Source organism: Vanacampus margaritifer, chromosome 15, assembly GCF_051991255.1.
Source record: "Vanacampus margaritifer isolate UIUO_Vmar chromosome 15, RoL_Vmar_1.0, whole genome shotgun sequence".
Classification (NCBI taxonomy): domain Eukaryota; kingdom Metazoa; phylum Chordata; class Actinopteri; order Syngnathiformes; family Syngnathidae; genus Vanacampus; species Vanacampus margaritifer.
Window position 1 is genome coordinate 11650785 of NC_135446.1, and position 140483 is coordinate 11791267.

A 140483-nucleotide genomic window follows, 5' to 3' on the forward strand; every position below is an offset into this window, starting at 1 on the left:
ATAATAATTTGAAAAAAAAATGGAAAAATATTAGTGAATAGATGAATCCGTGTTTACCAAACTGTAAGTATATGCAGGATCCACTTCAATGGAGGAAATGTGTGTATAATTCTCCCCACACACTTTTTCTTATTATTATTTTTTAAATTAATTAGGGGTCACTCAAGTGTGGGCGGGGCCACATGCAGCCCACGGGCCACCAGTTGTTTATCCCTATTAAAAGCCTACTGCCCATGAATTATTAAAAATTTAAATCAAATACAGGGAAGAAAAACAGCATCTTGGAATTTTTATTATGTTTCATTTTTAGTATTTTTTAAACAGCTTCTTTTGATTGTTTTACTCCAAAAGCCAACCCCGAATCCCCATTAATTCCATTCCGTACAGATGTAATCACAATAAGTAATGAGTAATTGGGTTACTCAGAGGCTGCCGTTTCACTGGGAATAATTATGCGTGTAATTAAAGGCGAGCCTCCTGCTTTGTCTCTCAGTTGATTGAGTTGCGCTCAAACTTACTTAGTCACTCTCTCCTCCTGCTGCACTATAAATGGAGTGAAGGCAGTGACATGATAAAGTGCAGATTTTCATTTTTTATGTCTCTTGTCTTCAAACAGTCATTGTCTGCTCATGATGTTCATGGAAATGTTTAAAATGATGGTTACATTTGGAATTTGGTCATGAAAAATGGGGTTATTATGACCCATAAAAAAAGCTGTCATAAAGGGTCTACACTTCAATTGTATTGAAATTGACATTATAGCGAGAGCGCAGCTTTATTTCTTTCACGGTCTGTAGCTGCAATGCAAAATTCAACAAGAGAGCAACAGAGACCGTGCGCATGGATGACTCATCATTTTTTAATGATAAAATAAAGAACCAGCTTCCAATTATGAGATCACTCCAGTCGACTAGAACAGCTGAACTTGATTTGGGGTTAATTAGAGGCACTTTTAATGATGGCAGGTGTGCGCTGAATCCCTTTTGACATTAGTGTGAATGGGATTAGTTCATTTTCAAGTCACCAGTGGCGTGTTCGGGCGCACAGGTGCTCCTAAAATTAAATACCACGTGAAATTATTTTTTATTGACGATTAGCCCAAATCGTTGGATTTTGTTCCCCCAATGCAACATTCAACAGGAGCAGCGCGATGGTGGATGACTCATCTTTCCGAACGACGGGACTCTAAAATACCAGCATTATTTAGTTGTGTGTTATAAATTTTGGAAGGAGGGACTCGCGCGCGCGTGACGCTGACGCGCGTCTCTACGTCTTGGAGGAGGGCAGGGGCGTATGAGGAGGAGGAGGAGGAGGAGGAGGAGACGCGCGTAAACGCCACCGTCGTCTCAGTCAGTGGCACAACAATGGGCACCTTGCGTTTCCCCTCCGTCGAAACCCACATGGGCGTCAAACGGGCGAGACCGGCGAAAAGGCCAACCCCGATGGAGCTTTTCGACTGACCAGCATCAGGACCGTGGACCGTGGGTGCGCGCGCACCGGCTCGCTCCAACTTCCACCCGCTTCTCCATCGAGTCATGTCTGATTCAGAGCGATGGGCAAGTTTGACGACAACGAGAGGATAATCCTCAACGTCGGGGGCACCAGGCACGAGACGTACAAAAGCACCCTAAAAACCCTGCCGGGGACGCGCCTGGCCCTGCTCGCCTCCGACTCGGACATCGGCTCGGTGCTGGATCAGCTGCAACAAGTCCCCGGCTTCATCGAGTACAACGCGCGGACCAACGAGTACTTCTTCGACCGCCACCCGGGCGTCTTCGCCTACGTGCTCAACTACTACCGCACCGGGAAGCTCCACTGCCCGGCGGATGTGTGCGGACCGCTGTTCGAGGAGGAGCTCTCCTTTTGGGGCATCGACGAGACGGACGTAGAGCCGTGCTGCTGGATGACGTACCGGCAGCACCGGGACGCCGAGGAGGCGCTGGATGTGTTCGAGCTCAACGTGGACACCGGCGAGCAGGAGGACGACGACGTGGCCAAGCGGCTCGGCATCGAGGACGTGGCGGCGGACGGGAGTGCCGGCAGCCTGTGGAGGAAGTGGCAGCCGGTCGTCTGGAATCTTTTCGAGGATCCTTACTCGTCCAGGGCGGCCAGGGTAAGGACGCGCCCATTCTTAGCATCTCCTGAACAAGTGCTTCGCAAACTTTTTGCGCCGAGTACCACCTCGAAAAATATTTGTCTCTTGCACTTACCACCATCACAACTTTGATTCCTAAAAAGTATTAGTAATAAGTAATAATGTTTCATTTGTATTCTACCAACGCAACCGTGTTTTGACGAGTGCTAGCATATGCAACATATTATTGCAAAAAAAAAAATCTTAAAATATACAGTAACTGAAATGTAATTAGGCAGTGATTCTTTCGTGCACCACTAGAGGGAGCCACACTCTGACAATCACTGCTTTAGCGCAGAAAATGGGGTCAATCAAGAGCTGTGTCGATTCTCTCACACTTCCAATAAAACTCGAGTCATGTGTTTGGATGGGAATCCTCTAGAGTTAAAAGTTTCTTAAACGTACAACAATATATCTGTGATGAGATTCAATAAAATTCATATGTAGAGAACCCCCAAATTAGTCATGATTTTGTATTCCAATGTGAACCATGACTAAACAGTCTGCTTCTAATCAGATTAAAATATGTCTGATTTTAGAATGGCAATAAAGAGAAATGTCATGTATGATAATGTACAGGAAACAATTTCGCTTTTTGAAATGGGATTTTGTTAGAGATAGACCAATTATTGACCTGGCTGATTATCAGCCATTTTGCTGAATCATACGCCCAAAAAATAGATCAATGTAAAACTGTTAACTTGTGGGAACAGATTATTTACATTTTCAGTTAACTTTTTAAGTGAGGCTGCTGACCCTGGAAAATCAATGTACCTTCTTTCTGTTTTTGTTTGAAATTAAAACTGAATAAAAGTTGAACATTTCAGATATCTTGAAAATTGGAAAACTTTATTTGCTGTAGAAAAAAATAGGTAGCTATTAACTTGTTGAAGTTTTTATTTAGCCTTTTGAAGGGATGCTAATGACCCTGGGAGAACCCTGAACATTTTGCTAGAATTTTACAGCGTTTTTTTTTTTCTCTCGATTTTGTAGCAACGTAGCCCCGTGCGGCCCCACTTATTGCACATGCCAGAAACTGCCACTGGTGATAATGTAAACAGAAAATTGACACTTTTTTTATGTTATTGTAGAAGTGGTCATAATCCCAACAACTTGACCTCTAATATTTTTGACATACGGCACTTATTTCAAATATATTTTTTAAGCATGCACACACAAGAAGCTAACGCTTTCTGCCATGGCTAGCTATCTATGCCAAACGCAGGCTTGTTGTGGTTCACTTCATTTTCTTTCTTTTTTTCCCCCCCACTGACTAGATGCAATAGATGAGTTGTTATCGGTCTCACGAAAAAACAATTCATGTTGCATGTCACTTTCAAGGTGAGCCATTGTTTGTTCTTTTCTACCTCTGGGTACCGTTGAGATTTTGACAACATGCCTGATTGTGGTTAAAACTAGCGGTAGTAATATTATTAAACTAATATTTACACAGAAATTACAACCAGGACAAAAGGTGACAAGCTTCCACTGCCTACATACAGTATGAGGTGTTGCTAAGATACGTCTCCAGTTTGATGAAATTGGAGCAGCTTACAGTTGAGCTCAACTTCCTCTTTTGGCAAACTAATTAACTAACCTTTATAATTCTGCATTTATTCACACAGAAGATTATTCTGTTCATAAGACAAACAGTTGTAATGAATATTATTTTTGTGTGTGTAGAAAAACAGTATGCATATATTTACATTCAGTTTTCCACTTTTGTTCCAGTGACCGAAAGTGCGAAATGAGTTTGTGTCTCCATGCCGAGGCCAAAGCCCAAAAGTACAAGACTGTCCCTTTAACGAACTTGCTTGCAAGCGCTCGTGCCAGCAGTCGTGTTTCTGTGGGCTCCCCACGCTCATTCTATTGTTGTAGCCATCCTGCTCTCTCTCTTCTTCCCTCTCACGCGCAAGCCTCTCCAATCTGCAGGCAGCCTGTTCAAACTCGTGTGGCCCGAACATGCGAGAAAATCTGTTCGAATGTTTGTCGGTGTCTTAAAAATTGCAGGAGGGTAAATGACGTTGAATTTTTACGAAATTAGATTTATGGTAGAAAATTAAAGTTAATATATATTGATATTATTATATGAATATTCTAATCAGGCACTCACAAAAAAACAATCTGAATTGTATTATAATAATGTAGTAAATGTTTATTTTATTTGTGTGGAAATTCTGATATTGTCAATATAACTTTATGCTAAGGTGTAATTCTAGCAGGATAAAGTACTATTGAAGGAATAAAGTGGGAATATCCTGCACATAAAATTGTGATACTGTATTGCAAAAAAAAAGTCACTACAGATTACATAAATATTGTAGAACAAATCATACTATTACAACAAGTCTGTTGCGTTTACATTTGTGTGAATTTTCAAGTTCACTCATGAAAGTGACCACTTTATGTGCAAGATGTTATGAGAAGAAAGTTGTAATTTTAGTACAGGAAATTAAAAATATCACAATAATTTGCATAATATTTTGAGCGAAATATTGTAATCTTGCAAGTAGGGATGTTCGGTGCCACTATTTTTCAGACTGCTACCAGTAATGATTAATCAACTCCCCGTACCCAAAACTTTGAAATAAGATACTTGATATCGGTACTCGCCCATCCTTAATTGCAAAAGTACAACATGTTGCTATTAATAGAATAAAATCATGATTCAACATGCATTTATAAAATATGACTATCAACTTTACCCTTGTAAGTTTACGTCTTTGTCTTATTCTCATAACATTCTGACTTTTTGCCTCAAGAACTTTATTCTCATAAATTTCCCACGTTCATTTTTCAAAATTTTTGTCGTCCTTACCATTACGATTTCATTCTTTATTATGACTTTCCCCCCTCATAATGTTATATACTTCTGGGAAGTCTTCTACTTATTGCTGCACTTCTTATTTAACTTTAATTTTATCTCTTTTTATTCTGTTGTTTTTTTCTTTACTGTAACTGCAGCTGGACGGAGTCCAGGAAAAAGTTCCCCACGGGGAAAATAAAAGTGTATCGTATCGTTATGATTTTAAGAGTCCTTGGTTAAAAAAAAAAAAAAAAAGTTTGTGTTTTTATATGGTCTTCTGTATGTTAATGTGTTTATTTGTCCTTTTCACATTTCTGTAGTTGGCCCTGGCTGGATTGTGATGGTAACAAACTAAAAAAAGGCAAATAACCACCGCCACCGATTTCATTTTCCATGTCTGCGCTGTGAGGCGGAGGTTTTACTGCCTGTACTGTAGTCCTCCCCCTTCTGTGTAGCCTCACATGCCTCGCCCTCACCCCCCCTTCCCCTCCCCCCCATGTCCGCTTCCCATCCCCGTCTATGATCTCATCTGAGACCGACGCTTGCTTTCTGCCACTTAAGAGGTTAAAAATCCAACCCGTCTGGGTGCCGCCGCCCGCCGCACGCCTGAAGAAACCAAAGCCGGGCTGCACGCTCAGCCTCCGCGTTGTCATGGCAACGTCATCGCTCATCACCACGGCCTGTTTTTTCATTGAGATCCGTCCGCTCTGTGAAACGGATTGATTTCAGAAACCTGCTGGACCATGAAGCCCCCTTATTGCTCGGTTACCCCTTGCGTGCCAGCTTGTTAGTTTGCAGGCGCTGATGCATTGAAAATGAAGCACGTTGGAGCGTGACGCATTCAACCACATGTGCATGTTTATCTGACACCGATAGAGGTGAGGACTAGTATGGCGTCTTTGCATCGTGTTAACCATTTGTCAGCTACAATGTAAAAAAAAAAAAAAGTCTACACACCCCTGTTCACATGCCTTGTTTTTGTGATATAAAAATGTGGACCAAGATAAATCCTTTCAAAACTTTTTCCACCACAACTTCAATTTAACTCCAAATGTATACTTACCCATCTTTGCTAAGCTACCAACGAGACTTTTGTTTCACAAACATAAGTGACAAGTGTGTGTCTGATCTGCGTAACGGGCATTTCCACAGCAACTTCTTCCGGGAAGAGAAGGTAAAACAGCCGAAAAGTACTCCTTCAAGAGCCAAAGTCTCTGTTTATTAAACTGACAAAAGTATTCCAGCGCATCAACGGAAGCATCAGTTGAAGTGGCGCACATCCTGACCAAGCACAAAAAGCCCTTCGCCGATGGCGGGATCGATAAAGAGCCGGGAATCATTATTCTGGGACCATAAAAATAAGACTGGTTGACATATCGGTGTGAGTCAGCCTTTTATGACATAAATATCATCTAATCTGAGTTCACAACCAGACTGACAGATGAGGATTTTACCGATTTTTCATCTGAGTGATGCACTCTTGCACAGAGTTGGGAGGGTTACTTTTAAAATGTAATCCATTACAGTTACAAGTTACCTGCTAAAAAATGTAGTTAGTAACGCAATCCAAGTACCATAATAAAGTAATGTAACTGGATTACTTTTGGATTACTCTAATATTGAGCATGCTCATTAAGACAAAATAAAAATAAATCTCACCACAATATATATTCTATACAATGTGCCCCTGCTATTTGCGGGTGATCGGCACCCGGGCAGCCTACAAATAGCAAAAATCTTAGTGTAATTAAAAAGCATGTAGGCGATTGATTGAAGGTCATATGCTGTTTTCGAACAGTCACTGAAAGCAACCACACCTCATAGATAGATGTTGTGTATGATGTTTAAATAGGGAATTGGTGAGAGGAAGATTTGTTTGGAAGGTGTAACTCACATTATGGTTGTAGGCTAGCGGGCTAGCTAGCAAAAAGCTACAGCACGTAGCATGCCGCTGGACTCTCTGCTCAAACTTTCGCTCCAAGTAAATTCCACTGAATACCGGTCGCCATTTCCTCCGTGAAGCTTTTTCAAACTGCCCGCGTGTGGAGGACACGACTAGTCAGTTTGTTCGTTCCCACCTCCCCGACATGTAGCAACGGTCCCAGTCGCGCGGGCACGCTCTCACTCTCTCTGTCTCTCTCTCCCCACCTTTTGTATTCATCGTAGAAATTGTAATCCCCATTCTTAATAAATGCACCTGTAATCTGATTACATGTTTTTTCCTGTAACTGTAATGGAATACAGTTAAAAAAAAAAATTGGATTATGTAACGGCGGTACATGTATTTTCGCTCACTGACAAAGTTTGATGTTTGAAGATGCAAATAACTGTATACAATTGTATATATTTTTTTCTTCTTTTTTATACAGTATTGGCGAATCTTGAAGTTATTTTACACAATTTGAGTCCTGTACTGGGTACCCCGGCTATTTGGAGAGGACCGAAATTAGCAAAAATCCAAGCGAAGCACTTAAAACAAACAGGATCATAAAACACCAACACCATGCACACAGTAATGAACCCATGGTACATAGACAATTGTATTCGGTTTTTGAAGTATTTAGAACCAAATAAACCACCTTCACATGAGGCCCGTCAATAGCATCAGCTAATATACTAGCCTAATTATGCACAAAGGTGTATACAATGTATTTTCTTGATACAGTATTTGTGAATCAGTTACTTTACATAATACGACTTGTTAAATTAACAAAGAACGTTGTCCCTGAAAGGAAGCTCTAATAGCGTATATTTGCCAACAGACGGCAGCAACATGATCATAAAGCAGCAAAACCATGCATGTAGCAGTCACACAATTAGGAACCCATGTTACATAGAAGACTGTATTCAGTTGTTAAATTATTCAACACAAATAACCATCTTAAGGCTCATCAGTAATATTAAATAGCATACTAGCCTAAATGAACCACATTTCTGAATGTTTATTATATGAAAAACAAGCATACTCACTTATGCTATGGAAGTTAGCGAAGTTAGTAAATTTGTCCGAGCAGGGCCACAGAGGTTCGAGGGCCCCATCGAATCCTGTTGTACAGCTTCTGAGTCGGAAACAGACGCCGAGGCCTCGCCGAGCTAACAAAGGCCGACGTGTAAACGGCAGCGGACCTGACGGCCGGCTAGGAAGGAGGCAAGCCGAGCATCTGTCCAAGCGTGGGCGTTGATGGCACGCTGCTGGGCATGTTTGGAGCCGCTGTCAGTCACGTTAATCCGCCCCGCCAATCATGGTGGCATGCCGACGCTGTGAAATGTAACAGCTTGCTGTAATTGAGCAGTGGGCATGGTTGTATATGGAGTCAACACATGGACGCTAACATCGCGCTGTTAGTCATTGTTGATGATTTTCTTCCTCGCCCTTTGATATGCGTGACAGCAGAGTTTTGATATGGAAAAACAAGCGCCATTACGCTGTAATGTTGATACAGCAACGGTGCCCGTCTCACGCATGTATTCAAAAATGAATTTGGCAAGCAAACATCTATTCTATATTTATTTATTGGTCCGTTTAGCTAATCGTCCAATAAAATATCACATCAGTGACCAGGGCTGGGAGGGTTACTTTTAAAATGTAATCCACTACAGTTACAAGTTACCTGCTAAAAAATGTAGTTAGTAACGCAATCCAAGTACCATAATATTATAGTAATGTAACTGGATTACAATTGGATTACTCCAATATTTAGTATGCTTATGAAGACAAAATAAAAATAAATATCACCATAATATATATTCTATACAATGTGCCCCTGCTATTTGCGGGTGATAGGGACCCGGGCAGCCTACAAATAGCAAAAATCCTTGTGTAATTAAAAAGAATGTAGGCGATAGATTGATTGATTGATTGATGATATGCTGTTTTCGAACTGTCACTGAAAGCAACCACACTTCATAGAAAGATGTTGTGTATGATGTTTAAATAGTGAATTGGTGGGAGGAAGATTTGTTTGGCAGGTGTAACTCGCATTATGGTTGTAGGCTAGCTAGCAAGAAGCTACAGCGCGTAGCATACCGCTGGACTCTGCTCAAACTTTCGCTCCGAGTAAGTTCCAGTGAATACCGGTCGCCATTTCCTCCACCCATCCGTGAAGCTTTTTTAATTTTTAATAATAATAATAAATGTACCTGTAACCTGATTACATGTTTTTTTCCTGAACTGCAATGGAATACAGTTACATATTTTTTTTGCAATCTGATTACGTAACGGCGGTACATGTATTCCGTTACTCCCCAAGCCTGTCAGTGACCAGCAAAAATGGGATTTTGGTAAATGTGTTTGAATACAGAAAGAGAGAGAGAGAGGCTTGTTGGATAGCCAGATACTCGTTCAGTATGCATGAATGGAGTCTTTCCCTCACAGTTGCCGGCTATATACGGCGTCCCACCGGGCTTTGCACTCCCTGTCTCGTCTGTCGTCCTCCCCGTTTTCTCTCCTCCACCCTCACACACTGTCAAACGCAAGAACCAAGAACTTGCGCACTCCCTTGCAAAGGGACTTTTAAATTATTTGTCATGCGCCAGATTTGGCATCCAAGAGATGTTACGCTGACGACGGTTTTAAATGTCTTTAAGTGGAAACCGAAAGCGAAATGAAGCAAATGAGTGATGTGCAGAAGTTCAAGGCTTGGTTTCAATTTTGAAATAGAAGTGGCAGTCCTAACTTTATTAATTGATTTTACGTTCTCACCATGCCATACTTTTGAAAACCTCTCACTTAACTGATTTAAAATGCTCAGTCTGCAAAATGAGAAGGTGTTAAATGTTGTGCTTTTAGCAGGTAAACACCTCGACGGCTACTGGATTATACAGAAGATGTGCTTTTAGTTGGGTTAGTGTTAAATGTATTATGCATTTATGGATGGGGAAAAGTGCGCTGCTTGTCTCGGACCACCAGCAGAGGCGGGAGGCGACGCCCCCGTGCTGAAATTCATACGAGCTATAAGCCATATGCTTAGGCCCGACGCTGAATAATTCATGTGTATCATATTTGTTTCCGAAAGACCGAAACATTTCTCAAGGACAGCCGATTGACTGGAAGTTCTTGTTTTCCGCACCGTTTTGCACAACCCCGAGGTTCACTCCTTTCAAGGGATAATGGAAATTCTCGCTGTCAGGCTCATATGAGTTTCCTCAGACTCGCTCCCAGTGGGCTCGTGTACCACTAACAGAATGGAGAATTGCCTTAAACTGGTTTGTTTTATACAGTAATGAGAGAAGGCACAAGTCAGGAAATGATTTACACTTGAATGTTTATTGGATAGTCAGCAACATTGTTGATTTATTTCTGAACAAGTAATAAGTAGTTTCACATGCATTATAAATAACTTTTTTAATATTTTGCCTTCTAATAGGTGGTTTCTAATTGGGTTAAGGTCTTTAATTTATACAAAGTTTTAAAATAATGATTATTGATTAAAATAACTCATTCACCGCCATTGACGGCTATAGACGTAAAATTTTTTTTTTATTTCTATTAGTTTAACATTTTTTCCCACTTTAAACAAGAGTATGAAAACCTAGAATTTTTTATTGTATTGGAACAGATATAAAATGTGTGATTAATCGTGAGTTAATTAGTGAAGTCATGCGATTAATTACGATAAAAAATTGTGATTGCCTGGTGCCCCTAATTTTTTTTATCATTTCTTAAAATAAAATAAGATTATTAAAAATTCAACAAAAAATGTGTTTGTTTTTTTAAAGAAAAGATTATTAATAATTAGGGGCATCTGGCGATTAAAATTTATCGTAATTAATCGCATGACTTCACTAGTTAACTCACGATTAATCACAAATTTTATATCTGTTCTAAATATACAAAAAAAAATTATAGGTTTTCATACTCTTGTTAACAAAAAAAAAGTTAAACTAATAGAAATAGTTAAAATTATTTTTTAAAAGTCTATAGCTGTCAATGGCAGTGAATGTGTTAATGATTTAAATTTTAATAACTTCTAAAATACTATGTACACTTTTGAATATCAATACACATTTCATAATTAGGGATGTAACGATAAGGGCAATATCGCGATATCGAAACTACCACAATATCGTCGTCGTCATGTCACGATATTAAAAGCAGCACATCTGTTAAAATCAGGTTGATTTCCATTTGTGCAGTTCTAGCACCCTCTGATAGCTAGTCTTTTTTTAATGTAGTCTAATTTTCACAAGGCATGTTTGGCCTATTTGTTTAACATTTACGCTAATGGTCAAATGAAGGGAAACGTAATATGCTTGTGAGCAGCGTCAATATGTGGAGGAAGTCGATGTGTGCGTGCATTAGCAAGTAAGTGCCTCAATATTAAGAGCTATTAGAGATTGTAGGTTGTTTATATGCATTGCTGTTATGTTCAATATTGTGTTTTTGTTGTTGTATGAGCTCATTATTTTTACAATATTGTGACCTTTTTTTTGTATCGCCAACCTCCCCACAGTATCGTGATAATTATCGTATCGTGATGTTTGATATCGTTGCATCTCGATAACCTTGCTCTGCAAGCTGAATTCTCCCGATATTTGTGAGTTCACAAACTCCCGAGAATACATTTCCCAACGCCGGGACAAACAAGCAAATCTAACATGGGCGAATGGACACCGCAATTAATTCTGTTTTTGCATTTTTAGCTGGTAAAGATGTTAGTGCTTTTTCCCACCGAGAACGAAGACGACATTTTCATCCGTGGCCGTGATTGGTCAAAACAAAACGTGCACAATGGCGCATCGTCCAATCAGCTCGAGGTATTATACAGAATGTCCCGCCTTTCCTGAGCAAATCACCGTGGAGCAGTCCCAGATTGATATTGTGGACAACTCCCTACAGTGAATCACAATATCAATTTGGCTATTGGCAGGTTAACATCCCTATTCATTATTATGAAATATAATATTGTATATTTTTTTCCCACAAATAACTGATGATGCTTCATTCTCTGACGATACCAAATGTGATGTGCATTTACACTTTCAAAATAATAAATGACACTTTACAGCTCTAATTCATTTTTGTCTGCATAAAAATGCATTTTAGTTTGTTTTTTGCAGAACATTTTAGTTCATATTAGATACCGAACTTCATAAGGGCTTGTATACAAACAGTTGGGCCTCTGGATTGCTTCCCAAACATCAATGTTGTTAAAATAATACTAATAATAATTAAGGGTGGGAATCTTTGAATGTCTCACGATTCGATTCCGATTTTTGGGTCTTCGATTCGATTCAGAATCGCTAATCGATTTTTTTTTTATTCAAAATTATTTGATTGACAATGATTTTTACTTCAATCTATAGATGTGCGAGGAATTGTAATGATCTACTCCAGTCTGACTCGCTAATGCTAATTAGCGCGCTACTCGCGGCAGTTTTATCACGCAAAAGAACAGCTCCATGCTGAAAAAAAACCTACTTTTATTGGAATGACTTGATCGTGACTTTTTCCTTCTACTCTCTCATGTGGCTACAACTTAACAGCGTATTAGACCGCGTGGAACCATACTGCCCCTCAGTGGCCAAACCGGGTACAACATGAACAGCGCTCCAAATAAAGGCACACACAGACAAAGGCAAGACGGTATAAAATAATTTAAATCAAATCCATTTTGGGACATTTAGAATCAATACTGAATTGTACCAAATGAGACTCTCGATTCTTATGAGAATCGTTTTTTTTTGGGGGGGGGGGGGCACAACCCTAATAATAATAATAATAATCTCAAACCATGACTTGCCAAGATAGGCTTGGAAGGGAAATTTGGGAAAAATGTTGAACTCACAGGTGGTAGCACTGATAGTAACAAAGAATATTAGACATTACCAGAATTTACAGGATAAAGGATTCACACAAGGAAAAAGGATAAATGCATATTTTGCTTTGTTTCAATTCAGGCTGCCGATCCAAAATAAGGTGTACAGATAAAAGATGATACTTTTGTGTCATTGTTCATATCGTTACAGTGGGAATAGAAAAAAATGATTCATGTCTTGTTCTGTTGGCTTCACATGAAAGCCGAGTGACCCCCCCGACCCTGCAGTGCGTCGCAGCAGACTTTTGTCTCTCTGAAGTTTCTTTTATGGTTCAGTGATAGCGACCCAGCAGAAGCAATCCTATTAGTAATTCTCTACTGGATTCAGGATTGTAGCGACCTAGAGCAGCCTCGAGACCTGCTCATCAGACTCCCAGGCAGAGGATGATGTTCATGCTTGACTTGGCTCACTCTCTAACAAGTAGTGTCAAAGTAGTCCATACCTGTAATGTCTCAAGCACTCTTCCAAAATGCCGGCCAGGAACTCATAATAAAATGTATAATTCCAGTCGCACAACAAGTCCATTTTCATCAAAGCAGGCACGGAAAGATCTTAATGTCCTTGAGCTCTAGTCCCAGTGACACCCTAGACGCCCTGTGGCTGAAACGCCGGGATCGGAGATGGATTTTTAGCTACAGCAAGCACAAAGTGTGATCCCTCCAAAGTCAAATTGTTTACCTCCAAATCCGTCCCAATTTAGGATCTGCGTGAAAGCGATATCTCAGGACACGCAGTGACTCTGCACTTTTTCACCTTCTTTTGCTTCCTGATATATGTCATCTTCAACCTCTGTCCTGATTTATTTATTGTCAGAGATCCAAGTAAGCTTGTGAATATCTTTGGGTCATGCTGAAAAGATGAAAGGAGACATATTATACATGTCTTCATAACAGTTTGTAGTTGTCCAATTGACAGTCGCATGCTAATTTTCTACAAATAAAGTTGTTGTTTTTTTTTATGAGCATATGTGACTGTCAGATATAGATATATATATATATATATATATATATATATATATATATATATATATATATATATATATATATATATATATATACACATTTGACGACATTGGAGGGGGAAAAGCAGTTTTGAAAAGATTGTAAAACACATCAAACTGTTAATGGATAGATTTAATGCCGGCAAATCATTTTTATTATACAGTTTGCCTTCATCGTTAAATTTCGGTTAGATTTACACTACATGCTTCAGAATGCGCAATTCTGAAAATTACAGCGGCACAGTTCGCATATATTTAGCCAAAGAACATAATTGCCAAAGTCATTTTTCACTTGCTGTTGATTTTAATGAAAAAATACCTCTGTTTTTTTTCTTAATATTTTCAGACAAACGTTTGTATACAACAAATAGGAAAGTATGCTAATAGTATGCTAATCATATGAGTCATGGCAAAGGGAGAAAAAAAATGGAGGTACATCGGACTGAGGTCGAGTTCTGGAGAAAAGTAAAGTCAGCGACGGCCTAAAATTCACAAGCTACTGCCCATCAAAAGTTTTTTTTTTCAGTTGTTAGCGATAGCAGCTTTAGCTAATTTTGTATGCTAACAATGTTGAGACCATTATAAAAAAAAAACCCAATAGGGACACAAATGTAACCGATTTATTGGCTTGACTTATTTTGTCTGCAAATGAATTGTCCATTTATTGATATGGGGTAGGCTACTTCTTGTACTTAAGTGCGGCACGTGTTCCTATACTGTATGTTAGTGAAAACAATGAGACGCTACATGTACATATCCTGCCGCTTGCGGCGTCGCATTTAAAAGCCATGGCCTCTCTGAACCCACTCACAACCCAGCAACCTCTCCTCTGGAGCACCCTCATTTACCCACACTCATTATAAGCGGACGATTATGTTTTTAGTCCGCTCAAACCGCAACTCTTGTTCCATTAGAAGTGTCTTACAAAGGCGGAAACGGGAATTGGGATCAAGTGGTCAGTGGCAAGGAAGAGGTGCTCCATTTTCAATTTCATGTTCTTTGTTTCACTCATGTCACTCACTCATCACTGCTTCTTGTGCGAGGTTGAAAAGCTTGACGCTCTTTTTGCTCAAGTGAAGGTGACACTTGACCCTTATACACATCTCCAAACACATTTTTTTCAAAACTGACCGCAATCATAGATGACCGTTGCATGAAATAGAAAGGAAAGTTAGCTAAGCGTGGGGATTGTCACGGGGATTGTCTCAGCTCGCGCTTTTTGATCTTCGGCTGCCAGACGGCAAGAGGTTGGTAACGCCCGGCGCTGCCCTGCCTCCACGCCATCTGGGCAGCTTTAGCTCTCCACTCCCGCCGCGGCACCGCGATGCTAATGCACTTCCTGTGGCAGACACACACGGTGCACATTGATTGCGGGTAGACGTTGACGAAATGTACTGTATATGCAAAACTGCCGCAAAAAAAGTGTCTCTGTCCTGCTCAGCGCCCGTGGAAATGTTATTCGGATCCGTTGTATATTAGCCGCGGGGTAATTCGCCACCACTTAACGTCCCTTCGTCTTCACTCTGTGATTTATGAAGTTGTTTATAGGTTGTGATGAATTAGGTTACTCAAGTGCATGTAAGAGACTAGCGCTGAAGCCTACTGTACGCAACTAGACCTTTTGCGGAAGAGGATCGTGGTCCCACTTGTGCTGTTTTTACGATACTTGGTATTGATTCACAAAATGAATTATTTTCGTAACCAAGCTCACAACTTTTGTATATAACGGCTACACAGTTAAAATGAGCAGATTAACGTTTTCTTTGAGTAACTCATGTACAATGTTAGAATCCAGCTTTGTTGGTGTGTCATTTTAACTCGTTCACTGCCATTGACGGCTATAGACGTCAAAAATTCATTTGAACTATTTCTATTAGTTTAACATTGTTTTCCACTTTTCTTAACAAGAGTATGAAAACGTAGAAAAAATATTTTTTATTGTACATTTATAACTTAACTAAAATTTGTGATTAATGAGTTAACTATTGAAGTCATGTGATCAATTACAATAAAAAAAATTAAATCTCCTGGCACGATAAAAAAAAAGAAGAAGAAAAGATTATTAAAAATTAGGGACATCTGGCAATTACATTTTTTAATCGTAATTAATCGCATAACTTCACTAGTTAACTCACTATTAATCACAAATTTTACAATAAAAATAATTCTAGGTTTTCACGCTCTTGTTAACAAAAGTAGAAAAAAATTAAACTAATAGAAATAGTTCAAATGAATTTTCGACGTCTATAGCCGTCAATGGTAGTGAATGAGTTAATCTAATCTTGACTCAAACTAATTTATAGGAAACAAAATGGCGCTGTGTTTGTTAGTTATCCCTCTATTAACTGTCACTCATTGCAACAAAGGCATTGGCTTGACCTGCAATGGAATATAATGTTTTCTACTTAAACTACTAAAAAAAATAGTCATGGTCACATTAAGAATACAACGCAATGACTTTAGAATTTAACATTCAAAAAGGAAAATTATTTTAAAACAATTTGGGGAAGAACTATAATTTTGTGTTGTTCATGTTGTATTTGTAAAACACTCCTCTGTGCATATTGTTAATCTGCCATAGAGTACTGTTGTAAAACCCAGATTTGGAAGCAAAGATGCAACAAATGTGACTCCATCCTGGTTCACAAATGATAGGCGAATTGAAACAGTGGAAATAAATGACTGAATCAGCACCTTTTAATTGGATCTTCTCCTAAATTGTATGTGTTCTTCTTTGAGCAATGTACCCATTTCGACAAAGTTGGAGCTGTCCTACTATTTATGGCTTTTACTCTGTCAAAATGATTGGTTTGTCTGTGTGTGTGCGTGCCCCCAGTTCACCCAAACAATAACTGGATATTTTGGGGGATGTTGATCAAATGACTGGATGTTTTCGATAGGTCTATTTTTCACCATTAGTGTAAAGTAGTGCAGCAGGGTGAGGGTGAGATGAATCACATTCCTCAGTAAGGAGCGGGGGACCCACTTACCCAGTTTGGTCAGAATAGATTGGGCAACAGCTTTCCAACTCGATCTCATTCCAAAAATGTTTGCTCTATTTGTGATTCTTTTGCATTCATTTTTTTTTCTCAGTACATTTTTTTTATTTTTTTGTCAAATAGTGAAGCAAATAACTAGCTTGTTCAAATCCAGACTGCACTGATCGTGGCTGTTCCGTATACAAGCTAACCCTAACAAATGAGCCAGCTGTGGTCACTTTTGCATTAGACCTCATTAAAGGAGAAGTCAACCCAATTTTTTTTTGTGGGGGGGGGGGCAATAATATATATGCAGCCCCACTAGTCTAAATATGGTATTCTGGTTAATGTTGTGAGATAAGCAGCAAAATGCAGTCGTTTTTTATCTATCTCAGCGGGCGGCCATTTTGCCACTTGCTGTCGACTGAAAATGACATCAATGTTGCTCAGGTAACAACCAATCCCAGTGCAGCCTCATAAAACAGCTGAGCTCTAATTGGTTGTTGCCTGAGCAACATTGACGTCATCTTCAGTCGACAGCAACTAGCAAAATGGCCGCCCCCTGAGATGGATAAAAACGGCTGGACAACCCACAAAAGCAATCCAGAAAGTCCAAGTTTCCATTCAAAAGAATCTGATGGACAAACACGAACATACTTTAAAAAGATGCTGATGCTGAATAAAAGAAAAAGTCGGATCCTCGCATTGGTTAGCGCTTCCCTGATAGCGACTTTATGGTGATGCTTGTAGTCTGTAGCCATACATGTTTAATGACGGAGGATAAAGGCGGCAGCGACAAGGACTTGTAAAACGGTTATGTTGAAAATGGCACCTAAACAAGGGGAGAGCGATTAGGCCCTGGGAAAAGGTTGAGTTTTATGGGCCTGCCTTTAAACCCCTTCAGAATTGAGATCATTTTCTGAGGGGCAAGCTTAGTTGGAGCTAATATACACTCTCATAGATATTATGTCTCCTATTTGCTAGTACCATGAAATTCCAAGAATTCCTAAACCAGATAGTCGATGAAACTGAAACTACAAGTCATAAATGTGTTTTACGAGACAGTGTTCCAGAGGAAGCTTGTAACAGTCTCCAGAACTGTTTGCGGTCCCACCACAACGGTCCATTTTCTTGCCTCTCCTGGATAAAATCCTTACCAATGAAAAGGAAATAGAGCAGTTCATCGTTCTCCTCCAGTGTTGTTTCTTACCACGTGCGGCGGTGTTCAATGTGGGATGTTTTTGTTTGTTTTTTTTTTACAGTTTTTGTGATACTATTTTTCAAGGCGAGTAGAGCTTAAGCCAAGCAGAATTGTGCAGTAGAAAATAAAGGCCTTCCTCAAATCAATACCTCGACGCCTGGAAGCTAAAGGGCTTCGTGCCCACATTTGCTGGAGGCTTGTAAGGATGATTTTAGAGTGAACACAACAGTGCTCACAAATGAACCGCTCTATCCCCCCCCCCCCCCGAGTGCTACTATGAAATAACACTTCTTTCGTCACCCTGATGTCATTCCTGGGACTGTCAGCTGTCAGACATTTCTAAATTCACCCGCGTGTCTTTCTATTTTATTCAGGGTCGGTAAATCCCTCATTGGCAAGATTTAGATGCGCGCACACACACACACAAGGGGACCAAGTTGTTGGTAACCCTGGATTGGCTGCAAAAGGAAAATTCATGACAGTAAAAAAAATGTGGTAGAATGTTCCTTTTGAGCTGGTGAGACAAAACTGGAGCTTTTTTGGCAAGTTCAGCTCTTTGTTTACAGACACAAAAATCAGCTTAGTCTGAGTCAGTCGCAGGTCAACGATGAACCAAAACTCTCAAGAATGACTAAGAGCAAAACATTCTCCTATCTAAAAATGGTCTTGCTATCTGATCACCGATCTATTACTGATCAATGTCTCTGGACGGGATGTAAGGAGAGGTTTGGAGCTGTCACAAAGATGGACAAAAGTCACAGAGCAAAGCGGATTCACCATCAATTTCGATGGGGAAGGGACACCCATTGCTTGGTAATGTTCGAATAATGTATGCAGCTGCGCTAAGGCAGATACATTTGTCTGAGCCCAAGCCGTCTGGGATGTCTTCCTTCTCTGTCTTCATAATTACTTTGCCAGGATGCTAATGGGTCACATTCTGGTATAGAGCATGTTTGCACCCAGACTTTTTCGATTCAATTGTATTTGGCAAACGTTCATCATACCTGATAATGCTTGCCTTCTGTGTGTCATAATCTACGTGACTGGTAGAAGGATGGTGGGCCCAAATGCGGGAAAGCGAGGGAGGAATGGAGTGTAACAAGACAAACATTAATAACACATAGTGGGAAAAGTGAGAAGTCAAACATGCCGGGGCTGGGCGCGAGTGGACTGGTCGCCACGCCGGGGCTGTTTGCGAGTGGACTGGTCGCCATGGCGGGGCGGGCGCGAGTGGACTGGTCGCCATGCCGGGGCTGGGCTAGAGTGTACTGGTCGCCACGTCGGGGGGGGCTAGAGTGGAATGGTCGCCACGCCGGGGCTGGGCGCGAGTGGACTGGTCGCCACGTTGGGGCGGGCTAGAGTGGACTGGTCGCCACTCCGGGGGAGGCTAGAGTGGAATGGTCGCCACGTCGGGGCTGGGCGCGAGTGGACTGGTCACCACGTTGGGGCGGGCACGAGTGGACTGGTCGCCACGCTGGGGCGGGGCTAGAGTGGACTGGTCGCCACGCCGGGGGTGGCTGGAGTGGAATGGTCGCCATGCCGGGGCTGGCGCAAGTGGACTGGTCGCCACACTGGGGCGGGGCTAGAGTGGACTGGTCGCCACGCCGGGGGGAGGCTAGAGTGGACTGGTCACCGGGGCGGGGCTAGAGTGGACTGGTCGCCATGTTGGAGCGGGGCTAGAGTGGACTGGTCGCCACGCCGGGGGAGGCTAGAGTGGAATGGTCGCCGCGCCGGGGCTGGGCGCGAGTGGACTGGTCGCCATGCCGGGGCGGGCGCGACTGGACTGGTCGCCACGCTGGGGCGAGGCTAGGGTGGACTGGTCGCCACGCCGGGGGAGGCTAGAGTGGGATGGTCGCCACGTCGGGGGGAGACGGGAAGGGACTGGTCGCCACGCCGGGGCGGGGCCAGGCGAGATTAGATTGGTCGCCACGCTGGGGCGGGGCCGGGCGAGATGAGTGGTCGCCACGCCGGGGCGGGTCTAGAGTGGACTGGTCGCCATGCCGGGGCAAGAGTGGACTGGTCGCCGTGCCGTAAGAAGACTGTCAGAACGAGGTCGACTTGACTGTGACTAGGTCGGCTTGGCTGTGACAAGGTCGGCTTGGTTAGCTGAGGTGATGATGGTGATTTAGCGGCAACGACGAAGGCTGCTTGGCGGTGAGGACGAAGGAGACTTGGCTGATACGAAGACTAGACGCACAAACTTCCACACCGACAGGACAAACAAACAGAACTAATTACACCAACACTAACAAGACACACCTGAGAGAACACAAGTGGCTGAGGGCACTGATTGGGCAGACACACACAGGTGGACGTGGTTAGACGTAATGAGATATGGGAAGAAACCAGGAAAACGAGACAAAAACACCCATAATGAACAAAAACCCAACCCCTACAAAACCGAAACATAACACTGTGAAGTTAACCATCTGTGTTAAAATGGGAACTGAAATTTGTCCGTGACCTCTGAGATGTGGAATTATCTGACCCAATGCTGCGTACTCTTTTAATCCACCAAAAAAGGACAAAACCACAAGCTCTCTAATATCCAGCTTGTCAATTTTTGTTCATTTTGCAGAACATCATTCATGGCACGATTATAAATACGGGTTCCATGAGAGCAACGGAGCAGACACCTGTTGAGCCAGATGAGGCGATCAATCAGAGATAAAAAAGAAAAAAACTCACTGAGGATGAGCTGAAATCTTTGCTGTACACTGGACTGCGCTGACTTGGCCTACATTAATTTTTTTCCCATCAGAAAGATATTCTTAGGCGGTTCGTTCAGGGTTATCCTTCAGCAGGGGGGGGGGGGGGTAGATCAGAATGCTTAAGTTGAGTCATATGTTGGTTTCTCATCTGTTCTTTCTCAACAAGCTGCTGTTAAGCTTTCTGGCAGGAGAAAACCACAATTTTTACAAAAAAATCGGGCGTTTCAGGCAACAGTCACAACAAAATCCCAGAGGGCAAGTTTTCATGAAAGTTTTGTAATGACAGTTTCACACTGATTGCATTGTTTTATGAGGGAAAACTGTTAATTTTCACAAACAGACGAGCGTTCTAGACGGAATATTTCCCCTGACCTCTAAGACAGCCTGTGTTAGCCACACTTTTCCTAGTCTGCTAGCATTGATTTTCTGGCAGAGCTTGTTCTTTCGTTTCCTTTGAAGAAAACACTGCTTTTGAACATGCCACACGCAGACATAAAACGGCAAATCTCTGCGAGACTGTTGGGCTACTACTCACAGCAGGAGTTTTGCATGTAAATACAGAGATGTCCATTACCCCCCCCCCCCCCCCCTCGTGTTAATTGTGCTGCGTACTCACATGGCTCTTTTCCCACCTTCCTCCTGAGAGGTGTAGCGTTTGATGCAAAAAAACGCTTATTTGTTAGCACTTCAATGAATCGAGTTGAAGTGTAAAATGGCTGCAGCGGGAGGTCAGACACTGATCATTTGTCGTCAGGATGGACTACCTGAACCTCAAGGCACAAACTGCTTGCTTTGAGGTACCACGTCATCCAATGGAGCCCGATTGGGGTTTCATGTTTTCTTGTCACACAAAAGGCATTGTTTACAAAAATAAAAATCTGAAATCTATCTTTTCTCTAATGGTGTCTAGTGTGAGTATTGCACAGTGCATACAGTGTTTCCTGTCTGCCTGGAGTATGGGGAGCCCCAGCAATGCGTGTCCTCCTTTTTTTTCATTTTTTTTTTCATCTTTTTTTACTCATTTGCTCCCAAAAATGAAAAATTTGAATATTGCCATGGTCCCAAAAACGGATTTGGTTTTTTTCATGCTAGAGCATACAGAAGGCTTTGATGCAGCCTCTGAACTGAACAGAGCGTTTCAAGCAATGGTAGTTATTATAAAAACGGCCAGAAGGTGGCAGCAGAGTATAAGAGATCAACCAGGGCCATGTTGCAAAAAGAAGTTTTAAACAGATTTGTGAATAATGATGAAACTTGGCTAATTGCTGCAAAATGGAAACGGGTGCAAATACAATTTTTTTTTTCTGATGAAAGAAGAGCCTCTAATCTTTCTTTTGGTAAGTCCCATGTTTTTATAGCAATAGAAGACAATATTCTGTGGGCCTTGCAAAATCGGTCAAAATCCAGTAAAACAGCCGGGAGTGAAGGGGGTTGCTTCAGTGAATGAGTTAATTGAATCCAGCCTATATCCATTAAGTGTTTTTTTTCTCTCACTTCAGTCCCATGCATTATAATTAGATTAATTGAGCAAGACTTGTACGACGATACGTACATGATTGGGGACTGTCAACTGGGAGAGGCAGTAAAGAGATAAAGATTCTGTATGAAAATCGCAACTTTGCTTCACTCTTTAGAGATATTACAAGCATTTTCAAAACTACAATTCTTTGACGTAAAAAATAAATATATTTTCAATGATTTGATTTAGTAAAAATATACAGTATCTACAATGAAATGCAGCTGTGTATATAAAACACGACGACAACAATGTGGCAAGTGATGAAAATGAATTTGACAGCCTTGTTAAGGTTTCTTACATTCTTGATTTTGCAAGCCACCTCCCACTCGATATTTTTTTTTTCTCCCTCTGTCTGTCTGACCATGGATGGTAGCGACCTTGAGACAGGAGAATTTGGATATCACAAACCCAGTGCAGAGTCAAGGGAGGGATTAGTGTCTGTTTTCCTTGGCATGCTTTCATGGCAGAAGGTGACACCCAGACACAATGGTGAGAGAGCCAAAAACTAAAAAAAGCCATACGTTCAGGATCACATACCTTTTTAAATGTTTCCCAGCTTTATTTTTTTTTTTCCGTCCCATTTTGAACTCATTGGTGCTTGTCCACAAATATTGTATACACACCGACAGCGCTCGGACTTACGTCTTATCATATCTTAGAACGCAATATGGTTTCTCCCCTCTGGCAATTCATTTCACGTGAACATCAAAATCTGCAGGACGGCCTCGTCACTCTAGCCATTGCCGCGTCGCTTTTATCTTTTGTCACCTTCGGGGAAAGCAAAACAATGTTTTTTATCATTGGTGTCTCATTTCTTCAACTCTGCCTGGGGATTCCAACCTGTGGCAGGGAAGATGCTTTGCTTGTGTCCTGTAGACCAGGTGGAGATCGTTATCAGCCTTCTCCAGAGATTGCTGATTAGCTGATGATATGAATCACCTGTGTTGGCTGTGGGAGGCATGGAAAACAGGCTGGATACCGGTCCCTGAAGACCAGAACATTTTTCACCGGATCTGCACAGAATGCAGAACCCACTAGTCATGTCACAAACGTGTGTTGTCATTAATAATCTGCAGTTGACAAAATAACTGCATCCAGCATACCTGGTTAATTGTAGAAATATCTCCATTCATTTCCTGTAAAATGTGGAATTGCGCGAAAAGTAGGAATTAATCCAAAGTAGTTCCCCAAGATGTCCTGAATGAGGGGAACATTTTGAATACTGAAAGTGGAGAAATGCGGAATGAGTAGAATTTGCGGAATAATACAAAGCAAGAATTCCAGTGCAGCGTAACTGTGTTTCAAAAAAACAACTTCTATATTAGCTCAAAGTAAAATAATGCCCTTGTTTACTTCGCCACAGGCTGCGCAGAGTTTTATATTTTGTTTTATTTTTCGTCTCAAAGTGGAGTTCACGTTGGTGTGATGGTGTAGGGAAGTGGTTTCTGTAATAATCATCGCTGTAGGGCTCCATTCTGTATGTGTGCTTGTGTGCTCCTCTTCTAAGCCGGTTCTCTCTTACCATGGCTCTGCTCACTTCCTGCAGGATAATTGGCCTTAACGCCAGATAAGTTCAGCCATAATGCCTGGTGTTGATAAATATCCCCTGGGGGGGGGGGGGGGCGCTTGGTCCAGTGTGCTCGCGTTTGTCAGGATCAAATGGCTGCTTTGGTAATATGCATGTGTACTGTCAACTGACATGTGGATGATGTTGGGGCTTAAGAATGTTTAAAAAATAAATAAATAAATAAATTATGGTGCTAGACTGAAAGACTTTTTCAAGATATGACGTGTTGACAAAACATGTAGACGGATAAAATGATTTCAAAAATTACGAAATGTATCCTCTGCAAGGAAAGATGAAGAAATGAGACAGGCCCCATGCATATTGTGCAGTACTGTATGTCTATTATACTGCCCCCCGGTGGCCGCAAGGCAAGCACACCAAAAGGAGCAGGACAATGTCCATTGATTTGAGTTGAAGAAAAAAAAAAGTGAAGTATCTTATTTCATTATTTTTTTAATGAAGTAAAATATTGTAGGGTGATATTTTTCTTCTCAACTGTAGATTTCATGAGACGATCATTATTTACGTTTTACATTGTATTCCATGGGGGGGGGGCATTGCAATACGTGTCCTCATAGGACTACAGTCTTTTTTGTTTAAATACTTCAACATTAAAAATGTTTTCCCTGGCTGTATAGCGCTGCTCCTCTGCCAGTCTGTTTGATAGTAATGGGAGCCGCTTCATGAATCATTAACGACATTTTTCTTCCAGAACAGAGTGCGATTTGGCTTAATGGACGCGGGCGAGGAGAGCTTTTCCATTTTATCTGTATTATTTAAAGAGGAATAGTCGGACAATGGACGGTCAGAATCGGAGCGAGCCACAATGAGCGGCAACATTCATTATCGTCACTCGCTTGTCTCGCTCTCCTCTTTCAGCATGTCTCTAATCTGCTTTTGTCTTCCATTTTTCATGCCTTCTTTTTTGAGCCTCGCCAGCGCCCTCCTTGCGCTCGCTCGTTTGTCACTGTGCTGCCGTCTCCTTGTTTCCGAGGCTTTTTTTATCTAATCAGCTTTCAGACAGAAATGCAATTATTGCACTAATGGTAGGTTTCATTCCGGAGAGCGTTTTGGCACACTGTCATAGCACATTTGCATAAATGTGACTGTTTGCGGGGTTTTGAGACAAAAGTACAACTATGACTCTGCTAGAACTATTAAAAGTGCCTCCTGTTGTCTGTCAATACTTTTATTGAAAAAGTTAATGGGCAAATTATCAGTCAAATTGGGTACCAAACTACCAGAGGTGGTAAATTCTGGTCCAGAAAGTAAAATCCCTGCCACAATTTCCCCAGCAAATGCCCATAGAAAACTAATTAATGTAGGATTTTTTTGTTTATTTATTTTTATTATTTTATTATTATTTATTTACTTACATTTTGGTACTTGTTGTCACCCCGTGTGGTCCCTCATAATGCACATGCCAAAAATCACAACTGATAATGTAGCATGACTAAAAAAAAAAAAAAAAACTTTTTTTTTCTGTTAACATTGGGACATTTTGGTATTGATTTTTTTTATTATTATTATTTTTTTTTTTTTTGTCCATGGGGAAGTTTGAAGCTGTCCCTAGAACTGTCTTTGTTTCCACCACTTTTCAACAAGTTCTCACAAAAACATGCACCTGTCAGTCTTTGAAAGGTGACGGGGGGACTCTTGAAATAGTAAAAAAAAAAAAAAAGATAATAATAATTTGTCATGTATGAAAAGCGAGTGGCCTCAAAAGTCCCCAGCACTGAATAATTGACATGCTAGACAATTGCTCTGCACATCACCCCTTATAATGCTTAACATTGAGTTACACAGGAAACCAGGTGTGTCGGATTCCAAGGGGCCATCTAATGACCTTGATTTGCATTAACATGATGGCTTCACGGGACCCCTGTCTAGTTGAGTGCGGCCCCTGGATGTGCGAGGTGTCACTCTCACGAGCCTTGTTGAATAAACTCTTATGCGGCAGTTTAAAGAAAAAGAGTTAATTAAGTTATTTAAAGTCACTTGGTAGATTTTGCTATCTCTCTCTATCTCGATTTCTCTCTCTCTCTCTCTCTCTCTCTCTCTCTCTATCCGTCTCACTCTCTAGATTTCTATCTCTATCCGTCTCTCTATGCCCCTCTCTTTTTCTCTTTCTGTCTCTCTCTCTTTATCTCTCTTTCTACCTCTCTCTGTCTCTCTCTCTCTCTCTATTCCCCTCCCTCTTTCTCTTTCTCTCTCTCTCTCTCTCTCTCTCCCCTCCCCCTATTGTTTCACTCCAGTTGACTGTTCAACTTAACGTACTTTTTATAGTATTATATATCATATATTACCAGCATAATTCGAATTTAATACTGTAACAGGTTTTCATGCAAGTCCATTGTTACGTTGAAATTTCATTCCAATCTTTTCTGTTGGCAATATGTTGGACATTTTACATGGAAGTTTAATGTATTTAATATATGATAACTTTCCATCCAATTGCCTTTTGATTTCCATGGTAAGTTTTGACACTAAAAGTCCATGGAAATTTATCGAAATTGACGAATGATGACAAGAAGGGCACATGGATGAATACAAGATGTCTGATTAAAGAGGCCCTTGCTTGGAATTGAGTGTCAGTGATGCATTGGTGTCTTTTGAAAAAAAGTTGCTGAAAATCAACCGCATCAAATAGTGACCACTCGCACCCTGATTTTTTCTTTTATTTGTTTATTTTTTAGCGCACAGAAGCTATTGACACCACGGGCATCAGCGCCACGACTCCATGGTTTTACGTCCACATTGACCTTTTTATATGGCGAGCTGTAACACTCGGTTGGCCCGAGGGTGCTCGTCTCGCTGGCCGTTAATAGCAAAATGGGCGCTGCAATTTCAAATTGCCTGAAGGGGGCAGTAAACAGTGCTACGTCAGTCCTCGGCAGTTGCGACCGTGGGCGTTTTCATGACATTTTCCAATTCAATTCATGAATTACCGAGAGGCAAAAAATGTGATTCCTGCGTTATTTCCCCCCGTCAAGTAATTCATCGAAATTCAAGCGTCTCCAATTATTTCTATTCATCGGTCTATTTTTTCGGCCTCTTGTCTTCATTAATGAGCCCCAGACGAATTTTCAGCATTTTGACATCACGGTGGCAAAGACCCCAGGTCCAAATCGGTGCTGGCATGTTGTTGCATTGTCAAAACACATCGAGATTCAGCTCAGCTCAGGGTCGATCGGTGCGGGCATTGTCAGATCCGCTCCCGTCTTTTGTCACGGCACTCGGCAGCCGCCGCTTCCATGTTCCTCATCGTCATAGCAACAGTAGATGTCCCTACCTAATCTCTCGGTGAAGATGTTGAATAAACGCTGAGCTGCTGCCATGCGCTCTGTCAGTGAATGGAGCAGACAAAAGTAAGAGATCCGCTATTGCTTCTGCCAGTCGTTGTTTATCGATTGGTCCTTGCGATTTTTAGAATGGAAATCAGACGTGCACCAAGAAGTAAAAAGTTTGAGTTAGGTGGGGGTTTTGTTATTATTCATTTGAAAGTTGAAAGTTTTTTTTGGGGGGGGGGGGGGGTATATTTCCATTATTTGCCCAAAAACTCCTATGTAGGAACTATGTTGAAGTGAGGAGTTTCATTTAGACAAGTAGTGCTTTGCCGCCATATCGTGGCTTTTATAGGCAGTGATTCCCAAAGTGTGGTTTGAGACGGTGACCAGTAATATTTAGCGGTTCGCATACAGGCACATGTTCAGTAGGCTGATAGCAAAAATATTTCATTGTTTAATTCCACATTTGATTGGTCGTCAGGCACTCAAAGTGTTCTGTTTGTTTGCACCATTTGTGTGCTCCAAGTGTGTTATTTGGCCAAAACGAGCAGATAAAATTCAACAAGCTTATTGATAGACGAAATGTGTTTTGCTAAGGGCTGCAGCTGTCAGCCGTAGCGAGCGCGTGCGCGTCCTTGAGCGTGCTCACACGTTAAGGGAGATGTATCACGCTTCTGCTCGCCTTGTTTCACTTGCTTTCATTTCCACTCTCTGTGTAATTGCACGTTTGCTTTTGGGTGTTTTTTTTTTTTTTTAATGAAAATAAGATATTCATGTATTCAGGAAACTTGGGAGGGCTGAGCAAATGCCTGCCAAGTAGGCTTTTAATCACGACGGAGAAAGACGTCCACAGACAACTGAAAAATGACGGGTAATATTTGTTTTCCCCACCTTTCTGCTTCATTTCATTGGACATTGCGCTTCTTCCATTCTTTGCAGAAGATAAAGAAGATATACATATTTTTGGTTATATTTTGTGTACATGTTGCTCCACCATCCGTTTAAGTATTCGTCACATCAAGGATTATAACGCCGCGATACAGATGCTATTCATGAGCCCATACAGTATATGGAGTTAGCGTTAAGCTAGCTAAACAGACTTCCCTAAATGGTGTCGTTGATGTGGCCTCTAGTTGGTAGATTAAATCATCTTTTTAGTAAATGACAAACTTACCTAGATGCACTCTTACTTATACATTGTCATATATATATATATATATTTTTTACTAGCAGTTTATTCCTATTGACAAACGTGACGCCTCCAACGCCAAACACTTCACGCCACACTGGCTCAGACACGCTGCCGGCGATTAAAATATCAAGACGGCTCAGTTTAATGAGGCCACCCGTCTGCCATCCCGTCCACGTCTTTGCGATCCCTCCTCTGTTTCAGATTATCCCGTCAGACTTCCAGACGTGTCCTCGCCTTGAAATATGATTAATGTCAAGTTTAGTCTCCCAGGATTTGGGGGCCCGGATTTAAACACACCCAATCAAAGGCTCGTGTCTTTTATTGAACTGTCAGGGTCCTCATTGGGAAAAGCGAGTTGCCATGACAAGTTTTTGTCAAGACGGGCTGTTTGGGGAAATGTTGGATATTACTTTAAAATCCCAAATGTGGCATTTAGAGGCGAGGAAAGATGTCTTTCCTTAATGTTTGATGTCAGGGATCAAGACAGCTAAAAATGGAACAATGTTTCCAGAAATTTTCATTTCTTCCACTAGCTTTTTGTGGCATGTAGACTAGCTAATGACTGCGTGAACAATGAATAAAAAGACAGCGAGGCTTGCTATTCCTTCCACTATTTCTCTCTGTTCCAATTTAAGCATATCCCAGGTGTGCTTCCATTTTTCTCATTTCAAAAGTTCACATTTTTTCCCCAGAATTCAACATTTTTTCAACCATTGAACACATTTCCCCGTTCATTCCTAATGGCACATTAAGCATTTCACATTTACATCATTCCCATTTGAAAGTCAAGACATTCAGCTGATTCAATTTACCTTGGGAAGGATTTTCAACATTCCAAAAAGTCACACATATTAAAAATTTCACATTTGTGACGATAGTTTTAACTTCTTTCTTTTTCCCCCAAAAAATCACCAATTCCTATATTTTACATTATTCACCTTGATTCACGCAGTTCTAATTTCAACACACTCCAAATAAATGCTTTTCAGGGCTACTTTTTTTCCTTATTTAAAAACAAAACCAATTTTCCCACAAAATTGAAATATTTTCCACCAAAATTTCACTATTATTTCCCAATGTCGCATTGAATTTATCGGATTCAAATGGTTCCTATTTGAAATGTTAAGTTATTCAGCACATTTATTTGACCTTGGGAACAGATTTCAATATGTCAAAAATTCCCACTGGCCAAAAATTCTAAATTGTCACCAGTATAAAAAAATAAATAAATGAGAAAAAATTATGATTTTTTTTTTAATCCTCTTTCTACATTGTTTGACTAACTCCGACCATTCCGACTTTAAACTGTTCAGCTTATCCCTACTGCTATTTTCTGTCTACATTTAAAAATAAAAGTCAAAATTATTTTTATTATTTGTTTTGCTTTCAAAATAAAATCCACAAATTAAAATATTTTAGTTTTTCTCCTAATTCCTACATTTATTGACCAATTCGAGCCATTTTGACGTTTAACTGTTCAGCTCACTCCACGTCATTGTATACCATTCTTTGTAATTCAGTATAAATGAATATGATTCCACAAATTTTCATTCAGCCTCTCATCCTTCGCATTTATTTGTTTGACTGAAAATCTTATTTTGAGCTTCTCCTATGACATTTATGCTCGGGGAAAAAAACAAAGAAACTGCAAGCCATCTTGATGTCACCACATCTCACATCAGCAGCCGTCTTCGTGGCATCAGCACAGTTGAAAACGCATGTTGCTGGACTATAGACAGCCGCGCTGGCAAAGTGTAAACATCAGCCCACGCTGTCATGAATCAACGGCACGTGCCCGCTATAGGCAAGCTGCTGAAATATTAACAAGCGACGCGAAGTCATGAAAGAGCTTGAGTGAGACAGAGTTATATTTAGTATTGCTCTCACCGTGGGACTTTCAAGACTTTATTTTTATCTGACTGGGAGGCTGTAACGTAATGTTTATTTAGTGTAATGTTGCGTGGACTGCATTTGTGGCAAGACGCTTATGATATCTGCTCCCCCATGGCCCTTAAAAGGCCATCGGGTGCATTACTGTGATATGAAAGAGAAAAACAAACCGAGAATTATGTATTTTGCATGTCAACGAACTTGCAAATGTTTGCTAGCTTAATGCTAACACACAATAAAATACCCCATAGACGGACTACCAATGTTGTGGTGTTATAACCCTAAACGGCAAAGCAATACATAAGTGGACTAAATACTCACTCACACTCATATGCATATATTCTTTATCCTCTGCAAAACCAGCCCATAATAACTGAGTTTACTGAGCATTTGTGACCGTCGTCTTCGCACATACATTGCAAAAAAAATCTGCGTATTGTCATTTCTATCAATTTCAATTGAGAAAGATGTGTTTTGAGTTGCGGTTGGTTACGGACCGAATTGAACTCACAAGTCACGTGAATACTGTATTCTTACACGACAGCATGATTACCTTCAGCCTTCATTAGTACAAAATCTGCCTTTCTGTTGACCCTTTAAGACAGTGAAAAGTCGACCGAAGCTTTTACTTTAGACATCATCTTAAAAGGAGAATGAATTATTCAAATGAGAATAGAAATGTTTGAGGGTTGTTTTTCTTCTTTTTTTTTTTTTTTTTTTTTTGCCTTAGAAAACCATTGGCTGCCAAAAGCTGTATGGGCTTAGCAGCTTTCCCCCGATGAGCTGGCTGTCATGTCACAGCACGGCTGCATAATGAGGAAGAGGAGGTGTTTGTGTGTGTGTGCGTATGTTTGTGGGAGCGACAGCGGGAGACAATGATGGGAGACAACAGGGGGAACAGCAAATCCTTTAGTCATGTGCAGTGGCTTTGAAATGGTTTTTTTGCTTCAGTTTTTTTTTTTTTTTTTTGGGGGGGTGCCGCTTGCCTGTTGATGTCAGTTTTTTGTCATTCTCCTCAATGGATAAATATTATACTGTATATGTGCTGAATCCAATGGATTCGCAATCACTCGAAATGGACACATACTTTTTTGCGAAACACATTCTTTTACTAACCAAAACAGCAGCACCTATCGATGCATGTAAATAGTCCACTCGGATGAGTTACCACATGTTTTTGTGAGAAAGTCTAGACCGGACAAAACAAGTGACCCACACATAGCCGGGCAGTTAGTCATACTTATGAAACTATTAGAAAAAGCAAGTCTGGACATATTGGCCAAATATGGTCAGTGTTATTAGACTCTGAGGAATCAGCCCATCCAAGATTGGCAAATCAGAGAAAAGGGGTTGTCCGACTCCTAAACAAAACCATGTACAGTAAGTCCCTTATCCACATTTTTCTTCAGCTTCTCAATGTATACCTCTGTTTTTAACTCTTTGACTGCCAGACGTTTTCAGAAACGGGACGTCGCCAGTGCCAGCCGATTTAAGCATTTTGACTGATTTTTCAAGGTCCACAGAAAATGTTGTGTTTGGACTATGGAAACACACATACTACCAAATGAAAGATTGAACTCTCATCTTTCATCAGAAAAAAAGTTTGTTTCTACCTTATTCTGTTCTTCAGTAATCAACAATAGAAAATGGTTACTTTCACCGAAATTCTCTGTTTTGAAACAAAAAGCGGAGAAAAAGAGCTTTTTGTGAAACGATGTTATTTCATGCACTCTAGTGAATTCTACACTTCTTTTTGTCCATGAATGATGCCACAAACACCTAAATAGTGCTTTACTTCTGTAAAACGCTATCACCAACAATGAAAAAGTGTTTTTTGGTTGCAAAATACGTTTATTTCCATTCAACAGTGTAACAATTTGACAAAACTATTTACAAATGTGTGCAACTGTGGTACTATTTACAATTATGTGGATGTTTCAAATACAGTTTTTCTTTTTGTAACACTGCCCTGCGTGCAAGGAGACGGAGCAGGATTTGCACAACAGATACGTTTCACTTCGATTGTCCGTTTCGCGTGCAGACGTTACACTTTCTTGACGGCCTTTTTTTCCGGGGAATAGCAAGTAGCAGACTGTACCCACTCCTCCGATGAATATGCATTGGACTCGGGGCACTCTTCGTCGTCCGATTGAACGTCCGCCTGAGCGTGCTCGGTTGTGCTCCGCGTTTTCCGGTGTTAGCATCGCTAGCCGGTGAACCTTTATGACGTCGTCATAGCCGCTGCGTCAACGCTTGCAACTTCAGCGTCAACCTCGGAGTCACCATCATCATCATCGATGATGATCATCGTCGTCATCAATGTGCTCTTTAGCGTTGGTCGATGCCTTTCGTCTTTGAAAAAAATTCCCAAGTGTGAGCTGCTTGCAACCGGTCGCCATTGTTCGCTTCTTCAGCCATCTAGCTCCGCCTCACGTCTTCTACTGCCGCGTCAATGCTTCCAACCTCGGAGTCACCATCATCATCATCGATGATGATCATCGTCATCATCAATGTGCTCTTTAGCACTGGTCGATGCTTTTCGTCTTTGAAAAAAACTGCTCGAGTGTGAGCTGCTTGCAACCGGTCGCCATGTTCTCTTCCCTTCCCCAGCCATTGTCCCCTCTAGCTCCGCCTCGCGTCTTCTACTGACGCCTACCCAATCTTGTCAAAAGAGAGTCATTGCTGCCATCTAGGGGCCAAAAATAGTCATTAGGCTAACTAGATCTGCTTGAAACTTTCACCACAGCTGGCCAAGGCTTTCCTCTACCCGTTTCAAAAAAATGTTTTTAAAAAATTGGATGACGTCTTTTAACGTCATTGGCGGCCCTCATCCCAGTCATTGGCGGTTTTTACTTGACGTCTTTTAACATCCATGGCAGTCAAAGAGTTAAGAATAATTTCTCCAGAAAAAAAAGAACGAAAAAAATAATAATAATAATAATTTCTCCAGAAAAAAAGAAAAAATAATAATAATAATAATTTCTTAAGACTGTTTGTCCTGTTTGCATTTTTCCAGCACCAAAGAAACACAGTCAATTTTTGTTTCAGAATCTTGATTAAGGCGTTGAGACCCAATCCGATCAGGCCCTGCCAGCTTCGACTAAGCAGTTTTCCCGACTTCAAGATGATCTTATGTTATAGTTTCCGTTTGAAAATGCAAATTAGGGCCTGCCATTAATATGGCCTCCCATTTGCATTCAGCATATCTTCAGAAGGATGCAAGAGAAACTACAAAACCTTTTGTGGCACAACTGATCATCCTCCCCTTACTGCATCGTCCAATTCACCATCTTGAGCTGGAAAAAAAAAAAATAGATGAAGGTGGTGTTACCATGGCGGCAGCTGATCAAGGGAAGACGTGCAGCATCGTGTCTGATGAAAGGAAAATTTCCTGTTCTGGATATTCTGGGACCTTTTCTCCCAGGCTTTCTTTTCAGCATGCTTTTGTTTCAATACAACCTCACATTATCTAGGCTAGTCTCTATAGAATGAGGCTGAGATGGAAGTCAATTACTTGGCAGTTAAATTATGCAACAATGGTCTTTAATGAGCCATTCAGATAAATGCGCAACATAATATTGGTTTAACCGGTGGGTGTTTAATTTTAGAAGGTGATTAAAAAAACAAAAACAGACATCATGCCTGTTTCTCAGCGTGAAGCGGCTGCTATCACAAAGAAGATTTAAAGGGATGTGTAATTTAAAGCATTTTTAAAATGATTATTAAAGGGGAAGTCAACCGAAAAAAAAAAAATTGGACACTCGTCTAAATATGGTATTCTGGTTAATATTCTGTTAGCGGAATATGAGCTAAGCAGCTAAATCCAGCCGTTTTTATCCATCTCAGGGGGCGGCCATTTTGAAGATGACATCAATGCTGCGCAGGTCTCAGGTAACAACCAATCACACTGCAGCTTCAGAAAATAGGAGAGCTCTGATTGGTTGTTGCTTGAACCTTGAGCATCATTGATGTCATCTTCAGTCGACAGCAGGTGGCAAAATGGCCGCCCCAGGACACGGATAAAAAACGGCTGGATTTTGCTTCATAACTCGTATTCCAAAAAATGTGACATATTATTGTCAAGAAATGTTTAAGGTTGACTTCCACATTAAGGAAGTGCGGAAATTATGAAAAATAACATTCAGAGCCAGCCCGATGACGCCCAAGTCACTCACCAGGCCAGGGTCCGCCTTAATAAAGTCATATACAGATACTACAGTAGAACGTAAGGAGGGTGAGTGTAAAAATAAGTTGAATTGTAAAAAAGCGCTTCAAATTCTTTTTTTTTTTAATTAAAGTGTGCTCCCTTAATTACAAAGAAAATATCCATGAGTGTAAAGCTTATGGTGTGGACTGAATCCATTTATCAAAAAGTTTGTCCTGCCTTACTTTTCCTCTCTATCAAGTAAGTCTGACGTCAACAGTGACGCTATCTTTATTTATGTTGTGTTATTTTTGCCTTCCTTCAACTTTAATCTGCAGAGTACATGCTTAGCAGTCTGCCCACCTCAATGTGACTCCCAGCGAGCGCGGCGGTTAAGAGCACTATGAATAAACAAAAGGACACATCCGTCACTTTTCCCGTCGTCGTCGACGTCTAAAAGGGTCAAATAAATGAATGCGATGTTGATTTGACTGTCACTTTTGGGTAGACAATACGTAATATAATTAAGTGCTTTGTTGTGTCTCGTGTCCTTCAACCTTTCACGTTGATTTAGTGACAGGCGAAAACTTAGCAGTGCATTACAATTTGGCATTTGAATACGACATTGACGTTGTTTACAGCGGTAGGCCAACTTCTGACAAAAGATTTACATTATGATGTTTCCACCATCACAAAAAAATTCTTTATATAAAAGGGATTCTATAGCTAGAAAATATATTTATGACTAAAAGTTTAAATTTACGAGTAAAAGTGAATTTGTCTTGTATTTTTTGAATGGGATGTTGAACTGGCACACAAAAGACAGGAAAAACCTGTAAAGAAATTGGATGGATGGATGGTAGGCAATCCATTAGGAATTACGGTTCTAGGGAGGAACCAGTCCGATATCTACTTTTGAAACCTCCTTGTATATTAATTCATTCACTGCCATTGACAGCTATATTAGAACTATTTCTATTAGTTTAACATTTTTTCCACTTTTGTTAGCAAGAGTATGAAAACTTAGAGAAAAAAAATATATTGTACATTCAGAACAGATACAAAATTTGTGATTAATCGTGTGTTAACTATTGAAGTCATGCAGTTAATTAACGTAAAATAAAAAAAATCGCCTGACACGATTTAAAGAAAAGAAAAAGTTTATTAAAAATTAGGGGCATCAGGCGATTAAAATTTTAATCGCATGACTTCACTAGTTAACTCACAATTAATCACAAATTTGTATCTGTTCTAAATGTACAATTAAAAAATATATAGGTTTGCATGCTCTTGTTAACAAAAGTGCAAAAAAATAAACGAATAGAAATAGTTCAAATTAATTTTTGGCGTGTATAGCCGTCAACGGCAGTGAATGAGTTAACAATGCTGACTCAGTCATTTACAAGAGTGTGCTAAAAGTAGCACAACCCATCAGGTTCAGAGGCTGCGGTAACTCAAACAAAAAGTACAATCTGACCTTTACCAGCCGAGGCCCAGTAGTTTCTAGGTAACAGAGCGAGAGATGCGGGGAGTCATTAAGTGAACGATCAGTGCAGTGGCAGCACCCTTGTGTGTTGCTAGCGGTGGTGAGGTCACTTTAAAAGATACAACAGTGTGAGAGAGCAGAACAGACAAAGGCAGGGTAGTCTGCTGCGAGTGAGTGTCTGGCTGTAGCTCGGCCATATTTTTTAATGCGTTTCCAAAAATGATGAGAAAAATCCAAAACCGAATTTGAGGTCTGATGTAATATTTAAGTCCAATTTACTTGTAACAGTACAATGATGTTTCAAGTGGATGCAAAGTCAGGCATAACATGCAAGTGATGTCTGTAGTCTCTGAATTAGTCATAGACTTTTTGTGTGTGGGCGTATGAATTTAATCATTCCCTCTAAAAGCCACAAAAACTTGTGTTTTCGCTCATAGTGGCTAGAAAATGAAATGTTTTTTTTTTTTTCTGCTGAGTAGACTAAACTCTTTGGAAGAATATTTCATAAGCTAAAAGTTAAATTGTGTTTACCGTGAGAGCTTCCTTGTTACTTCTCGAGCGCTTAACTACTTCCAGTGTAATTGCTATTTTGTACGAATGTCCCTTTGATGCTTGGTGTGGAAATAGCGAAAAGTGCTGCTTTGGAACACAGAACCGTCATTAGATAACAACTGATCCTGTCAGCTTTTCTTTCAGAGTTGACCGCGTGCTTAAATGGATGGCAGTTCTTACACTTGTGTTTGGAAAGCGAATATAGAGCAGTTGTTCTTAACCCGGGTGGGATCGAGCGCCAGGCGGTCTCAGCAGTTTGGCAGACTCACACCCAACTCCAATGCTTCATGACGAGTGATGACACAACATTGCTTGGGTTATCTGTGCTGCAGGGAATTTGGTGTGCTCAGTTGTTGGCTGTTGTGATGGTCATGTGATTTCTTTATTATTTGTAATCCCTTCAAATGACCTCTGTTGATCAAAAAAAAGAAAGTGGTCAGATGAATATATGCAATATGAATTTACATGAATATTGGACTTATGGTGTTCTACAAGGTTCAGTTCCGGGGCCTCGAGTGTTTTCGTTGGATCATCTGAAGAAAGCAGTGTGTCGTTTTTAAAGTGCTCTATAAATATAGAGTTGAGTGATGGGAATCAGCGCCCTTGAATTACCAAAAAGACATATTTTTGTTTTTTTAATAAAGAAGCGTTTGGTCATTAGTAAATAACCAGTTATGTGGAATGTCAATTTTGGATAATTTGTCTAACAGTGGGCCAAGTCATAAACCATCCATACAAGCAAGTCCCACCAGAACAAAATCACACACACCCAGTTATTCATTAGAGACATAAAAAATGCAAAAGGTCTACTTTAGCATGTGATTGCAATGGGCACATACTGTATTTCTTGACATCCTGATTTCAAGCGCGCGCTCTCTGCATGCTAAGCAAGTCCTCCACTAGAGCAAATTACTTTTGGAAGGCCGCTCAAAGCGTTATACAAGTCCCATTTCTGAGCAATGTAAATCCAATTTGGCCCGAGTACTTTTGTTTTCATTTCGTGTAATGTGTTACGCACATTTCACATTGCCACAATAAAACGCTATAGGCCAACTATAATTTATTGTCCACCAGTAACGATCCAATTAACATTATTCTGATTAAAATGTAGACACAAAGAAAGTTTTGTCATTGTGTTTTTATATTGAAAATGAAACCGGCAAGATGGGACCGACTGACATGGCATGAAATTAAGTCAACTTTTGTTTGCTAGTTTCATCCCAAACTGTGACAGTATACGTACACCCGTGCCTCATGTCAACATTCATTTCAATGGGGTATTTCGACCCCTGGTCACCCGCCATTCATTTCAATGGGGGATTTCGACCCCTGGGCACCCGCCATTCGATGTCGACCCCTGGGCACCCGCCATTCGATGTCGACCCCTGGTCGCCCGCCATTCATTTCAATGGGGGATTTCGACCCCTGGTAGCCCGCCATTCATTCCTATGGGGGGATTTCGACCCCTGGGCACTCGCCATTCATTTCAATGGGGGATTTCGACCCCTGGTCACCTGCCATTCATTTCAATGGGGGATTTCGACCCCTGGGCACCCGCCATTTGATGTCGACCCCTGGTCGCCCGCCATTCATTCCTATGGGGGGATTTCGACCCCTGGGCACTCGCCATTCATTTCAATGGGGGATTTCGACCCCTGGTCACCCGCCATTCATTTCAATGGGGGATTTCGACCCCTGGGCACCCGCCATTCGATGTCGACCCCTGGGCACCCGCCATTCGATGTCGACCCCTGGTCGCCCGCCATTCATTTCAATGGGGGATTTCGACCCCTGGTAGCCCGCCATTCATTCCTATGGGGGGATTTCGACCCCTGGGCACTCGCCATTCATTTCAATGGGGGATTTCGACCCCTGGTCACCCGCCATTCATTTCAATGGGGGATTTCGACCCCTGGGCACCCGCCATTCGATGTCGACCCCTGGGCACCCGCCATTCATTTCAATGGGGGATTTCGACCCCTGGTAGCCCGCCATTCATTCCTATGGGGGGATTTCGACCCCTGGGCACTCGCCATTCATTTCAATGGGGGATTTCGACCCCTGGTCACCCGCCATTCATTTCAATGGGGGATTTCGACCCCTGGGCACCCGCCATTCGATGTCGACCCCTGGGCACCCGCCTTTTGATGTCGACCCCTGGTCGCCCGCCATTCATTCCTATGGGGGGATTTCGACCCCTGGGCACTCGCCATTCATTTCAATGGGGTATTTCGACCCCTGGTCACCCGCCATTCATTTCAATGGGGGATTTTGACCCCTGGGCACCCGCCATTCGATGTCGACCCCTGGGCACCCGCCATTCGATGTCGACCCCTGGTCGCCCGCCATTCATTTCAATGGGGGATTTCGACCCCTGGTAGCCCGCCATTCATTCCTATGGGGGGATTTCGACCCCTGGTCGCCCGCCATTCATTTAAATGGGGGATTTCGACCCCTGGTCGCCCGCCATTCAATTTCGACCCCTGGTCTCCCGCCATTCATTCCTATGGGGGGATTTCGACCCCTGGGCACTCGCCATTCATTTCAATGGGGTATTTCGACCCCTGGTCACCCGCCATTCATTTCAATGGGGGATTTCGACCCCTGGGCACCCGCCATTCGATGTCGACCCCTGGGCACCCGCCATTCGATGTCGACCCCTGGTCGCCCGCCATTCATTTCAATGGGGGATTTCGACCCCTGGTAGCCCGCCATTCATTCCTATGGGGGGATTTCGACCCCTGGGCACTCGCCATTCATTTCAATGGGGGATTTCGACCCCTGGTCACCTGCCATTCATTTCAATGGGGGATTTCGACCCCTGGGCACCCGCCATTTGATGTCGACCCCTGGTCGCCCGCCATTCATTCCTATGGGGGGATTTCGACCCCTGGGCACTCGCCATTCATTTCAATGGGGGATTTCGACCCCTGGTCACCCGCCATTCATTTCAATGGGGGATTTCGACCCCTGGGCACCCGCCATTCGATGTCGACCCCTGGGCACCCGCCATTCGATGTCGACCCCTGGTCGCCCGCCATTCATTTCAATGGGGGATTTCGACCCCTGGTAGCCCGCCATTCATTCCTATGGGGGGATTTCGACCCCTGGGCACTCGCCATTCATTTCAATGGGGGATTTCGACCCCTGGTCACCCGCCATTCATTTCAATGGGGGATTTCGACCCCTGGGCACCCGCCATTCGATGTCGACCCCTGGGCACCCGCCATTCGATGTCGACCCCTGGGCACCCGCCATTCATTTCAATGGGGGATTTCGACCCCTGGTAGCCCGCCATTCATTCCTATGGGGGGATTTCGACCCCTGGGCACTCGCCATTCATTTCAATGGGGGATTTCGACCCCTGGTCACCCGCCATTCATTTCAATGGGGGATTTCGACCCCTGGGCACCCGCCATTCGATGTCGACCCCTGGGCACCCGCCTTTTGATGTCGACCCCTGGTCGCCCGCCATTCATTCCTATGGGGGGATTTCGACCCCTGGGCACTCGCCATTCATTTCAATGGGGGATTTCGACCCCTGGTCACCCGCCATTCATTTCAATGGGGGATTTTGACCCCTGGGCACCCGCCATTCGATGTCGACCCCTGGGCACCCGCCATTCGATGTCGACCCCTGGTCGCCCGCCATTCATTTCAATGGGGGATTTCGACCCCTGGTAGCCCGCCATTCATTCCTATGGGGGGATTTCGACCCCTGGTCGCCCGCCATTCATTTAAATGGGGGATTTCGACCCCTGGTCGCCCGCCATTCAATTTCGACCCCTGGTCTCCCGCCATCCATTTCAATGGGGGATTTCGACCCCTGGTCGCCCGCCATTCAATTTCGACCCCTGGTAGCCCGCCATTCATTTCAATGGGGGATTTCGACCCCTGGTCGCCCGCCATTCAATTTCGACCCCTGGTCACCCGCCATTCATTTCAATGGGGAGATTGGAGCCCTGGGCACCCGGCCTTCATTTCAATGGGGGATTTCGACCCCTGGTCGCCCGCCATTCAATTTCGACCCCTGGTCGCCCGCCATTCATTTCAATGGGGGATTTCGACCCCTGGTCGCCCGCCATTCAATTTCGACCACTTGTAGCCCGCCATTCATTTCAATGGGGGATTTCGACCCCTGGTAGCCCGCCATTCAATTTCGACCCCTGGTAGCCCGCCATTCAATTTCGACCCCTGGTAGCCCGCCATTCATTTCAATGGGGGATTTCGACCCCTGGTAGCCCGCCATTCATTTCAATGGGGGATTTCGACCCCTGGTAGCCCGCCATTCATTTCAATGGGGGATTTCGACCCCTGGTAGCCCGCCATTCATTTCAATGGGGGATTTCGACCCCTGGTAGCCCGCCATTCATTTCAATGGGGGATTTCGACCCCTGGTAGCCCGCCATTCATTTCAATGGGGGATTTCGACCCCTGGTAGCCCGCCATTCAATTTCGACCCCTGGTAGCCCGCCATTCATTTCAATGGGGGATTTCGACCCCTGGTAGCCCGCCATTCATTTCAATGGGGAATTTCGACCAGTGGTCGCCCGCCATTCATTTCAAGCTCCCCAAGAAGCGGAAAAAACATTTCGACCCCTGGTAGCCCGCCATACACGTGGCACAGGGAAAAGTGCGTGCGTGCTTGTTTGTTTCACTTGCTAATAGATTGCATCTCTCTCTGGAGGCAATTTAAATTGAAGCAAGTTAATTAAACTTGTCTGTGCTTACTCTCTCGCTCAAGAGTTAATGATTCATCTTGATTTTGCAAGGAGGCTAAGCCGCTCCAAATAAACTGAAACCGGGTCATCCTTAGTAAGTTGTGTTTCTCTTCTTCCCCGCAGTTTATTGCCTTTGCATCTTTGTTCTTCATCCTGGTTTCCATCACTACCTTTTGCTTGGAGACCCATGAGGCGTTCCACACCATCATCAACAAGACGGAGGCCACGCGGAACAGCAGCCTGTCGGATCCGGGACCGCAGTACGAGATAGAGACCGACCCCGCTCTCACATATGTGGAAGGCGTTTGCGTCTTCTGGTTCACCATCGAGTTCCTGGTCCGGGTGACCTTCTGCCCGGTCAAGTTGGAATTTGTCAAGAGTCTGCTCAACATCATCGACTTTGTGGCTATCCTTCCTTTCTACTTGGAAGTAGGCCTGAGCGGCCTTTCGTCAAAAGCTGCAAAGGACGTGTTGGGATTCCTCAGGGTGGTGCGTTTTGTTCGTATCCTTCGTATCTTCAAGCTGACCCGCCACTTTGTGGGGCTTCGCGTGTTGGGCCACACGCTCCGGGCCAGCACCAATGAATTCCTGCTGCTAATCATCTTCCTGGCATTGGGAGTGCTAATATTTGCCACAATGATTTATTACGCCGAACGTATCGGCGCTAAGCCCAACGATCCTACGGCGAGCCTCCACACCAAGTTCAAGAACATTCCCATCGGCTTCTGGTGGGCCGTGGTGACCATGACCACTCTGGGATATGGCGACATGTACCCGAAGACGTGGTCCGGCATGGTCGTGGGCGCGCTGTGCGCTTTGGCAGGAGTGCTTACGATAGCCATGCCCGTGCCGGTCATCGTCAATAACTTTGGGATGTACTATTCGCTGGCCATGGCCAAGCAGAAGCTCCCCAAGAAGCGGAAGAAACATATTCCTCAGGCGGTACAGGGAGGGTCCCCGACCTACTGCAAAGCGGATCTCACCACCACCTGCAACAGCACCCAAGGCGACCTGTGCCACATCAAAGGCGGCCGGGTGCTGGAACGCAACCGCTCAGGTAAGGCCGGATGCGGGAATAAATGGTGAGAAACCGGTTCATTCATACCAGGACCACATTCCTAAGTTAACGTTTGAAAGAGGAATAAAAAATATTTGTCCTCTTTGCGTGTTCCAAAACTTGAAGACAGATTTAATGTAAGAAAAAACACCTTTGCAAAAATGATTTTAATCTAACAGAGATCTCTGGACATCGTAACAGACTCCAATTCATCACTTAACAGGTGGAATTCAGAGCGCCGAATGTGCCTCTTCCGCGTGTAAAATGGCTTCTTATAGTTAAAACCGACCGCCTCTCTTTCATTTGTAGACAAAACATACTCTCTGGGTACTTTTCCATGAGCGATGGCGAAAACAGAGTCAGGGGTGCGTGTTCGAAACAGATTCTGTTCTCAAGGACCAAATGTGTTTTCCCACAGAGAAGGAACTTCTAGACCAAATAATATGTCCCAGCTTAAGGTCAAATTATACTGAGTTCAACACTACTTGCTTTACACGTCTATAAAACCTTTCAACAAGGTTAATATAAAGAATTAAGATGTTAATAATGTATAACAATGGTTAATATATGAAAATAAAGAATTTAAATGTTAATAATATCTAACACGTTCCCAATTGAAACAAATGGGAATTGTAGCTCTACCGACTTGTAAATTGTAAAAAATACCCGTGTTCTTACTAAAGGCTCACATATTGCCACTGTCTTTCGTCAAAGTATACTGTTTAGCAAAGGTGGGCATTCTCTCAGTACCGACGACTGTCCGCCATTCCGTCACTGATGGACACACGTTCTTCTGATGAATGACGAGAAACAAAAAAAAAAACAACAGACTACTCAGAAGTGGGTTTTCGTCCGTCAGTGTAAACGTCATTAACCGAGTCAAGTATCGACAGGCCTCTCATTCCATCACTGACGAATGACAGACTGACAGATGCCCACCTTGAAAATAATGGCGACGAAGTGATGATGGAAGCGTGGTTACAATTAAATGACGGTTAGGCTGGAAAAAAAATTATGGACTAACGATAGGCTAAATAGGCTAGCGGTTCATCTGGTAATGGTACAACTGTGGCTATTTCTTCTAACCCGTCTCATTTCTCATCTTAGCCAGTTGGTCCTCCATTTCCACAGTTTTCAGTTAGTTAGTATGAATTGAGTTGGTTACCCTGTTGGGTGTTTATTTTTTTGGACAACATTCAGTGAGATCAAATACAATCCCAAAAGGACTAAATCAGTAAGTGCCTGTTTGCCCCATCCCAACTTTGATTTGGTCTTAATGAATATTCTCACCATACTAAATTCATTAGGTAGCGAAGTGACCTCATGGGTTTCGGACTCTATTGTCACTCGAGCTATTTGGACCGGAAGAACAATTGTAACGTTAGCCTATTTGACGCGCTCATTGCCACTCGCAGTTCTGTCAGCGGACTGCAGCGGTGGCAGCGACCTGACCGTGTCTCCAGAGGAGAGGGTCCCCATGCGAAGGTCGAGCACCCGAGAACACGACCGCCGGAGTGGGGGGACGTGTTTTCTACTTGCTGCTAGCGATTACAACTGTCCCGCAGATGGTGGCATAAGAAAAACAGGTATGTACTGTATACTACGTATCGTTTCTTGCCTGTCCGATTCTGGTACGGTTTTTCTTTCGGCGACTTTATTTTTACAGCTCACCTTTTAATATGGCAACGAGTGATTGGTTACAATGACGTCCAATAATTAGTACTAGACTGTACCCTTTTTCTCAGTCATAGCAAGGATCTGTGCAAAATTGTGCTTGGTCTTAAATTGCTTTAGAAGCCATCTGTCGGAATTATTGATATAAATATTTAAAACCCCCATTAGGGTGATATGCCGAGACGTTGCTGTGAGGGTAGTTATTAAACTTGTTACAAATTCACTGATGAAAATTGATGGCTTGGGTCTACGGGCAAACAGTTAATAGGAGGCTGCTCAATCAGAGAGGGGTTAGTTTCACACTCCAAATAAATCAGTGTCTTCTAGTTGTCTTTCTTACTGTTTTTTTTTGTTAGGTGCGATTAAAAAAGGACATTTTGGTACTAGATGTCATGCTTTAAGTAACCTTTAGCGTAGCTATATGTCAGGTAAGTTTTAATAAATACATCATTTTATCATACTTGCAATGACAGTGGTGAATTTTTTTGGGGGTGGGGGATTAAAGTAGAAATAATAGTTAAAACTTAGCTTGTCTGAGAAATACAGTACTTAGTGGTTGCAAGCTCTGTGACCTGAAAGTTTGGCAACATTAACTCGTTCACTGCCATTGACGGCTATAGACGTCATAAATTCATTTGAACTATTTCTATTATTTTAACATCTTTTTTTCCCACTTTTTTTAACAAAAGTATGAAAACCTAGAAAAAAAATTGTACATATAGAACAGATATAAAATTTGTGATTAATCGTGAGTTAACTGGTAAAGTAATGCAATTAATTACGATTAAAAAATGTAATCACCTGACACCCCTAATTTTTAATAATCTTTTCTTTTTTTTAATAAAAAATAAAATAATTGTATTTTTTTTCAATTTGTAATCTTTTTTGTTTGTTTTTAAATAAAAGATTATTAAAAATTAGGGGCGTCAGGCGATAACCATTTTTAATCGTAATCAATCGCATGACTTCACTAGTTAATCTGTTCTAATACAATAAAAAAATTCTAGGTTTTCATACTCTTGTTAACAAAAGTGAGAAAAATGTTACACTAATAGAAATAGTTAAAATGAATGTTTTACGTCTATAGCCGTCAATGGCAGTGTATGAGTTAGAAAGATTATGTTTGCTAACACTTGCTAGCTGCCACAGTCAGTCAATCAAGACCTATGCATATATTTTTTTTTTAAATCTGTTTGACCCATCAAAAACTATCGATTTAAATCCATTAGTTGGTCAGCTTTACCCCACACAACCGGATCATCGTTTCAAGATATCGAAGAATCTGGCCTTGCCGACTTTGATCACCAGGAAGGGGAAATGCTCACATTTGACCCCACTGTTGTTATGCGATTACCTCTCATCGTGCCTGACCGCGATTGTTGGCGATCTAATCTGTGCATGCACTCACCATACACGATGTGAGAGTTGCTCTATTTCACTCCTGTCTCCTGTCTTGCCATGGTTCACTCGGCCTGGACTCGGATGCCTGCCTGCCTGCCTGCCTGCCTTGCCTGTGTGTGTTCATGTCCCGCACCACCTCCACCTCCACCTTTTTGTCGCGCCCCATCCCAAGGCTACGAGAAATCTCGGAGCTTAAACAACATAGCGGGCATGGCTGGCAACTCCTTGAGGTTGTCTCCCGTCACCTCGCCCTACGGATCGCCCTGCCCACTTCGACGCTCACGTTCGCCTATTCCCTCCATCCTGTGAGACGTCCGGCGCCGCCACACTTTTTTTTTTTTTTTTTTTTGCATTGCCCGCTCCGTATCCGATCACAAACGGAACTGTGCTAGTATTGACCACCTGTAGCAAAGACTGATGTACTGGCTTTCGCCTGAGTGTGCTTTGGCTATCATCCTCCTGTGTCACTTGAAGTTTCCTTTTTTGATTTGATATTGTCATATTGCAATAAAAAAAAAACAGACTGATGGCTTTTGAAGTAGCAGCCATAACATTTAATAAGGGACATGTTTGTAATCAGGGATATTAGATGTTGCTCTATTTCGATACCTGGAGGGAAAAAGATGTGCTTCCATAAAAAAAATATATATTTTATTTTCATTGTTTTTTTTGTTGTTGTTTAGATCGAGCGTTTGTCATTCGCGCAAGCACACACATCTCTCCCTCTTCACCTGCTCATGTTTTTGCATGGACTCCACTCTGTAAACCATCGTCGTCTGTAAGCCATGTTGCCAGGGAAGACTGCACCAGGGCACCCTGTGAAAATATCATATATATGCCGCCACGTGAAAAAGGAAGTACTGAACAACCGCTTTCTGTTTCGGTTTTATGTATCGGGAACTGTAAGGCAAACTAGGGTGCACTACTTGACTTCAACCTGCAGAGGCGGTGTTGAGTCGGCCTCAACAAATGTGCTGTCCAAAGAAAAACAACTTGAAGATCCCCCACTAAGTTTAAATCACTTTTTTGTTGTTGGTGTTGATTCAGATTTTTTTCTCTCTTACTTTTTTTCAACATAATTTTATACCAACAACTGTTGGACTTTTTATCATTATTATTCATAATTGTGCAAATTTCTTGTAACATTTAGATCTTTTCCGCCATATTACAATTTTATGATAGCTCTATGAAATTTTTTTTGTCATCAGACAAATTTTCGAAAACAACATAAAAACCTTTTCCCCTAAATATTGCAATTGTATTCAGGCAATATGCTGACTTTTTACTCAAAGGACAGGAAATTATTACTTTCAAATGTTTTTTTGTTTTTTTTACATTTTGCCTATATTATAATTTTAGTCCGGCAATTATATTCTTTTGATTTTATAACTTTTTGCTCATAATTAATTTAACAATTTATTCTGAAAATTTGGCTACAAACTTTTGCAAAGTAGTGCAAATGTGTTCTTGTAACATTAAAAAAACTTTTTTCCTGCCAGCTTTTTATGTATAATATTTCAAATCATTTAAAAAAATTTAAATCCTATTAATGTTCTCGCTAACAATACAACTTTTTTCCTCATTGCAATTTTACTCCGGCAAGATAACACTTTTTCCCGAATTATCGCCAACTTTGACTTTACCCCCTGTAACTTTCTGCCCCCCCCCCTCCCCTAATTTTGAAAAAAAAAATCCATGTGACCCTAATGCAATTTTTACGTCACTTCATATTAGTCCTAATGCAAGCTCCCCATTAGCGTTATTCCAAAAATGTCATTGCCGACTTCCCACTCCATATTCATTGACTTTTCAGCCCTGATGCATAAAAACAAGAAAGCGGGTGTCCTTTCCTTTTCCACATGCCTGCACATATATGCACATGTAAGCTGTACGTATGTTTCTGGTTGTTCACTCTTAGATAACTGCAAAGAGATGGTGTTTACTGGTTTCACACGAGCAGAGAGTGGCGTTCTATCTTAATGGCTTTGGGAAAGCAGCGCCTTGACAGAAAGGTAACCCTCTGCACGGCTGTGCGGGTTCATTGCAGAAACCCCCTCCGCATTTGGCTCCCAATGTTTTTTTTTTTGGTTTTGGTTGTATGCACTCAAAGATGGAGGTCGTTCAATAATCTATGAGATGACAGACCGGAATATGTTTGCGGGGCCTTAGTTACTTTTATTAAATATGTGAGGAAAGTGCCTTAAATTAACATTGTTGCGAATTGACAATGTATCATGAAAGATGTAGATGAATTAAGAAGATCCTTTAGTTGTATGTACTGTAATATAAACTACCATTTACAAAGGAGTAATAGGAGCACACCAAATAGATTCAGAACTACAGTGGGCTAACTTCATTTTTGTTATTTTTCACACTTGGGTGCAGTTCCAATTTTGATATGAAGGGGGCACTCATTATCACATTGGACACTTTTTACTGACTTACCAGTGCAACACTGGCTCGACTCCCAGAAAGTTTTTTTTTTTCGAACTTGTTACAAGACGTAGGAAGTAAGCAGTGCTTGGGTGCTCGTGCATCGGCAAGTTACTATAAATTAATTTTATTATATTAACCTTAATGAATATATATATATAATATATGGATATATGTATGTAATGGAGAACTAAATCATCGAGATGTAAAGTCAACAGATTTTCTCACTCACTCTAGGGCAATTGATTCAACTTGAATTTGTTTTTCTTGCAATTGTATCAAAATTACAATATTTTCATCCTAATAATACGACTTTATCCAGGCAACCTTTTTGAAATAGCCGACATATATTGTCATAATATCATGACTTATATTTTGTAACTTGGATATTTATTCTCGTAATATTGCATTTTTTTTCCTATTAATTTTACAACTTTATTCTGGCAACAAATCAAAATGCCCCCACCACCCCCCTTTGTGGCCTTTTTGGTCCTTATATCTCTAATAAATGAAAAACAATTGGTTCTGAATCTTGTACTAAAGTTTGATTAGCTAAATCCAACGAGATTAAAAAGTGGTGGGAAAAAGTTATAAGGGCTCATATTGACACTTGCGTAAATTAGCCTATGATAAAAAAAAAAAATTCTAAATCAAATTATGCTTGTTTAAAAAAAATCGGATTTTCTTATAACATTGTGACTTCTTCTATGTGTGTCCTGAACACTCTTTTGTCGCAATAAACCCTAATTTCTCCAAAACAATAGATTCCAGTAAGCGTCATTTAAAAAAAAAAAAGAAAAATCCATATTTCATCCATTATTGATGTTATAGCGCGATATGCATAAATTTCCTGTGCGCTCCAACAGGTGTGGGACTGCAAACTTGGACCTCACCCTTTCCTCCATTACTATACAAGTAGCAAAGGGTTGCCTAGCAACTGGCTTGCAGAAGATGCTTTTTGCACATAGATTGGCCAAAAGAAAATCAAATAAAAAAACAGTGCTTTTAAAAACATTCCTTCTTGTCTGTTGACTAAATTATTGACCACTTCCGTCTAAAACACAACAATAGTAATACACCGTGTTTCATTTTTCTGCATGCATTTCCAAAAATACAACACTCATGACGCAATGTTTTAATGGCGACAGGCTGAGAATTCATTTCTGGTTTGATTAACCCCGCCCGCCCGGGCGGAGACTGTATAACAATATGAGGACCTATTGCAGTGGGAAGACCCCATTTGGAGGCATTCCAGCCACTCCTCCTACAGGACAATAAAGGAGGGAATCGACGCAAAAACCACTAGGAGACGGCTGCCCGCTCGGCCCCGCGGCCCGGCACACGGAGGATGAACTTCCCCCAAGAATCCACGAGGACTGTGACAAGCATTTAATCCCGAAACACGAGGCCAAAGCCAACAGAACACGTGCTCCAAAGGACTTGTGTAAATAAGTCACCCACGGCGGCGCATTTGTCACTGTTGGTTGCTAAATTGCACCGTCGGACACTCAAATCTCGCTATGGTATCTCCCTCCCCCACCCTTGCAATAAGTGTATTAGTCGAGGCACTTTGTGTTCTATGATGGAGTGTTTTCATATTTCACATCCGGTATATACAGTATAGAGAGACAACTGTGCTAAGTTGAATCAATGTGACATCTCTGCATTTTGGTCAATTTCAGTAGGTTAAAAAAAAAAAAAGCTCTGCTGTGTGTTGATGTACGTATACATTTTTCAACGGTCAAGTCGGTGGGCGTTTGATGTGGTCACTTTTCAGATTAGCACAGAAACGGATGGAGGGAGAGTAGGCAGGCACCCACAGCCTCCCGCCGGTGATGCAAGCGCCGTTGTAGAAGTCTCCCACTGTGCGTTGAACATGCAACGACCCGGCGTTAGTGCTGCAAATGGACCAAATGATTACGAGCAGATGATGACTCATGACTGTGGTGGCTAAAATCAATTGATTCTTCTAATTGTATCAAACTGTTTTTTTTTTTTTTTATCTGGGTCTGGAGGAAATGTGTAGCAAAAGTTTACCAAGTAAAAAAAAAAAAAAGGGGGGGGGGACTTCTAGAATGGCTACTTTTGCACAGTAGCAATTCCATGTACCCAAACAATCAAATCCATTTTGTAATAAAAGGTGAATTAGGGCCACACTGAAAAAAAATATGACAATAAAATAATAACATTGCAAAAAAAAAAAAAGTCGCACTATTTTAAAAGTTTATAAAATTGTGTGTGTGTGTGGGGGGGGCGTTATCGAAGTGAGTCAGTCAACTTCAATCATGGCTAATCAAAACGGTTCCTTTAATTTCTTTTGAATACAGCAAACTTGGCAAAAGTGCAACTGTGGAGTGAAGTGAGTACTTGTAGAGCTCCCACGCACATATACCTACATATTAAGGTTTAAAATAACCAAATTGTCACTCCACAATATCAGTCTGTCAACTTGACAAATGCGCTAAAAAAAAACAAAAAAAAACCAGGATCCGCCAGCATTTGAAGCTTAATTCATTTTATTAACATTTTACACTCTTTTCCACCAAGATTGACTTTATTCTTGACCATTTCTTTCCATTTTTTCCAGTGTGGCCCTAAATCTCCTTGGTCGATTTGCAATAATCCGAGAAACAAAAAGTGCCACTCCACACTGTGATTTTCATAGAAACCTGAGGGCTGAAAGGGAAAAAGAAGAAGAATGATGGAGAGGACTGTCAGGTGGTGGCATTGTTGACGTGTCACCTTCTATGCCCACAATCCTCCTTGTGTAGTACACACGCTGCTTTACTCTTGAATTTGACAAAGGAGTACCGTTCTTTGTGTATTTTTAGGATGATATTGTAACTTGAAAAAAAAAAACTGTTTATTTTTCTGAATCCAGAACACGTATTTTTGTGTCTTACTGTGTTCATGGCCCTTACCTGTGAAAGTCATGGTAGTCCGATGCTGTGCTTCTCCATTGTGTCTTCAGACGTGTCGAGCTTTTTGATCCGAGTTCACGTTTTCTATGTTTTATCGTGAGGATAAATTCTAGTTTTAAGTCTGTATTCGTGGAGCCTTTGTTGGCATTCTGAAGTGCATGCTAAAAAAGAAAAAGAAAAGAAATGTTGTGTTGGAGGTTTAAAAAAAAAACAAATCACTGTATATCATGTTGAGAACAATGTGTATAAAAGTGAATATTATGTGAAAGATTCACATAAACTATTTATCTTTTAATGAATGGTTTCTTGTTTGAATTCACCATGAGACGATGTAAAAAAAAAATAAAAATACAGGTAAGTACCCCTAGCATGCAAACATACATGCCAGTGTGGGCTCCCTCTAGTGGTACGCATAAGAATCACTTCCTCAATTTAACACGTTCAATCCTTTGCTTTGACTTTACAGTGCAGCAAAAAAATCATGAAGCTTAATCTTCACAGTTTGTGATAACAGACATCTTTCAGTTTGCTCTATTCCCAGTTTTGATCGGAAATGGTAGACATTAAAAACCACAGTCCCCCCCTGGGATGTGCCACAGTTATAGCATTACAATACAAAAAGAAACGCTGCCTTCCTCATTCTATAAAAGGAAACTCAAGACACTGAATATTTGATTGAAGTCACATGCATATGCAAGCCAGTCAGAATACCAAAAGTAATTCCTTGTGATTGAATCTCCCCAAACAGCATTTTTCTGGGGTCTAGTGTACATTTCTTCAGCAGGTTTGGAAGAAATTGTCAGCGAGGCCATTCCACTCCTTGCCCGTTCGTGCTCACCTATTCACTCTTCAACTCACGTCTCACATTAAGCACCATTTGAGGCACTGAATCTCTGAGGCATTCCAACTATATCTTTACTCGGGTTACCATGGAAACAGCCACAGACGTGCCTCGGAGATGTAAACAGTCGGAGCCGGGACTGTGTTTTATTCAAGGAAAAAAGAACCCTCTGCATCCTACATCCGCCCACAACACACTCCCATGCCTGGGGACGAGGCAGGATGAGTTTCTTAAAATGAAAGACGCTGAAAACAAAAGATCAAGCAGGAAGATGCGTCGATTGATATGCAACTTGGATTAAGACAAAGTCACATAGCAGCAAAGTCATTTTAGTATTAAGACATGACTTTAATCTGTCCCAGATGTATTTATTGGTTGTGTATGTTTGTTAAAAATACATTTGAAGAGGGCCTTGAGAAAAATAAATGTCAGAAGGCGGCCATTTTGTCACTGTCGAGTGGGTGAGCTGTGATAGGTCGTCGCCTCAGCCTTGAGCAACATTGATGTCATCCTCAATTGACAGCAGTTCTCAAAATGGCCGCCCCCTGAGATAGATAAAAACAGCTGGATTTTTCTCCTATTCCACAAATGTAATATTAATCAGAATGCCATGTTTAAACTAGTGAGATCACATACAGTGGTACCTCGGCTCATGAACTTTTCGCCTCACGAACATTAAATTCGCGAGCATTTTGTCTCGGCTGACGAACTAGTTTTCGGCGGACGAACCAAATCTCGCGACACGAGAAATCACGAGAAGCTGACGCACGCTCACGGCGTCCCAGTTCGTCGCCCCCTTTGTTTGAGTGCGGACGTGGTTTGTGTTCGGTAGACATTTTGGATCATTTTGGAGTACTTTTGGAGTGTACTTTTGCTACCATGGGACCGAAAAAGACCCCACAAAAGGCTAGTGTTAAGCCTAAGAAGACATTGAAGAAAATTACGGTCGAGTAGAAGAAGGAGATCGTCGACAAACACGAACGAGGTGCGCGTTTGTGTGACTTAGCGTCCCAGTACCAGTACGCTAAGTCTACCAACAGGTATCAATTAAGAGGTTTTTAGTCAGCAACAAGGATAAAGAGTCTCCTAAGAAGCAAAGAAGAGAAGCCACACCGGAGGACTCTCCTTCCAAACAGTAACTCCCTCCCTCCCTCCTCCTCCCACTCCATTCCATCAAGCCTTCAACTACTGTACCATCACAAAGGCAAGTTGCAAGTTTTGCAAATAAAAACACTTTATTATACAGTACAGTGTATTTCTTTAATTACAATACAATAGCACATTTATTATACATAAAATAAGGTATATTTTGTGTAGTTTTAAGGCTTTTTTAGTAGTAAATTGTGTTTTATGGGGACCTGGGAACGGATTATTCTCATTTCAATGGTTTCCTATGGGAAATACTTGTTTGGAAGACGAACTTTTCGGCTCACATACTCTCTGTGGGAACCAATTAAGTTCGTGAGCCAAGGTACCACTGTATAAGATTATTAAGGTTGGCTTTCCCTTTAAATTGCACTATTGATCACCATCCCAACTGCTTTGATCAAAACACGGCAGTGATGCCAAACTTTTGTCCAACCTGTAGGAAAACAAGATGCGTCATCCTGCGACGTGACATTTAAATCCTGTTAAGTGGCATGTAATGAGGCCGCCGTAGAGAGCAGAGTGACTCAGGTGCTGTGAGTGGAGGCTCCATTTACAGGCTTTATTCCACACGTGTACTCAAAAAGCCGCGCTAACACTCTAAATTACTCACACCATGACATGGAGCCCCTCACTGACAACCACCAGGGTGTTGTTTAGCGGGATAAGCTAAGTGCAGGCACTCTGGAAATGGTAGCATCAATTCGCCGGGTTAACCGGAATTATCGTAATTAGGAAGTGGAAAACAAAACGGCAGCGGTGGCGCTCTAAAGGCGCCGTAGGATGCGCGCGCACGTGTACAGGAAGCTGCGGGCTCTTCAGCTGCCGATGGCAACGCTTCACTCCTCTGAGCATGTGGGATACTTATGTGTACTCCTCCATTTATTTTTAGCTTTTCTTTAGTCACAGCGTGAGAGCATAGGATAGTGGATGTTGCCATTAAAATACATGAAGTATGTACTCCTACCCAGAAGTACATGTCAGACTGGTGAAGTGCTATCAATTTCTAGTATTTTTACAGATATGAGTACTGTACAGTATCAGCACAGTAACTCCTTTGCTCCAAAAACATATAAAAACGTTATATTTTTAAAAAAATTGCCATGGTCCCAAAAATGTATTTATACGTTTTTTTTGTTTTGTTTGTTTTTTATGCTAGAGCATACAAAAGGCTTTGATGCAATCTCTGACCTGAAGAGGTTGCATAAAGCAATGGTAGTTATTACAAAAATTGTCCAGCAGGTGACAGCAGAGTATAAGAGGTCAACCAGGGCCATGTTGCAAAAAAGCTTTTTTTCCCCTGTGTTTTAAACAGAATTGTGAATAACGATGAAACTTGGCTATATTCTAATGCTAATTGCTGCGAAACAGAAACAGATCGGGAAAAAAAAATTCCTGATGAAAGAAGAGACTCCATGGTTCCATGTTTTTATAACACAATATTCTTTGGAGTTTGCAAAATCAGTCAAAATCCAGTAAAACTGCCGGGAGCGAAGGGGCTTGCTTCAGTGAAAATAGCGAGGAGTGAACGAGTTAACAAATATTGACATAGGTGCAACTATATTAGTGATTAGTTTCATTAGAAAATGTTTAGGGTTTTTTTAAGAAGAAAAAAAGAGAAAATAGTTAGTTTTTAGTGCTGTCAAACAGTTAAAAAAATTAATTAATCGCACAATCTTCCATAATTAATCGCGATTAATCATTATTAATTGTCATAAAAGCTTGTAACCAATATTTGCTTGAGTAAAATCTTGGAATTGATGCAAAATGATCAAATAGAAAGTATATTGATAGATTCAGGGCCCCCAGAACCAGGCTGAACCGCTACAAGAACTCATTCCTGCCGACATCCATCAAATTGCTTAATAACCGACATTAACTAAGTGGTGCAATATATATATATAGGAGTGTGTGTGTATTATTTATTTTAATTATCTCTCTCTATTCTGTTGTTTTTCTTACTGTAAACTACTGCTGCACTTCTTATTTAATTTTGATTTTATCTCTCTCTATTCTGTTGTTTTTTCCTTACTGTAAACTGCAGCTGGACGGAGTCCAGGAAAAAGTTCCCCACGGGGAAAATAAAAGTATGTCATATCGTATCGTATATTTAGAGTCAAATAACATCCTTTGAGCCTTGAACAGAACATTTCTAAACGATCGAAATGGACTCAAACAATTCTCAGAACTTCTCCCTTACAGCTTTATTAGTTCTGCTCATGAGCACTACACTCCAGCAAGTAAATCAGAACTACCTATAGTCCATGTTAATTCATCTTCCCGCCATTGACTCCACCAATTGAAAACGCTTTGATTCTGACAGCCCTGTTAGTTTTAGTTATAACTTTTCAGAAGTATTTCTAACAACACCGCCTGGTAAAATGACGATATGAAGATTAATATGAGCACACACCGCGTTGATGGTTGAGGGGGGAAAAAAAACGATGAAATATTTAGTTCAGACATTCCAATTGATCATCAGAAGCTTTTTATCTGGCTCAGCTGCCTCCGTGTCACCGCATGGTGAGAGAACATAGACTGGCTGCACCCAGCAGCGTCTTAATGAGCCAGTCAAGCAAAGGTAAACCCGCGCGTACTGTTGCATCAGGCGTTGCCAGCGACACTCGCACTAAATTTAGCTTGGCCGATTTGCCATGTTGCAGACGTACGAAAGCTTTTCATCAGTTGTCACAGGAAAGCTCCTGCAGAGCGAGAGGTGGAAGAAGAACCATTTTTTTTTTGTGTTTAAGCAAGTAATACTTTGTTTGTTTTTTAGGATTATAATAGTTTAACTAGAAAAAATCCCGCGGAAATTTTGAATGGGACTGCTGACTCTTGTAAATGAGCTGAACAGTTTAAAATTTAAACCACTGGAATCGCTCAAGAAATGTGGAAGTTAACCATAATCAACATCAACTAAAAATATCTCACTGTCCCTTTAAGAAAAATGCACTTTCACGCACACACATTTGACTTTGTAAATGAGCTGAACAGTTTAAAATTTAAACGACTGGAATCGCTCAAGAAATGTGGAAGTTAACCATAATCAACATCAATTAAAAGTATCTCACTGTCCCTGAAAATGTATTTAAAAAAATGTAAATGAGCTGAAGAGTTTAAAATTTAAACGACAAAAATCGGTCAAGAAATGTGGAAGTTAACCATAATCAACAGAAACTAAAAATATCTCACTGTCACTTTAAGAGCGCACACACATTTTTGACTTGGAGCCGTCACGCGCCCCACATTCCATTGAGATTGTATGAGAGACGCACCCCTTGAACAAAAGCCTCTCACGACTTAACGATTCGAGATACAGATTCAAGAAATGGCTCGTTAGAACGGCAAGGGTTTGGGGAACACGAGCATGTTCTCATTTTTTTAATCGGATGAAAAATGACCAAATGAGAGCAGGTTGAAAACTTATGATTTATCAGAAATGAAGAGCGAAAGTCGCCTGAATTTAACATGGAAGAGATAGGCGAGTTCGTCCGACTTGTCCTCGCATAAAGTGAAAATAAAGGTACTAAATGACACCTTAGCAAATAAAAGTTAGTTTGTCTGAAAGAAGACACTCGTGACTACAAAATGTGAGAATTTGATGTCTAGTGAGCAAAGATTGTGGCCATGGTGACGAGTTGAAGTGAAACTTTTGGAAGTACATTTATTTGTTCCCGCCACTCTAAAGTTAATTGCGCCACTCTGGCACTTGCAATACACAACAATGGGAGAAGGCTATTTGTCTGCTGTTTGCTCACTGTCTTTGAACCCGCACAGAGGGGAGAGCTTACATTCCTTAAAAAAGATTTTGACACTGAGCTAAAGATGGGAAAAATTCCTACAAAATGAGCTAAGATTCGTATCGGTCGGATAACGTATGCGTGCGCAGCGTGTCTTGGAAAAAGGTGCTTGATCTGTAATTTGTTCCCCCTTTCTCCATTCATTTCCTATGGGAGTTTTTTGGGAGTTTTTGGGGAATTGCGTCGCCATGGTAACTCGGAATACCTAGAAAAGTAATGCCGCACCGAGTCAGATCGAGCCGCATCGTTTGATACCTCATTTGTCCCGGTGCGATCTACGGTACGGGCCGCATTTAAGCGGAAAAATCCGTGGAAGATGATATAATAACCGCAATAAACCCATTTTTGTAGGATAGTAATATGTGCTGCTTGCTACGCTCAGCAGTCCCATAATTAAAAAAATATATATCATAACATTGTGTGCCAGTTGAGCTGGCTCAGACATCGGTTTAGATTGCCTCCAGGACACCAGCATAGCCATCATCACACATCATACGAGTCAGGTGTGCGTCGTCCTCCGTCAAACCCCTTGAACCGCTGGGGTTTGATCGGACGTCACTGTATTGTCCATCCTCCAAGAAGAGCTGGATGAAGTTACAAGTCTGGGATTCTCTTCTTAGCCTGCTACCCCCACAACCCGACTCCAGATAAAGTGAAGAAGATGAATGGATGGATAATTACGGAAGAGGATTAGGGCCAGTGAAGAGAGAAAAAAAAAAGTTTGGCAGGATTCTGACTTTACTCTCAAAATTCTCACTTTAAAGTGAGAATTCTGGCTTAAGAGTGAGAATTTTGATTTTAAAGTGAGAATTCTGACTTTATTAGTGCTACTATTATTCTCACTTTAAAGTCAGAATTCTGATTTTAGAATTCTGAGAAAATTCTGAATTCTGACTTTAAAGTGAGAATTCTGAGAAAAAAGTCTGAATTCTGACTTTAAAGTGAGAATTCTGAGAAAAAAGTCTGAATTCTGACTTTAAAGTGAGAATTCCGACGTTAATCTCAGAATTCTGACTTTAAAGTGAGAATTCCGACTTTGATCTCAGAATTCTGACTTTAAAGTGAGAATTCTGACTTTATTAGTGCTACTATTATTCTCACTTTAAAGTGAGATTTCTGACTTTAGAATTCTGAGAAAAGTCTGAATTCTGACTTTAAAGTCTGAATTCTGACTTTATTCTCAGAATTCTGACTTTAAAGTGAGAATTCTGACTTAATTAGTGCTACCATTATTCTGACTTTAAAGTCAGAATTCTGAATTCTGACTTTAAAGTGAGAATTCTGACTTAATTAGTGCTACCATTATTCTGACTTTAAAGTCAGAAGTCTCACTTTAAAGTCAGAATTCTGAGATTAAAGTCAGAATTTTCACTTTAAAGTCAGAAAAGTGAGAATTCTGAGAATAAAGTGAGAATCCTGCCAACCTTTTTTTTTCTTTCTTCACTGGCCCCAATCTTCTTGCGTAGATAATAGTGTCATTAAAAGTAAAAAGCTGAAGGTAGTCTTGGTGGTGTATGTAATTATTTTGAACAGAGAACGTGAAGCATCAGTGGCATAATTTAATTGAATATGAGCGCAGACAGATGTAGCGAGATTGAGACAGGAGCTCAGCGCATAATGAGAAGTCTCCTGGTAGTATGGGAATGACTTTGGCAGTTGAAATTTGATTAGTCCTTCTTGTTTATGGAAGGAGCTAATTGCTCAAAATGACTGCCATGATAACAGGCTCTTTTTTTTTACATTAAAAATAGGCTGTCTCATTTCAAATGTTAACATTCACGTCAACTTGGAGGTTTAAATTTTTATCGGCCTTTAAAAGTCAGTGAGGCTGATGTCTGTTTTCTTGTAAAGTAAAAATTCCCCAAGTTCATTTTTATGCACAATTTTTTTTTACAGTTTTTCAGCTTGGCAGTTGCTATGCAACATGGAACTCAGCAACACAAATGATAAAATGTTTGCTTGACCTTTGAGTTCAGTTTGAATTATCACATGGAGTCATCATAAAATATTTTTAGAATTTAAAATAATTTTATGTTTTATTTAATTCATTAACTTCTAGTATATGTTTTTTTCCAGGATTTTTAGGGACTGAAGTACTGCGTGGATGTGAATATTATGCCCGTGTCCAAATTCACAAGGCTGGGTCCTCCGAAGACTGAATTTGTCGGCTGCATGACGTCACTCCCAGCGCGACTCGACACCACGCACAGACTTACACATGAATGGAGTGTCAGTGCTGCTTGTCGGTAGCGCATTGACCGAGAATCCATTCTTGTGTAAATCAGTCATAAATCCGTGCGTGCTGTCGAGTGACGTCATGCAGTCTCATTATTTTCACTTGTGTTTGCTACGCCCCTCCCTTATGTCTCCACCAATCAGATACCTCCTTCATGTTTTGTCCAGGTGTTTCTCGTTTGTTTGTTTCTGTTCTGCCTTTGTTTGGCTGTCATCATAAGTGGTGAGTGTTTGTTCTTTGTGCTGCTTTTTTTTCCTCACAGTTTCTCTGTTTTTGGATTTGGAATAATTTTTTTACCCTGACTCGCCAATGTTTGAGTTTTCCACTACACCAACTATCTAAACATAAGATCATCTTCAATATCTCCACACATTAATCTGAGGTCATCAACCGATTTTAACTTAAAACTTTAATACAACTAGATGGTACTTAGGAGGGATTCTTTCACACACCACCAGAGGGAGCCGTCATAGTAATAGTGGTACACATGCCACATTGAAAATAACTGCTTTTGGGTTAAAGTGGTTGACGCACCTGCTAACTAATTGTGGCGCACTGTCAATTAGAGAGAAGGACACAATGTAAGGAAAATGCAGTGAATTACTACTTTCAATGTTACGCCAAGATTGCAAACAACCAGTCAATGAAAGGGCAGCCAGTGGCTACTGTTAAAAATCAAGCAGGGTAGTAAAATACTGATTGAATAAATAAATAAATAAAAATAAAGGGGTGGGGGACTGGTGGAGTCTTGGCAAGAATTCTCTGCTCCACTGATTGTCTTCCTGTTCAGTCCCTCCACTTCAATCAGTATGTTGAAATTCTCAAGTGCAGCCATTTACAAAGCAGAAATATTGCCAATCGCAAAGCCCCCGTGCCCTACAAGTGCGCCGCGCCAGTGAAACAGCTTATTCACAACCTCGTTTCCAGTGAACGTTTGCAATTTATCATTTGCTGGTCCTTGCAGACAAGAGCGGCAGAGTTCTATTTCACAAAAGGAACAGCATACAGAAGACGCAATATCCACAGAAAATAGCTCATGGGAGTAAGACTTAATAGTTAGCATTAGATGCTAGCTGTCTCATTAGTCTGTACCTGTTGTTAGAGAGATGTTAAGTGTTTTTTGTCATTGTGTCAATAGGGTCAAAAGGATTTTGGATAGTGAATATATGTCAGTGACTATTGTTGTAATATTTTAAATGTGTTGTTCCATAGTTTATGGACAGTCATAACACAATACCCTATTTATCATTGCTCGTTATAAGCTATATCTGATGCAAATGTTGAACAGAGGGCGATGGCAAAATAAATGTATTCTTCCATCCACATGTTTGTGTGATACTGCTAACAAACCATTAAAAAAAAAATGTTTTTTTTTTAAATAAATGGCACCTCTCGTCCTCAAAACATAATCAATCCCATCACAAAATTGAATTTGTGAGAATCCATATTTGTCTCCACATTAAACCACTTAGGCGATAAGATAATTCTTTTAGTATTAGAAAACCGTGTGTCCTTGAATATCAGGCAGCTGATGACTATTCATCATCTAATCATGACGTACATCCGGCAGATTGCAATATATTCAGCTATAAAGAGAATTTCCAGACATGTTTAGTACAAACATGAATTTTACATCTTTACAAATATGAGTCTAGCAGTGAAGCGACGCTTATCGCCCCTAGTGTGCTATGCATTCAGTTTATTTATCGTTACAGAAAGGCTGAAGGGGCGTGAAGGACATAATCTCCTAAGTGAAAAGAATTGACTGTTTATTTGAACAGGGGGCAACATCCATTCAAATCTTTTTCACCTATTGAGTGATATAACCAATGTCAATTGGGACTCTGCAGAGACTTTGGATTTACCCTCAATAAGATCACAATAATTGCCTGTCAATATTCTACCTTGACGTGTAAAAAAGTATTCTTAATATCCACTCAAACTGTGCCGCAAACATTTTGTTGCCATTCTTTTTTTTAATTCCGATTTAATGGCTGAATTCACATGCTCTTCAACAAGGTAATTTTTCCCACCTTTGAACCAGGATTGTCAGGAACCATTATGCTTATGGCACTATTGATCCACACGTAATTAAGATTAATTTCCACAATTCTGCTTGGCAACAACAATATCACCTGTGCTGTTATCAAACATGGAGTTTCAACATGTATGAAGTTACTGATATTTTGTTTGAACATTTAGAGGTTAGTCATAGTCAAGAAAGATTATTTTGACATTTCAAAACAATTCGCAAATCTTCATAAGCTTTAAACGGCAAAAGCAGCCAGTGGAAGGTGGGCAAAACAGTTAAATCAGTATAAAGTAGAAGAGTATAAGTGACATTAAATGCTACAATAAATGAAAGTCAAAGTAAAGTGGCCAACTGCCATTTTTTTGGGCAGCTTTTCCAGAATTCCAAATTTTTCCCTCACAAAAAAAAAACATATAAAGTAAATGACCTTCAAAAATAAACTTCTTGACCCTAATTTTCATACACCAATAAATCCCCAAATTTCACATTTCTCACGTTTCTCTAATTAGGTGATCATTTACATATTTAACTCCTCCTACCACATTTCTTAACCAATTCAAGCCATTTCAATCGAAAATGAATTCCACAACATTTCACTTCTGTTCTTTCTACAGAAGTTGCATTCTCTAATTTGAAACAGTATATGTAAAAAAATATATATATATACTGTATGAAGAAAGCATTCAATTGAAACTTAAAACCTACAGAAGGTTACAAACATCTGTTCATATAGCGACACAGGCCAACCTGCAGGGTTAAAAAAAAAACATTCAAGTGGAATTTTTCTTCAACGTGTTATTTCCAAGCAGCAAAAGTATGTCACCAGCCGCCTGGATGTTGAGAATGCCTCTCCGCGAGATTGCTTGTGTTTATCAGCTCAGACGGACTGGTGCCTGCAGGCGCTTCGGGCCTCTTTGTTTCATTAGCATCATTTGATTACCAGCATCTGAATGTATCACTGGCATCACATTCGCAGCTGAAGGCGCCGTCTGTGTTTGAGTGGGATGATAGTGGAAGGAATGTGACTCAGAGGCAGAGACTCGGGCGTGCAGCATATCCTCACGCCTATATCGGGAGGGGGGGGGGGGACAACTTTGTGGGAAAATGTGAGACTTAACCCCGCCCTCCTCAAAAAAGCTCATTGGGAAAAATATACATGTTTTAATATTTATTCTCCTATCGTGGACTCCCGCATACTCGCGGCTTGGTAACCGTGGATTTATTTTTTCTCCACCACTTTTTAATTTTGGTGCGGGGTATTTGGGGGGATTAAACCACCATTTCTTGTGAAAAATGTATATTGGAGGTTTATCAGCATTTTTTTTTCTATTATTTTGGGGGTTAAGAAAAGAAGAAAAAAAAAGTTGTAATGTCACAATTCACCACTAGATGGCAGACATGGCTCTCATAAGAGGTGAGTAGGCCTAATTTATTTGATTTTTTTGCCGATTTGGAATGACATGCAGTACAAACATAGTACTTGAACAATATTACAATTGTGAGCGGTTGAAAGCTTCACAAAATGAATACTTGCACAACACAAGCAAACCACCTTCACATGAGGCTCATATATACTATTAACTAGCATACTAGCCTGAACTCAACTTTTGTTATGTACAAAGTACACGCAATAATAAATGTTAGGGACGAAGTAGACTTGCTTAATCTGGATAGGCTACATCCATAAAGAACATTTTAATACGCTTTAAAAAAAAAAAAGTCAAAGACTCATTAATACAATCCCAATAGAGATGACCACGGCATGTTATTTCAGTGAACATAATCAGTTCATTAAAAAGATTATCTTAAAGAACTGCTTTATCCGTAATCACGTTCTTTTGCACTCAGTTAATGACAAAATTGAGTCACCCAATAAGTTAGATGGCAGATTAGCTTTCTGTTTACTGTTGGTTTGCGTTCTATATGTTTCACAGTTCTGACCTAACCCAAATGAATAATCTATTTACATACCAGGCTGCCCTTAAATTAAGTCTGGGTGATGTGAACATATTTATAAAAAACATTTTTTTTAAAAAGTACACAGCATACAAACACAATGTGAAAAATCAAGTATCCTTCAAATGTCAGGAGTTGCTTGGCAACAGCCGCAGAGGTGAATTGCAGTGCAAAATGGTGGCAGAACAAAACAAAAAAAAAAATTCTAAATAAGTGTGAACCGTTCTTAAAAGCTACTATAGGGCGTGTGTAAAAAAAATTTAAGAATGAAAAGCCCTTTTAGACCATATACAGTACATCCACAGTGTGTGCGCTAAATTAATTAGTACATTTGCATCCCTCAAGGACATATTATAGCTTTGCGGGTGGGTTAACTCATTCGTTGCCATTGACGTCTATAGACGTCAAAGATCCATTTGAACTGGACCGGCCACAAATTAGTTTTTTAATATTGTAATTTCGTTGGCGGTAATTGGTGTCAAAAGTTTGCGAACCACTAGGATAAATTATACCCAAATGTTAACGCTGATGTCATTCGAACTCTTCTCAATGAAACTGATGTTAAAAAGGCGCTCTGTTCACACCGCAACTCCTGGAAGCAGTCTTTATCCCGCTGCCATAGCGACCGTGGCGCATTCGAGTCGTCAACCTTTAGTTGAAGGTGCCAGATATTCTGTTCAGCCGTAAAAAGCTGTCCTTGGGGGGTTCAACTGAAAAGATTTGAGCCATAGAAAATGCATTCTTTTCAATATTAGCGGGCCAATGAAAGGAAGTCCTTCAAGACCCTCCCTTGCAAACGCACGTTTTTATTGTGCAAGTCTGACCATTTGAAGGCGCAGTTGGTAAAGCAGCTAGCAGGTGAGATGACACAAAACAAATGGCCATCCTCACGCTCTGCTGGCATGAGGAATGACAGCTGCAAATTGTTGACCTTGACCTAATCAGTCAGTGGAAAGAAGACATCATTTCTCATTACTTTCTGTCTAAAAGAAATCACGTGATTTATGACCTCATCTGTCTACCTGAGGGATACTGTAATTGTTTTCAAGAATTCCAATACCTTTACTTTAGTGTATGCCCATCAGATCATTAGTTTTTGATAACAAAAAAAGTATATTCTGGAATAGGCTGCTGTGGTTCTCAAATTTTATTGATTGATTTATTTTTAGTTTATTTTAATAAAACTGAACTGTAAGTCGCAAATGAATTTGAATCATTAAATCACTCTATAGTGATTTGAAAATAAATCTTTAAAAGAACTTTAAAGTGCACATGCAGCCATTTGAGAAATCATCTAAAAAATAAAAAAGTCCCATTAATTTGAACGTTCAACTGTGTTTACAACGTATGAGGCCACTTAAATGATTCTTTTTTATTTTATTTATTAATTTTTATACTTTTACTTTTTTAAATTCAATTTGTTCAAATTATTTTTTAGAGTGGGTTTGTTGGTTTTTATTTTGGGGAAAATGTTCTGCTTTCGTATGGATTTTTTTGTTTTATTTTTTATTTTTACTTTTACTTTTTTATATTCAGTTTGTTCGAATTATTTTTTAGAGCGGGTTTGTTTTCATTTTTGGGAAAATGTTCTGCTTTAGTATGGATTTTATTTTTTATTATTATTTTTTTTTTACTTTTACTTTTTTATATACAGTTTGTTCGAAATATTTTTTTAGAGCGGGTTTGTAAGTTTTTAATTTGGGGGAAAATGTTCTGCTTTTGTATGGGTTTTATTAGTTTTAGTTTCTTAAGGTATGGAGTATTTGTCGACTGCAAGATAATAATAAAAAAAGTCACAAAGTAATGTGTATACTGTAAAATAAACTGCAATTCCCAAAAGATTATTCAACTTTCCTTCGAAATGTAAAAAATTCCCCAAATATACTATATATAAACTAGACATACATTGACAAAGATGAAAATAAAGCTATCAATATATATTTCAAAGCTTTTTCCCCCCACTCTATATGTTGTACTATTGTGTAAAAGTGTGTACTCAGTACATGCTACACATGTGAGGGGCCTCTTTTTTTTTTTTTTTTTTTTTTTTTACAATAATTCAGTCTACTTCAAATGGTTTGTTGGGCCTTTCCCTCCATTTGCCCTTCAAACAACATTCATCCTTGTGGCGCCATGGCAACAAGGAACACTCACAACAAAGCAGCGACAGATATGAAAAGGCTTACTTACGTAAGATATATTTGAAGGAAACCGTGTTTTCGATTCAACTGTGCCACTGACAAACAAGCTTGTTATTGCTGGTCTGTGAGAGTCCAAAGTCGCTGGGAAACAGCACCGCTGCTTCAACTTCATGTGTGGGAACGCAAAATTGTTTTATTTTTGTGTGCGGACACTTTTTTTTTTTTTTATTACTGTCAAAACAGATCAAATTTGACCCAAACACTATATAAGGGTCATCTCATTTTATAAGCATTAGCATTTGATAGCCATGCAATGTTTTTCATCAATGACAACAAATGCAACATGTGTATTTATTGGAAGATATAATTGGCAATTTCAAGTCACTCTAAAAACATGAACCAGTTTCACCGCAATTGCACAAAGTTACTTCCTTGACAATCCTCCTTCAGATGTTGCAGTTTTGACCTTGGGAGGAATCAGCATGCATGGCAAGCGAAGGCCCATCAAAATGGAAATGATTACGGCTCTGAGCAGAAAAGTGGAAGTGGACGCATCGTGTGCCCGATGAGCCGGACAGGGGCCGCTGAAATCAGTCTGGTGTGATGGTCGAGCGCAAAAATTCCCCAAATTTTGACAACTGGGACAATAGAGAAATCGGTCTGTAATTAGTAAAACTGTGTTTGCAATCATTTTTTGTACAGAGGTATTACTTTGGCAATTGTCAACTTAGTCGGGAAACAACCAGATTCAAATGATAAGTTAAAGATATAAGTGAATTGTTTTACAATATTTAAAATGACCCTTTTAATCAAAAACATATCAATATAATGACAATCAGTTGATGTTTCCTTTCGGCACTTATGGATAATGTTTATCACTTCCTTTTCATTGGTTGCTGAAAGCAAAAATGAGGAAGGATTCATTGTAATAGTTGTGTTTTGGTTGTTCCCTCCATTGTTTGGGATACCATTTGCCAACTCATTTGCAAAGAACTGGTTGGAATGATTTATGATATCATTCATGTTATTTGTGTGCACCGTATTTGTCCATAAAATAATCAGGGTATGTCGTTTTTGCAGATTGTTGCTTAATTAAACCACTGAGTACATCCCAAGTTCTTTTTATATCATTTCGGTTTACTATGTCTGATGATATTATTTTTGTATCTCTTATATATCTTAATTCAGCTTCTTTTGGTTTTTTTTTATATTATATACAAACATAAATCATACACACTGTCTCTTTAATAGCTTGATGATGCCATTTCTGCTGAGTCATTTATCTCACTTTTTTTCTCTTCCTCCAGATGGCTAAACAAGTTTGAGTAACAGAGTTGTCTGTTGAGCGCATAATTACTATTATTGTTATTATTATATCAACAAAATCAAAATTTTAGAGGTATTTTGCTCTTTTTTCCTCCTATCCTATAGCTATAGTTACATTTTGTCTTGAGTGCTTCTTTCCGGATTCGGTGTATTTTATGGTGGGGACGGGAAATGTCATGTAAAATGTCTAGAGTGACTCTACTGCCATCTAGGGGTAATGACGGCACACAACATTTAAAGGTACTGTAACAAAAAATGTTGCTTCTCCATTATCCTAAAATCACTGCTTTTCAGGAAGAAAAAAAACATTTCTGCATAAGCATTTCTTCTAATTAGGATTATGCTCTTCAAGCTATATAAAATGTGTCTTAAGTAATCATTTCATTCTATTTATAGCTGTAGTCTAGACTCGTGTTCTGCAATTCGCCTCTTGGATCTTTCTGTTTGTTATAATTCTACTGCTTGACCGTTATTGCTATAAAAATGTATTTCTATTTTTGAAACAGCTTTACTTTCTTGTTTTTGTAGTCTTAACTGACAAGTATATCTTTTATATGTACAACTATATACACATGCTTATTTTCTTCTCAATTTAACAGATTTATTCTAAACCTAATGATTTATTTTCGACTGCAGTGATCAAACCTTCCACACGCTATCTTCAACATTGTTGGAATCCTTTGAAAATACTACACTGATTTAAAATTTATTTTGATATATTTTTCTTTTTTTTTACATGGAAAAACTCCCCAACAAAATTCCAGAGACAAGATGGGAACGTGAACATCTGGTTGAGAAGGAGTTTCATCAATGAGGATGGTGAGTGTTTGTTTTAGTTTTAATTATATGTTATTGTAAGACACTGTATCATTTTTGCAAAGTTTGAACATTAACAACAACTTTGTGCTTAAATATAATAAAACGAATCTAATAATGATTAAATACAAATGTATTGCACATTTAAAGTAAAGTAAATGTAAAATGTTGACCATTTAAAAGCAAGGTTTTGTACACTTATGTTTAACATAACCACTGGACCGCCAGTGATTCTTTTACGTACCACTAGAGGGCATCTGCCCTACTGCCGTGAATCATATCAAACTTGTCAAAATATATTTTTACTCAACATATTGAATTGAACCTATAGAAAGGTTTATTATGATTTCCATCTGAAAGTAATCGTTGGGTTTAACTCGTTAGTATTCATAATCAAATCAAATGATTGAAAATTTGAACATTAATATTAATAAATATTTCTTTAAATTTTGAAAAGTCAAAATAAATAAACTGCACAAATTTAATTAAATTTTACTTGAACGATATAACTTCATCAAAACATTAACATTAATTACATTAAGTAAAAATAAAAATACATTTAAAAGATTTAATTCGAGATCAATTAGAAACTGAAAAATGAAATGACTAATCTCCAGTAAGGTTGCGTTAGTGTGAAGTACTTGTTTTTAATGTGATGAGTGCAGGCAAAAAAAACAACACCAGCATATTAAGTACCTCTAAGGATTAAAAAAAATAATAATAATAATATTGTTACTTGGTGTTATAAATAAACTATGACTAATATTTTTTATGATTATTGTCATCCTCCCCCTTTAAAAAATAATTTAATGGCTCCCAACTCTTGATCTGTTTATGCCGGAAGGCTTCTTCGCATATTTTTCTTTGATAATATAATCAAAGAGTTGAGCCCAATTAATGTCACTACTGTACCGACGCAGCTCCATTTTCTTTACAGATTCATCACAAATCAAGATACTTATCGCAGACAAAGCAATATATATATATATATATATATATATATATTTTTTTTTTTTTAAACTGCCTCGTCTGTCTCCTGGAGTGTTTCTTTCGTGGTTCCCCCTTCCCACTCCAATAATCCCTGACAAATTGGTAACAGTGCGAGCAGCAGTCATGTGATCCAACCTTGAAAAGAAGTCAAAATAAAAGTCAAAGATGAGCTGGACTAGACACACAAAAAAACGCAATTTCCGGAATGCAAGAGATAAACGCCTCCAAAGTAAAGGTCCACGTGCAGTTCAGCTATCCAAAGCGCTTGCACAACTTCCCCTCAAACTTGCTGCATGTCTACATGTTGATCATATTACCACTAATGCGCTTGTGCTTAGATAGCTGTTTCCAACTCACTGATTTTACACAGTAGGGGGCGGTGGGGGTGAGGGCGTAGCGACATCTATAGAGTAGTTGAAGGGTTAGCTTGTGATTTTTGCGTTCATCTCCCCAAAACCTCAAGTAAAAGAAGTGCCGATTGTTTTCCCGCGCATGTGTGGGCAGTGCAAATACTCCCCACATGAAGTCATGTATTCCCAAAACAATCCAAGTCTGTGTCAAACAAATGATTTCTCGGCTTTACGCTTTGTTCCCGGCGCCCACGGCAGTCTCATTTGCTCAAAAATCACTATGCCAGGATATTGGCCAAATTTTCTCACGGTTTCCTTGACAGGCGGCGGTTTACCAGTACGTTTCCTCCTCTCTAGGCTTGTCACGTTTTGATTGGTCCCCGACCCCGTTCTGTCAAGGCTTTCTAAAAAGAAAAAAAAGAAACGTGGGCAATGGGCAGTTTTAGTACGCTGCAACTCAATAAAAGTTGAGTTTTCTGTCAAATTCAACAAATACAAATTCACTTAGAAGGTCAGGTCCATAAATATTCTAGTAGTATTATTATAACATAATAAAAGGGAACAAATTCCATTGGCAGCCATGCATTCCCACGACACTTTCTGACTCTCGCCAGGCACCCACGGCAATCATTATGGAGGGTTAAATCTGCCCAAATTCAAAAATAAATAAATGACTAGATCAATAAATAAATGACTAAAATTTAAAATAAAAACGGATATAAAAAAAGATATATAAAAATAAATAAATATAAATGGAAATAAAAACAAAAAATATATATATATTAACATAAATAAATACATTTGTATTTAATTTTGGAATTATATTTTGTCATATTTTTTCACTTTTCGTCATTTATATATATATATATATATATATATATATATAGATATATATATTATTTTTTTTGTATGTGGGTGAGTATGTGCGTGTGTGTGTGCGTGCGTGTGTGTGTGCGTGCGAGTGTGTGTGTATTCATTAGTTCACCTAAAACCTATTAAAAAAAATCCCATACTAATAATATAAAATAATAATAAATTGCCAAATGCAGAAACCTCAATGTAAGTTATCACGATGTGGTGGCTCTCGCTAACAGGCAGAATATATATATATATTTATTTTATTTTTTTATGTAGTCATTTATTTATTTATTTATTTTAATTTTGGCAGTTTGGGTCCATACTCCCAGGACGAAATGTTATTCAAATGAAGGGGCGGTCCTAAGCGTGTCTTGGGTTGGACACCGCCGTTGCCAACTGCCTTTCATTTGTCGAGTGAGCGGCTCGGCGAACAAGGAAGTCTCGAAAGACTTGAATGGAGAGCTCCAGCAATGGACGACTATCTGGTCCACTATCAATAAATATATTAAATATTAAATTAAAAAAATTAAAAAATCTTATATATATATATATATAGTTGTTTTTATTTCCATTTAGATTCATTTTTTAAAATTTAATTTTCGAATTATATTTCTCTATATCCGCTTTTATTTTCACTTATAGTCATTAATTTATTTATTTATTTAGTCATTTTGGTCCTCCATAATCATAGTCTGTCATGTTTACCCTCCTGTTCACCCGTGTCTTCTTTTTGTCCGTGGTGGCCTGGAAGATAGTGTAAATGGAAGACAGTGTAAACGTAGCTGAAAATCCCAAGACCGCCCCCGCCCCCTGTGAGGATTTGGGAAGAGGAAAAGGGGGGATGCAAGCTTGCCAAGCATGTGGAAATCTGGCCCCGGTTGTTTACGTAACCGTGACATGGAAGGAGTGAACGGAATACCAAGGTGACGTGTTGCACAGATGTTTTATGCTCTCGCCGTGACCCCAAAGGTCAACCCCGCTGAAGGTTGGAGACATGGCTGTACCTTATTTTGCCGTAACTGCTCATCATCATGTTAGAGCTGGAGGAATAACCCTCTGAATTTTGTCATTCATTTCACGTCCTACAGGTGTGGACAAAAATCTTGTTGCATCCATTTCTAGCAACAAAATATTCGTAACATAAATAATTTTACATATTTTACACGTGTGTTGCTTTTTACCTGTTTTGAGGGGGCTGGACTTGATTAATGGAACTTTGTATATGTGTAGCCTATACAAAAATATTATTCTTAGTGGTATCTGAAGCCCTCAACTTATCTTGACAGTGTTCTTGCTGTGAGAATCAACATTGAACGCTTTCCTTTTTAGGTTTGAATAAGGATGGGAAAAAAACAACACTAAAAAAAGTCAGGTTAGGTTTGGATGTTTTTGTGCAGTGACTCGTCAGGAAGTGTGTCTGTGTGTTAACTTTTTGTGCACTTCTACCACACCAAATGGCTTGTGTGTGCGCGCTCGGGTTACAACCCCAAGACAATGCGTGCTTTATTATTGCTGAGAGGGAACCAAGTCGCACCAGCGTCTGCCTTTTTGTGTGTGTGTTTTTTTGTTTTTAATTCCATCAACAAGTTTCATATCCTCTTTGTAGCCTTAAAGGCACTGTGACAATATTTGAAAATTTGCATTCCTTTGCACGGGGCACATCTGGATGGAAGCGTTGGGGGGGGAGGAGTTCCCCCTCCTTACATCAGGAAAAAAAATAAAGCGTGATGGATGAACAATGCGCACATCTGTTCAACTTTCTTCCCAAATATCCTTCGTTTCGCACCCCCCAGTCCCCAACGCTGTTCTAATCCAGCCCCCCCCCCCACACCCCACACTCACACACCTCCCCTCCATTTCCTCTGCTCACCAGCAGAACAGCAAGTTAGGGAGGAGGGGTGCAGTTTTTGTCTTTTTGTTTTGCACATTTGTAAACGTCAGTGCGCCGTGAGGACATATTACTCTACTTTTTGTTTGTTTGTCTGCAGAAGGATTGCCGGAGACAAAATGGGGAAAGTGAACATCTGGTTGAAAAGGAGTTTTATCATTGCTGCAAGTCTAATGACGGTGAGTGCTGTTTTTTTTTGTGGTTTTTTTTATGCATACTTTTCCACCGCATTATTATGCAGCATTACTGCTTGTCGGGGCTCGTGCAACATATTTCCAGTGGAGGACAACTGATTTCGTAACAAGCTCCCCAAAGGTTATGGAGTAGCTCCTAACTTGTGTGTTGTCAGTGTTAACAAAAGTTGTATTTGTTTTTTTCCTCGTCACAGATCATTGGAGCGCTCATGTTGGCTGGAACGCTGTTCAGCCACGGGCACTTCTCACGAGATGAGCAGGTAACACAGCGAGGGACATACGTAACTGTCGTTTTTTTGTTGGTTCACTTTCCTATTAAACCCTCGTGAGAATTATTACATTGACAAATCCACAGATAGAACATATGATCATGGGCATCAACGTCATGTACACTGTGTCCATCCTGCTCCTGCTCCTGCCCATCGTCGGCTTGTACGGGGCCTGCAAAGAGAAGAGATGGGTGCTCATTGTGGTAGGTGAAAACACACAGGAGGACAAAAGTGGCAAATAGAAATAGAGATACTTGTGTAAAAAAAAAAAAGTTGATGCGTTACTAAAAGACTGTTTCTAAAAGTGTGGTATGAGTACCTCGAGTCTAGTGGTATGCGGGCTCTCTCTCTCTAGTGGTACGACTGTATTTAATCCAGAACAATATACATGAATACCTGTATTTGTTAAAAAAATCATTTCAGTTGTATTTAACTTTTTCAGATGCAACTGGGGCCTTAGGCAAGGTGGACGGAATTATGAACAGTTTTAACCCGGAACCTGCAGTCCAAAAAAACAAAAAACAAAAAAACAACATCATGAAGAGCCCATTAGATAATATGGATGAATTTGGGGTAAATGAGAGGTATTTAAAATAGCAGGTATATGTTGACTAGCATTGTAAATTAATGTGATTGGTTATTTCTAAACATAGGCTCATCCCTCTTGTAAGAGGGTGTGCTCACTTATGCAACTTCAATCTCTAATCTACCAATAATCTCTTTTTCTTCCCCTGTTGAAAAAAATAATAATTAAAAAAATCACTTGCATTCTACAAGTGATAGTGAAAAAAGTTTTGGAATACTTTATTTTGGTGTCCTTTTTATAGACCACAAAAACTTGGTATTTGAAAAGTGGTGCGTACACTTTTTATACCTACTGCATTTTTGACCCGTTTGTTGTTTTGTATCTCAGTTCACAATTGGAACGATCCTGTGCAGCCTGTTTGTGCTTTACTTGGCCGTCAATATACTGATCATGCGATCTGTGGTAATGCCAAGAGGCGTTTTCTTCACTTTCTCGCCAAATCTGAAGAATTACCTTGCAAGTATTCCAATGCGTGTTCTCTCTCTTGCAGATTATTAATCTCGTGTCCGGATTGTACCTACACATGCAGCCAATTAGCAACGCCAGTGAGATGGATCTGGCAGTCCTGCAGGAGACCCAAACAGAAGTGGGTGACATCAGCTGGCGCAAGGACAAAATGGAGGAGGACTTCTCTGTGCTTATGTTTGCTTCCTAGTTGGAGTGCTGCGGAGTGCAACAGGGCTACATGGATTGGGGCTACAACATCTCCGAGTCCTGCCTGTGCAACGACACCTTGGCCGACTGTGTGAGTACGCAAAATATGACACATTTGATCATGCATAGTGAAGGCATTATTTGATTACTTTATTAAGTGTAATCTTTTGCGTGTTCAAATAAATTGCAGAATTGAGATCGTATGAAAAAGTTCCTTTAAGGAGTTTATTTAAGAGCTCTTAAAGACACAGGAGAATTGCTTACATTCGAAGGTGATGTTAAGCCTCCAGTGTGACGAATATGATAACATACAGTTGCTTTATACTTGAAAAAAGAATACTCCCGCCCTTAGACTTGACAAAGAATTAGTGTTCTTAATAAGCAGACATGATGATACTGATACGATTATCTCAGCTCCCCACCAGGCTCGGAGAAATTATGTAGACAGGCTTTGACCTTGGACCTTCAGTTTTTACGACCAAATGACTAATGACATGAGAACTTGACCACTTTTAAAACATACACATTCTTATCTCAAGAGCTGGAAGGGAGTGAGAGATTCCAATATATTTCACAAAAACATTATCACAGTGTTATTCATTTAACTACACAGTTATATGGCATCTATATACTTATAAGTAAATTCAAAAACAGTAAAAATATAAATTGAAAATGTTAAATGTCAACAATAGGCGAAAATGTACAATGTATAGAGACTATAATTGTAATACTATCCTGTGCAAAAAAACGGCTAATCTTACTTCAGCTAGCATTTCCTTTGTTTCTTTATGTATTGTACTGCCCCCTGATGGCCAAGGACTGCACACCACAGGGTGCCATACAAGTTCAAATTGTTCAGTTCTTTACATTCTCTTGTCAGGGGTCAGCAACCTTTCCTGTCAAAAGAGCCATTGTAGGCCAAAGAAATAGCAAATGCGTCTGGAGCCGCAAAACATTTGATGATTGTGATGAAGGGAACCGTGTGTTCGTGTTAGCCGAATGTACTGACTCAGGGCCCGAGAGCTAATTAGAGCTGCACCAAAACTGAAAAATATGCAGCATCCAAGACTTTGAGATTCCTTTTCTTACCTTTGGTCTTCTGTTTATTATTATTATTATTATTATTATTATTATTATTATTATTATTATTATTATTTCCACGCTTTGTTTTTCCTTTTTTCGTTTTTTTTTGTTTGTTAGATTTTCTGCCTTTCTGTCAAATTTCTGACATTTTTGGCAGTTTTATGGACATATGTTAATTATTTGCCTCTCCTTCCTTTTTCTAGACATGTTACGGTGATTTTTTTAAAACATTTTTTTCTGCCATTTTTGGCAATTTTGTGGACATTTTTGGTGATATTTACGGGATTTCTTTTTTTGGGGGGGGGATATTTTATAGTTACTTTTACATCTTCTTTCCTGCCTTTTCTTAAATCAATATTCTGACTTTTTGGGCAACTTTGTGGACATTTTATGGTAATTTTCAGAATTTGTTCTTTTGTTTTTGGACATGTTATAGCTATTTTTTAAACATTTTTCATTTCTTTCTTTTTATTAAATTCTCTGACATTTTGGGCATTTTCTTGGACATTTTATGGTAATTTTTCCCCTTTTCCTCCTCCCTTTTGGACATTTTTGTCTTTACCTTTCGTCTCTCTTTTTCTGACAGCTTAAACATTTTGGCTCTGACATTTTTTGAATATTTAATTATTCTTTTTTTTAATCAAAATTATTCATTCAATTTAATATTTTATCTAAAAAATATATAAAATTTAAACAATTAAAATAATTTCTACTAATGGTTTAAGAGCTCCACTGGGAGCCACAGGTGAGGGACTTAAGAGCCACACATGGCTCCAGAGCCGCATGTTGCAGACCCCTGTCTTATATGAATAGAAGTTCTTTACTGGCCCTGTTGCTGTCATTTGTGTCCCAGGTGGCCGCCCCCAGGAACAGCAGCCTGTTCATAGAGAACACGCCAGTCATGATTTATAAAGAGGTACAGTACATAGTTTTGTTGAGCATTCACGTAAATCCGTACATAAAAACTGCTGCAATCGAATCTCATACAGTTCATCAGTTCAAATTTGGTGAAATGTGTTTGTCTGTTGCAGCCGTGTCTCCCGATCCTCATCTCACATTTAAACGTGGCCATCAACCTAGTGGTGGGCATCTCAATGGGCTTGACTTCACTGTGGGTACGGGCGCTCTGGATGTCTGTCCATCAATTAAAAAAAAAAAAACTTCTGCACAAGGACTTTGAATCCACCACACTGGCGTCTTGTTCCTCCCCAGATGTTGTCCTGCGCGTTGAGCATCGCCATCCTGTATCAGCTGAGACCGAAAAAGGACACGTTGGTGGTGGCGTACAGTCGAGAGGCCAAAACGGGCAACTACGCCGTCCTCGCCGAGCCCGCCGAGCCCGGCGAGACCGTCGAGCTCACCTGATCGCCTCTCCGGAACGAGTATCGGCGCGCCAGAAAGTATTAACATCCAATATGTGACCTCTCAGGTCAAATGTGCGAAATCAGAGATTACTTCTAACTTAACCGGAATTCGCATCCTCTGATTAGTGAACGTGTTGTATTGTGTGCAATTGAACAAGTGTGCGAGTCCTCAAATGACTTTTGCATGTAAAGGAATTTCATGATGATGTTTTAGCTGTGATGTTTACATTGTTTCTTATTGTTTGTTTTAAAATTGAACATTGAATTGTGCAATAGAATGATTGCATTTTTGCTCTTATTGGAAAGATTAGTTTGTTTGTTTTTTGTACATTTAAACAAAAAGGGGATTACGATTTACATATACCGGTTTGACATTATAGCTTTCAACCCCAGGATTTTACCTTTTTATAACTTTGCGTGCATGACAAAAACAAATAACAATGATCACATTTTATTTCCACTATTTACAATCAAGTATATCACTTTGTACAATAACTGATTACATTAAAAGTTCATTTGACACACATAAAAAGAAAAGTTATCCCAAAAAAGCATGAAGAATATACATTATTGTCTTCTAAGTGCACAAATTCTGCCCTCCAAATGAAATGGATGAAATTATAAGAAGTATTTACAAAATCAAATGTTGCGACTCTATACATGTGCTTTTATGCAAACTGAGGTTTCCAGTGTATACAATGTGCAGTCACATTCTCAGTCATTTCTGTTTAATGCTGTTTAGCTTTTCAGGCCTACAGCGGCCTGGTTAAATAACATTGCAAACACTGTGCTACATACATGAGAAGTCGGTTAAATACATTTATAACATATTCACCTGCCTTTCTACGTGTGTGGAAATCTCATTCCCCCAGTGCATGCTGGGATAGTATGCTGGTTAACGCCTGCTAAGATAACCATACAGATCATAATTGTACTTGATAAATGTTAAAATGGGACCATCATTTATAGGCAAAAATGCATGTGGGTTACATGTCAGGTTTACGTGCATTTTAAGTGGTACATGTTCAAATGACGGCCTGGTAATTAATGGTATACAGCATATTGTGTTTGAAATGTGCAAATTCAAAGAAGATTCGCTGCATGATGACTAGAAGGCACCGGGTACGTAGCGATTGGATTGGAGCAGGGCCATGAACTCCTGTTTGCGCTTCATCTGCACCATCAGCTTCAGGCTCATCACCAGCAGAACCGCCTGAAAAAAAGTCGCACATTAATGCTTGGATGGTGACGCAGAGTGATTAAAAAACAAAAAAAGACCTACCCATAACACACCACTTCCAAATTTAATTCCCATGGCCAATGAGAATGCTCGCTTCAATGCCGAGACATAGATTGGTAGGCAAGCCTGCGGATTTAACATAGTAATAATTTAAAAATATAAATTAATACAAAAATTATAGTTTTTTTTATTTTTATTATTACCTCCTGATAGACATATTGGTTCTTTGGAGCCCCCAGAGTGGCGCTGCCTCGCAGTCGTATCTGATAAGAAAAAAAAATTGAATGAGAATAGCGGTGGCAGTGCTTCTAGAAAAAAACAGAGGGCGCTGTTACGGCAAGCCCAACTAATATGTGCCTCCACACAGTGCCAAAGAAGAAGATAAACAGGAAAAGAGTCAAGGCAAGTTTGTCATACATTTGTTGATGCTGGATAGTTTAGAGCTGAAATAAGTTTCTTGAATTCTTTAATTTACTATGAATGGAGTGAGGATGAAGTTGTCAGTGTTTACTTTCAGTATCTTGGCTTTTTTTTTGGTAACTTGGGTAACTTTTATGCTACACTTTGTTGTTGTATTGAGTTTAAAATCTTAAATGGATGGATTAGACACTTTTTTAAATGTTTTTTTGTCCATCTCTTGATAACATGCTTAATAATTTTTATATCGAAAACATATTTGAACTGCAAAATATTTGGAAAAATATTTAGTTATGGGGGAAAAAAATACATTTTAAAACATTTTTTAAAAATATTTGTCAATTTTATAACATTTGTGAAAAATATATATCATTAAAACACATTCTAAAGTATATTTACAGTATTCAATATATTTTTAAAGAAATTACTTTCATTGTTAATTTTCTTGATTTTGATTAGTTAATTATGATATTTGATTATTTTCTTGATTTTGCTATTTAAAAAAAAAACACAACTAACACAATTCTTTTTTTATTCAAAAGCCCATGCCTTGACAATTTATGCATGGGAATAAATTCTAAAATATATCAAATGAAATGGTATGTTGAAAAAAAAATTCATTAATTTAAAAATCTAATCTTATTTTAATCAAATAGTTTATTTTCCAATGCTCATCCTTTGATGACATACAGAAATGCTGACTATATAAACTGGAGTAAATGAATCTAATTTTCTTTCTTTTTCTTTTTCTTGCAGGCCTGCATACTGTACAGTATATACTGTAATGTAAAGCTCTTAAAGGGATACTCACACATTTCCCCGGTGACTGACAATGACAAGAAGCGGGGATGGCTGTGCCCCAGTCTTTATAGCCTTCAATGAGCCCACAGCATTTAAACTGGTGAGCACACACACTCCATTTATTTATAGAAATGGGAATATACTGTATTGATGATGAATGCCACATGCTTACGTGTGCTTGAATACTATGAAGTAAAGTCCTGTTGACTTTGCTGGTGGCACTCAGAGGCATCATGGACAGCAACTTGGACTCCTCTCTTGCCACCCCTGTCTAAAGAGAGCCTCTTAAATTGGATTGAAAATGACCACACAAGGAGTTTTTAATCTACCTCATAAATGTCCTGGTAGCTTAGCGCTGTTTTGACGATGATTGTTTGACTGGCTGCTGCCATCCCGGCTGCAAACTGCACAGGGAAAGTCACAAAGCAGAAATAAAAAGTCGACACACCCCTGCTGATTGTGTTCATAGTTATAGAGAGAGGGAATATTCTAATTACCAGAATTAAACACCACCTCCTCCCCGTGCAGGCGCCGAACACGCCGAGCACGGACATCAGCAGGCAGGCAATCTCCAGGATGTACAGAATCACCACGGACACGTTGGACACCAGCTGAGAAGACATAAGCGGCGTGTTTGAGACATACTACTAGCGACTAGGGGTGGGAATCTTTGAATGTCTCACGATTCGATTCCGATTTTTGGGTCTGCGATTCGATTCAGAATCGATTTTCGATTAGGAACGATTTTGCTTCAAAATGTTTTGATTGACAATGATTTTTGCTTCAATCTATAGATGTGCAAAGAATTGTAATGATCTACTCCAGTCTGACACGCTAATGCTAATTAGCGCGCTACTCACGGCACTTATCACTCAAAAGAACGGCTACGCGCTGAGAAAAAAAATACTTTTATTGGAATAACGTGATCGTGACTTTCCTTCTACTCTCTAATGTGACTAGAACTTAACAGTGTATTAGACCGCGTGGAACCACACTGCCCCTCAGTGGCCAAACTGGTTACAACATGAACAGCGCTCCAAATAAAGGCGCACACAGACAAAGGTGAGACAGTATAAAATAATTTAAATAAAATCGATTTTGGGACATTTAAAATCGATTCTGAATCGTACTAAATGAGAATCGTGATTCATATGAGAATCAAATTTTTGGCACGCCCCTACTAGCGACATCATAGAATTAAAAATGACACTGTTTATATTACATTATATAAAAACATTAGCTGAGTTCAAGTTTAACATTATGCGTTAAAGTCAGTATTCCAGTATATAGACAAATTGGATTTTATACTTCAGTTCGTGTGTCTAATGACCAGTTAATATAATCCTATATTTAACAGTGTGACTGTTATTGAAGCTGTTTCTAATACAGTATTTTGTAGCTAAACAACAAAAATATTCAAACTACAGCCACAGTAATAAATATTGTTATATAAGTATAATATAATAGCTTTCGTTGTTCACGAAATAAATGTTATTGAGTATTTCCTTGACTACGATGATTGTTTTTGAGGGCTGTGACGAGGACAGCAAGGTCGTAAAAAGGGGAGGGTGCATCCTTGGGCCATGGGGTGAAAGTTCATGGTCACGTATATGCGACGTGACGATAATTCACTGCCTCGCTCAAGGGCACGCCAGTGGAAGAGAGATGCTTGCCACAACCACAACACTTTAAGAGTCCCACCTGGCCCGCTTGCAGGAGGTCCCGGTGGCCCACCGCCGTCATTGTCAGCATGAAGAAGCACAGAGCCTTGGGGGAGGTAAACAACACAGAATACTAAGAGGAATAACAGGAATCTGATGGGTTCAAGACGTTTATTTTTTTATACCTAATTTACAACATTGGCTCAATAGGTCATCATTCATCAATTTGCGATTCATTCAGCCTTTTCCAGGCCAGTAGACTTTTATTGGGAGACATGGCCTGGTTGCCAGCCAATCGCAGGGCACGTATAGAAAACAAACACTCACATTCACGCCTGTGGTCAACTAAGAGTCTTCAATGAACCGAGCATGCAAGTTATGGAAGTCATTTTACAATACTATAAATCAGTGATTCGCAAAGTGCAGGCTCCATCTGGTGGTATGTAAAAGAATCACTCCTTAGGTACAGTTTAGTTATGTTTAACTTTTTAGTTTGAATTTAATCTCTATCTGTTTGTTGTTAAATTTGCGTTACATTTTATTAACTTTAATCATTACCCTTTGTTAATATGTAAAGGTGTCATATGAGGGTTTCAACAAGGACTATGATTACAGTTTAAAGGCCAGTGTCAGGGTTCCAAATTCTCTCTTGCCTTCCTCCCTTAAATAAGTTAATTTAAAATGTAGGCTATATATATATATATATATATGTGTGTGTGTGTGTGTGTGTTTTGGCCCACCCTGCATGGGCCTAAAGTAGGCTATACGTTTTTTATACAGTATGTAATATATATTTATAGTACCTATATGAAAATATGTAATTATGTAAATGCATTCTCAATTTAAAATCCCCAATTAGAGGCGCTTAAATGTCATTCGACAACAGTCAAAAATGAGCATTCTGATGGATTGACTCCACGTGACGTCATCCGTGAATTCTATTTTAGTCTAGACCGCAAATGTTGTGGACAACCAAACACATAAAGCAGCATGGTGCACAAGGCGGGCCGTCCCCAGGCCCCTTTTTTGCACAAGTTGTATCAATTCATCCCTCAACCGGGCGGAAATGCACCTACCATATTGACGGCGCAGGCGAATATGAACGGCCTCTTCAGGCTCGTTTTATCCGCCACCACGACCACCGCATTCCGCTGCATGTTGCCGCCGCAGACCCCCAGCTTTGACAACGCCCCGAAAGCACACGGGAGAAGGAGAAAGTGCCAAGATGTGTGCTGGTGATGTTTAGGACGTAACGGCATCCGAACGCGTGCTGGGACGTCGTCACAGCGATGCGCTGGATGTTGCTGCATTCGCGGTCACTCGGAATTCTTGAAATCGCCGGGGATAACGTTGCGTGTGACGTAACCGGGAGTTGGAGGTTTAAATGCAGTGGCGGTCATAACTTGAATGGAACTCTCTTTGCCCTTTGGAACCTTTCACCACAGCACACACAGCAACGAAAAAATATATGTAATTATTTTTAATCAAATAAAAATGCAGCATAATAATAATAATAAGAAGAAGATCAAGGAACCAAATATAAAATTAAAAAAAAAATTGTTTTTTTAAATTACATTTTTGTGGCTATCAAACTGACTTGAATACATACATACAAATAAATACATTTTTCAAAACAGTTGCATTCCATACACCCCCCCCCCCCCCCCCCACTTACAGATACTGTAAACTACATTATTGTTGATACCATTTAAAACCTGAAGCAATTCAAATCAGGTTCGGTGCAGGTGAACTTTCTTTCCCACAATCCAGCAGCCTTAAAGGAACAGTAACCTTATTTTATTTAGAACAGGTAGGGCGGGATTCTATTGTTTCTCCAGGTGCTATGAAGAGAGTGAAACAGACGGGGGAGGAAGTGAAGGGAGGTACTTGTATAAGACGACTGATGACACTAAACGGGGAATGAAAGACAAGACTAAAGAAAAAACTGGTGAATAACGCGGCAAAAAGCACATTTTTGTGTGTGTTGTTTCTCTGAACGTAAAGAACATTCTGTCGAGTGGATCAGCTCAGACGTCTCAGGAATTAAAGGATGTGCTTTTTTTAAATTTATGCGGTTGCCCTTGAAAAGGGTCACTGCCTGAGGGCCTGACAACAGAGACTCCAAGCAAAGACAAAAAAGGATAGAAAACCTGGAAACAGGAAGGAAAATGTGAAGAACTTTTTAACCTTTGAACGGATCAATTTAACACCTTGACAAGGAGTCTTCAGGAAGGAACTGGTCGGACAAGATCCATGTGGACACGTTAGCGTCTATTTACCCTGCGGTGAGACATATTTGCTTGTTCAAATTGGCTTTCCCCAAACATCAAACGTCACTCTGAATCCCCGTGGCCAAAGAATCAGGCTGACCACCCCTCGGACCCCCTCACCCCCTCCATACACACCAAGCTCCTCCAGGATGCAGAACCCGGGACCTGAACATGATGACTCCTTCGACTACCTGTTCAAGATCATCCTGATCGGAGACTCCAATGTGGGGAAAACCTGCGTGGTCCAGAACTTCAAATCGGGTGTTTTCTCAGAGAAGCAGCAGAACACCATTGGAGTGGATTTCACTGTGCGGACTTTAGATATTGAAGGCAAGAAAATCAAGGTCAGTAACGAATTTATTTCCATGTAACCAGCCCTCAGGAAAGTTTGGTTTCAAATCCGTTGAAGACAAATTATGACAAAGTCCTAGCATGTGTCGGCTGTTAGCAAACATTAGTCACAAAAATTAGACTCTTGTTTTTGCCTTTGTTATTGTTTTTGTGGTGTGAGCTCGAGCTCACTGTAACACTCAGTGTAAAAAAAAAAGTTTTAATAGACTATTAAAGCCATCAAGCGGAACTTTTCTGGCTTTTAATTACAAGCAAGCCTTTGGCTCGAATGTGTCCAAAACAAGTCCGACTGGCCTCTGGAACCGAGAACCGGCTCTTCAGGTTCCTTTGTGTGACGTCTCGGTAACAGAAACACTGATAAGTAGATGAGCTGCATCGTGATTGGTTCCGTAAAAAGTTAATCCAGAGTTAATTATATGCTAGTAAACGAGCTAAATATGACAACGTTAAAAATGATTTAGCAATTTGCTACAGTGGAGAGTTTTTCAAGATCCAAGTTGTTAGGCCATTTGTTTGCTTTGACTTGACTTAGAAAACAAACACTGAATGGTGGTATTGAATTCGACAAGCAGCAGTTTGGCATAGTGAACAAATCTTCGGGAAAAAAAGAGGCCTCTAAGTCTGCTAGCTTAATGCTAACACATAATGAGAAACATAGACAAGCAAAGGAATAGCTTCTAAATGAACGAATTGCATGTAAATGTCAAATGGTCCTCAGGGGACTTCACAAAAACTGGTTTCCGTTTTCCTGATGTGGATGCCACAGTAAACAAGAGCAGCGGATGAGGGTTGCTATGGCACTTGTTGCCATAGTAACGTGGTTTGTCACATGCTCCTGTGTGTGAGGTTGATAAACATTCACACGACTTTTTTAACATGTATTATTGTGAAACAAAGTGCTTTCAAACTTTTACTTCAGTACAGAAATTGAATCATACCTTTCTTTTTTTATTATTATTATTTTTTGACTTCTACATAATTAGGTACTGAGTGTGAGTACTTTATCTCCGATCGATACTGTATTTAACAGATGCAAGTGTGGGATACGGCGGGACAGGAACGCTTCCGGACCATCACTCAGAGCTACTACCGCAGCGCTCACGGCGCCGTGATCACCTATGACATCACGCGGCGTGCCACCTTTGAGTCGGTGAGCGACTGGATACAGGAGGTGGAGCTCTACGGGGCGGCCAACGTGGTGCTGGTTCTTATCGGTGAGTGAAGCTCCTCCTCTGACTTCAACATAGTTCCTTGGCACCAAGGAATTTCTGTGAATAATAAAAGAATTAGAGATAGACCCATATGCTTTTTTCAGGGCCAATACCGATACCGTTTAGCGGTAGTCAGGGAGGCCGATAACCGATATTTGAAGCCGATATACAACTAACCATTCACCCACGAGCTAACCCCCATATAGCCGCTAAAAAATGGCTATTAGGTTAGCCCGCGAGCTAGCCGTTAGCTCACGGGCGAACCTAATAGCCGTTAATTTGCGTGCTAGCCGGTTAGCTCGCGGGCTAACCATTCACCCACACGCTAACCCTGAAATAGCCGTTAATTCGCGTGCTAGCCGGTTAGCTCGGGGCTAACCATTCATCCACTAGCTAAACCCCAAATAGCCGCTAAAAAATGGCTATTAGGTTAGCCCGCGAGCTAGCCGTTAGCTCACGTGCTTAGCTAATAGCCTTTAATTCGCGTGCTAGCCGGTTAGTTAGCGGGCTAATACCCGCTAATTCTCGAGCTAACGGTTAGCTCACGGGCTAACCATTTACCCACACGCTAACCCCGTAATAGCCGCTAAAAAATTGGCTACCTAAACCTAATAGTCGTTTTTTGAGCCTGCTAATTGCTGCTTATTGGCTGTTAGCTCTGCACGAGCAACCAATCACATGGTGCTGTGGGCGGGCCAATGTTGCAGGGAGTTAACAGCCGCTGACTCAGAGCAGATAGAGGAGAAAAGCGCCCGTCAGAGCAAAAATAACAGTTTTTAATATATTGGCCATGAAAACAAAAAAAGAGGCCGATATTCATAAAATGCTGAATATCGGCACCAATTATCGGCCGGGCTGATTATCGGTCTATCCCTAAAAAGAATCCGAACATGTGGTGGAACATTGTACTGGCATTTAATAATAAATCACAGTTTTAAACATTCTGCCTTGGCAACAAGTGATGGTGAAAGTTTGTATGACATTAAGAAATAGAGTGCAATTCTTGTTGGGCTAGCTAGTTACGTTTTCATTTCAGCAATAAAGTTTCTTAATCAATTACAGTTTCAAAACAAAAAGGCTTTCACATAGTCTGCCTAGCAACAGGTGACTAGGCAAAAGCACTTGCCGTAACCATAACATAAAATCTACAGCCACGTTGTTGCTACATTTGCAAGTTTATAGAATCAATCCTGATGACTTTTCGTTTAATGTGTACTCTATTACATTGAAAGTGTGAGTTTATGTTTTTATAATTTTGGATGGCTGATGTATGAATGTCTGTCTCTGTCAACCCAGGTAACAAATGCGACTTAGAGAAGGAACGTGAGGTTCTGTTTGAGGAGGCCTGCAGTCTTGCAAATGAAAGGGGCGCACTTGCTGCCCTGGAAACATCTGCCAAGGTAAAAAAAAATAATCAATTAAAATAGAAGGGGAAAAAACTCTGTCTGCCTATCTGTACTGTATATCAAACGGAACATGGTTTTCCGTACACATGTGTCCAGGAAGGTCAGAATGTGGAGGAGAGCTTCATGTTGATGGCGAGGGAGCTCCTGTCTCGTAACGGCCTGCAGGTCCAGCAGAACGAGCTAGAAGGCTTCAGCAGGCCCCGACTTCTCCTCAGGACTGACTCCCGTCCAGTGAACGGCACCATGGGCGCCTTCACATCCGCGGACAAGAAGTCATGTTGTTGAGGATGTGCTGAAGGGAAAAAAGGTGTGACAATGGATGCCTGCAAGGACAATAAGAATGATTGAGCGTTACTCAGTCAGGAAGTGACTGTGAAGCATTGAAGAATCAATCCGGAGATTTTACCCTAGTTCTTCGTTTCCTTAAGATCAGTTTTCTCGACCAACGAATCCCGTTGTACTCAGTGTTTGACCCTTTTGCTTGTTTGGAGGAAACTGGAGAATGAGCGATGGCGGACATACAACTGCTCAATAAATGATTGTTCATTTTTATTTTTTGATCATAATGATGCTTGGAATTGTATTAAATGTGAAGCAAAATATGCACTGTGAAACTCATTGTGATTAAGTTAATGATAGCTCACATTCTGACTGCTGTCAACATTCAGCCTCTTATGTAATTCAATGAAAGCAGCTTAGCGGTTCTGCATTCTGGGTATTTGAGATTATTTGTAAACATCTTCCACATCAAAACACAGTAGTAGGATTCATAATTTTAGGATTCTCCCCCGCGTTTGTTTACAATGTTAAGATGTTGCGGTTTAACCCCCTCAGTAATCATTATACTACGCAATGTTAGCTGGCATAGGATAATCAGGCTCTTAAAAAAATTGATGAATTATTATATTCTTAAATTTAAGTGCTCTATATGGCTGCATTTGGGGGGAAAAAATGCTGTTCTTGTCTTAAAATGTAAAACACAACATTAGCGTAGAGTTTATGAACTGTTCTATTTTGAGATTTCGTTACAAAATTGAGTGCACTGGATCACAGTTAGCCTATATTGAACCTCCTATCTGTTTCTAAGGTTTGCAGTAATTAGCCTGCTATTTCTCAAAAGCATTTGGCCACATGAAGGACATTTGTGTTTATTTGTTTTGGATTCCCGGAAGTTGTCACTGACAGCATTTCTCATACTGACCAGGAGATGGCGACAGCGTTACGTCTAAACACGATGTTGTGTTCTGTAATGACCCATCGCCATCCTAAATTCCACAAATGTTAAGTACACACTTGCAGGAAATTGATGGTAACCCTCTGTTAAAAAGAAAGAAAGAAAGAAAAAGAAAATTGGTGATCAGTGAAACCTTATTGAAAAGTAACTAATTAAAATGATCGGACATCGCTTTTGAGTACTGGTTCAGCAGCTTTATTTAAAAAAAACAAAAACAAAACTCAGGCCTGGACTTCTGATTGATTTGATCGAATTGATCGGTTAGCATCAAAGATGTCTCCTAACTTCAGACAGCTGGGCAACATTTAAGGTATCTATATGCTCCACTACAACCATTAGCTCGCGCTACCATCAAACATGTCTGCCCTAGTCTTAACGTCAAATAATGCATTTTGATGAGCTTTTATTATACGCGGATTCGCTATTTATGGGCCGACCCGGTCCCTATCATCCGCGAATAACGGGGGTGGAATGTATTTCATTTGCAGTTTGCTGCTTTAGGTCCTTTTGTCACCTCTGTGTTCTATTATACCAACATTTGCATCAGTATAACAGATTAACCATATTAATTGAGTCAACTATAATCCCACAATGTGCTTATATTTCGTTCGGGTGACATCAGAACATCAGTGTTTTTTTGTTTTTGTTTTTTTACATCTGCTCACTCACTGGCATTCCGTCACAACCACTTGCGCATGCGTGAAGGCGGGTTTTTAAATGTGCCCTTCCCGAACACAGTTCCAACTCGTACATCTAAGTACTTTGAATACCGTTCACACGTTAATCGTACAACCAAGTGCTGGTTATCTCATCGCCTTTACTTTGAATTATAAAATTGATTTATTACATACATTTCAGTCATATAATCAACGCCCTTTTTGTTCTTTATTTTCTCCCCTATCTGGAACACAGCGTCACGGAATATTTAAATGAAAACTCCAATTGTTTACCCGCTACCGAGTAGTTATTATTTTTTTCAAATAGGTAACTAGCAAGGTTGGTAACGACAACAAGGGGTCAGATGCAGTTCAAAAGCATCATGTTCTAACCTGTGTTTCTCGTTTCCGCTTTTTACGTGAAGGCAGCACAAGGCAACGAACTGTCCTCTTAAAATCACCACTCTCACGGACACTCCCAGCCTAGCGGAATGGACGAATCTGTCCGCACATTAATTCGCACCCCAAATGCGCCTTTGGAGAAACCAGGGCTGACATGACATCCACGGGAAGGGAGCGAAACACCCCCCAGCATCCATCGAACCCCGTGCGACAGCCGGCGGGGTGGACTGCGAGTCGCTGCGCGGCTTTGGTCACACTGTGCGTGTTATGTTACAGCAACTCTATCCATGGCGAGTTGGTGCACGACGATGTTTGGGCGATTATCAACAACCCAGACGTACGACCTAGCTCCAGTCTCCGTAACATCTTCACGAACGATTTTTGGGGCAAGAAGATGTCGGACAATTCGAGCCACAAATCCTACAGACCGTTTTGCATTCTCACCTTTAAGTAAGTTCACCTCACTCGTTCAGGGACAACGTCGTATTTCATTTGGTGTCATCTGAATAGTGTTGACATTAGTGTGTCGTCGTTTTACATTCGTTTTGAACGAAACATCAGTCCGCAGTTTCACCAAGTCGTTAATCGACGCTCACTATGACAATCATGCAACACCACTTCCCAACCACTTTGCGTTATTTGTATTTTATTCTATCATCAAGTGGTTTGGATTTACTCTTGTCATGTTCTGTTGAACAGGCATACTTGTTAAATTGCAGTTAGAAGATATAAATTGCCTCTGATTAACCCCAAATAAAATTCGCACGTTCTAGGAGTCTTCTGACATTTTTTACAGGGGTCTGTAGACTTTTTATATTCAGAGCAGCTCCTTAAATAAATCAGATACATTTCAAAAATGCCTTTTTATTGTATAATCCCCCCTCTTTGTCTATCAGGTTGAATATCCTCGTGGGTGGCATGACACCTCTGTACTTCCACATGGTCAACGTGTGTCTGCACTGTGCTGTAACCTGTATGCTGATGCACACGTGTGAACGGTGTGTGTTTGAAGACTCACACCTGGCCTTCGTCGCATCCGTCCTGTTTGCTGTGCACCCCGTGCACACCGAGGCTGTGAGTTCACGACGGATACAATTACAAATTATAATCACCTGTCATATCACATGCAAAGTTGTATGAAATCAAAGTCTGTAACCTAATTTGACATCATGTCGTGTGGAATGCAACACAGTTTGCAAAATGTACCGGTTGGGGTTACATATCGTTTTTGACACAAAATGAATTGATTATTCATCTGTTTAAAGAAACGCTGCAAGATTTTGTTTCATTACAACTTGTTTGCTATAACCACAGAAGTTATGGTTCTGGCTTTTTCGAGAAACAATGCATCCACAAAAAAATGTATCACCCCTAATAGCTACCATTGTATTTTTCTTTGGCTTGTTTTTTTTAATCTCCCCACCCTTTCCTAAAATTGAAATATTTGGTAAACCCCACAATATATATATATATATTTTAAAGTGGACTCGTGTTCACCATGCAAAAATGTTAGTACATTTATTTGACTCTAAGTAGTAACTGTATACATAAACGTAGTTGGTGAACCCAAGCATTATTTGTTGGTAAACTTTATTTTTTTTAAGTATGCAGAGGTTGCACAATAGATTACTCTTTGTGTTCTTTCACTTCAGTTGAGTGGCACCTAATTAACTAAATAATTGGCTTACAAAATAATAATAATAATAATAAGTCAAGGCACCACAGTATTTACCAATCAGATTCTTCAGTGAAGGATACGGACTTGGATAAGTAATTTACTGTCGTTAATTGTAATATTTTCGTATAGCATTCTACAAGGTCAGTGAAGCGGGAACATTTAAAACTTTTTTTCTGTGGTGATTTTTAAATCCCGTGTGTGTCTTGTCTTGCAGGTGTCTGGTATAGTGGGAAGGGCCGATCTATTGGCTTGTCTGCTCTTCTTGCTAGCGTTCCTTTCCTATGTAAGGTAAGGTGAATTCAAACCACCTTTGACATAAATGAACGCACAGTAGGAAGAAGAATTTGATAGTACAAAATGGTCAGTACAGATAAACTTAGGCGACCCAAAAAAAAAAACGCCAACATTATGAGTGTTGTCTTCCCCTCAGGAGCGTCGGCATGAACACATCTGAAGACTCGACACCCTCAACAGTATCTGCAGGCTCTCTGCTCATCAGTTTGCTGCTGGGCACCTGTGCCATGTTGGTGAAGGAGACGGGCATCACCGTGTTCGGGGTTTGCATGTTTTACGATGCCCTGGTCCTCTGCGGCAAGCCTCTCTTCAGGTAAGCACGAAAAACATTTTGCATTCACGCTCCTTCATGGCTCACACCATGTCGACCATTCTTCTCTGTTCCGCAGGCACCTGTCTGGATCTGGCTTTAGACAACTTCTCCAGATCTGGAAACCCTTCATCAAACGAGCCTGTGTTGTCTCCAGCTATGTGAGTGTTCATTTCATTTAAAAAAAATTTTTTTAATTAAATATGATGAATGTTTATTATACATTTAATCTTGTCTGTAGCATGTCCTTCACAACGTAGCAGGTGGTCTCATGTTTGAGGTACTAATGAATGATTTTTGCCCATTTTCAGGTAGTGGCCATTGTATCAGTCCGACTATGGTTAATGGGAGGTTCTATGCCTCTTTTCTCTGAACAAGACAATCCTGCTTCCTTTGCACCTCACTTGCTGACTAGGTCAGTGGTACACACACACACACACACACTCACTCCATCATAGAATGAAGGAGAATTTTGAGACGTGTGTTTCTTGAACTCTTAAGTCAGTTTTATTTACTTCCTGTAGCAGCTGACCTTCACTCACTTTGCAGCATTTTTCTCAATACAATGTCACCATTGTGACAAAATTGCTTTCGTTTACATTCTCTCTTCAATCTTAAATCCTCCCATGATCGCAATGTGTGTTTTCTGTCTATTCATCAATTTCTTCTATTTCAAGGGTCTGCAACCTGCGGCTTTGGAGCCATATTTGGCTTTTTAGTCCCAATCCTGTGGATCTCTTTTTTTTTTTTTAAGGAAAAAAATGAGTTATTATTATTATTATTTCTAGATAAAATATTGTTGAAATGAATTAAATATTTGGTTTAAAAATTTTATATTAAAAAAATGTCAACATTTTTAAGTTGTCAGAAAAAGAGAGACGAAAGGATGATGAAAATGTTTTAAAAATTTGCTTGAAATGTCCAAAAAGGAAGTGAAAAAGCAGAAACCCGTAAAATGTCCATGAAATTGCAAAAAAAAAAGTCAGAAAATTGAATAAAAAATGCAAAAACGAAAACATTTGAAAAGTAACTACAGAATTATCACAAAAAAAAATCCTGAAAATTACCATAAAATGTCCACAAGTACTCCGAAAATTAATTTAAGAATAGGCGGGGAAGAAAATGTTCAAAAAGTAACCATAAAATGTCCAAAAACAAAAGAAATCCCGAAAAAGACTATAATATATCCATAAAAAAATGCATGAAAAAAAAAGGTTGCTGACCCCTGTTGTCTTTCTATGTCTTTGTCTCCTCAGAATTTTGACCTACTCTTACCTGCTGTACTTCAACACCTGGCTGCTGCTGGCCCCCGTCGTGCTATGCTACGACTGGCAAGTGGGCAGCATCCCTCTTGTAGAGTCGCTGAGCGACATTCGCAATATGGCCACCGTGCTAATTGCTGTCGTGACGGTCGCTCTCGGTCTGCATTGCGTCCATTCATTGCAGGTAAATCCACATTTTGACTTAAGATTAGATTTTGTGGACCCTTGCCACGCTATCAAGTCAGGGGAAGAGAAACTTCACTTTTTACTTGATTTTGTCTCTCTGTTGTCTTATTCCAGAGACAAAAGCGTAAAGAGGTGTTGATGGGACTCTTGTTTCTGGTGTTTCCTTTCATTCCCGCAAGTAACCTTTTCTTCAGGGTGGGATTTGTGGTGGCCGAAAGGGTTCTTTACATGCCAAGGTGAGTATGCCTGGCTTGTTGTTTATTCCATTACAGTCTTTAGAAACAGCTTGCATTTTCTGCTCTTGCTTCTTGAATTCATTGAATTTGCCCTCCAACTCCACCCTTGCAGCATGGGTTACTGTATCCTGGTGGTTCACGGCCTCAGTCGTCTCTTATCGTTGGTGGGCCGTTTTGGCACCACAGTCCTCAGTGCCTTCATGCTATTGCTGCTACTGCTCTTTTCCTGGAAAACTGTTCAGCAGAACAAAGTCTGGCTTTCCAGGGAGGCCCTTTTCAGGTAAGTGCGCAGTATCACAGACTCTGAAAGTCAACCTATAGTATCATTGGGGCTTTCAAAAATCATCAGGGATTTTATTAGCTTGCATTTTTGCTCAAGTCACTCCTTCCGCGCATCATGCAATCATGAGAAAGTTGTGATGCTACTGCTAGTTATTATCTCATTTGCTCCCAAAAACGTATAAAAACGTTCTATTTTGTGTGTTCCAACGACGTATTTATACGTTTTTTTATGCTTGAGCATACAGAAGGCTTTGAAGCAGCCTCTCGACTGCAAAGAACGGTTGAAGAAATTGTAGTTATTACACAAACGGCCGGCAGGTGGCAGCAGAGCAAAAGAGATCAATCAGGGCCATGTTGGAAAAAAATCTCTTTTACTCGCATATCTAAATAGATTTGTGAATAATAATGAAATTTAGCTATATTCTAATGATAGAAATATAAAAAAAAATCGTGATGAAAGAAGAGACTAATCTTTCTTTTGGGAGGTTCCATGTTTTTATGGCAATAAACACAATATTCTGTGAGCCTTGCAAAATCAGTCAAAATCCAGTAAAACAGCCGGGAGCGAAGGGGCTTGCTTCAGTGAAAATGGCTGTGAGTGAATGAGTTAACACCCATCAGCAAGTAATATGATTAAATTATTACAAATGATAATTATTCCTCTTGGTCTTGTTTCAGTTCCGGTATCTGGACTCTACCCCACAATGCCAAAGTCCACTACAACTACGCCAACTTCCTAAAGGACAGCAGTCGGCACCAAGAAGCTATTTACCACTACACCATTGCCCTCAGGTCTGATTTGCAAAAATACAACAGAAATTTGCTCACAAACATTTGAACACAATTTCATTCCCACATAGGCCAAATCAGGCCAGGTTGGACCACAAAAAAACAGTCCAACAATGAAACGAAAACATGTTCAACAAACTATTCCATTCTGCTTTCCTATAATATGACTTCACGAAAATGACCTTCATTTTCAGGTTGTACCCCCGCCATGCCAGCGCTATGAACAATCTCGGCACTCTGACACACAATCCGGAGGAGGCTGAGCGCTACTACAGGAGAGCACTGGACATCAATCCACAGCATAATCGAGCACTCTTCAACTTAGGAAACCTCCTCAAGTCAGTTGTAACTGAAAGCATGCGAGTTTATGTGAATTTACCCTCCACTGAACCATCTAGCCATTTTTTATTCAACTCGTCACAGGGCACATAGAGTCAAGCAAGCGTTCACACCAGTATTCGCACGTATGGACAATTTTGAGTCTTCAATTAACTTGACATGTATTTACTGTAATGTGTGAGGAAGAAAAGCCACAAAAGCACAAGGAGAACTCAAATCTACAGTTGCAACAATTTTGGTTACTGTGAGGCAGTTATGTTCCCCTTCCAAAAATGATGGATAACATTATTGTGGTAAATTTATTTAAAGCTGCAATATAGAACTTTTTTCCCCAAAATAACTTTACAGTAAGCTTTTTATTTGACCATTTGTGACTGAAATACCTTCTAATTAGTAGATTAACACTTTTGCTGTTCACACTAGCCGCGTTTCCACCGCAGGAACTTTTAACTGGGCCAGCCCCGTATCTGCATGTCTCCACTTCAGGAGTCTTCCCAACCGGGCCACATTTACAGGAACTTACGGGGACGAGTGGAGGTCCTACTCAAGGGTAGGTCCTCCGCCGGCCCGATAAACTCCCGATTGCACTTTCGTGCTATTTGTCTAAAAATTATTTAGTATAAAAAATGTATCATATGACGATGATGCATTTTCGGCTTGAGTCTCTTCCACAAAAACAATTCTCTTAATAATCCTTTGCCGCCGTCTCCTCTCACTCAAACCATCCATGCACACCAAGTACATAAAATAAAAAGCAGATAAAAACAGCAATCACCTAAAGTTGATCTCTTTCCTCGTTGTGATTTTCGTCGGCGCGGTGCTTGGGTGACGTCACGGGAAAAACCGTCGCACGGCCTTTACGTGTCGATAGAAACTCGTGACGTCGCGAAATAGCTCGCAGTGGAGACACAGCCACAAGTGGGCCGGTTGAGAGGACGGTTCCTGTGAAAGTCCCTAACCCCTTCCCATACCCGAACGTCCTGCGGTGGAAACGCGGCCAATGGGTACTCCTGCAAGCCTCTGGCCAATAGAATTTCCCGCGCCCTGTCTGCGGATGTGACGTTATGTGCGTGGTGTGTACTGAAGAACGGTATGTGCAGTTTCATTTTTCGTCAGTAGGTGGCAATAGCGATTCGAAATTGAATATTCTAGTTCAGTAGCGTTAATGTTATTCATATGCGGATATAGTACACAAAAATGAACAAAGGAGCTACTGTTAATGATTTGTATAGCCATTACAGGTGCCTTCATTTAAAAAAAAAAAAGTCAACTTGTCTTTGGGATATGGTGTTCATCATCAGGGGAGGGAAATTATTTAATATTATTCAGTTTGCTGTTCTTTTACTCGTTACAAAAAGAACCAAATTAGTTCACTTTGAGTGTGTGGGGAATTTGCAATAATGTGAAAGTTAGCTGATGATTATGGACCTAATTGTGATGAGGATGTTCTTACCTAGGTCACAGGGCAAGGAGAACGAGGCAGAGACACTGCTGCAAGACTCCATTAACTATGGTCCACATTTCGCCGATGCTTATTCCAGTCTAGCGTCACTCTATGCTGACCAGGTAAAATTTTTCTGTGCTTCAAAAACTTTTCTTGTGTGAGTGCTGAGAAACGTATTCAAGAGTATATTATATAATAGTCAAATGTTTGGCTCTTCAAAACAGTGTAACAATACACTTTCCGAGCCACTATTCCAACATACAATTTTTTTGGGGGGGAGGGGGAGCCCGGTGGACTTTTGGTAAGTATGTCTGCCTTACAGTCCAGAATCAGAATTTTCATATCCTCCCAGTGCTTCTGGGAGTTTTCTCCACGTACTCTGGCTTCCTCTCACACACACATAGGTTTATTGAAGACTCTGAATTGTAACAAATGCAATGCAGCTTGACACCTGGCTAGCGATATGCGTTTGTCAGAATGTTATACTTTTTAATTCCTTTGAAGCTAGCGCTGTGCAAACTTCCAGAATTATTTAACTCTTCAGATTGAGATAAAGTAAAGATTTAGATGGATTTATTATACTACACGTCTCCTCTTTTCTTTTCTTGCTCCTGTCAGTGTTTTTGTGAATAAAATGCCTTGATCCAGCCCCATGCTAAGAAGTGTGTAAATGGTCGACTATGTGAACATTCACGTTGCTCGAACACAACTGACTAGTTTCTATCTACATGTGTTGGCAGAAACGCTATACTGAAGCCCGGGAAATTTATTTAAAAGGTATAGAGAATTGTCCTGACAGCTCAGACCTGCATAATAACTATGGAGTGTTCCTGGTGGATACTGGTAAGGTCACCTTTATTGTTATGTACATTCAAAAGAAGAAAAAAAACTGTTGATTCCCACTTAGCTTTTGCCTTTTACAGGAAAGGAGGAGCTGGCAGCTGCTCACTATCAGCAGGCAATTCAACTCAAACCAGCTCACTATGTTGCCATGGTGAACCTGGGCCGCCTCCTCCGCTCTTCCAATTTGAACAAAGAGGCAGAATCCTGGTATAAAAGGTAGGATTGATTATAGTTTTTTTTTCTTCCTTAACTGTTATCAAAAAAATATGCAACAACAAATAAACAAGTGCAAATAACTAAGTGCAATTTTTGCCAGAAATTGTGTGGGAATGCTGAAAGCTGAATGCTTATGAAGTAAATTGAAAGATAAATTGTGTGAAAATTACAAAGTATTGATTGTAGTTGAAAGATAAATTTATAAAAAGAACACTTGAACCCGGGAGGTGTGAATTTTTGAAGCAAGTTGACATTTATATGGAAAAGTGTTATCCGAAAGTACCCTCCATTCATTTAGATGGAAAAGTGGAACTAATGATATCCAAGAGAAAATGAAAAAAAAAAAATCACTCAATAGCCCCACCTAGGCATGCAGTACCCTCCATTCATTTAGATGAAAAAGTGAAACTAATGATATCCAATAGAAAAAAGTAAAAATAAATCATTCAAAAGTGGGACTTCGAAAAAAAATCGATGTCAGCCCACTTGAAAATGAATGGGGAAAAGTTGATATATAAAGTTAAATTGTGTGAATACTGTAAGTAATGTGAAATCAGACGATTAATACCTCGGAAGGCGTGAATTTTTGAAACAAGTTGACATTTATATGGAAAAGTGTTATCCGAAAGTACCCTCCATTCATTTAGATGGAAAAGTGGAACTAATGATATGAAAGAGAAAAAAAACTCAATAGCGCCACCTAGGCATGCAGTACCCCCCATTCATTTAGATGAAAAAGTGAAACTAATGATATCCAATGGAAAAAAAGCAAAAAAATAAATCATTCAAAAGTGGGACATAGAAAAAAAATCAATGTCAGTCCCATTGAAAATGAATGGGGAAAAGTTGATATATAAAGTTAAATTGTGCTAATACTTTAATGTGAAATCAGACAATTAATACCTCGGAAGGCGTGAATTTTTGAAGCAAGTTGAAATTCGAACGTTGTAAATCTGAAGTATTATGTGGGAGCTGTTTCGCGGCAGCATTCCCACAATAACAATAAATAACTCTAATACAAATATGTAGTAAGGAACTGTAATCGGTCACCATGATCCTTTTGACCGCTGCCTGCAGGGCACTTCAAGTGACAAGGAAGGTGGAGATCCTGGCACCGCTTGGGGCACTGTACTACAACACTGGCCGCTACAATCAAGCCCTGCATGTTTACCGAGAAGCTGTTAGCCTACAGCCAGACAACACCGACATTTGGCTGGCACTGGTTAGCATACACATAAGCGCACCACACAGAATTTTTTTCAGCACATCTCACGATAGAACTTGGCAGCATGCTGTCGAACCTTGTGTTTCAATGAAGATATCAAGATGATTAGATCAGAATTTGTACTCTCATAATCCGGATCCAGTTGATCTAACCAATAACTTTAAAACAGACAGTCAACACATTGTGAATGAACTTAAATGGCATATTGACGTATTGCTTGTCTATGATTCGAACCAGGCTCAGGTGTTAGTGATGGCTGGCCATACAGAAGAGGCAGAGAAAATGACACGAAACATCCTTTCCAGAGGGAATGGATGCATTGAATGTTACCGCCTCTTGTCTTCCATCTACAGCAAGCACGGCAACCACACGCAGGTGTGTACTGTAAAATGTTAAATTATTCAACTAACAGTTGAGCATGGTTTCCATTCAAGATGTCTTCTTGGGTGTCATAGGTGCAACCATTCGTAGTGTATAAAATGACCCAATATTGTGTATACAACAACTGCCAGTGAGGAATGGATGTTTTTTTCTGTTGTTCCGTCATGCAGCAGAACACAGCACAGAATGAAATTGATAAAGAGAACGGTGATAAATTGGCACCATTTAACTGTTTTGATAGTCGGCTAGTCATTGCTCCCATTTTTTTTTTAATGTATAATAATAATAATACCTAATAATGTTGTTTTGACATGCCAGTAGTCACAATTTACACCAAGAATGCTGCCTCACGAAAATATGCCTTGAACTACCACTAAACCTCAAAAAGTCTACGATGCATATAACATATTGTACACACTAGTTGAGGCTACAACCGAAGATTAGCTTACCTTTTGCTACCGGCTCTTGATAGCTTAGCATGTAACAGAAAAACTGGAGCATTACAGAGCAAAATCAATGGCACCATCGTCGTCAGTGCCAAAAAACTGATCTAGAAAATACTGCTGTCATTCTTGAACCCGACCATCTGATGTTTTTGCTGTACTGTGTGTTAATTATGTAATTGAAATGATGCGTTTGCTTCAGGCTCTGGAAGCTCTCAACAGCGCTCTCCAGCAGAATCCCAGCGATCTCGCAGTGAGAGCAGAGTTGTATTTCTCTAAAGGAAACCAGCTTCGAGAGATCAACCAATTGGAGCTCGCTTTCGAGGTACTCTTCAAGTCTTTTTGTCTCTTTTAATCTAGACTGGGCCACCTTTCTTTTCCCTGTCATTTCTTTCACACTGATTCCAGTTCCAATGACTTTCTGTTCACGTTATTCTATGTTAAGAAGTTACTTGAATGTGTCATGTGTTTTACTTCACTCACTAGAGCTATAAATTGGCTGTGGAACTCAAACCTGATCAGTCGCAAGCCTGGATGAACATGGGAGGGATTCAACATATTAAGGTATAAAAAACACTTCACTCATTCACTCCCAGACATTTTCAGTGAAGCAACCCCCTTCACTCCCGGCTGTTTTACTGGAGTTTGCCGTATTTTGCAAGGCCCAAAGAATATTGTGTTATTTTGCTATAAAAACATGGAACCTACCAAAAGAAAGAGTAGAGTCTCTTCTTTCATCAGGAAAAAAAAAATATATATATATATTATTTTATTAAGTTTTATCATTATTCACAAATCTTTTTAGAACTCCGGGTAAATGAGTTTTTTTTTATCCAACATGGCCCGGGTTGATCTCCTTTGCTCTGCTGCCACCTGCTGGCCGTTTGCATAATAACTACCATTTCTTCAACCGTTCATTGCGGTTGAGGCTGCATCAAAGTATGCTCTAGCATTTAAAAAAAAAAACATAAATACGTCTTTGGGACACTTCAAACATTTAAAATAGAACATATTTATACATTTTTTAGAGCAAATTAGTTAAACTTAGGCTCTGGTGTATAAGCGTGTGTGTGTGGGTGTCCAATTGCGTTTCTGCAGGGAGACTATGCAGCAGCCCGGATGTACTACCAGAGAGCATTGAGTCTCAATCCCGCTTCCAAACTTCTGAAAGAAAATCTGGAGAAACTGGATCGGCTCGAGAGGAGGATGGCAGGATGACAGTGCCATAGTCGGGCCGCCCGCTGGATGTCGTTTTGTCCTGGTACCTTCGCAGGATTTGCCACCACTTGACTTTTGCTAGGCTTGGCAGCAGTTTGGTTCCTGGAAAAAGCTGACCTGTTTAGCTGTGCGCAGGTTTGATGATGGTGTGGAATTATATTTATTGGACTCAAGAAGATTGGTTGAGTCACAAGTTGGACACATTTTGAGTGTGGGATATCTTGGAAATGACAAGGCACTATAGCCAATGTCCACTCTGTATGAGCTATACCAAAACAAATCTGTCACGTTTAGTTTTTTCCATCATGTCTCAGTGTTTGGAATCCACTGCAACAGGAACCCGCTGCCCCACGGCCTGACTGCGTTTCGAAAGACCCACGACGCCAGACGACCGACGTCACCGACCACGTTCTGAATAGGCAGCAGACCTTTATCATTTAAGTGACCATTGTGATTCACCCCCCCCCCCTTTCAATAGGATACCGACTATTTTGTCCATGGGTTTATACATTGGGTTTGTGAGTTTTTATCTATTCATCCAAAGGAACACACATCCTTCTTCGTTCAATTTAATTTCAGACTTTAACCATGTATCAAATTTCTGAAACGCCTTGCTTGTGCAGACTATCCCAGATTACGTTGTGCGCTTACTTAGACAACCTGACGAAAAAAAGCTTTGGATTACATGCCATCGACCTCACACTGTAAAAAGTGAAGCCCATACTTTGGAAAAGACAGGCTTGACTCTTGACAGATAGCCAGGCAATTGCAGGGTTCTCTATGTGTTTGCTGTTTTGTTCCAACACAGCATCCATGATTGCGTGTACTCAGGAGTGTCAAATCAGTTTTATTCAAATACCAGCAATTATCGAGAAATGTTATCTTCCCATGTAGAGGTGAAATCACACTCTACCAACTCCACATACAAAGAAAAACAACTGAACTCCAAATGAGCACACAACACTTTGGTGTTTGATCTTGTGTGATCCAGGGGTCCAGAACTGTTTTCTGTCAGAAATGGCTTTTGGCAAGTGCAAGATTGTAAATGTATTGTATTGTATTGTATGCTTGTGCTGATTTAACAAACTCATGTGGGGCCCATGAGACCCCCCCTCCACCCCCAAGTTATGCTCAATACACCAAGATATACCGGTACCCTGTTTTTATTATTTTTAAATCATTTTACAAACCCCTTATTGTTTTCATGTTTACAAATCTATAACATGTTATAAAGTACTCTAAAAGTAAATGTTTGGATTGGTATGCCTATTAACACTGTAGTGGACACATACTCATATACACATGTGTAGGCAACATGTTAAGCATCTTGATACTGATACCAGTGATGGACAGGGAGGTTGTGGGTGGTGAGGCGCTGACAGTCACATTTATAAATTTATGAGCCTAACAGTGCTGTATTTGCAATTTAACTATCATCCTGACATTAAACAACTAGTTTAAAAAAAAACACATACATTTGGAGCATTGTATTTCAGCGGCTTTGTTACAAAACAACATACGTTAAGTAATCATAAGTACGTATTCAGATATGTATGCAAGTAAACATAATTATCACATTCAAAGTTGTATACGTTATTATACGAAAACGATGAACCAATGAGACTTTTTTCTTTTCCCTTTTCTTTTAGAAAACGACGCACTTTGTAGAAAGTTGCTTTTTGAAATTCAGTTTATTTATGTGGCGAAATTAAACGGCGGATTTGCCACATCCAATGTGGAAGACGCGCTGGCGTATCCTTGCAAGGCAAAAGCGTCACCTATTCTATAGTGTGTCTATGGCTGCCACGAAGAAGAATATAAGCCGTAGAAGAAGAATCCTGCATTGGTTCGTTTGCGGAAGCCAACATGGATAACTTGTTTCACGGCAGAGATGTATCCATAAATTCATCTTTAAAAGACGGTAAATTCATTTCATTTTGCAACTGTGGTGTTACAGCCACGTGTTGTTAAAATATATTGAGTGTTATTTCAGAAAATTTGCCAAAGTGTGTGCAAAATTAATCATGTTTGTGTATTTGTAGAGTTCTATGCAGATTTCCTGGCTGGGGATTTCGATGTGAAGATATATACTGCTCAAGCGATCCACCATGCTGTCATTGCTGAACAGCTGGCGAAGCTAGCACAAGGAATCAGTCAACTTGATAAAGAGCTGCACACCCAGGCATGAACGCCATACACTATACGACAATACTATGTGACGTTTTCAGTCCAGTCAATAGTTTGGAGATAATAATAATAACAATAATATTTCAAATCATTGTACGTGAATGGCGAGAAAGACTGTCACTGAGCTGAAATGCAAAAGAAAACTGAATCATCTGAGGGCTGAGATACTACATTTGCTCAATGGGCTCTGTCCACGTAATGCAATGACGTAATGTCCGTAATATATTCTGTTTATCCCTCCACATGGTTTGACCCATATCCAGCTACAGCTGTATCACAAATATACTATCAGTTACCAGATACAGTGCAGATTTACTTGACCAGTGACATCACTACCATCTGATTCGACTTGTATAGAGCAGACTATACATTTTATAATACACAACAATGTACAATAGTATTTTTTTTTAACCTTCCAGGTGGTAGCCAGACATGAGGACTTATTGGCTCAGGCAACTGGGATAGAGTCTCTTGAAGGTACGCTTTACTATAATGTATTCCACCATGGTAACCTCTAAATAGAATCAGACTTTTTTAATTGTTGAAATATTAGAGCTCAACAAGCCTGGGTGAGCATGAAATGAGAAAAGCATATACGAACTATTCACAATAAAGCAACGTAATGTCTTTGTTTTAAAACAATGGAAACGGAAATGACTAACCTATTGAGTGGGACACAAAATATTGAACGGGGAAATTTGAGGAAACAAAATGTTAAGTTGGTGACGTTTTACTGAAAGGGCGTACATCTTTGTCTGCAGGGGTCCTCCAGATGATGCAGACGAGGATCAGCGCTCTACAGGCAGCTGTTGACAGGTTAACAAACCTAACATGATGGCTTGTGTCTGTCATCAGTGGAGCTTCCTACCTCTTCCCCCCCCCCCCCCCCCGACTGCTGATATTGATTGTGTTACTCACCACACCAATCAGTTTGAGGGGAAAAACATGCAATTGTTGTGGTGTCTTTCAGCTTTAATTTAATAGGTTCCATATAAATTGGCATTTAGCATTAAGGAATTACAGCCTTTTTAGGCAAAATTCAATTAATTGGATTTAAAATGCTCTTTTACTTTTTCCTTGTGACGATAATTCAATATCACTAAAGTTTAGGTAGCCTTTTGTCACACTGCAATAAAGGGTGTCCTTATTTTTTCTGAAAATGTAACAGCATTCCACCCGCTCATGTACTTTCAGGATAAGAACCAAAATAGTTGACCCATACAACAAAATCATGGCCAGGATCACTCAGCTGAGCAGATTGCAGGTAAGACCTTTCAAGACACCATGCGTAGTGGGAACGAGAAATTAATTTTTTAAATTATTTTTTTCTACTACAACGTACATCCGGATGATGCTTATCTCAATCATTTGTTTCTGATGTCCCTTCACTGTCCAGGTGGCCTGCGACCTTCTGCGGAGAATTATTCGAATCTTGCACCTAAGCAAGAGGCTTCAAGTTCAGCTTCAAGGTGGCAGTCGGGAGATAACGAAGGCTGCTCACAGTCTCAACGAACTAGGTCAGGACAAAGAGTAAATTGCAAGTATAACGATGGAGCCTCTGTGTTGTGTTCCAGGACATTGTCTGAAAATACAATTGGCTACTACAGCCCTCATCTATTACTGTACGGTGTGCCGTTAAAATTTAATCTGTTTAATGCAGTGACACCTCGTATCTGAGTTGTGGTAGGACACTTTATACTAATATCCGCTGCACAATGGAAGCATGTACACAATGAACTATAAGGCATCCCGGGATTGAGCAACTGTTACTCCACAGGTCACAGGTGTTTCAGACACGAAATTTGAAGTTTGGTAGACCAGCGGCAGGACTGCATTAGCTTTGTTTTTATCGACCCGCGTATCGGTTAAAAACATCAAATCAAGTTTGTAAGCGGGGAAAAAAGAATGCCAAGACACATTTTTCTCGTCGCACAGCAAATCCATAGGCCGAGCATGAACGCTTCACTCAGTTTAGATTTGTGCTCATCCTCTATTCGCACCGCCACATGTAGAAGTGATTAAAACACGAGCATTGTTTGTCTTTCTTTTCCCCCACAAATACTCCAGATTACCTGTCACAAGGGGTCGATTTGAGCGGCATCGAGGTGATTGAGAATGACCTGGTACTGATCAGTAGAGCCAGGCTGGAGGTGGAGAACCAGGCCAAGCGATTATTGGAGCAGGGCACAGAGATTCAGGTAAGAAACCATACAAAACAGCAGTATCATGATGAGGGAGGGAACTGGGCCGAACCGTGTACGAACTACAAAGGCAAGGTATAATGCAGCGGTGGGCAAACTTTTTGACTTGCGGGCCACAATGTTTTTTTTTAATTTTGACAGATGGACAGCATTTGGACCTCATAGCACAGTAAAAACAAACAGATAAATGTACAACCCAATTTACTTATAGTGTGCACTTAGGACTGCGTTTTTCAAATGTGCAAAATCCACATATTTAAAACAGATTTTCCAATAGCTTCATTTTTATTGTTTTAGCTCAACTTTTGCTGTGTTTTTATGCTTTGTGAAGTGACCTTGGGTGTTCTGAAAGGTGCTGTTTTTAAATGAAATGTATTATTATTATTATAAAATAGCCCTAATCCAGGTAGTACGTTTGCCTCAATGAATATGCAAGATGCGGCATTTACACACGATTTGGCAAAGTGGGAGGAGAAATGTAAATAGATTATAATAGCACATACACTGTGATCTGTCAAACCTGGTGACTGCATCTATTATTAATAGATTTCAATTCAAGGCGTAAAGTTAAAGAATTTTTTTCCATTGACCCACCCATTTTTAACCCGGGCCCACAGTACGTGTGACACATGCGGCTGCATGATAGCCGCTGAGGACAAAGCGCGTACATCCAATCCGTCTCTGACCACTTTTCCATCTCCGTGGGGGACGCATAGCACCCGGTGTTTGTGCAGCAGCTCAAAAAGAAGCCAAAAGCCAACGGGATGTATTCACCAATATCAACAGTCTCCTGCATGCGCGTTCCTCACCTCACCCATGACAACATGTAGAAAGACTATCTTCAGCTGTCAAAAGGATCAAAACACGCAACAGTGACACAATGTTGACTGATAGACTGAACTCTTTGTCCCTGCTTTCTTTCAAAAAAGAATTGACCGATTCTCTGGACTATCAGGACATTATTGCTGTGTTCAACACAAAACCGTGCCGTCTCCTGCTGTAAATGTCCAAATCCAATAAGATAAGATAAGATACACTGATTGTCACACCCATCTAAGTGGGGCGAAATTTGTTCTCCGCATTTGACCCATCCCCTGAGGGAGCGGTGAGCAGCAACAGCGCCGCGCTCGGGAATCATGTGGTGCTCTAACCTCCCAATTCCAACCCTTAATGCTGAGTGTCAAGCAGAGTGACAATCGGTCCCATTTTTATAGTCTTTGGTATGACCCGGCCGGGAATTGAACCCACGACCTCCCAGTCTCAGGGCGGACACTCTAACCACTCGAGCTGAACAAAAAAAAAAAATAAATAATTGAATTTTTTTCTAGCCTTATTGGATAAGTTCGGCGGGCCGGATTGAAACGCATAACGGGCCGTATTTGGCCCGCTGGCCGGGGTTTGCCCATGTCTGGTATAATGTCTTGTCTTTTTTTGTTTTGGAGAAGGATTTTCCATTCACAGTGCTGTACAAAAAGGCTACCCAATAGTTTCTGGCATTCTACTAATCTACCTGCCTAATGTGTCCGCTGTCTTCCAATCGTTAAAAACAACTTATGAGTGCCTGTTGCTTTATCTCTCTCTGTGTCTGTCAGAATCCTACGCAGGTTGGCACGGCCTTGCAGGTCTTCTACAACCTCGGTAGTCTTAGGGAGACCATCAGCTCTGTCGTGGGAGCTTACCAGACTAGCATACAGGACAGCATCATCGCTGCTCTGGACATTAAGGGCCTGACACAGCCATCCAACCCGAGAGGTAAACCAGAACAATGAGTTACTCTTTGAAAACGTTGCATTTTGTTCAGCCGAATCATTTCCCAAGTCAGTAAAGTTGGGTCATGAAGTCATGGCTCACTTGAATATGTTATTTGCAAGGCTTGAATTTTTTTTTTCTTTGCGGAGCAGTTTTGTGACTCAATTATTTATTTTGAGGAGCATGTTTCTATATTTGGGGAGGTTAATTCCAGGCGACTGAAGCTAAGGTTTTATTAAACAATAAAAAGGCCAGGGGGGTACCAACAGTGGTCAGAACTGTGAATTGACATGTAGTCGCTTACAAGAATTTCAAGTGTTCCCAACGGAATTTCTTCCCTCAGGTGCCCCCGGAAGAGCAATTCTCCCAACCCCGGGCAGCACAGCAGCTTTCCGAGCTGCTCTTTGGACAAACCTGGAGAAACTCATAGACCAGATATGTGCTGCGTGCAAACAAGTAAGAGTCTGATTTTCAACCATTCTAATTCTGCATTCAGATTGAATCAAGTACTAAATAGATTCTGCCGTATTTTTTCACCTCTTCTTTAGGTGCAGCATCTTCAGAAGGTCCTGATGAAGAAGAGAGACCCTGTCACCCACCGGTGTTTCATTGATGAGATAATTAAGGGGAGTCAACAATGCTGTTGAGCAGCAAACTGAATCTTTTATTGCGTTTTTTTTATCAAAAGAAAAAAGTAATTGCCTATCTTGAAAAATTCCTCAAATGGCAGTGAAAATCTTTTTTTTATTTTTTTTTCTGGAGAGCTCAATATTGTTCATACGGTAATTCTACCGATTTGACATGTCATCATCATTGCTCTCTTTTTTATTATTATTATTATTTTTTGTATGTGTGTGAAAATCATTTGTATTCATCTTTACTATTTTATTTGTGTTTTCATCCGATTTTGTGTTGTAATATGTTGAATTGAAGTGCCTTACTCAATGCATGCAATTTGTAGCGTTATTTAAATGATGCACAATGACCCAAAGTGCTAACTTGGTTACATCCAATGACAGGATGGTGAGCCCGATATCCTCTACACCTTTTGGACTGATGTAACCAACAGATTAAGAGAAGAATTTCATAAAGCGACTCAAGGCAAGAATTTATTTTGCCTGTAATATACCGGTACCTGTGAACATATAGTTGAAAAAAAAAGAAAAAAAAAGAATGTTGTTGTACACATAATCCTTATCTTTTATTTTTCATATAACAGCCTCATCTTACCTGAAGCAAGCATTTGAAGGCGAGTACCCGAAATTGCTGCGACTGTACAATGAGCTGTGGCGTCGCCTGCAGCAGTATAGTGCCAGCTTGCACAGCTCACTGATGAGCAGCGGCGGTATGGATACAACTCTGGAGCCAGAAACCGACAACTCTGACCTGTTCTCTCATAGCAAACAAGACTACAAGTAAGCATGAAATAACTCACTTCAAATATTATATCACACACTATAAATTGTTCTTTATTCTTGACTTTGCTTTGAAATCTCATTTTCTCTGTTTGGAACTGCTTTTTAAATGTTTTACTTTGAACTCATTTGCTCCCAAATACGTATAAATATGTTCTATTTTAAATGTGTAAAGTTTACCAAAGATGGATTTATACTTTTTTTTTTTATGATAGAGCATACAGAAGGCTTTGCTGCAGCCTCTCAACGGCAAAGAACGGTTGAAAAAAAATGGTAGTTATTACACAAACGGCCAGCAGGTCGCAGCAGCGTATAAGAGATTAACCAGGGCCATGTTGCAAAAAGCTCTTTTCACCACTGTTTTAAATGGATTTGTGAATAATGATGAAACTTAGCTATATTCTAATGCTAATTGCTGCAAAACGGAAACAGATCGAAATATACTTTTTTTTCCTGATGAAAGAAGAGACTTTAATGTGTCTTTTGGTAGGTTCCTTGCAAAATCAGTCAAAATTGCTTCTGTGAAAATGGCTGGGGGTCAAATGAGTTCATAACAGTATGTGAAGCATATTGAGTTATGTTGTGTACGCAATGTGCTAGAATTCAGTCATTCTATATTTTTTATGTTTTTTTTTTTTAAAAATGTTTTTTTTTTTTAAAAAATACATGCTCTAGGTACTAGTAAACGTCTAAACAATATGAAAGTTATTGTTTTGTATTAAGCCCCCTTTATAAAACCCCACCTAGATTCTTGTTGTTGTGTTATTTACAAAATTTTACATAATCATATTCTGATTCTGAGTCACTGATTTAAGGTTCGGGGGTTAACCCTAACTTTAGGCTTTTTCTAAACTTTTGTTTTAATTATTCTTGATTTGTTCTTGGTCTCTTTGCAACAATAGGAAAACGTGTGTGTGTGTGTGTGTGGGGGGGGGGGTTAACATGGCCTTATTTGAAGAATGATTGATGTTAGTAAATGGTGGGCTTTCCACACTATAGCAGTTGATGTCTGTGTATTTGTGTGTGCGTGCAGTCCCGAGAGGGCTCTCAAGGATTCCCTTCAGCCGTATGAAGCAGCTTACCTGTCCAAGTCTCTCTCTCGCCTGTTTGATCCCATAAACCTGGTGTTTCCAATGGGCGGTCGCAACCCGCCCTCCCATGATGAGTTGGAGAGCATCATCAAGACCATCAGCAGGCAAGCACTTTACAATACATGCAACTTATTTCCCCTGATTGCCCTTAACTGTATTTCCTCAAACACGACTCGTGCCGGGGGAGATGATGGATGCCACCGGTATTGTTTGACTTGGATGCTACACCTTGCTTTGATTGGTCTTTCCACTACAGCTGATGCGTTGTGCAAATAGTGGAACAGGATGACACGCATGAAAAAAGATCAAGCAAAGAAGAATAAATTTTAAAAAAAAAATTTCAATGTCCTCTCAGTCACCCAAATGGCACCCTACTTATATTTTGAATATCATTTGATTTTAAATGTTTGTTTTGTTTGTAGTGAGCTGAACGTAGCATCTATGGATTCAGACCTCTCTCTTGCTGTTGCCAAGAATGCTGCCAAGACCGTGCAACTCTTCTGTGTCAAGTCCGAACAGCTGGTATGTAAAGGGAAAATATTTTGCAGCATGTCTTTTAATTTATTTTTTTTGTTTGTTTTTTTACATGTGTGATCCAGATGCACGTCCTTAATTCACACTCTGCTAATTTTCTTGACTTTTACAGTTGTGTACTCAGAGTGATGCCAGTCAGGTGATCGGTCCATTATCAGAAGGCCAGAGGAGGAACACTGCAGTGGTCAACTCACTCTACCGTCTGCAGCAGGCTGTTGCCAAGGTAAGATGATGATTCTGAAATTCCTGCACTTTGGACTATATTCACTTTTCTTCTACGCGTATTCTCCTGTTCAGACTTGTGACAGACTCCTCACATGGAGTCTGGGAAATGAGTGCACACCAAAAAGGTGTGAGTCATAAAATTCACAGGCTTGCTTCCTTTAAATCATGGAGTTTTCCTGAGAATTTGCGAATACCATTGAAATGTATGAGAAAATTTTTTTTCTGTCTCTTGACATACATTTGATCGTTCAGTAGTTTGCAACTAAATCCCAAATTCACATGCAATATAATATATTAACACGGCCCCGGCCTTACTTTTGCCTCTGGAGAAAAGTGATTAAGTTGACAGGAGAATGCATAGAAAGTTGGATTTGAGGTGCTTCAATTGCGGACTTAAAATATGATTGTAAAAAGAAGAGCAAACATTCAAATGGTATTAAATAACAATCCGCCACAATAGTCAATACTTTTACTTGACTGTTTTCTTCTCTTTCTTTTCAGATCATTTGTGGTTTGGAGTCAAGTCTGACAGCTCCTGCAGAGGCTCTCTCTTCTTCTTTGGAGGTTAACTTAATAAAGCTAGTAGTTCCACTGAAGTGCTTTTTTTGGGGGGGGGGTCAACTTTAGCCAAAACAAATAATGCCGCAAATGGGACAATACACAGATCACACTGACATGCTGAAGTCGCATATCATGACAGAACTTCAAAATTAGTTCAGACATTTCTTGCATATTTTTTTAATAATCTTTTTGGGTTGGACTCCAAATTGTATTGTGGATTCTTTTCCCAGGAAGTGCAGGCCCTGATGAGCAGTGCAGTGCAGCCTCTCTTGGAGTCAGTAAGTGATTCTATCGAGGCCATCATCATCACGCTACACCAGGAGGACTTCTCAGGGTCAGTTATTTCTTTAATACTTATATATTTATGTACATGATTAATATTATTTGTGTGTGTGTGTTGCAGCAAGCTGCCCAGTCCTGATAAGCCCGACGTTCTCTGCTCCCTGTACATGAAGGAGTTGCAGGGTTTCATCGCCAGAGTTATGACTGACTACTTCCGACACTTTGAGTGTACGGACTTCATCTATGAAAGCACCGAGTCCATTGCTCAGAGAGCCATCGAGCTTTTCGTACGGCATGCCAGCTTGTTGCGCCCGCTGGGCGAAGGCGGAAAGATGCGCTTGGCCGCTGATTTTGCACAAGTTAGGGCCGGGGGGGAAAACTGTTTTCAATTGACTGCCGTATGTTCTTCCACATTATTTTGAATATTTGGACTTGTCTGTTTTTTCAAGATGGAGATGGCTGTAGCTCCGCTATGCAGACGAGTGTCTGATTTGGGGAAACCTTACAGAGTGCTGCGATCTTTTAGGTATGTAGGACTTTCGAATCTTTAATGTGGCAAACAAAAACTCTACTCTGAAATTTTCTGATTGAAGCAATGCTACTTGAAACTTGAAAGCAAAGTCAACACTGCACATTACTGTCGACGCTGTCTTTTAGGCCACTGCTTTTTCAGACAAGTAACCTGGTAGTCAAGAGTCCAGCTGTGGGTGACATGATTCCTTACAGTACTGTGCTTCACTTCCTCTTCGCCAGGGCTCCGTCTGAGCTCAAGTCACCTTACCAGGCCTGTACACGTGACACACTTTATCACTGAAAAATACAACAATGTGGTTAAAAATGACCTTTTTAAGAGTTAAAGCATTAAGTGTCCTGGCATGTACTATTGACAATTTGTCCCCCACAGAGGGCTGAGTGGTCCGTTACACGTTACTCCCAGTGGATGGATGAACATCCTTCAGAGAGAGACCGTCTCGCACTCATCAGGTAATCGTATCAATAATAATAGACATGAATGGAGTTTTCTTGTACTTGAGTCATTTTTGACCGCGTTACCTTTTTTTTTAAACTTTATTTTCAGTTCATTTTATACTGCGTATTTTATTTAACTTTTGTTTTCAATTGTGATTTTTTGTTGTCATGAATTACACAAAATTTTTTACATCTTCCTGAGTAGAAAAGCAATCAATTTTGTAGCGACTATATTAATTTCTAATGAAAGCTGATCATTTGTGCTCTTCAATAGGGGCACTTTGGAGGCATATGTCCAGTCTGTAAGGGCGCGGCAGGGGAAGGAATTTGCACCAATCTATCCCATAATGCTGCAGCTGTTACAGACAGCCACTTCATCGGAAGTAAAAGGATGATGACAACCAGGGTTGGGAGGGTTAGTAATGTAATCCAAGTAGCGTAATGTAACTTGATTATTTTGGATTACTCCAGTATGCTCATGAAGACAAAATAAAAAATAAATATCACCACAATATATATATTCTATACAATGTGCCCTTGCTATTTGCGGGGATAATAGGGACCCGGGCAGCCTACAAATAGCAAAAAATATTGTGTAATCAAAAAGCATGTAGGCTATAGATTGATTGATTGATCGATGGCTGTCCATATTCTGTTTTCAAAGTAATCCCCCTTTTTTTTTTTTTATGTACCTGTAATCTGATTACATGGTTTTTCCTGTAATTGTAAGGAAATACAGTTTAAAAAAATAATTGTAATCTGATTACGTAACGGCGGTACATATATTCTGTTACTCCCCAAGCCTGATGACAACTGACTTCTTAAACTGGTTTTGAATGACTGTTTTTCCAATCATAACTAAAGAAAATTTTAACTTCGCCTAAAATCTAATTTTGACAAATTAAGTGAGTGAAATGAGACATGTGATAAGGCTGGGTACACACCTAAGAATTTTCAAACCTTAAAAGATTTTTTTTTATGTATTTATTTTATATATCTGTGGCAGAGCCCACACATAAAGATAGAAAATCAGACCAACCAAAAACAGTTTTGGTCATATTGTGTTTGGCCTGCTCCAAACAACACTCTTTTTATTGTACTGCTTTTCTTTTACTTTGCATGGTGACCTTGATTGCCCTGAAAGGCACCTACTCTATCTATACATAAAATTAATTATTAGTCTACTGGAAAATAAACATGAGGATTCCAAAAGATGTTTCCAAGTTTTGTGTTTTGATCTGGTCACCACATGATTCACACTGTTTTGGCCCAGTTTGTACTGTATGTATGTACTTGTAAGAAGTTTATTTTGCAGGATTTAAATCAAACATTTTGAGTTTTTAGTGTAACAGTTTATTGATTGGTTGTACCTGAGCAACTGTGATGTCATTTTCAGTAGACGGCATTTAGGAAAATGGCAGCCCCCTGAGATAACTTACCTGGTTTAAAGTGTCAAACATTGGACGTTTTCTGGCTTTTGGAACTCATTTCTCCTATTAAAAAAAATGAATGTGGTACTGAACCCGTAAAAACTGAAGCGCAATAAAGTGACTGACAACTGTAGTTTATTTGAATTGTAATAGTAATTACCATTCTTGTGTAATGGCTTAAATATCATCAATAAAGTTGATTGTTTACATTGTTCATTTTATTACTACTGATTTTTCTTTTTACTGATATGAATTTATAAAATACATTTCAATGAGACACTTCAGGGGAAAAAAGAAAAGTTCACACACATTAACTACAGGACTATTGATAAACACCTAATTTATATTCATACACGAATTCATGAAAACAATCATAAATAAATATAAACTATATTTATCTCGTGAGGGTTTTACATAGTATGTAGCATGCGTTATTGAACAAATTGCATATTCAATTACAGTAAATAGCACACAAGTCATCTAAAATTATGCAAAATCAAAGCAAGCAAAAATACAACAAATGCAACACCCCACTAAACAAAAAATTAAGAGAAATAAAATGTTTTACACATACATGCATTCAATCTTTCATATTATACAGTACCGTATATCAATGGCGGCAATGAGCCTAAAACGTTATGTGCCTCGCTCCTCGCCGTTAAGACCAGCGAAGAAGAAAATACTTTTTCCGGGTCGATGAACCGGAAGTGAAAAGGCAGACACGCCGCACGGCTGCAAAAACTCGGCGAACCGAAGCTTAGCGAGTAGCACTCGGCCATGCTTGAAGACTTTTGGGAATCCGCTGCGGGGACGAAATTTACATGAAATAAGGTCAGCTTGGACGCTTTGCGAGGAGAAACGTGATGGTGGGAGGGAGAGAGGAAAGCACTACACCCGGGAAAAACAAGCAACAAATGAATGGCGCTAATATTTTAACTGGGAGGAGGGTTCGGCTTCTCGGGAGGATGCGATCATGCGAGGTGTCACTGCGGGAGTGGGGAAGGAAGGATGTTGCTGGTGGGGGGGTGTCGTGCTCCAACTAGCCGGCTAATGCTAGCTCATGTTAGCAACTGTCACCCAGAACTCACCCCCTCCCTCGTGCAGTCAACTGCCAGGCAAAAAGGGGCATAGGTGAAAATGGTCGTTTTCTTGTATTCAAAATGTTGTGTCAAATGAGATTGGGAGCGTAAGATACATTATTTCTATAGCACATTTCATACATAAGGCAGCTCTGTTTTACACAAGCAAATATACAACATCTACAAGCACCAACAAACACGATAGTTAATTTCATTCAGAAGCTAAACCGAGAAAAATATTTTTTTCATTTGTCACTTTAGACCTGGATTATAGTTAAAAAAATATATGATAAAGTGGCTCATTGAGTTGTTGTTGTCATCTCAGTGTTGACATTGTGTTGCATCATCCCCACACGAGCTTTGAAAACGTCAACCAGTGCTCTCCTTACCACCATTTCCTCGCATATTATCTCTATCGCATCTCTCAATAATTTTTTTTTGCCCATTTTTCCAAATGTGTGCTTTGGCGTAGTAATGCTTGGCAAAAGTGTGAGGGCAAATCACACGTGAGAAATCTCAGCCGAGTGGTGTGCATAAAGGCCAGCGTAACCGCCATGTTGCTTTTGTGTTTTTCCAGATGAGAAGAGGTGGAGTCTGGTGTCCACAGCAGACAAGTGCAGCCCGTGAGCACACAAGCTAACCCACCCGCCCATGGCCTGCCAGTCTGCTACTGCTGCTGCCACCGCCATGGATGAGCAGGCCCTGCTGGGGCTCAACCCCAACGCTGACGCGCCCTACCGTCAGAGGGTCAGCAACACGCACACACCTGAAATCACTTGTCTGGCTCACCCCAAAATTTGGAACACTAGTCCACATGATATGAAAGTTGACCTTGCCGTGTGCGTGTCCGTCAGGCCATGGCGTACTTCGAGCAGCTCAAGGAGTCGCACGACGCTTGGGAGGTGTGTGCGCAGGCCCTCGCTAAAGGACTCTACAGGTAGCCGCTCGGGGTGTGCGGGTCTGCATGTTTGCGTGTGTAACTGGGTGCCATTCTGTCAGTCCCGTGTTGACATTGTGGTCTGTTATTTTCAGCGACGACCACGTCAAGTTCTTTTGCTTCCAAGTTTTGGAGCATCAGGTGAAGTTCAGGTGAGGAGGGAGCAGGGCAGAGGGGCGGGTGGGGGCGCATGTGGCGAGCGATGGCAGACTGATGCTGTGGTTGCAGACACGGCGGACTGAGCAGCGGCCAGCGGCAGCTCATCCGAGAGACGCTGATGAAGTGGCTGCAGTTTCAGGTAAATCTGCACGCACCCCGCGACCAACCCGCGGCCACTCACTTTGCCGCTCTCATTGGCACAGCTACTGAGCGCGCAGACCGAGAAGATCTTCGTGCGCAACAAAGCGGCGCAGGTGTTGGCGCTGACCTTCGTGGCCGAGTACCCGGCGCTGTGGCCCGACTTCTTCTTTGACATCCTAGCGCTGGTGGGCTCGGACCCTCGCGGCGTTGACATCTACCTGCGCACACTCATGGCCGTCGACGGCGAGGTGGTCGACAGGGATGTCCTACACGCCCCCGAGGTACCGCGCACCTTGCCCGCTTTTATGCTTTCTATGGAGTGGAGGACTTTGTTGAGTGCTGCTATTCCTCATTTTTAATATTAGATATTTTTTTATGTTGATGAATGACGTTTTCATTCATTTGAGATACAAGTGTTTTGAGTTACAAGCATTTTTGAGGAATGTTTTGAACTCGTACCTCAAAAAGCATGTCCATTATGGAGGAGAGAGGGGGGTCTCCACTTCCCCTTTCCAACCAGGTGCGCTCCATTTGCTTACCGGACTGTCCGGGACTGATTGACTGCAAGCCACCGATGAGTATTTTGTGGACGCTTGATTGAGCGTGTGTGTGCGTGTGTCCAGGAGATGCAGAGGAACACGTTGATTAAGGACGCCATGCGGGAGCAGTGCATCCCCAACCTGGTGGAGTCGTGGTTCCAGATCCTGCACACGTACCAGCGGAGCCACCCCGAACTCACCTGCCAGTGCCTGGAGGTCGTCGGCGCCTACGTGTCCTGGATCGACCTGGGCCTCATCGCCAACCAACGGTCCGTCGCTCGCTTGCTCCCGCGTCATGGTGGGAGGTGATGGCGGTCTTGTGATGACATGCAACATGTGTTGCTGCAGGTTCGTGGACCTGCTGCTGAGCCACATGTCGGTGGAGGAGCTGCGCGAGGAGGCCTGCGACTGCCTGCTGGAGATCGTCAACAAGGGCATGGACCCCGTCGACAAGACCAAGCTGGTTGAGTCCCTAGCGCAGGTCCTGCAATCGGCCGGCTTCTTTTACATCGAGCAGGTCAGCGCAAAGCCCGCACGTTCCACCTGTCCCACTTTTCGAACTGACGAGGGATGTCAGATATTAAAAAAAAAAAAAAAGAATAATTTATTATCTTGTTTTGATAGAATTCCATTGCAGTGTTTAAGTGGGATTCTTTTATTCATCATTACGTGATTAGTGATTACCACAAAATTGTTAAATTGATTATTTATGCAAATAATAGAAGTACATTGTGTTATCTACAATGAATTATCCAATTAATGAGGCAAATAATTAAAAATGAATTTTTTTAAATGAATAATATAATGAAATTAATACAATGTGTTTCATGTTATTTAAGTTTTATTAACCAATTATTTACCCAAAATGTTAAACACAATAACTCAACTAGACAATTATTGAATGAGATAAATAAATAAAATCCATGTTTAAAAATTAACTCTTATGAATAAATAAGTTGAATAAATACATACAAACATGTAAAATACATATTTATGAGCAATTTAGCAATTATTTACCCCCCCCAAAGTGAAATGTGTCATTAAAAAAATAATTTAATAATTTTTACAGGAAATAATCTTAGCCCTGAAACGGCTGCTTTATTTATGCAATCAATGTTCTAGGACTGTTTTTAAAGTTTAAAATAATTTTTGCCTCAACTGAGGTGTTTCCCCCCCTGAAATGGTAAATGTATTGATTTTTTAAATGTATTTATCTTCAATAATCAACAACATTTGTGTAATATTTGCATTTCAAAAATACATTTGTTATGTAGAAAACATGTTTGTTTCATTGGAATTAAGTCGGTTGGAAATGTTTTGGCGTGTTGTTAACGTGTTCTCGCTGGCGCGCGCCGACGCATCTTGGAGGAGGAGGACGTGGACTTCCTGGCCAAGTTCTCTCGTCTGGTGAACGGGATGGGCCAGAGTCTGGTCCTCAGCTGGACCAAGCTGGCCAAGGCGGGCAGCGCCAAGGACGCCGGCGCCGCGCTGGACGCCCTGGAGGCCAAAGTGACGCTAGTACTACGCCTCCTCGTGCACCCCGACGACGACATCTCGGCCAACGTGGTGACCTTCTGCTACGAGTACCTGCACGTCCTCAAACAGGTCGCCTGCCAAACCGCCGCCGCACCTCGCCTTGTTTGACCCCCCCAAGGGCTTCCTCTTCATTTCACTCCTATTTGATCGACAGTTACCCGAGCTCAGCGACAGTCAGAAGAGCAATTTGGAGGTCAGTGTGCTTATTCTCGAGCATGCGTGTGCGTGCGTGTGTGTGAGAGAGATAAATTCCACAGTCAAGTTGCGTTGTTCCTACATGAGCAGGCGATCATGCTGGCTCTCATCAAGAAACTGACGTACGACGACGAGTACAACTTTGACAACGAGGTAGCTACAGTCGCGTCTTCCCGCCATGGACGCGCGTGCGTCGCCCGTGCTAACGGCGGGCTGTGTGCGCATCTGTGCCAGGGCGAGGACGAGGCCATGTTTGTGGAGTACAGGAAGCAGCTGAAGATGCTCCTGGACCGCCTGGCCCAAGTGTCCCCCGAACTGGTCTTGGAGTCCGTCCGCCGAGTCTTCACCGACACCATGCGGTGAGCCCCCCGCGCGCCCCGACTGACATCATGGGCGCGGTGCTGACACGGTTTGTGTGCGGCAGGAAGTGGCAGAGCGCGCCCTTCATGGAGGTGGAGGTGGCCATCCGCCTGCTGTACATGCTGGGAGAAGCTCTGCCCGCCTCGCACGGGGCGCACTTCTCAGGAGACGCCGTCAAGACCGGAGCACTCCAGGACATGATGGCGACGGTCAGCACGCGCACACGCAGCCGCTTTGTCACGTGATGCGCTGTTGCGTGTGTACATGCGTGCTCGTTTGTTTGCATTTCAGTTGGTGGCGTGCGGCGTGAGCGACTACCGGCACACGGCGGTGTCTCTGGAATTCTTCGAGACGGTCATCCGATACGACAAATTCTTCATTGTGGAGACGCAGCACATTCCCAACGTTTTGGTGCGTTCGCCACAAAATTGTTGCCGAGCCCTTGCAAGTTGGGCTCGCTCAACGTCATGTTTTTGAAGCGATTACTTGCTGATGATGTCACTGATGCTTTTCCACCATTTTCAAAAATGGCCGTTTGCGCTAATCAATAATCCGACTGGGACGGCCGGATGATGCTTGTGCAATGGGGTAACCATGGCAACAAGCTGAATTCTCACGGTGTTTGTCAGTTCACAAACTCCGGAGAATACATCTTGTACCGCTCCCGCTGATACGTTTGCAACCGACCGACCAATCAGGCGTTGTTTAGGTCGGAAGGAAACCAAGAAGCGCCGATGGCGAATGGATGCTGCAATTAATTCTGTTCTTACTTTCCTAACCCTTTCCTTGTGAATGTTGAACGTGCATTTTTATCTGGTAAAGATGTTCGTGTTTGGTTTTGTTTAATGATGAAACCAAATGTTGTCATGTTGTGTCTCAGATGGCTTTTCTGGACCAGCGTGGACTGAGACACAACAGTCCCAAAGTCCGCAGCCGAGTGGCCTATCTTTTCTCACGCTTCATCAAAACACTACAGTGAGTACTTTCTTCAAACGACAAAGACTATTGCTGCACACAGTGTTTGGTGATGTTTTGTTTTTTGCCACTGTGTGTTTCAGCAAACACATGACGTCGTTCATCGAGGACATCCTGACCCAGATCCAAGACCTCCTGGAGCTGGCTCCTCCTGTAGGAAATTGCGTCTGAGCGGCGTAAGCAGCTGCGCGCGGCTTTAAGCTATTTCTTGATTTTGCCGATTCGCAGGACAAGACTTACCCGGCGCCGCTGACCAGCGACGACCAGCTGTTCATGTTCGAGGCGGCGGGCGTGCTGATCGTGAGCGGCGAGAGTCCGGTGGAGAGGAAGCAGGCGCTGATGCGGGGCCTGCTGGCGCCGCTTATGGACGCCTTCCGCCTGCTGCTGGACAAACTTCCTCTGGAGACGGACGAGGAGACACAGGCGACCGTCGCCGACTGCCTCAGCCACGCCGTCGGCTTCGTCAGGTCAGGAAGGCCCCGGCGCGCCTCTGTGCCGCTCACTTCATCACAACAACTCCAAAGTATAAAAATGACAAAACATCATACTTGTTGGAAAAGCCATCTTGGGCCAGTCAGTTGAACGGGGCGCTCTTCCCCACCCGCAGCCGCACTAGCAAGGCGTTCAGCAACAAGCAGACGGTGAAGCAGTGCGGCTGCACCGAAGTCTACCGGGAATGCCTGAACACTTTCCTGCCGGCGCTGAGCTGCCCCGTCCAGCGGGGGGCGCTGCGCGGCTGCGTGCGCTCCTTCCTGCACCGCATGATCATCTGCATGGAGGAAGAGGTGCTGCCCTTCATCCCCGCCGCCTCCGAGCACATGCTGAAGGATTGCGAGGCCAAAGACCTGCAGGAGTTCATCCCGCTCATCAGCCAGATCACCACCAAGTTCAAAGTAAGAAACAAAGGCCCAGTCAATGTAAAAAAAAAAAAAAATATTACATTAGCGATAAAAATGTTATTAGAATATCAGGATTTGTTATGACAAAATTATGACATTATTGGGTTTGATGTGCAAATTTTTATCACATTTTAAGGAAGTTATTACGTAATGGGGTGCTATGGGCTTAGACATAACAGGAACGCGTCCAGAACATAAAAAGAACAGAAAAGTGACAAGTTATTGGCCAGCCAGCCTTCATGAACATTAGGGGTGTGCCAAAAAATCTATTCTCATAAGACTCGCGATTCTCATTTAGTACGATTCAGAATCCATTTTAAATGTCCCAAAATCGATTTTATTGTAATTATTTTATACAGTCTTGCCTTTGTCTGTGTGTGCTTTTATTTGGAGCGCTGTTCATGCTGTACCTAGTTTGGCCACTGAGGGGCAGTGTGGTTCCACGCGGTCTAATACACTGTTAAGTTGTAGCCACATTAGAGAGTAGAAGGAAAAAGTCACGATCAAGTTATTCCAATACCCCTGGGTGTTATTTGACCATTTTTTGGCTTTTTGTTGGTTCTGACCAAGCCATTTCAAAATAAAATAACGCCCAGGGGTTAAAGTTGTTGTTGTTTTTTTTCAGCGTGAAGCCGTTCTTTTGAGTGATAAGTGCCGTGAGTAGCGCGCTAATTAGCATTAGGGAGTCAGACTGGAGTAGACCATTGCAATTTATTGCACATCTATAGATTGAAGCAAAAATCATTGCCAATCAAATCATTTTCAATCAAAAATCTTTCTTAATCGCAAATCGCTTCTGAAGCAAATCGCAGGCCCAAAAATCGGAATCGAATCGTGAGACATTCAAAGATTCCCAGCCCTAATGAACATGATGTGATATGAAGCACAACCCCCCCCAACCAAAGTACTGAAAGTGTCCTACGTTGCCACGGCAGCGGCAGGTGTCCCCGTTCCTGCAGCAGGTGTTCATGCCGCTGGTGCTGTCCATCTTCGAGGCGCTGGCACGGCCCGCCGACGCCAACGATCAGGCGGCCGCCCTGGAGAAGCAAATGCTGCGCAGGAGCTACTTCTCCTTCATCCAAACGGTCGCCGGCAGCGGCATGAACGAGGTGCTGGCCAACCAGGGTGAGGCCCGCCCAACCGCTAGCACGCCGCCCTCCCTCGCGCTTTAATTGTGAAAGGCTGACTTCCTGTCATCTTCAGGGGCGGAGAATATGGAGCGGGTGGTCTTCACCGTCATCCAGGGAGCTGTCGACTTCCCCGACCCTGTCGCGCAGAAGACCTGCTTCGCCGTGCTCGCCAAGCTGGTCGAGCTTTGGGGTGGGCCCGCCGACATGTGCCACCGTTGCCGTGAGTGTGTGCGGGTTAACCGACACGCGTGTTGTGCTTTCAGGGGGCAAGGCCGGCATGTCGGGCTTCAGCGACTTCACGTACAAACACATAGTTCCCGCCTGCTTCTTGGCTCCTCTCAAGCCGACCTTTGACCTGTCAGACGCTCAGACCGTGTTGGTACGTGCGCACGTGCGTCCGCGTCCGTGTGTTTCAGTGCGCGTCCTGATTGTTCATGTGACCTTTCAGACGTTGTCCGAAGTCGCCGTGACGCTAAAAACTATCTACATCAAGCAGGTACTGCCGCCGCCGCCGCCATTTTGTTTCGCGCTCACACGTGCGCGTTCGTCAGCCACAAATTTTGACTTTGCCGTGTGTGTGTGTGCGTGTCAGGGACCGGAGCTGTTGGAGTTCCTGCAGCGAGACTACCTCCCGTCGCTTCACGTGTGTCCGGACGTGGCGCAGGTAAGACTGATGCACGCTGGGAAGCCCGTACGGGGGCGCCACTCGTTGATTCCCACGTGCGATTATTAACGCGTTTCTCCATCTTGTCTTGATCAGGAGCTTTGTCACGTCCTGCAGCAGCCCGACGCTAAAGTCCTTAAGACCTACTTAAAGGTCGGATACACTTCCTCCATCTTATCAATTAATTCCGCATTATTTTGTGGGAAGATTGTTTTTGTCTGTTCTTCTTTTTCGCACACTGCTTCGACTAACATGCTACGTTGTGTGTAAAGAAAAATGATTACACAAGTGATGCAAGTCAGTGCTGCAAGAAAAAGAAAAACCTTTTCGAAGCTTTGCTTTGGCATCGGGAGAAATAAAAACAAATCTCAGAAGGGAAAATAAAAGTGCCATTTGCTCTTGCTTTTTCTGTAAACAAAGTCATTCAACTTTGAAATTGGATTTGTTTTTAAAACAAATAGAAGATTTTATTTTGGTCCTCATCTTCGCGCATCTTGATTTTTCCTTCCTCAGGTGTTCTTCCAGCGAGCCAGATTGTAGCGGGTCAAAGGGCACAGGAAGTGAGCACCAACCAGGTGCAGGGTCAAAGGGCGCTGGCGGCCGGAGGCCATGACTGGATGAGCTGTCCTCATGAACTCCGGACTTTGCGGAAGCTGTGCAGAGAAAGCCTTTTTTTTTTTTTTAGTTCATACTCCTCAAAAACTCAAAAGGGCTGACGTGTTTCTTTGTGTTTTTATTTAAAAGTACTGATTATGCAAATGAGGAGGGCATCCATCTTCGGCATCTCCTTCATGATGTGTTTGCATTGAGCAAAATGAAACGAGCAGATGTAAATAAGATAAGAGGAACCACTTTGTTTTTCTTGTATTTTTTTCTCTCTGACCAGTCAGCTTGTTTCTGTTAGCACAAATAGTTTTTTTTTTTTGTTTTTTTTAAATACATACTAAAACACTTGCCTTCATTCCAAATATTTTTTTTAAACTTCAGTATTTTTCGACAATCTTCCCTGCTTGCAAGAAAATAGCATAGGTAGAATAAAATCCACTGTCCCTGATCACATCACAGTGACTCGTGCCGCATTCAAGGAAAGTGGGAAGTCGGAGTGTTTACGGGAACGCCCCCTTGAACTCGGAAATCCCATTTGGCACTTGCGAAGTCGGGAAAAGTACCCCGACTTCACCGACGGAAACACAGACCATGAATGCTAAAACGCAATCTACTTGAGTATAAGACTAGATAGCATTCTTCATTCATTAATATTCGACATAACTTCACGTAACACAACGTACGTGACAATATGCCGCTATCTCCCTGCTTGAAATAATACGGTGAATTACTGAACTGTATGGATTGGGATGTTTATGAAATAAGATAAAAATAAATGAAGCAAAATTGCGAAAATAAGTTTGCTGGAGGTCAAAATGAGTTTTTAGGACCAAAATAAAAAACTATCACTATCCGCCATTTTGGTTGTATACTTTCGCCTCAAATGCTTTCAGCTCGGAACTGGGATAACTCCGACTTCTGACCATCCTTGAATGCAGCATAAAAGCTCAGGTAACGACCAATCACGGCTCACCTGTTTTCTGATGTTGACCCACGATTTGTTGTTACCTGTGATGTCATTTTCAATCGCAGCAAGTGGCAAAATGGCCGCTCACGGGTAGGTATTGCTGCTTAATTCATATTCTGCAAACGCAATATTGGCCAAAATGCCATGTTTAGACTAACGGGGCTGCCATTGAACATATTGTAAAGAAAATTGAAAATTAAAATGTATTCTTGTGAGGGATGCTTTGATTTGTCCGTGCGTGCAAAAGCACATTATAGGCTTTCCACAAAGTCTAAAAAATGATTCCAAAAGGTTCCAATGGACATAACATTTGTGTTGATTGGCCTCAGTGATTCTCAAAAGTTTTGAATCCCATTAATGGTTTTCAGGGACCCCGTTGCTGAAACAGCGGCCACAAAATGGAGACTTAAAGAACAGCGTTTATGTTCAAATATTGTTCATGCTAAGCGTCTGTTTCTTTCTTTGCCAAAAGCTTTGGTGTGAAGCACGCTAATAAATTAGAGATGAAGCAATAATGAAGCTGAATTTAAACAAAATTACTTTTTAATTTCTTCTTTTACGTGAAACGGACATTTGGTTGTTGAGAAGAAAGCTTGCTATTTAGTCTTCTCTGTTTTCGGAGCGCATGCAGAAGGCACGGAAAAAGCCGCCAACAGCCGAAGCTCCAAGCTGGGCTTCGTCCTGCTTGCGGGGCAAACTGTCCAACCTGGACGTGAGCAGCTTGAGGACGACGTCGTCGAACATGTCCGGATCAAACAAGAAGACGTCCACCAGCCTCTGGGAAGTCCCGAACTCCCGCTTCAGGTCCCGGATGACCTCCTTCACCGTACGGTTCAGCTTGCAAGGTCCCAACTTGGTCCAGGGCAGCAGGAGCATGTCCTCCGTCATCCTCTTGGACACACGGTGGACGGCGGTCACCGTGTCCTGAGACAGAACCAGCCGGCCCACGTTGTCGGGCAGCCCCGCAAACAGCTGGACCATGACCACATCCACCAGAGTCAGGAGTTCTTCGTGAACTGTGCACATGGGACGGAACAGAGACGCAGATACTTCTGGGGGAGGCGTCCGCGGACGGGCGTTGACCAGGTCCAGTGGTGGGCGGGAATTGTCTGTCTTGTCCGTGGGCATGTCTTCAATGTCTCCAAAGTAGTCTGGACTGCCGCTGCTGCTGGTCATTTCTGCCTCCTGCAATGAAAGTAGATGGGACGGCGATGGGCAAGAGTCGCCCCTTATGTGTGGTGGTGGGGTCTTTGGACAGGGGTCATTTGGGTCCCCTTGGTGTGGAGTCTTCAACTTAACAAGCAGACAGTCTTCAGTCTTGATGTCTGGACTTGTCCCGGTGACTGGGTCCTCTGCTGAGGTTGGGCATTGAAGCAATGGGCAAGATTCAGTATCTGGCTCTGGGATGCCCAAGTCCTGCTTGTCTTCTGGACTTCTTGTTCTGGGAGAGATTGGCTCAGTCCTGGAGTCACCAACGGTGCCGGTGTTTGGACTCTCCGACCTGGTGGTATCCACATTCTCCTGAGAGAAGACCTCCTGGTTGTTATCTGGACTTGTGGTTCTGGTGGAGACCTTTTCTAATGGATTGGAATCACCTTTGGCATTTGTGGCTTCGGAAGTGGGGGGGTTTTCATCCTCCGGCAAATGGACCTCTGGTTTGTTTTCTGGACTTGTGGTTCTGATTGCCATCTTTTCCAAGGGACTGGAGTTACTCTTGGTGTCTGGGGGCGAGCATTTGGTCTCAGATTCGTCGATGGCCTCCTGTAAACAGACCTCTGGTTCTGTTTCTGTGCTTTGGGTTACGGTGTTTTTTTCCAAGGGAGCGGAATCATCAGAGGTGTCTGGGGTCGTGCTTTCAGACCTGGGAGAGTTTGTGTCTTCTTGTAAATAGATCTCTAGCTTGTTTTCTGAAGTTGTGGTCGCAGTGGGGACCTTTTCCAGGGGGTCCGAGTCGGCCTTGGTGTCTAGGGCCGGGTTTTCGAACCTTGTGTCCTCTTGCAAACAAACTTCTGGCTTGTTTTCTGGACTTGTGGTTCCAATGGATTCTTTTTGCAAGGAGCACGAGTCACCAGTGGTATCTGGGGACGTGTTTTGGGATCGGAGGTTGTCCTCATGCAAACTGATATCTGGCTTGTTTTCTGGATTTGTGGTTCTGGAGGAGATTTTTTCTAAAGTGCAGGATTCGCCATTGACAACTAGGATTGGGTTCTCGGGCCCGGAAATGTCCAAGTCCTCCTGCAAATGGACCTCCGGTTTGATTTCTGGACTTGTGGATCCGGTAGAGACCTTTTCCAATGGGCACAAGTCACCTTCGGAAACCAGAGGCACATTTTCATGCTCGAGGGCATCCGTGCCCTCTTGCAAACACGTCTCTTGCTTGTTTTCAAGACCTCTGGCTACAGTGGAGACCTTTCTTTCTAAGGTGCAAGAGTCAGCAATGGCGTCTGGAAGAGGGTTCTCTGATACAGACCCATCCAACTTCTCCTGTGAACAGACCTCAGGCTTGTTTTCTGGATTTTTGAATCCAGTAGAGATCTTTTCCAAGTTCAAGGAGTCATTAATCGCATCTGATGGCAGATTCTCTGGATCTAGGCCATCCATGTGATCTTGCAAATGGACCTCCGTTTTTTTTCCTGGAATTCTAGTCCCAATCGAGGCCCTTTTCAAGGGACTGGCCTCACCAATGGTGTGTTGACTTGGACTATTGAGATCCAAAGCGTCTTCCTGGACCTCCAGAGAGTATTGTGGGCCAAGGCTTCTGGTGACGAGCAAATGGATATCGTTCAAGCAGCCACACAGCTGGTCGGCATGGTTCTGTCGAGTCCCGGGTTCCATCTTGAGCCAGAGGAGCAGCTGCTGCACAAACGTTTTGGCGGAATCTTCCAGAATCATTGTCAGAACTTGGAGATTGTCGGTTTTCTTCTGGCCCATTTCCAAGACGAGTGGTTCTGAGAAGCGCCTCCACGTCTCTGGGGATTGGACTGGAGTCCGATTGGTGATGACGTACCGATACATTTTGTCCGCCAGTGCTCCAGACAATTTGTCGGCCATCGATCTGACTCCATCGACGTTGATGCTGTCGTCGTCTGCCGTCACCGCCCCCTTGAAGATGTCCTCGATTCGAGAGCGGGTTCTTCGGAACGTGAGCGGAGAGTCCTGCACTGTCAGAGGGTCTTGGTCTCGGCGCATAAGTGTGCCCTGATACCGGACCTGCTCCAGCTCACAAATCAGCTCCTCAAACTTTGCTTGACTAAAGTTGAGGAAGTTACATTGGCGGGACGACTCGGCGCCGCGGTCGGGATCTGCTCGGCATCGGAAGAAACGCGTCAGAGGGTCCTTGATGAGGGCCAGGTTGAAGTGAGGACCGGATAATGGAACACGCCACATGTGAGCGGAGCTGGGGTCGTGCAAATCTTTGATGATGATGCCCACAATTTCCACTGCTGTTTTCTTCACTTCCTGTTTGGGATCGGTCCACTTCCGGAGAATGTGTCTGATGGCCTCAGCGGTCTCTTTTAGTTCCAGGCTGCACGCATTCCTGGTGTTGGGTGCTTCGTTGAGGCTGTCGCGTTTGCTCAGGTGGACCTTGAGGACTCCACCCGTCAGCAGAACCATCTTGGCCAGAACATCCGTCTCAGTGAAGGTGGTCGGCACATAGAGAGGCGTGGCCGCGCGCGCAGCCAGGGTAACTTTGACGCGTGCGCGCACCTCCTCCTGCAACAAGACGTCCAACTTCCTGGAGCTGACGCTCGGTTGTGCCGGGACGTCCAACGCCGCTGCCAGTACGGACGCCAGGCCGCCGACCACGGACACCGTCGCCGCCGGCCCGCCGCGCGCGCGCTCCGCCGCCATCAGCACGGCGGCGTGCGCGCAAAGCTTGTGCGTGGCGCGCGCGCACATGTCAGCCAGCAGGAGCTGCGTGGCCGAGTCGGCGGTTCCGTTGGCTAGCAGGACCCACTGGGCCGCCGCCAGACGCTCCAGGTGCGCGGCAACGATGGGGTAGGCCACGTCCGCGTGGACCCGGTACACGTCGTCCTGCATGACTGCCGCTTTCACGACCACCCAAAAAAAACACAAAATGAAGCCGGTAGGCAGCCGAGAGCCTCTGGGCAGATTTGACCTCTGTGACGTCTTCAAACAGCGACGTTTCGGTGGGTTTGTGACGTCAGTGCACGCAGCCGTGTCGTCACCGGAGCGTTTTGAAGACTCGCACGTTTTGACAACTGAACTCTTGGCATTTGTTGAAGATGTTTTGGCAAATCACGAGTTGACGTTTACATTCAGGTGTCCACAAACTTCTGCTTCTGGTGGCTTGCTCACAAAGTGGATGGTCAATTAATTGATTTGGTTAGTTCCCCCCAAATGTGTCTGTGATGGATGGACGTGGTCACATGTCCGGTCTGGCAGACTTGCTTGGTTCATAGACTTGTTGCTTTAATCAGTAAATGGAATAATTAGTTAATGAATTGGTTGGTTGCTCAGATGCTAGTTGACCATCTACAATAGATTTGATTGCTGCACTGGTCTTCTGACAGGACTCCCAAATTCACAACACTGCAGCTCGGGTTGTGGCCAGCACAGAGATCAGAACATATTAGTCCAGTCCTAAAACTGTTACCTTGGCTCCCATTCAGTTGTAGAATAGATGGCAGAACTGTACTGAATGCTTTGGGTCCTGAAGAATGCGTTAAGGAAATGTTAATTGAATATACAGTAAAGCCAGTAGCTCTGCAGCCCGGATTTCAACGCGAACATGATGAAGCAGCTATTAGCTGTTATGCTGCATGCACATTGAGTAAGTTGCTGACAGTTCTAAAAATAAATTTTACCCAAATGGTCTTTTATTTTCTTTGCTTTTAATGTCTTGATTTTTATTTAATTTTTTCAAAATGTTGTCAATGGATGAGTAATTTTAGTAAGCTAATTTTGTCCTCTTTGCCTTTTAATGTCTACAGCTGGATAGTTTTAGTCAATGGATTAGAATGTGTGTTTGTGTGCGTGTAGTTAGTTGGTTATTGCCCGTTAGAGCAGTTAGTGTGTTAATTGGTTGGATGGTTGACTGGTCAGTTGGTTTCCTTGGTTGGATGGTCAATTCATTAGTTAAGGTTAACCCTGGTTGGTTGATCAAACGCTTACTTGGGGTAAATTGAATGGCCAATTGGTTAGTTGACTCATCAATAGGTTGGTTATTTAGTCAGTTGTGAGGGAGTTTGGTCAATCCGCCATCTCGCTGATTGAATTTCAGGCCTTTGGAGTGATCTCTGACACAAGTTGAATGAATCAGCACAAAGCGTTTATTTGGATGTTTTGTCATTGGCCTCAATTATCCTTTGATGACGGCGATGGGCCTCAGCTTGATGGCCTTCTTGCTGATGCCGGCGTCGTGACACGTGTTGACCACGTCAGTCACGTTTTTGTATGACTCGGGAGCCTAAAGACAGACAACGGGGGGGGAGGTGGAGGGGAAAGCATGAGACAAAAGCCGATGGCCTGAAGACGCGCGGCAAATGGTCAAAGTGTGTGCGGGCCCACCTCTTCCATCACCAGTTTGGGAGACGCCACTCGGATGGCGATGCCTTTGTCGGCCAGCTGGTCCAGAACGTCTTGGAAGTCCAGATTGCGGCGGGATTTGGCCCGGGATAGAGCTCGACCCTGCACGCCCACCGGGCAAGTACACCCATGCTTATTATTTTGTTTTTTTAAACCCTTACTGGTGTGATGTTTGGTTTTGTGTCCACGACTTAAGGCGAGTCGAAGGTGCATACCGCTCCGTGACAGGTGGTTCCGAAGGTGTTGGTCATGCCTTGCTCGGTGCCGGTGAGCACGTAGCTGCACGTGCCCATGGTTCCTCCAATCAGGACCGGCTGGCCCGTCAACTGGACACGGGCACACACACACACTTGTCTTTGTATCATCATGGGGACATCTCATTGACATGATGTATTTCCTAGCCTCTTCCCCTAACCCCAACCATCAAAAATGATTGCCTACCCCCATTCCTTACCCTCACCTCAACCATAACCCAATTCAAACCTAAACTTTAAAACCAAGTCTTGACCCTCAAAAAAAGGTCTGAACTTGTGGGGACCACCAAAATGTCCCCACAGTTTAAAGTCGGTCCCCACAATGGTAGTTAAACCTGGAAAAACACGTGTGTATGGGGCCCACAATGTAGCAAAGACAAAGGCACACACACATTTGTTTCACTATCTTTGTGGGGCCATTTCATTGACATAACGCATTTCCTAGAACCTTACCCTAACTAACCAACTATCCAAAATGATTGCCTACCCGCATTCTTTACCCTAACCTCAGGACGGGTGGGCCTCACAACTCTGTGAAATCCCAGAATGTTGGCCCCACCATGTAACAAAAACAAGACCACACACACCTCTTGGGTCCAGTGAGACCCACCTCATCAAAACCCTAACGCCACTTTAACATCAGCAACATGTGGAATACCACAACAACCCTGTTTTTCAGAAATCAAGATATACTGTATAATTTACTACTTTGGGGGAAAAAAAGATGTAAAATTACAAAAAGTATTTTCTAGGAAAAAAGATGTTATACTGTGAGGATATTTTTTTAGATTAAATGAATAACAAAAAAAAATTAAGTGTGTGATTGGCGGTGGCGTCTGACCTGGTAGTCGACGGGGATGAGCGGGTGGTGGGGTGGGAAGGCGCGCGTGGAGCCTTTGCGGTGCACCAGCAGGGTGCGCTGGCGCCCATCCACCATGTGTTCTTCCACCTTGGCGATGTTGTGCGACACGTCATAGATGACGTGCATGTCCAGGTCGTCTGGCGTACTCTGGAACACTTTGGAGAACGCCTCAAAAAACAAAAAACGTTCACAAACTAATAAACAAAAACTTGCACAAAGAGGCGTTTGGTTTCTGGTCATTTTTGTTTTGTTACCTGCCTCGTGAGGAAGGTCATGGACGAGCGATTGACCCAAGCGTAATTGCCAGCGGCGGCCATTCCCTTCAGGTAGTCCTGTCCTTCTTGCGACGTGATGCGAGCGCATGCCAGCTGTCGGTCGTTAACCGTGATCTTGTCACGCTTCATGGCCTTCTCCATGGCCACCAACGCGTCTGCCCGCCGCCACAAAACACAAAAACGCATCCCGGTCACAAGCCAAACCGCATTGCCGCGCCACAAATAAAACTAACACCCATTTTTGTAGGGAACAAGTTGCAATGTTCTGAAAGTTGAGTCATATTGTTTGTTTTTTACTACTTAAAACTTTATTCAAAGCTACTGAAGGCAGAAAATTTTATTTTGAATCGCTACTGCCACCTGTAAATGAAAAAGAAAACTGCATTTTCCCTTCTGACGTCACAGCCGCAGATAGTGGGCGGGAAATTCGAACCCAAATCCAGTCTGACAACTATTGGCCAGAGACTTGCAGGAGTACCAATTGCGAACAGCTAAGGTGTTGATCTACTAATTAAAAAAATGTTTCAGCCATAAATGGTCAAATAAAAAGGCTATCGTTAAGATATTTTGGGGCAAATTGTTCCAAAGTGCAGCTTTCAAAAAAAAAAAAAAGTAAAATTACAATAACGAAATAAAATAAAATGTTTTTTTTTTAGGGGGAATACATTTTTTTTAAATTTGTCATTCCAAGAACAAAGTTGTTGAATTAAAAAGTTGTCACCTGAGAATAAAGTCTTATTTTAGTAAGGGAATTTCAAATATACAACTTCAGTTTGGTAATTGCCTTTTATTTTCCAAAAAGTTGAATTTTCAAAAAAATAGTACTTTTTGTTTTGGGTTGGTCCAGTTTGTGATCACATTTCAGCACTTTTCAAAATTGCTTTCAACATTGAGATAATAGGACAACATTCATTGCAAAATACTTGTCCCAATGCAGCATTGCATTTTTTCTGAAATTATATTGGTTTCATATAAATGTTCATATTTGTATTGTAAAATTATTATTTTTTTCCCTTAAAAGTGCATTTTTTCTTCTTTTTTTGTGAATGACAATTTTAATAATTTAATTATTTTCCATGTAATTTTTTTCCTTGTGAACTTACATTTTATTTCAAACTAGTTTTTTCCCCCCATTTTATAAAAATGTTATATTTTATGTAAATACTCATTTTTTTCCTGGTCATTTGTAATAATAATAATAATAATAATAAGCCGTTGAAAGGATCCAAGCAAGCACCCTTGAAAGAATTGTGGAAAATGTTACGTGAAAAGCAGTGCGAATATAGTGACTAAGCAATGATCACAGAGGCCAAAGGGGCTACCTGTGGCCACCTGATGTCCGAGGCCTCTGCTGCCGCTGTGGATCATGACGCACACCTGCCCCTTGTGGTCCACGCCCATTTTCTTGGCCGCATAGTCGTTGTAGATCTCATCCACCACCTGGATCTCGGCGTAGTGGTTTCCTGCTCCCAGCGTTCCCAGCTGGAAAATAAAAAAAGAGTCAGCGCTTCCTCACGCTCTTTGCAACATCCTCGCCGTCAGCGTCTCTTTTTTTCACATGGAATGCTTTTGTTTGTGGTTAAAATGTCCTTTTTCTGAGCGGACGTACCTGGGGGAGGCCTCTCTTCTTGGCCTTGGACGATACCTTGTTGGGGTCGGCCTGCAGCATCCTGCCATACTCCTCGCAGTGCTCCTTGTCCTCGGCCCAGGCGTAACCCTCCCGCAGCGACCAATCCACGCCCATCTCCAGCGCCTCCTCCAGGTCCCTGCCAGCCGCCCACACCGCTCAGTGACCCTCCGCTCGGTTAACCCCCCCACCTTCCTTACTTGGCCCCCATGGGGATGACGCCCTTGGATCCGACTCCGACGGGGATGTGGTCGAAAAGCGACTGCGCCAGCTGCTCCTTGACGGGCTGCACGTCTCGCTCGTCCAGATTGGTCCTCAGCAGGCGCACGCCGCAGTTGATGTCGAACCCCACGCCGCCTGCCGCATACGCACGCCCTTGTTGAAGCGCTTTGCAAACAAATATGCTCAAGACGGCGCTTACCTGGAGACACCACTGAGTCTGGGTCATTCATGTCGAAGGCCGCCATGTTGCCGATGGCGAAGCCGTAACCTGAGTGGACATCTGGAAGGCCGATGGACCTCTGGTGAGAGAATGCATTTTGTGAGCCCACGTGGGGAGGTCGCCAAGACAATATGGACTCTTTCTCTAGCAAAATGGCAACTTTGTCTCAAACAAGCATCTTTTGAGTAAATTAATGTTTTCAAGAGACTCTTTTCCCTAAAATGACAATTTTGCTCAAAATGACGGTTTTCTTGGCCTGTTTCTTCTAAATAAGGCATTTTGTCTCATAAAGGATCTCACTTCATTTTTGTTTTCCTGGTAAACATTCCAATTGTACTTGTTGGCCTTAATTAAATGTAAACAGTCGAGGGGCGCATACGCACGTGGATGATGCCGGGCAGTGCAGCCACATTTCCGATCTGTTTCATGGCTGGTAGGAAGCCGCCCACACCTGACGAATGGCAACACAAGCTCATAATGAGGATCAGTCTCAAATGTGGAACCACTACCAGATGTTTACAGAAAATGAACCTGACTTCACCTCCTCCTCGACACGCATTCCGTAGCTCCTCAAACATTAATTTTTCCAAAGGCTCGTTCACGTAAAAGAGTCCTTCCACCTGAAACACAGACACAGGTGCCATCCTTGATTGTAAACAACTCCACCGATACGGCTTTACAAGTCGCAATTTAATTATAAAGTGATAACGTAATGACAACATGTATGATTTTCATAAGCGTGTCAATATATCTGACAGCAATCAAAAGTGCTCAACGTGAAATTTGGCTAACAAACTAGCTTGCTAACTAGCCACGTTCACGATTCCTATGTTGGGACTTACCTTCATGTTGGGAACAAAGCCTTTTTTTATTCTCCAGCAGTTTGTGTCAATCTTGTCCAAGTATTGCAACTCGTCGTTGTAATTTCTACTCATGATTATCGATTATGCGTTTGTATTTCAAGTCCAAATGGATATGAGTTTTAAAAAAGTGCGTATTGATGGTCGGTGTTGCACCAAGTGTGCTACGGAGAGCCGCAAGTATTTAAGGCGTGCAACACGTAAAACAGTTTAACCGTTTTCTCTGAATTTGATATGTAAAATTAGACACGTATTAATGAATGCACTCTGTAATGTATATTTAGACATTGTAATTAATATAGTTATATTATTATTTGTTAAACACTTCATACGTCATCATTGAGTCTTGGCCACCCGCTCTGCCGTAGATGTAGTCCAATATGTGGCCAATATGGCGGTTGTCTTTCACAACAAAACCACCAAGTCCAGCTGTAGTAAACATTCGAAAGGAAAACAAGGTAGACAGTAATTATACACGTTAATTATACTTTTGTCTGTTTGTCGTGCAGGCAGACTTACCCTGACTATCTAAATGTAGATGTCAAATGTGGTTTAGTTTTCGAATAATAGGGACATGTACATGAATAAGGGGTGTTTTGTGCTTAATTGCCATATTCATTAATTTCATAATAATTAGGCCCAGTTATGATTCCGAGACTCCTGAGTACATTAGAATCGGACAACTGACATTTCCTTCATTGTATTTTGAAAAGCGGATGTTGTCGTGCTAATAGCGTCGCTTGATGGCGGAAAAGGAGACAGAAGCAAAAACAACCCCAACCCTTTCTCCAATGTACATCAGCTAGGTTCATCTTCTTTCTTCTATTTCGAACTTATTTAAATGTCCACCGCACAGCTAAGCTAGTCCAGAAAACGATCGTTAGCTTTGCTTAGCTGTGGACCCTAGCTTCTTTTGTACGCCAAACAGAAAGCGAAAATTATTCTACTTTGAAGTTTGACGTGACTTCATGTGTGTTGCATTCACATAATAATGAATTACATCACACCAACTCATTCGTCTCTTTGTGTGTGTGTGTGTGTGTGTTCGCCCCATCTTTTGTAAGATGTGATGCAAATAAATGACTCAGCAGAAGCAGACAAGATGGCTCCATAAGTCCACAAGAGGTAGATTTTGTTAAGATTTTTTTCTTTTCTTGTTTTGCGTTAACAGGATGAAGTTGCGAATTCGCATTTGCAAGCAAACCAGCAAAGTGGACGTCGTGGGTCCCGAGTCCACTTTGAAGGAGCTCATGGAGTACATTCGTGACGTTCTGCTTCCCGGACACGGAGTCGGGTCAGTCGCCTCACACAACTAACAACATTCTTTGGAATTTTAGCGTTTGTAAAGTTGGACGCACCACTGACCGGCGAGGCGCAAGTGTGACGTAATCATGGGGCGACAATGTTGTGCTCTTTGTTACGAGAAAATCAAAGTTGCTTCGCTCCAAAATAGATTTTGTCAACTGAAGAGCGACTTTAGAAGCTTGACGGGAGTGTGTACAGTAATTGTGATGTCACGTGGCTGCCTGGCAAGTTACCTACGCGTCATGACGTCACCGACGCGCACCATATGTGACTCAAGGAGCGCAAGCAAACGTCAAATGACGTCACGACGCTGCATCATTAGCTGCTTTAGCATTGCACCAGTTTACTGAGAAAGCAACAACTCACAATGATCGCATGTGTGATTATTCAATATTATTTATTATTGATATTTTGTTGTCCTCAGTCCAGACGTGACCTTTGGCCTTTCTCTCAACGGCGCCGAGCTTCTCGCTGACACGGGTCAGAAGTTGTCGTCGTGCGGCGTGGTCCCGGGAGATCTCATCCGTGTCCTGCTTCCCGCCGGCGCTGCCAACAGCAACGACGACAGCGACAACCCTTCCCCTGGGCGCGCCGCCCGGCCCCTCACCGGGCCAGCGACCGCCGCCCGAACCAACGCTGACGGCCCTTCCCTTGCGGCCAGGGCTGCGGCACGCACCCGATCCCCGGCCGCCACAGCCAACGACACGGACACCGGCCGGCCCATCACCGTGACCAACTCACAAACAGCCGCCATGAACGTCAGCGAGGTGAGATGATGTCACAGTGTTTTTTATGTTTCTTCTATTCGACAAAAAAAAAGAAAGCAACGCTGTTTATATTGAACATGACAAATGTGTGTTCAATTACATGACAAAATTAATCAATTTGTGAAACGTGGCCCTGTTGACACGTTTAAGAACATTTAAGCCTGAACAAATGTGAGTTTTTATCTATTTTTCTTTTGTTACTGATATATGAAGTTACTCAACTTAAATGTATTCATTGAGCACTTAAGAGTAAAACCAAATCGGTCATTGAATTAATCAACACCTATTTTGATCATTGTTTATAGACCTTCTTGCACTTTGTCCAGGTCCAATTGTGTTTTGTCAAATGCAATGAATCGTTCAGCCCTATTTCTCAGCCTGAAAACCGCGCGTCATCAGTGTTTACATGTCACCGGCATGTTGTTTGGATTGGCTTCAGCAGCCCCGTAGCGCGGCCGGATCTCCCGAAACCCCTCCGGATCCATGTGACTACCGCACGCCACAGACCCTCAGCTGGGAGCCCATGCTATGCGGCGAGGCGGGCGAAGGTCAGGCGCCGCACTCACTGGAGCTGCTCTACCGCGCCGCCCAGGTCACCTGCCCCGCCGACGTCATCATGGTGGCTGCCCACCTCCTCATGCTGGAGACTGGATTCACGCCGCAGGTGAGGAACCACAACGTCATGATTAGATTTACCGATTGTATGCAGAGGACGTCCAGATTTATTTTCCTTTGACTTTATATTGTGGAAATCTTGACTTCCTGACTGTTCAGAGCGGTGAGGTGAAGCCAACGGAGATGCCATCCGGATGGCGTTCGTCCGGCGGTGCCTACAGACTTCAGTACACGCACACGCTTTGCGATAGGGGCGCGGTCACGGTGGTGGCTGTGCCCATGAGCCCCGTGCTCGTCATCGAAGGTGAGTGGCCGTCTTCCTCAAGATGAAGACTTTCCTTCGACCTCAATCATCTTCATCGCCTTGCTCGCAGCCATCCTGCAGGTGGCCGACAGCGCCAGCATGGCTGCTAAAGTCTGCGTGGACCCCGGCAACTACGTGACGGAGGCGTGGCCAGGTCAGAGCACCCGATTGGTCTGTTTGTCGTGCCTGCGCGTTCGTCCTCGCTAACTGCCCATGTCTTCCAGGAGCGAGCGCGGCCGCCGCCTTCAAGAGTCTGAGCCGACTGTCGCGAGTGTTCAAGGACCAGCTAGTGTACCCACTGATCGCCGCCACTCGGGAAGGTAAGGCAAGTGTAGAGATAGACTGATATGCTTTTTTCAGGGCCGATAGCGATTAGTCAGGGAGCCCGATAACCGATATTTTGAAGCCAATATACATTTGCAGAAAAAAAAAGTTGGTGTCAAAATTGTAATAATATAATAATAAAAACTCCAGCACTTGACTGCTTAAATGCCTTCAAGGACATGTTTATTAAACAGATTTGTGATTTGCAACATGTTAAAGTTTTTTTGTTTGCCATCAGCTTTTGCACCAACTGTAATGTGGCTTCCGCACACTAATTCCCAAATAGCCGCTAATTTGCGGGCTAAGTGTTAGCTGGTGGGCTAACCATTCAAATTTTTTATTTTTATTTTTAAAGCAGAAACATCTAAAAATGTACGAAAAACTAAAATACACAATAAAATTTCAAAAACAGAAGACGAACGATAGAACAAAATGAATTTCATGGATGGTGCATATTTTCTGTTATGGTGCAACTCCAATTAGCCCTGTTTCGTTCATCATAATGTTGAATTATTTTGTGGCTCAGGACAGATTTTGTGTTATTTATTTATTTTGACAGTAAAGATTGCTGACGTAAGGCTGCCACCCCAATGCTAATTGTTAGCATGTCAAAGGCGATTTTAATGATGTATTAGCATTAAGCTATCAGGACTTCCCCGAGGCAAACAAAACATGTCATTTTGTTTTCCAGCGCTGTGTCTCCCGGTGGCGTTCGGCCTGTCGGCGCTGCCTCCGGAGTTGCTCCTCCTGGTGCTGCGCCTGCTGGATGTGGTCTCGGTGGTGCGCCTGTCGGCTGTCTGCCGGCGCCTTAACGCTGCCAGCTCCGACGCCGCCCTCTGGAGACACCTGGTGCGACGGGACTTCAGCGGTAAGACTCAAGTGACCTCTGGCGACCTTTATGCCTACTCATTTGACCTCTTTGTTGACCTTCAGATCACAAATGGCAAGGAGAGACCAACTGGAAGGAGGTCAGCCAGCTCGCTCACACTTTCACATGGCCGGCACCGACGGCGGCAGGCTTACATGTTTGTGTTTGTGTGCGCAGCTGTATAAAAGTTTCTACAAGTTCCGCCACAAGCGAGGCGTGGTGGAGCGTCCGTGCTCGCTTCCCCCTTTCATCCACCGCCCCCTCTTCAGCCACGTCCCCTTCGCCCCCCCACGTGTCCCCGGCATCATCGGCGGAGGCTATGACCAACGACCGCCGGCCTTGCCCTACGGCGCACGCTACGATCCCATCGGCCCGCCGCCGCCGGGCGAGCGTCGCCGTCGCAGCGACCCTCGGCCCCCGCCGAGCGGCCCCCGGCCAGGTGACGTCCGCAGAGGATTCATCTGATCAGGGCGAGCGTAACGCCGGCGTTAGGAACCGGCGGCGTCAACGCGGCCGCGCCTCCCGGATGCTTAGCTGCTTCTTGATTGGATGTGGTGTTGTGGGTCGGCATCTGGCGCCTTTTGGGCGACATTTCCAGATGAACCAGAAATGCACTCAAGGTGAACTCTTCAGATTTCAGTGTTGGGATTCGCACTTTTTTTTTTAAATAGATGACAGATTTAAAAAAACAAACAACTTTGTGACATTCTTTCCGGAAAAATAATAATTTGCTGTTGCGCTCAGGTAACAGCAACAGTGGATTATTGCAGGTTCAACATTACAAATACACCAAATTGCAGATCTGTTTTTTTTTTTTGCTTTGTTTTTTTTTTACTTACACCTTTTATTAGTGTTTTTTCCCCTCATCCTTCGGCGGACATAAAGGAGCTTTACGTTCCGTTTGGAAATGCTCCCTGCAATGCCGCTAAATAGTTGTGGGCCGTCGAGACGCTTGAAGCAGAAAGTGAGTCCAAGTGAGTCCAAGCGAGTCATGAGCAAAAACTGTTCGAGAAACAAATGCACGTTTTCATGGATGAACGCCTGTTATTGATTTTGACGTTCATCCCGGATGTGTTGCTTTCATTTGAAGTTTGTTCGTCAATTTTACATGCAAGGCCAGCATGATTCTTGACACACGTCAAACACCTGGCATTCATGTCTTGATTTGTTGACGTGAGGGCTGCTTGGAGGTTTTCTAGATGCATTTGAGAAATATTGTTCATAAGATGTATGCATATTCTATATTTTTGTGTGACTTCATTAAAGCAAATCATTGACGTGTGTGTGGAAAGTGCACAAGTATGTTGTTATGAAGACTTCAGAATTAGACTGAAGGAGACAGCAGCCTGATGGTGGGTACGTCCGCCTCAACAGTTGTGGGTTCAAATCTCAGAAATGTTTACAGCATGACATATATTAAAATAAAATTGTCACAATGTTATTACTGCTTTTATAACTCCTGCCCTGAACACAACTTCCTAGAAAATATAGTGGTTTCGTTTTCATACATGAATGCTAATTCATCGCCCACCGCTAGGTGGCAATGTCGTCATAACTTGTAGCTGCGTCGTCTGATATGTCTTTGTGACAAAACAGGAAGTAGCGCCTAGGAAGCTTTCATTTGGACCAAAGCGCAGATAGAAAACTTAAGTTAACTTTTAAAAGGAGAGTTTGACTGCGGATTTTGTAGGTCATGTGCCGACGGAGTAGGCGTTCATGTATTATGACCACGTGTATGAGCACCGTCTAGCGTGTACGTGACACAGGTGCGACTGTTTCACTTCATTTCTCATTCAGCGACATGTCCAACCCCGAACCGGTCCTTATGGGCCGCAAACGTCCGCTGCCGGCGTGCCCGAACCCGTTGTTCCTCAAGTGGCTCACTGAACTCCGAGACGAGGCCAGTGAGAAAGGCCATAAGATACAGTACACATACCAGAAGGTACCTTCGGTGTTGTTATTTAAAAAATAAATCTCAGTTCTGAATGTTGGTTTTAAAAAAATCAAAAATTTTCTCTTTCACAAAAAGTACATGCAAACCGTTTGTTATGAATTGGGAATAAAATTATTTTGAACAAACTTCAATGATAACATAATCATTGGTCCAACTGCTTTTCAAACCATTTTATCGGTTGTAAAGAAGTGAAAAATGTAGTTTGTTGACTTTGCAGCATTAGGAGGTCATATTTCCAGAAATCAAAAAGTTATTTCAATCACAAACGTCTTAACATGTTTCTTACCGCCATTGAACTTGGATGTTTTTGGTGAATTTCTAATTGAATTTCTTTGACATTAAGGCAGCTAAAGAAAAACAAAAAATCTTATTTTAGTCATATTAATTCGACAACTAAATTTCAATTAATTGGTGAACAAAATCTCTGACTCATGTTTATTTGTAGGCCATCAGTTCTCTGAATAAATATCCTCTTCCTCTTCGGGATGCCAAAGAGGCCAAAATCCTGCAGAACTTTGGAGATGGTATATGCAAGATCCTGGACTCAAAGATGCAACAACACTACAGGAAGTGTGGTAAGATATACTGACCATACATGATTACAGAGAAGATTTGTTTTCCAGTTCAAATTTGTCGTATAATGAAGTAATAGTAGTTATCGGTATTCAGTGGAATTCAACAGTTTATTGGTAGAACTTAAGAATAATTGTAAATTGTAAATATCGCACAAACAAACAAAATGTAGAATATACAGAAATATCATGAAAAATGGGAAAGAGATAAAATATTAGATATAAAAATCACATATTGAACAAAAATACTTTATTTTCACAAAATCTTACCGGAAAAATATTAGGAAATTCATACTAAATCGACAAAAAAATATTAATTTTTTTACATCTGATAAAGACGTAACACAAAATAGTTGACCAAAATACATGCAGATGAAAATTACAAATATAATCATTTGTAATTTTCATCTGCATGTATTTTTGTTAGATTAAAATTTAACAAATATTGGGATGAATAAAAAAATATTAAAACAAAATCACAAAATAATGAGAAATGACAAAAAATACAACTACAGGCATTAAGAAAACATTCATAATAATTTTAGAAACGCAAAATGCGTAACCCTAAGATGAAAAAAAAAGCTATCAAATGAAACCTACAAAAATAATAGATTAAAAAACATAACGGCATATAGATTGGACACAAACCGACACAAATTTTACAACAAATGAAAAATAAGAATTCACAAAAAAATGCTAAATAAGATTAATGTTTTTCCGATACTGTTTTTTGGCACCCGATACAGATTTTTCTGCAGTATCAGCCGATACCGTACCAATACCTCGTTTTTTGTTTTTGTTTTTTTCAACATGAAAAAGCTGCTCTGTCATTGGTTCAGAACATTCAAGGGCCAATGGGAGAATTTGGCTCGGCATGCAGTGAACACGTCACACATCAGTGAATGTCGTGCCCAAGCAAGACACAAGATGCTGCATCCAATGTTCTATATTTGGTTAGAAAATAATGGTATCGGCATGTTACTTGTTAGTACTTGCCGGTGCCGATATCACTGTTTTAATGCGGTATCGGGGCCTCTCCCAATAACGGTATCGGTATTGGAACAACTCTAAATAAGATTAAAGAAATTGAAAATATTAGAGGGGAAACAATTACACAAAAGCAGATCACAAATCCCCAAAGACTAGTTGAAAACTTAAAAATAGTAAATGAATAAAAATAAAAACATTTTGCACAAAAGTACATGAATATTACAATAACTAAAAGACAAAAATGACATAGCAATGGTAATTGAAAGTATAAGTATTATACAAAAATAAAGTATTAGATGAAAAAAATAAAACAATTAGAATAAATGCAAAAACAGTGCTCACAGACAATAAAATAATATAAAAGCTTAAATTTGCGATGAATTGCAAAAGAGACCGAACACTCACATTTGAAGCGGCAAAGTCATCCAACACAACCTCGTCCCGCCCTCAGGTGAGAATGTGGATGTCCCCAGAGAAGCTTCACCTCCTAACGACGCCTACGATGAGAGTTCAGGTCCCAGCATGAAGGTGAAAGACTATTACCAAAAAAAAAAAAAATCTTCTGTCTTCTCAGGGAAATGACACAAGACCTTCAGCCAAGTTGGCTATGCGTATTTAGCGACTTTTGAAGTGCTGCTTTCATGAGTGAAAAGTGTTTTTACTTCTTCATCCTTGAGGCTGTTTTGACAAAAGTGTGCCAGATGGAAACAAATGCATAAAGTGTCTCAGTAATGATTTTCTTTGTAAAATGACCCAGGGAGAGAAAAAAGCTAAAGGGGTGACCAAGAGAAAGAAGAAGGAGTACGCACCCCAAAAAGGATCCGGCGGTTACGCTGTGCTGCTCACACTTTACAGACACTCGCAGGTAACATGATCATGGTCCCATGTGCCTTTATTTTGCAACTCAAATAGCGAGCGTCATTGTTTATGTACAGAAGGCGGGCAGTAAAGGTTTCATGTTCAAGATGGAGCTGCAGGCCCAGGCGCAGCATCTCTGCGACAAATCCTTCACGGTGGTCAGTCCCGCTCAGCGGCTTCACTTCCAATAAACTTTCCGAACCGTGCCAAGGCAACTCAGGACGTCTCTGCTTTCTCCACCCGTAGCCAGAGCTCGGAAGTAAGTATGCGGCCTGGTCGGCTGTTGCCACCCTGATCAAGAGGAACCTACTGATGAAGACGCATAATCCTGCACGGTACCTTTCCACAAATCATTTGGCAAAGGTTCTGTCAATAATTAATAATAAAAAAAATAGACAAATATCAGATTGAAAAATACACAAATATTACACCAGGTGCTAAAATATATTCGACCAAGCAATACAAAAATATCGGAAGGAAAAATATACAAATTGAATGATGGTTAGACAAATTGAACCATTCAAAGAAAAATTTGTAAATATACAAAGAATTACAACATTTACTTGACAGAAAAAAATTGTGACTAATAGGAACGATATACATAAAAAGGAGACAAAAAGTATGCCAAGATATGACCAAAAAAAAAACACCAATATTTTTTGACAAAAAAATAATGGAACAATACACTAAAGTTATCCCAAAAATACAAACAAATTAGAAGAATAACAGGTTAGGAAAGATACACTAAAATTAGTTGAAAAATACACAATAGACCTCCAAAAGTATTGGAAAGAAAAAACATGTTAGAAAAGCTACAAAAAAAAACAGGAAAACTACACAAAAACTAGATGGGGGGGGGGGTCCACAAAGATAACACAAAACGAAAGAATACACTCATTTTAGTAAAGAACAAGATACACAACAAACCTTTAAAAAAGGAATGAAAACAAAATATGACAGAAATAATCAAATTCAAATTAAAGAAGTTGACAAAAAACTAATTAGATGGGGGAGGAGGGGGGGTCACAAATGTTAGATTTTAAAAAATGAAGACATACATTTAGTCAAAAAAAATATACTAATGGCAGAGTTTTAAAAAATATATCACAATTAGATCACTAAAGCGTTCAACCAAACCCCCTTGCAAATATTAAAAATGACTCAAAACCAGAAAGAAATTACACAAACACTTGACAAAAAAAACAGGCTAAAAAGCATGAACGTTTGACCAAAAAAAAATGTTAGATGAACAGAAAGATTTACAAAAATCAGACAGAGCAATACAAAAATATCGGGAGGGGGGGAACTAAATAATAGACAAAAATGTCAAATACTTGAGGTGAAAAATGGTCTTTGTCTTGCCAGCTACTCTCTGACGGAGGAAGGCGTGTCTTTGGCACGGCGTCTG

At 41.4% G+C, this 140483-nt stretch overlaps 10 protein-coding genes and 1 long non-coding RNA gene across 22 annotated transcripts in view; 9 read left to right on the forward strand and 2 right to left on the reverse strand.

Moving 5' to 3' along the window:
- The first annotated feature begins 963 nt into the window (after positions 1 to 963).
- kcnc2 (potassium voltage-gated channel, Shaw-related subfamily, member 2) lies at positions 964 to 50787 on the forward strand. Of its 3 annotated transcripts, XM_077544548.1 has the most exons (5): positions 964 to 2113; positions 41130 to 42063; positions 43479 to 43649; positions 47057 to 47150; positions 48798 to 50787. In XM_077544548.1, exons 1-4 carry the CDS (start codon positions 1553 to 1555, stop codon positions 47116 to 47118), a joined length of 1728 nt encoding a protein of 575 aa, XP_077400674.1. In that variant the 5' UTR covers positions 964 to 1552; the 3' UTR covers positions 47119 to 47150; positions 48798 to 50787. The 3 variants fall into 3 exon arrangements, with proteins under 3 accessions (XP_077400674.1, XP_077400673.1, XP_077400672.1); XM_077544547.1 differs by lacking the exon at positions 47057 to 47150; XM_077544546.1 differs by lacking the exons at positions 47057 to 47150; positions 48798 to 50787 and adding an exon at positions 45311 to 45792.
- A 7864-nt stretch (positions 50788 to 58651) lies between these two features.
- LOC144034872 (tetraspanin-8-like) lies at positions 58652 to 75320 on the forward strand. Of its 4 annotated transcripts, none has more exons than XM_077543984.1 (12): positions 58700 to 58737; positions 66735 to 66789; positions 69736 to 69907; positions 70973 to 71051; positions 71261 to 71326; positions 71422 to 71538; positions 72249 to 72323; positions 72412 to 72507; positions 72577 to 72666; positions 74512 to 74574; positions 74690 to 74769; positions 74871 to 75320. In XM_077543984.1, the coding sequence occupies exons 3-12, from the start codon at positions 69843 to 69845 to the stop codon at positions 74887 to 74889; spliced, it is 750 nt and encodes a 249-aa protein (XP_077400110.1). In that variant the 5' UTR covers positions 58700 to 58737; positions 66735 to 66789; positions 69736 to 69842; the 3' UTR covers positions 74890 to 75320. The 4 variants fall into 4 exon arrangements, with proteins under 4 accessions (XP_077400107.1, XP_077400110.1, XP_077400106.1 ...); XM_077543980.1 differs by having other exon boundaries at positions 58719 to 58737; positions 74690 to 74773; XM_077543981.1 differs by lacking the exon at positions 69736 to 69907 and having other exon boundaries at positions 58652 to 58737; positions 74690 to 74773.
- A 137-nt stretch (positions 75321 to 75457) lies between these two features.
- Positions 75458 to 81352, reverse strand: LOC144034871 (tetraspanin-8-like). 2 transcript variants are annotated; one of them, XM_077543979.1, is made up of 10 exons: positions 80847 to 81352; positions 80218 to 80574; positions 79182 to 79247; positions 77978 to 78091; positions 77810 to 77884; positions 77653 to 77751; positions 77491 to 77577; positions 76466 to 76525; positions 76305 to 76388; positions 75458 to 76235 (listed from the first exon to the last, which is right to left on the reverse strand). In XM_077543979.1, exons 2-10 carry the CDS (start codon positions 80449 to 80451, stop codon positions 76131 to 76133), a joined length of 924 nt encoding a protein of 307 aa, XP_077400105.1. In that variant the 5' UTR covers positions 80452 to 80574; positions 80847 to 81352; the 3' UTR covers positions 75458 to 76130. The 2 variants fall into 2 exon arrangements, with proteins under 2 accessions (XP_077400105.1, XP_077400104.1); XM_077543978.1 differs by having other exon boundaries at positions 77491 to 77751.
- On the forward strand, positions 77440 to 79241 carry LOC144034874 (uncharacterized). The gene is made up of 3 exons (XR_013288309.1): positions 77440 to 77580; positions 78009 to 78140; positions 79126 to 79241. It is a non-coding gene; the product is annotated as an uncharacterized LOC144034874 (long non-coding RNA).
- On the forward strand, positions 81002 to 84985 carry LOC144034873 (ras-related protein Rab-19-like). Its single transcript, XM_077543985.1, has 4 exons — positions 81002 to 81755; positions 82793 to 82976; positions 84270 to 84373; positions 84476 to 84985. Exons 1-4 carry the CDS (start codon positions 81561 to 81563, stop codon positions 84662 to 84664), a joined length of 672 nt encoding a protein of 223 aa, XP_077400111.1. The 5' UTR covers positions 81002 to 81560; the 3' UTR covers positions 84665 to 84985.
- Positions 84986 to 86707: 1722 nt separating this feature from the next.
- On the forward strand, positions 86708 to 99066 carry tmtc1 (transmembrane O-mannosyltransferase targeting cadherins 1). Its single transcript, XM_077543977.1, has 19 exons — positions 86708 to 87121; positions 87568 to 87745; positions 88564 to 88637; positions 88780 to 88956; positions 89033 to 89114; positions 89265 to 89368; positions 90210 to 90399; positions 90516 to 90637; positions 90750 to 90917; positions 91598 to 91711; positions 91903 to 92046; positions 93505 to 93613; positions 94232 to 94334; positions 94415 to 94550; positions 95628 to 95772; positions 96013 to 96150; positions 96802 to 96924; positions 97086 to 97163; positions 97698 to 99066. The coding sequence occupies exons 1-19, from the start codon at positions 86826 to 86828 to the stop codon at positions 97815 to 97817; spliced, it is 2601 nt and encodes an 866-aa protein (XP_077400103.1). The 5' UTR covers positions 86708 to 86825; the 3' UTR covers positions 97818 to 99066.
- Positions 99067 to 99653: 587 nt separating this feature from the next.
- On the forward strand, positions 99654 to 110675 carry cog5 (component of oligomeric golgi complex 5). The gene is made up of 22 exons (XM_077545228.1): positions 99654 to 99738; positions 99860 to 99999; positions 100424 to 100481; positions 100766 to 100820; positions 101199 to 101268; positions 101401 to 101521; positions 102072 to 102202; positions 103798 to 103957; positions 104298 to 104410; positions 104503 to 104578; positions 104972 to 105055; positions 105174 to 105369; positions 106403 to 106564; positions 106883 to 106982; positions 107107 to 107217; positions 107721 to 107783; positions 108011 to 108114; positions 108184 to 108421; positions 108512 to 108588; positions 108720 to 108846; positions 108967 to 109046; positions 109306 to 110675. Exons 1-22 carry the CDS (start codon positions 99684 to 99686, stop codon positions 109424 to 109426), a joined length of 2442 nt encoding a protein of 813 aa, XP_077401354.1. The 5' UTR covers positions 99654 to 99683; the 3' UTR covers positions 109427 to 110675.
- A 473-nt stretch (positions 110676 to 111148) lies between these two features.
- On the forward strand, positions 111149 to 120863 carry xpot (exportin, tRNA (nuclear export receptor for tRNAs)). The gene is made up of 25 exons (XM_077543573.1): positions 111149 to 111292; positions 112118 to 112287; positions 112395 to 112477; positions 112573 to 112629; positions 112706 to 112775; positions 112840 to 113058; positions 113401 to 113585; positions 113665 to 113833; positions 114685 to 114921; positions 115007 to 115045; positions 115138 to 115200; positions 115282 to 115406; positions 115472 to 115616; positions 115699 to 115818; positions 116288 to 116382; positions 116466 to 116535; positions 116611 to 116849; positions 116990 to 117275; positions 118217 to 118406; positions 118485 to 118601; positions 118675 to 118790; positions 118860 to 118907; positions 119004 to 119075; positions 119172 to 119228; positions 119589 to 120863. Exons 2-25 carry the CDS (start codon positions 112192 to 112194, stop codon positions 119613 to 119615), a joined length of 2925 nt encoding a protein of 974 aa, XP_077399699.1. The 5' UTR covers positions 111149 to 111292; positions 112118 to 112191; the 3' UTR covers positions 119616 to 120863.
- A 5056-nt stretch (positions 120864 to 125919) lies between these two features.
- Positions 125920 to 130697, reverse strand: rtcb (RNA 2',3'-cyclic phosphate and 5'-OH ligase). Its single transcript, XM_077543579.1, has 12 exons — positions 130501 to 130697; positions 130200 to 130278; positions 130042 to 130109; positions 129638 to 129737; positions 129417 to 129573; positions 129199 to 129355; positions 128912 to 129071; positions 127569 to 127744; positions 127294 to 127482; positions 126414 to 126524; positions 126181 to 126300; positions 125920 to 126079 (listed from the first exon to the last, which is right to left on the reverse strand). Exons 1-12 carry the CDS (start codon positions 130591 to 130593, stop codon positions 125972 to 125974), a joined length of 1518 nt encoding a protein of 505 aa, XP_077399705.1. The 5' UTR covers positions 130594 to 130697; the 3' UTR covers positions 125920 to 125971.
- A 231-nt stretch (positions 130698 to 130928) lies between these two features.
- On the forward strand, positions 130929 to 135978 carry fbxo7 (F-box protein 7). Of its 5 annotated transcripts, none has more exons than XM_077543578.1 (10): positions 130929 to 130976; positions 131690 to 131812; positions 132248 to 132590; positions 133030 to 133254; positions 133365 to 133509; positions 133580 to 133663; positions 133734 to 133829; positions 134525 to 134701; positions 134767 to 134801; positions 134879 to 135978. In XM_077543578.1, exons 2-10 carry the CDS (start codon positions 131691 to 131693, stop codon positions 135164 to 135166), a joined length of 1515 nt encoding a protein of 504 aa, XP_077399704.1. In that variant the 5' UTR covers positions 130929 to 130976; position 131690; the 3' UTR covers positions 135167 to 135978. The 5 variants fall into 5 exon arrangements, with proteins under 5 accessions (XP_077399704.1, XP_077399700.1, XP_077399701.1 ...); XM_077543574.1 differs by lacking the exon at positions 130929 to 130976 and adding an exon at positions 131191 to 131311; XM_077543575.1 differs by lacking the exon at positions 130929 to 130976 and adding an exon at positions 131191 to 131311 and having other exon boundaries at positions 133033 to 133254.
- A 323-nt stretch (positions 135979 to 136301) lies between these two features.
- mus81 (MUS81 structure-specific endonuclease subunit) overlaps positions 136302 to 140483 on the forward strand; it is an 8455-nt gene continuing 4273 nt past the window's right edge. For both annotated transcript variants that reach the window (XM_077545226.1, XM_077545227.1), the window contains exons 1-7: positions 136302 to 136643; positions 137101 to 137230; positions 138669 to 138745; positions 138975 to 139082; positions 139153 to 139233; positions 139322 to 139410; positions 140441 to 140483. The exon at positions 140441 to 140483 is cut by the window's right edge and continues 131 nt beyond it. In XM_077545226.1, coding sequence (XP_077401352.1) covers positions 136503 to 136643; positions 137101 to 137230; positions 138669 to 138745; positions 138975 to 139082; positions 139153 to 139233; positions 139322 to 139410; positions 140441 to 140483 — 669 coding nt within the window. In that variant the 5' untranslated portion in view covers positions 136302 to 136502. The remainder of the gene's footprint in view (positions 136644 to 137100; positions 137231 to 138668; positions 138746 to 138974; positions 139083 to 139152; positions 139234 to 139321; positions 139411 to 140440) is intronic.

Bases quoted from the DNA above. Each gene is read 5' to 3' on its own strand.
- kcnc2 (XM_077544546.1), top strand. From the start codon at position 1,553: ATGGGCAAGTTTGACGACAACGAGAGGATAATCCTCAACGTCGGGGGC. The intron at 2,114-41,129 runs GTAAGGACGCGC...TCTTCCCCGCAG, and splicing joins ACTCGTCCAGGGCGGCCAGG to TTTATTGCCTTTGCATCTTT. The intron at 43,650-45,310 runs GTATGTACTGTA...CCCCATCCCAAG, and splicing joins TGGTGGCATAAGAAAAACAG to GCTACGAGAAATCTCGGAGC.
- LOC144034872 (XM_077543980.1), top strand. From the start codon at position 69,843: ATGTGGAAATCTGGCCCCGGTTGTTTACGTAACCGTGACATGGAAGGA. The intron at 71,327-71,421 runs GTAACACAGCGA...ACAAATCCACAG, and splicing joins ACTTCTCACGAGATGAGCAG to ATAGAACATATGATCATGGG. The intron at 72,667-74,511 runs GTGAGTACGCAA...TTTGTGTCCCAG, and splicing joins ACGACACCTTGGCCGACTGT to GTGGCCGCCCCCAGGAACAG.
- LOC144034871 (XM_077543978.1), bottom strand. From the start codon at position 80,451: ATGCAGCAACATCCAGCGCATCGCTGTGACGACGTCCCAGCACGCGTT. The intron at 78,092-79,181 runs GTGGGACTCTTA...ATGTCTTCTCAG, and splicing joins ACCTCCTGCAAGCGGGCCAG to CTGGTGTCCAACGTGTCCGT. The intron at 76,389-76,465 runs GTAATAATAAAA...TTAAATCCGCAG, and splicing joins ACCAATATGTCTATCAGGAG to GCTTGCCTACCAATCTATGT.
- LOC144034873 (XM_077543985.1), top strand. From the start codon at position 81,561: ATGCAGAACCCGGGACCTGAACATGATGACTCCTTCGACTACCTGTTC. The intron at 81,756-82,792 runs GTCAGTAACGAA...TGTATTTAACAG, and splicing joins TTGAAGGCAAGAAAATCAAG to ATGCAAGTGTGGGATACGGC. The intron at 84,374-84,475 runs GTAAAAAAAAAT...ACATGTGTCCAG, and splicing joins CCCTGGAAACATCTGCCAAG to GAAGGTCAGAATGTGGAGGA.
- tmtc1 (XM_077543977.1), top strand. From the start codon at position 86,826: ATGACATCCACGGGAAGGGAGCGAAACACCCCCCAGCATCCATCGAAC. The intron at 87,746-88,563 runs GTGAGTTCACGA...CTTGTCTTGCAG, and splicing joins ACCCCGTGCACACCGAGGCT to GTGTCTGGTATAGTGGGAAG. The intron at 97,164-97,697 runs GTATAAAAAACA...GCGTTTCTGCAG, and splicing joins GAGGGATTCAACATATTAAG to GGAGACTATGCAGCAGCCCG.
- cog5 (XM_077545228.1), top strand. From the start codon at position 99,684: ATGGATAACTTGTTTCACGGCAGAGATGTATCCATAAATTCATCTTTA. The intron at 103,958-104,297 runs GTAAACCAGAAC...TTCTTCCCTCAG, and splicing joins ACAGCCATCCAACCCGAGAG to GTGCCCCCGGAAGAGCAATT. The intron at 106,983-107,106 runs GTATGTAAAGGG...TGACTTTTACAG, and splicing joins GTGTCAAGTCCGAACAGCTG to TTGTGTACTCAGAGTGATGC.
- xpot (XM_077543573.1), top strand. From the start codon at position 112,192: ATGGCCTGCCAGTCTGCTACTGCTGCTGCCACCGCCATGGATGAGCAG. The intron at 112,478-112,572 runs GTAGCCGCTCGG...TGTTATTTTCAG, and splicing joins CTCGCTAAAGGACTCTACAG to CGACGACCACGTCAAGTTCT. The intron at 118,908-119,003 runs GTACTGCCGCCG...TGTGCGTGTCAG, and splicing joins AAACTATCTACATCAAGCAG to GGACCGGAGCTGTTGGAGTT.
- rtcb (XM_077543579.1), bottom strand. From the start codon at position 130,593: ATGAGTAGAAATTACAACGACGAGTTGCAATACTTGGACAAGATTGAC. The intron at 127,745-128,911 runs GTAGCCCCTTTG...GGCGGCGGGCAG, and splicing joins CGGACATCAGGTGGCCACAG to ACGCGTTGGTGGCCATGGAG. The intron at 126,525-127,293 runs GTCAGACGCCAC...GCCCGTGTCCAG, and splicing joins TCATCCCCGTCGACTACCAG to TTGACGGGCCAGCCGGTCCT.
- fbxo7 (XM_077543574.1), top strand. From the start codon at position 131,262: ATGGCGGAAAAGGAGACAGAAGCAAAAACAACCCCAACCCTTTCTCCA. The intron at 132,591-133,029 runs GTGAGATGATGT...GATTGGCTTCAG, and splicing joins CCGCCATGAACGTCAGCGAG to CAGCCCCGTAGCGCGGCCGG. The intron at 133,830-134,524 runs GTAAGGCAAGTG...TTTGTTTTCCAG, and splicing joins GATCGCCGCCACTCGGGAAG to CGCTGTGTCTCCCGGTGGCG.